The sequence below is a fragment of the Megalops cyprinoides genome, chromosome 8 (assembly GCF_013368585.1).
Source record: "Megalops cyprinoides isolate fMegCyp1 chromosome 8, fMegCyp1.pri, whole genome shotgun sequence".
NCBI lineage: Eukaryota > Metazoa > Chordata > Actinopteri > Elopiformes > Megalopidae > Megalops > Megalops cyprinoides.
In genome coordinates this window covers 24,124,507-24,246,402 of record NC_050590.1, presented here as the reverse complement: position 1 = coordinate 24,246,402, position 121,896 = coordinate 24,124,507, and the positions used below count along the sequence as shown (strand labels likewise).

Genomic DNA, 121,896 nt, shown 5'->3' with positions numbered 1-121,896 from the left:
GATGTTTTGGCCTACAACCCCTCAGCAGTATGCTAAGAGCTTAATGAAAGAAGAGAAAATATTGTGAAAATGATAAAACACAGATAATCTGACACACATATACTTCCACCTTCATAAAATAGTATTTCATTCAATGGTGATCCTTACATTTCACATTAAGTAATATTACAGAGAAAATTCTGTCCTAGGCAGAAAAAGGCAGGTCATGAAAGGTGCTATTGGCAATATAACCTTGGAATGCTGACACAAGCTGGCTGCCCATTATTGTAGTGTTCTGAAAAAAGTAGCCAAGTCACTTGAATCCTATGAATAACTGGTAGAGAAAGAATGAGGGCAAGTCTACCCAACCTTACAATGGACAATTATATAAATTCAAAGGTTAAGGAAAGTTAACCTTACGGTTTGAAATTGTACTGTTGAGCAAGGTTAAGGTTTCTCAGGCTTTTTACATGGATACTAGTGATAATTATGTGTATCAACATGCAATTGCCAGGTCATCATGAACAGACATTAATGACAAGACTGAATGACGTGTTCCACTTACAGTAATTAACTAATGATGAATGTCCCACACTACCTTATACGAGGATATGCAGGACACCTGGAGTGTTTCCACAAGAAAACCAATGTTCATGTAGTTGTTACAAATCTGTCTTCTAAACATCCTTGATTGTACGTATCCTTGGTACAACTAACCCAGTGTAATCCCTGGGGATCCTGGGTGTTATAAATTTTTAAATTATACATTTGAATTTTTATAAGTTTTGGCAACAGTTGGCACCATGAATCAGAATATGATTTTAAAGTGATAATCTAGTAATGATTATACTCCAAATTCAACTGGGTTTTATGATTCTGAGAAACAATCTAAAGGAACTAGAACCTGGCTCTCATGTTTGCTGTGGGACACAGTGTACTGTACTGTGACTAGAGAAAATCTGCTGGTTTTATACATGAACAGTCCATACCTAGCAAGACATTGTCCTTACTAACTCAAGTAAAAACACATTTTTGAAAATGTTTCTCTTCTCATGTGGCAAACCTACAGAAAAGGTTTTGAAATCTATCCATGGTTATAGCTACAAGTCAGTAAATATGCCTTCACACAGCATATTACACACAGACATTTACAGACAGGAGATTTTGTGTTTTGTCTCTTCTACAGACATAAAACATTCTTATGTTCTTTACAGACATAGGAGATAGTGTTTTATCTCTCATAGACCTGTCTGTTTTTGCAACTTTGATAAAACTAAGAAGGATCACGTAATGTTGTCAGTTTTTAATGTTTTATTGATATTTATATTTTCTGTTCATCTTAAATCCAATATATTGTGAATCTTGGACTTTAAAATGAATTTCCATTCCAATTTCAGTTATACTAAAGAAATATAGAAATGAGAACTTAGATTACTCTTTTTTTTTCAGAATACAGCCCTTGGTGCCTTTCATGTTCTTTAGCTTATTGTTCTTTAAAGATGGGTGTAAAATGCAGTTTTGACACTTGCTTCAATGAGAAGTCTTTTGAAGTATGATGAAGGACTATATAGTGAAAAATGCCATTCAGTCTTTCTGTGCCCATCAACCCCCCACAGAGTGAAATGAACATTAATTTGCACAAAGGTGACTCCTGCCATTTCTAAGACAAATTATCAAATAGATTTACAAGGAAGATAACGGTGTGTTTCTGACATATTCAAGGCAGTATTATTATGGTAGTTCTTTGGTATTTTACAAAACAATGCCATGAATCACTCAGTGTGGTCAGTGTTATGCTGATGAATGAAAATACATTCAACTATAACATGCTGGAAAACACTTTGTTGTGTATTTGTTAAAACAAGGTTTTTCATTTTTTTTCATGAACATGGTGTTTTTTTTTTTTTTTTTTTTTTCTTCAAAAAAAGTGATTACAAAAATTTGATTGGGCTCATTTCAGTTCCAGAATAATTCAAAATGTTGGCACTATAATTTTTATACAGCATTGAAAAATATTTTCAAGATTAAAATGTATTTTAGCATAACTACAAAAGAACACAAAACTTTCTAAAATCTTCATAAAATATTCATGTCTCTCTAGAATCAGGGTTCATGCCATCTCCTTGTAAATCCATGTGACAAGAGTGAAAGGAAAACAATGTTATTTTTTAAAACATAGTTTGTATAATTTTTTTAAAAGTCAATTACCTCCTAAAACAATTAAACCAATGATAATCAGTGCAAATATCACATAACTGAAAAAGGGACAATCTGAATGCAAACTAATAGGATGTTGTATCTATTCATGATAAGATTATGTTATCAGCGAGGCAGACTGCAAGATGTGCTTCCCGTTCAAAAAGCAGCTAATGTAAAAATGCACTCAAAGTTCAGGGCAAACAGTGCATTTCAAAAGATCTGCCTGCCTGCATTGGATTGTTTTGTGCAAAAAAAGAAAGTCCCCCCTCTCTGCTCATAATGTGGTCCACCATAGTCTCGAGATCACAGCTTGTGAAACACACTGTGAATCCACAGTGATCGGCAATGATGGAAAGCCGTGTTGCTGTGGTGACGGTAGCCAGTCCTGTCCCAGCTTCTTCTGTGTGAGTATCTACCTCTCATTCTGTGGAATGTCCGGACAAAGAAAAGAATGCGGACAGATAGACAGAAAGACGGACGTGTAGGCGCTGTTAGTCATTACTGTTAGTGTGCGCCTGTGGGGTAGAACGTGGTCGGGGCATGGGACTGCGGTTGTTGCAGGCATCCTTACTGCCCCGTGGGGTCATGCTCTCCAGGACTTGCAGCTTCCCCTGCTCCTCCTTCATGAAGAGCTCCACCATCAGGATCTTCTCCTTGTGGATCTGCAGGCTGATGTCCTTGGGGATGTCTGGGATTAGCCAGTCTACAATGTCACTCATCAGCATCACCACGTTCTGGGTGGGAAGAGAAAGCAACAGCTCAGAGGGACTAGACAAGACCATTTAAATCCAACCCAGGCTCTGGGACCTGTAGTATCAGTAAACCTTTTTCCAGCCCACCTTTTTATATGAGTTACTGTGTGCTTCCCTCTCAAGATCTCAAAATGCCAAACTTTTGAGAACAGCTGTCCCCCCTCCCCCCCAAGATGTAAACCCAGCTCAGCAGGACCAAATCTGAATGACCACTGGACTGCTAAGCCAAAGGACAACAGAATTGCCCTGGGTTTTTCTCACACTTATTTTCCTCTCTTTGTCTGATGTGCACTCAAGAAACCTTCTGTACTTTAGTGCTTTTAATTTTTGGTAGTACACTGACTTGTAGTCAATAGAGCAAAGCTTTTCTTACTGTTCATCTGCACAGCTGAATGTTGCTGACCTGAAAGACGATTACAAAAGCCAGTCGGGCTGCAAGCACAGCCCAGAACTCCTTGGAGATTTCATATGGGGTTTGTGACCATGGTGGTTCCCTGTAGTCTTTGTACCTGATGTGCAGAAGTGGACATTCAGAACAAGGTGAACAAGACGTCATGGAAGAGTTTGTACTATCTAAATATCTGTACATCAAGACATAGTTTTTACTTCCTTTCTGCAAGGAGATAAAACTACACTTTGCCCTGTTGTGCAGATGCGGGTCTTGGTCCATACCTGCATATCTCCACCCGGTACCCAAGGTGCAGGGGCTGATTGGGCTGGGTGCGTTCCTGGAAATGGCTGACATTGAAGTAGGACAGGGTGTGGTTGACAAAGCCATGCATGGAGCCATCCGGGCTGTACATGTACTGGTAGACCAGACGTGGGATGAAGTCTGACGTGAATGAGATCACAAACGCCTGGGGGAAACCAAGGTCAGACCGATGCTATGAGCAAGTGGACAGGCCTGCATACTGCATACCACGAAAGCAACAGAGGGAGAAACTGCATGTACTTGCAGTAAAGTAATCCAGGCCCAGACTCACCTGAACTGCAATGTACCTTGTCCCATGTTTGAGCAACAAGTATAAGTCACATTGATATACTTACACAAAATCAAATGTTTGTTGGTTATTGAGATTTGTAGAAACATTTTGAGAAGATTTTTTTTTAATCGTTAAGTTTAAGAGTCAAAGAACTTTCTGATTACACTGAGCCTAGGCACTAGTGTATAGTCAGTCATTCAGACTTTTATAAGCTTAACTGAAAGTTTAAGTTGACTTAATTAACTATGGTCATTAATTAAGTATATTAATTATCCAACTGTATTAATTAATTATTTATTTGATTGACTACCTAAACATATTAAGTAATTACCCATTAATTAGGCACTAACAAAGAGTTGGAAGTACCATATAATCCCCTGAACCTTGGAACCTTCCACATAATAGTATGTGGAAACATGGAAATTATTCATAAGAATGCCAACCCTAATTGTAAAATATTGATTGGTTGGGTAAATTTATGATATGCATTAAAACAACCATTTTTATCTGTTGGGTGGTATGTCCTATTGGCCACAATTCACATGTTGTTTGCATTTTTCTTATCAAAATTCTTCTGATGTGACTCACTCTAGACCCCAGGGGACAGAACTCTTAAAAATCACATTAGAGGCCTGTCCTCTCAGATAAACTCAAATCTTCTGAACAGCAGAAGGAAATCAGAGGAATGCAAAACACCTTCCATGGCGACAGAGCCGTGGGAGCATTCTTAGACACATGTCTGTGTGACGGAGATGTGAACCTCGAACTGCGAGGACAATTCCATAGGAAATATGTTTGTTTTGGGAATTACAGTAGGAGTGGCTGTGCTCTGGCTGACCATGTAAGGCCGGCCTCTCTCCCAGACTTTTTGATGGGATTCCAGAGAAACGTGACGAATGAGGGCACTAATTGTGAAGTTTTACAAGAGTTGGTGAAAAGTGAGCCCTTAAATACCCGTAACACCAGGGTGGAACCAGGGGCCCTCAGAGCATGCAGATGCTATTGCCACAGTAGTGGGGGATAAGGAGCTGTACACTCAACCAAGCATTTCCTCCCTCTAAAATAATGCTTCTTATGGCAACAATATAGCAGAACAACATTGTACAGTGAGCCATTAGCTCCTAACTGCCTTACCAGTACCCCTAAAAGTTCCTAAGATGTCTTGAAGGAATCTACAGGGCATATGTAGAGTGACTGGTGCAAGTTCAGACTGAATTAAATATTTTATGCTTTATTTTTTATCTGTTGTGTTTTAAATTATTTCAAATCCAAAGTGTGACCTTGAATGAACTAAAGTGAACAAATATATGGTATGTACTGTAGTTTAACTCATGCAATCACCAAACAGTATGGCTTAAATCTTTCCCTCTTATTCATGTAAATGTGGTGTCTACATTTATTTTACAATAAAGTATGTCATATTTTGATAAATATAATTTGAGGTACATGTACACAGTTAGATAGTTTGAGAACCACTACATTAAACCTATTTGTTTATGTCATCTTTTCAATTAATGACTAGGAATAGAGAAAACAGAGTATTATAACAAAGAGCTAATACAAGTGTAGAGGAATTTGTTTAGAAGAAAGTGCATCAAAGCAGCCCAATTTTGTTTCAGAAAGGACTCTTACATTCACGATGACTGCCACTTTGCCGATCCCTCTGAGAATATTGTACCAGATACCTACACCAACAGAGAAGATGAGACCCAATGTCAGTGTTACCAATATCCATTCACAAGGAGCTGAGACCAGAGGCTGCAGACAGGCTTGTATGTTTTTCTGTTGACATATTTGATTCAGACCACATGTGTACATGGACCTGTACATGTACATGGGTCTGTTGCCCCAGTTCCTTCTTTGGCTATACTTTAGCAGGCACCAGTGTACAATGCAAATTATAATGTGCCTGAATACCACCCAGTGGATGGTGCCCTGATTTAAGCCACAAACATGAAAACATTCTCAGGGACTACGCACTTTAGAAAATGGTGTCGTTGAAACAGGAAACTGATAAAATCCACTTCAGTTACATTTCAACAAGTCAACAAGTCAAACTGAATGGATTTTTATGGCCTCATAGACTGGATAATGAATACATTATATGAGAGGACATAATTGTCATCAAAGAATGGTACCATGTAAATCAGTGACTGACATTTTCAATCCAAGAATGCCAAAATTGTTCTGGTTTTTATTGTCTCAGATGACTTGTTTGGGTCCTAAACTGAAGTGGACATAATATCAACTGGGACCCAAAAATGAATCTAAATGAGTTGTTATTTCTGAATGCAATGCAGAAAACACAGCCATTCTGTATGGATCAGTCCTCTGCTCCTGCTGTGTAATTAACAGGGCCAGGAGCTCACCAATGTCTTTCGCTCTGGCTGCTACAGGTCTCCTCAGCTCTGTCACAAATTTCTTGGCATCCAGGCGGATCTCGATGATGTTGTTGAGCAGGGCGAACAGCGGTGCCAGGGGGAACGACGCCACAAACAGGGTTACAAACCCAAACTGGATGACTGTGAAGAGAAAAATGATCAGTTGGACATGTGGTTCCTTTACATATCATAACCATTACACACCATTATCTGTGTATCGAGCTGATTGTCCATTCTGTATCTCCTGCGTGCCTCCATCCAGCTAATTTACAAATCTAATAAAGTGTTTTGATACACGGTCTTCTATGGCCTTTAGACAAGTCAGAGAAGAACATGATCGTGTGCTGCTCTGTGAAATTAATTTATGCGCTGTGAATTGAATTTATTTCAGTAGCTGGCATAAATCTGTTAGAGTGCTAATAGCTGGGAGTGGGATGGGAGCTGTCCCAGTGGATGTAGAGTGATTGTGCCCTGAGCGGCAAGGACAGTGATTGGGGGTATTGGAGAGGGTTGAGGTAGTTGAGGCATGTGCCAGGAGGAAAGTCAATCGACCTAGGGCCCTTGCCCGTATGGTCCCCTGATATGGTGCCAGGGCCTTGGTGGCCCCACAGTGCTGCCCTGCCTATTGCCAATGCACTTTGATCCCTGTCACAGCTGAGCTGGGGGTTGGGCGGGGGAGGGGCACGAGGTGCAAACAGCTGTGGGGGAGAGCACTGCCCATCAGTCACTCCTAGTCTCCCCTGCCCCCTCCCTGAGTCAGGAGAAATGAATAATCTGGGCAAACATGTCTGCCCCGTGTACGATAACCAGATGCCTCGTCTTACACAGCGGGCCCTGTGATCAGGCCGGCTGGCCTACAGGGAGATCAGGTGCCTCATTAACTCCAACCCACCTGGCACTTTTGTCAGTTTTTAAAAGTTCATACAGGGGGTGCTGCTTTAATCTGAGACTGTCTTGCATCAGAGCTCCATAATGATCATCAATGATCAATCAAATTGCTATGCATGAAATATGGAGCTTCTTCTCCAAATCTGAGCCATGTCCTACTTACACATTTACCATTAATTACCAACACCCCTTTCCTCTAAATAACATCTTATAACTTCAAAGGTGTGGTGAGCAAATGCATCTCATACCATGTGAAATAACATGGAGATTATGCAGATTAAGGAAAAAATAACATTTTAAGTGCTTTTCTGTCCGTAACTGATTACAAAACATACATATTTACAAAACACATTTTCCACATTTAAAATTAGTAAGATGACAGTAAGAACTATATGAAGTTTGATTGAACCAAACACTGAAAATGTACAAAGGTTTCTGTAAACCAGGAACAACTGGACAACAATTCATTCCAACACTTCCATAATGTCATGAAATTATTATTTTTAAACCTTTTGCAATACATGAAATAAATTAAAACCACTGCAACTTTGAGACCCACTGCTAAACCATTTTGGGCATTTTTTATCTAATCTTTTTTTATCTAATGTTGCAACAATATGTAGACTCCATTACAGTTCATATTCATCAAATGCAAATTCTGAGTCTGGACAAAAAGCCCCTTACTCTTTATGCAAGCTTTGCTGAGAAACTCAACTGTAATGGTGTACTCAGTTGTTGCAAGTGACTAGAGGGAAGAACTTGGAATGAAGAGAATACAGTATTTATCACAAAACATACATGGTACATGTGCAACACTCAACTACATATTTACTTACAGTAGTCCTGGGGTGGTAGCTGCTCTCCCTCCAAGACAAACTCAGGGATATTCATTGGCCTGGTAAGGCATTGCTCCTGGATTATCAATGACCCCTTTTATAAGTGTGTGGGACTGGTGTGCATGTAGTGTGTATGTGAGAGCCATCCAGGCTTTGTGTACTGTAAGACTGAGGCCTGATAATGGAAGCCAGTGCTAATCCATCATAATGTCTCAGCAAGGGGAGGGTGGGGGTTTTGGGGGAGAGACTGGCAAGGGCGCCAGCAGAGGGGAATGGAATCTCTCATGGCTGAGCATAATATACGTCACTGGAGAATTCCTCTTCTGAGTGATTCAGACTGAGTAACTGCATGCTACGCACCCTGTGGAGCTGCCTGGAGGTACCGTGTTTATAGACCATGCCATCATTCAGGTCTGTGTGATATGGGGACACACTTCACTTCCTAAAAATCACCCAGAGAGAAAAAAATCCAACCTGGAAAACCTACACTACCTTTCTTTCTACAGGATTCAAAGGACTGAAGGCCTACTGTAACACTCCAAAATTAGTTAACAAGGAGTGTGTGACAGGAAAAGCAAAAACCAGTTTGTAATGAACTGATCTGGCCAGAGATAACTGTAGACACCCCAAAGTAAATTCATCTGAGGTCAGTGAGGACACTAGCCAGTAAAGGTGAACTGAGTTTGGGAAATAGGGCATCCAAGAGGTTTTTTAGACACACAGGTGAAGTGTCTCTGCTAAGCCACACTAACAGTACCATTTAAAAATATACTTATGAGTTGGCTGTAGAGTGCAGTAAAGGCAGAAAGTTCACATTCTCTCTCTCTCCTCTGAGGACAGCACAGGGGTTATGTTTGGAAATCCCTCATCCTGAGTGTTCTGCAAATGTTACCCTCACTGCTCACCACTGGCCATTGTCAGGATTCAGCCCAGACTTGAATTTGTGTATTCTTGAAAAAGAACCTTTACTAGCTGTGCCATGCTATGTTGTTTGAAAAAAAGTTGATTTGGTTAGGACAACAGTAGGTGTGGAAGAAAAAGGTTTGGTGAACCAACCGTAGCTCAATGTATTTGCATAAACTAGGGCCAAAATCACCCAAGCCATGGGGCAAAAATCCAAACAAGGTAGACAACCACATAGCAGGCAACAACTCATAATTCAAATGACAAATGGAGGCTATGTGGAACACATCAAAAAGAATTTTCAAATGCCACAAATAACATTGACCTAATATGAGGAAGAGAGAGACACCAACAGCCCCAGCTTGGCTTGATGCAGAGCACTGCCCTGGGCTCTCTGCCCTTTGGTTCTGCCTGCTTGTTTTTGATCTGTGCTGTACCATCTGTTCTCAATGCCAGTGTGCTGTAACTTTAGCGCTGGCTGGATACAGTATCGGATAATGTGAGACATCAACCTTGATGCTGGCCTCCACACTTGAGCTAGTGCAGAGGGACTGCTAGACATGGCCTGCAGACTAATGCGTGCTTAGCTTAGGGAAACTTAACAGTTTGAGGCTGGTTTGAGTATACAACACGACAGGAGACAAATGACATTTTCAATGTAAAAGGCCCTGATGGAAGATTTGGCCCACCTTACGACAACATGTCCTCTGAGAAATACAGACGTGGAGAAGACACAGGGGAGAGTGCACCAAGTACTCCTTACAAGTGCTAAAGGGTGGGTCTTTACCACTCCTTTTCAAAGACCTTTCTTTCAGACCCAGAGATGTTTTGAGTATACTTTTTTCTATGGAATTTATTTTTACATCTCTAATTACGGTGGACTTTCTTTTAGTGGATGCTGCCAGGGTTAGCATTTTTCCACATCTGTTCCTGATGCTATTTCCTAGATGTGTTTAAGTCTGATATTTTTTGTGGTTCTTTTTGCTACTGTAGTTCTGTAAATTGGCCTGGGCACCCATTAAGTATATGTGCTTCCTTAAGTTAAAGTACTGTTGGGTTTGCTTTAAGTGAGTTCACTTTCAACAAAAAATAAGATGATAAATTGATGAGCTCAAGTGTGGATTGCATTGTTTTCAATAAGAGCCCTTGCTACAGATGAGGAAAGTGCTGCTAAATATTTTAGCAGCCTTGAATTTCTTCAAAAGGCATCAAATGATTGATGTGGTTTAACCTTTATCTTAAAGATATTTTGAAAAAGAAAAAGATTTTGCTGGTACCAGATTATAGCCTCTGTAGTTAAGTTCACATCTATTAATTGCTAATATCTGTGACATTTATCAAAGCTACCGCCTGTAGCTAGATATCTGATTTCTTAATTCATTGCAATATATGTCCCACCCTCTGAATTTTTAATTGTGTAAACACAAAATCTATTAAGTCTCCTCTGACAGTGTGCAATTCCCAGCTGGGCCATGAATGCTACCATCTAAAACAACAAAAACAAACCCCCTCACTGCTTCTTTGATGTAATTAATTGGCTTTCTCTAGGAAAACAAACACAGGCTTATCAAATTTAGCTCTCAGTGGGGTTGACCCTAATGATCTCCCTCACTGCAACAAGGCCATGCGTGCGACCACTTTGAGAACATGAGCCCTAGTTCCCTCTCCTGGGATCACAGAGTTCTGCACAGTTCTCAGTTCACAGGATGCTTTCACTCTATTACTTCCTGCTTGCACACTTCTTGTCAACTTTGGGACAAAATTCTGTTCTTGCACCTGCCTCAACCCACTGCTTTACTGTAATGCTCTAGATCTAAAATGTAATTTTAGGACTCCTGAATATTTTACATGTTACAGAAAGTTGTGTTGTAGAATATACCATCTTCTTTTCTCCACATTAACCCATGCTCAAATACTACACAACACTAAGCCTGATCCAAAAGCTAGGGCGACAGGTGTGAGAGAACTGTACACAACACTGCACTGTCCGAATGGTATTTCTGACTCACGCTCAGCTGAACTGAGGGCATAGCAGGGAGGTGTTGTACCAAATATTGTATCCTTACTAAAACATGGCACCCCAGGACTATATTGCATCCATAGTACTGAGATCATTATGACATACCCTCGTACTCTCTCCTTCTACATATTTGGATAGGAATAGTCCAAACTGACTTGAGATTAGCAAATCTTCTATGCCTGTCCCAGGTGGATTGTGACTAGTAGCAGGTATGAACTGTCCAAGCAGTTCAGGCTCACAAGTACTTTATTACACTGCCTTGCGTACATGCTTTGGGCCTCACAAAGCAAAGACCAAAGGAAGCTGAATCCATGAAGAGTGCTTAGTTGTCCCTAGGTGCAAACCATTCTTGTTCAGAATTTGGCACTCTAAAGGACATGCTTGGAAGGTGGCCAATCAAAGACTGACACAGAGTTTTCAGGACTCACTCATCTCCATGTACTCAGGGGTAAGGCCAGCAAATGGATCCAGGAAGTGGTCCGTCTCATAGCGCTGTAGTTTCTTCTCTCGCTCCTCCTCCTGAAAAGAGCTCCTCTTTGACTTGATGTATCTTATGAGCTTCTTGAGTTTTCTGCAGGAAAGTAGAGCACAGCCAAAAGACACACTAAGTTACATCTGCATGGCTTCACTTCCTGCAAGCCTGTCTACCAGGGCTCCTAGCAAGACACTTGGATCCTTGACTTAAGCTTATTAGTAGGTCACATTTGAGAATCGGGGTTTGATATTTAAGGCAATGATGTAGACAGCCCTGAGAAGCTGATGCAGCAGGATGCGGCACAGTGCGCTCAGTGACGTGCATGTTCACTTGGCCGGCAGGGGTCTGTACTCACGGGATGCCAATCTCAAACAGGTTGTTCTGAATGAGCTGCTTGCCCAGCATGGTGATACTGAGCTGGATACACAACTCCATCAGGCAGCCCCCATGAGCACACTGGGGAAGGGGAGAGGAAAGTCACAACACTGCAGTACACAGAGATTCCCTATGAAATAAACCCTGGCCTTCATTAAAAATGTAACATTTCAGAGGACTTTCAGGTACGAATTTCTAAGAGACAGATCTCTGACCAGATGCACAGCATATAGCATACTCTTTTGAACTATTCAGGGCACTATTTTGTGTTTAAATTGACATGATATGCACCCATGGTAGCAAATCAAATCCTGGGTTTAACTCTGGATCTGGATTTAAATCTGTTATGCATATAGGTTTAATTTAGTCTATTTGAAAAATTCTTAGATGCATCATTAACATTGACAGTCATACAAAACTATTAACATTTTTCACAATTACAGTTTCTTGGTGTTTAGGATATTAATTATTGTTTACCTCCTCCATCCGATATGACTCGAAAACATACAGATAACTTCCTGGGTGACCAACAAGTCTTGAGGGACATACGTAAATCAAATGTCAGAGCAGGTAAGAACATATGCAAGTTAAAGTTATAAAGTTGTTATACAGATGTAGAAACAGATATAGAAACAATCATAAAACAAAATATATGATGTAAATGTCAGTGATTAATAAACCTTCAAGTCCAATGACATTAAATGAAATCAAAGACACTCACCTGCCCCTAAAGAATGCTATGTAAATAATGGGAGTGAAGGCATTCACAAATTTGAGGATGAAGGTCTTAAAGATCAGTCTCTCCTCAAAGCTCTTGTCAGTCTTTGGCACCTCTGAGAAAACAAAGTTGAACGTTACAGTGACCTGAAAGAGCTGCATGACAGAGCTCAGCTTTGCAAGGCATTAGACTGGATATTCACTGTGGCTGGGGTGTGCACAGCAATCTATTAATGGAAAATATCTGCTTCTTAATGCAGAAGATAAATGCTGAATTAATACATTTGTGCAACAGAAAAATGTCCAGATCTGGAACATTTTACTAGAACTAGTTTCAATATCTTGTTCTCTAGATCATGAATTGTAAGGCATGGAACTCTATTTAATTGATTGGTTTCACAGATTTTCTTTCAGGTAGATTTTCAGTGCATTTTTTGCTTAAACATTTACTATTTAGAATTCTTATAGAGCAGCGTGTCTGGCAATGTACTCTTGCTAAATGGACACAGAATCCATGTTCCAGAGACTAAACGACTTAATACAGACATGCCCCCTATCACACACTGTTGCCAAATCTATAACCAAAAACATCTTCTGTACTTATCAAAGTTACCCTCTAGAGTCTTAAACAACACTGCAGACAAAAGCCTAGAGCTTTCATAACATCCATTGATGGACAGTCATATTTAGGAAGACTGCCTTGTCTACACTGACCAAGGATGGTAAGCCAACGGGCAACTGCTCCATACACTTCGTCCAGGATGAGAATGACCACCAGGTTGATGATGGCAGCAGTGGTCTTAACAGTCAGCCGCACGTTGGAGCGGGTGGTGGGGTTGGAGCTCATATGCAGGGCAGCCTTGGTGGATATCCTATAAAGGATGACCCCGAACACGATGGCAAACGTCACACCAATCTGAAGAAGAAGGAAACACTTGGCCATGAATGAGGGCACTCCTGAAAAAAGCCACTGCATTGAGAAAACGCACAAGTAATGTTAATGTATCAAAGAATTATCTTTTCAATTAGAAGAAATGTGTTTCAGCCAAAATGGGGGAAGAAACCCATGATAACGGAATAATCAATATTGTGTGACCAAAGCTTTTGTGCTATTTCAGACTAACTTTAGTCTAAAGATAAAGGTTTTTGGCTAATAGAGCAAGTCCTAAAGTAGAATAGCAGTGGGGAAAATCAGGGTGCTGAAAACTGCTGTATTCCCAACAGAAAAAAATACATAGTACAGCTAAGTAATCAAATCAGAACAAATTACTGGTGTGATGTAAAGTCGCTGGATATCTAGGTTACCTGGGAAAGCATATCATCCTACTCACTGTTTAACTTTTAACAGCTATGCCTCAACCAAAGACATTCTTGAAGCAAAAACTGCACAGGCATGCATTTCACACAAATAAATTATAAGCATATTTTGTTTACAATTCAATACTCTTCAAGGCTCAAAAGCACACTTCTTAAACTTCCATTAACATTCTTTCGTGAGTATATGCTAATATAGAATAATAATTATTACTATCGAGAAAGTAATTCACAACTGAATCTTGGCATAGCACAAAACTTACCATTAGCAACATCATGACTATGTTGGTCATATATGCAGGGAATCTATCTCTACATGTCAGTTTTTCTTTCTCTGTCTGAAAGACAAAATGAATGATGAATGTAATGCTGATGCAAAGGGGGCATGTTCAATCCTGCCGCTTTGTTACAGGAGCACAAGTATAACTCTTGGTAAGGACAAAGCACTACCAAACTTCATTAAACATAATGTGTACATAGTGAAAAAACCTAATGTTTTCTTGATTTAATGGTTCAGGAGTAAAGACAAAGCCCACTGCGGCTGGATTGAATCTGGGCCTAAGCAAGCGCCACATGTTTAAAAAAGCAGCTATAATTAATGGCAATAGTGATCTACAGAAGAAAAACACTGGGAATCAGCTGTTGATTGTTGATGCTGACCCAGGGAAGAAAAGAAGAGATGCCAATTTTACCAAACTCTTTTGAGAACAGAGTGTTTTGACTTTCTTGAGTGTTCCACAGTAGATGGAAATAGAAAATGTAGGAGTCAGCATCTTCCTCAAACAGTGGTTTCATACAATAGGGCAGCATGCTTACTCTGACTACAGGGGAATTCCAGCAATGATCACTTTTTCACACACAGGACTACATGCATGGTGACATCTACAAGCACTGACAGTGAAACACAGCTACCAAGAAAGCACTATCCAGCATGAGGAAAGTCACAAGTAGAAGACAGTGGTGGGAGGGTGCACTGCTTCAGACATCCCCAGTAAGGTGTGCTGGTGGGGAGGCGAGGAGCTCTGTGGCAGAAGAGTGCTTTGCATGGCATAGACGGACACGTCAAGGCTGAAAAGGACATCCCAGTGTCCAACGTGGTTGTCAAGATGTTAGTTTATCTGGACTATGCTGACTGACTTTCATTTGGTTGCTGCTGTATTTAAAGTAAAAGTAAGGCTAAACCAAAGGGAAGAGTGACATGGAGTGATACAAAGCTAAATAAAGATACAGCCCTGAGAGTTTATACAGTATGTATTTTTGATCACATCACTCAAAACTGCATGATAAATTGAAATACTGTGGAGAGGATTCTCAAAAGATCATGCCTATCCAACAGAATGAACACAATCTAAACCTTTGAAGAAAAAAAAAACAAAATAATATGTCAGGGTCTTGTGAGCCTGAACAGCTACTTCACACATTGTATTTTTACCTTTTGCAGCCTAGACTTGCTGCTTCACTACAAGCGGAACATTGAATATTTCACTCCTAAATTTAAAATGGTGGACTCTGCCCCTTGGGGCTGACTGCATTTTCATCTTGACAGACCAGTGAGGGGCCAGAAAGGGGAGTACACTGAAAATACCAGTTTAAGCCCCGCCATGGCAGTCTGAACAGTTTGCTTCCATTTGTTTGTAGGCTCCTCCACTAGTTCCGAAGGCTTCTAATGACAGGAGGATACGAACAAACGCGAACCCAAGAAGATTGAAAACAAAATGAACAAAATAAAATATAACAGGGCAAAACATTAGTAACATTAAGTAAAGGATGTTGCTGTTAAATAACCAAGAGTTACAGTAAAACACAAGAGCACAGACCATTAAAGGAAACAGTTAAAATGTAAATGAAAATGCTAAGATACCACTCATGGGATGTCACTAATTGTGGTAGAACATCACTTTATAGCATCATAAAATGGAAAATACAGAGTAAAAACAGAAAAACCCTATTGCCCCAACCTTGTGGGTCTTCTGCTCCTTTTGCAGGGACTTCTGCATGACACGGAACTCGTACTCAGCCCGTGGGTGGTCCTGGTTGAGATAAGACACAGAATTACAGATACTCAAGGTACAGTCTGATAAGCAGCAACTCGTTTCAGATCTGCACAGGGTAACAGAATGACTGGATCCTAATTGCATGACTGAGGATTTACACCTGGGATTGCAAATCTCACTTGCATTCAAAAGATACACAGTCATTAAAATATCAATCTGTTCTGATCAGATGAACGTAAAGAGACACTGAAGAAAGTCTTGAACCTCAATGATTCTGACAGGCTTGAGTTTCCCAATCATCCTCAATATGCTACATACTGATTTCAGAATCTCATTGTAAGCCGACAGAATGGTGTTGCTAATCACCAATAGCATTCCTCCTCAGTCAAGTTAGAGCATATTAGTGTGGGTGGAAGAAGAGTGCCGTGGTTCCCAGTTCTGTGCCTGCTGTGTGACATGTGGCATGCCCAGATGAATGGAAGCTGTGCAAGGGAGAGTGACTGTTATGAGGCAGGGACAGTGATTAAGTGATCAAGGGCTGAGCAGGAATGAACACCCAACAGTGAACAGGGTGCTCCTGGGGTTGGGCTGAGACCCTGTAGAAGGCTGAATTAGAGACCACTGGAGAAGGAGGTTGTGGAGCAGTTAAAAGAGCCACTAGTAGAGAGAGGACTGCAGTAGCTTCTTAGTGATGAACTGTGAAAAAAAGACCCATGTGGAGTTGCAAACATGGTGAGTGAATCTCAAGCTATCATGTCGGAGTAGAGAAACAAACAAGGAAATGAATGCAGTCCAAACCTTCAGTGCTTCCTTCAGAAAACCCAGGAGGGAAAGAAAATGATAGCAAAACAAAAGGAAAAAATATATTACTGACTCATTCTTACATACTCATCCTTTTTAAGACACAGAAAATATACAAATTTTAATCTGGTGAAGGAAGAGCAATGGTAAGTAATAACCAATTGTTCAATAATGTCCAATGCCTACTTACCATGTTAGAAAACTGCACCTATGAAGCTTCTAAACCCCATCCTTTTGACAAAATGTGATCTGCCATCTTGTAGTAGAATACAAAAATTCACTACTAGATCTGATCTTTGCTGTAGAGTATGATAAATAAGAAATGGACCAGCAGCACTGTGATAAAAACATATGATTATAACACAGTCATCTGGATTCTCCTGTGTTTCTCTTTGTTTGAATTTCTCCCCATTTTTCGCTCAACTATTTTTTTTTGTGGTTTCTCACAATGATACCCTCTGCCCTTCTGCAGGAGTGCAGGGCAAAGTGAATGCAATCCTCCTATATACATGCACACCAACATGTCTACAGTAGTCTACAGTAAAGTGGAGACTAATTTGAGGATAGACACTACTCCATGGTCATCAGAAACTTATAGGTACCCAATGAGTTTCAGGGTGCCAAGAGGCATAATAAGGGTACTTTGACTGATCTTATCCCCGGCAAAACCATCCACTGGTATGGTCTCCTAGTTACTATTGGCAGATGACACGGCAAATTCCAAATCTAGGCTCAGTCTGCACTCAAGCCATGTGGCTTGTTGACTGAGGCACTCAGGAGGCTAAAACTTTTCTTTTAAACTGCATTAAAACCAAAACCTGAAAAATTTCATCCAGAGAGAAAAGAGTAAAGCTGTGGTCTCATCTCACCTCCTCTTCTTCGAAACCTGTAAGATCCCATTTGTAGTTGAGCCTCATCTGTCTTCTTTTCCAGTGTTCCATGAACATGGCAGCTGAAAACACAGAAAAATAATTCATTTCTTTCTGATGTGTTAATATTTTACAAACATAGATGCAATGTAAAAGTTCTTAATTGTTTTTCTAAAAGACAAATGTGGTTTGTATTTGTATTAAGTTATAAGGTTGTGCTATATGGCCAGCTATCTACCATATTCAGCATTTATACATGTACATTTTATCCAACAATTTAAACCTAAGAAGTACTCAGAATGAACAAGCAATGAACAATACCGTCTGTGCTTTTACAAAGTGCTCTTGTAAATCTGAATCTACAGACAAGGTGTTGAAAAAGAGCTAAAAATATGATCAAAAAGACTGATTACAAAGGGCTTAATAATTAAAATGATAAAATTAGAAAATTATGCAAAATGATCATTTATCAAACATTAAAATTTCATAATCAAATAGGTTAATAATGTGCTTCAATTTTTTATGCTACATCTCCTTTGACTTTCTAATGGGAAAGATTACATGGACTGGAATTGTAAGGTCACAGGTAGTCTATGACAACAGTTTTCAGGATTGAATCCTCAGAGGGACACAGTCTTCACATAGTTCACAGAAGCCCTCCACAGTAAAAACCTCAAACAAAAGAAACAACTCCTGTATGTAAATCACAAGGAACAAAAGCCGGGTAGACAAGGGTATCTACCAGCTCACAAGTGAGATAAAGTGTGGCAAACTCCCCAGCTGGCCTTAAAACACACTACACTCCCCAGAGTGAATCCTTTTAACTACTGCATCACCGCTTCTTAAAAACCTTGCATAACAGTACAATAGCTCAGATAACATACACTTCCTTTACATGCATCTCTCCCCATGATAGCATCTAAGAATAAAAATAAAACACACACCACAGTACAGCACATTAAATCACAAATAAATCCTGGAGGTGAACTCCTGCCCTTATACAGTGCTCAAGTCAATTGCTTCCTGCCTTCCTTCAAAGGCCTATGACAAAGAACAGACGAGAAGAACGTGAAAGAAAGTGGCTTGTTTTTCTTGCCTAAGTCTGAGTTGGCACTCTTATGAACCTCAGAGATTGTACAGGATAAACCCTGCACTAGGACAGAGAGCAAAAGGAATTGAGTGAGAGAGAGTGAAAGTGCAAGAAATAGAGAGAGGGAGTGAGGGAAAGAGAACAACCTAGGTATAACAGTCTGCGCTGGACACCTAATCAAGGCAGACAATAGCAATGTGCAATCTCTCCCCGTCGGCTAAATATTTATACTGTAATTCACGCTTCCCCAGGGTATATATAAACACTCCACTACATTAGCTTTTCTCAGGAAACGGATAAAATAATTTCCCTTTTCTTTTAACAAGAGGCGCAGGATGAAAGAGACAGGGTTACTGCGATGTGGAGATTTTCCACCTTGCAAGCCAGACGGCAAAGCGTGGAGAGTGCGATGAGCAGGACACTAGTGAAAAGCACTTAGTCATCTACAGCAGCTTATGTATCTCTGCATCTCACTGCATTTTGTACTGTCTGGCATACAGAATCATCCATTTCAATCTGGTCTGGCTGAAGAACAGCTTGGCAGTCAAAAGAGCATAGAGTTGCTACTAGTAAAAACAGAAGTGGTCACTAGTCTGGAACTGACAAAAACTGGAGTCCAAAAGGATACACACAAAATTCAAATCTATTCTTAGAAGAGACTTATTTCTAAGCATTTGCATTCTGCAAAAAGTAAAAAAAGAATGACATTAGTGCTCGGTTTATAGTAGCTGATTAGCAGGAGTGTGAGCATTTACACACTCTCAGCCATGGTAAGGCATACCCCATCAGCAGTAGTATGCCCATATTGAATTTCACTGAGTCTAACTGGGGTATAAGTATACTATCTCTGGTAAAGGACCCATGTGACACCCTGGCATGCTGCGCTAAGAGCGTGCAGCACACTGGCTCACCCCATAGGGCCATGAAGATGGAGAAGAAGACTGTGGCAGGGTTGTCGAAGAGGTGGCTGGCCCTCGCCGTGCCGCAGGCTGTGTTCAGCTTCCAGTAGCTGCAGACCCGGTCACAGAGTGGACACATGGTGATGTTATGCCTCGGGTCACAAATCTCCATGCTGGGGAAGAGCCAGATAGCTCATGTCTACCATTACTGATATCACAATTTGCTGATGCTGTGGTCAACAGCTGACCACATGAAAATACTGGGAATAACATATTCTAAATTTGGAGAACCAATTTTTTTCAATTGTATTTGAATAATGTGAATTATTTTGTCAGTTATTATTAGTTCTAATTAATCAATAATTAATTAGTGAATAATTATTAAAATGACCCCCCCCCCCCCCCCCAAAGAAAAAAAAAAATTGCCCAGTATGCCCTCGATCATTAAATCCAACAGTTGGACTGTGTGGGTCTTTATGGTGAGTACGACACAGTAAAATACAGACAAAATGAGGAAATGAAAATTGAAGGAAAAGCATAATATCACCAATGCTGAATGGTAACCCTTGAGAACAGGGGAATAACAGGGATTACCCTCAACACTATTTAATGTCTGCCAACTTGCCCTCTGTAGTGGAAGGTCACAGACAGTGTCCAAACACAGCAGATCGTGTCAAAATACACCAGTGCTGATGATGACAAGATCCAGAAACAAGCCAGATGTTCAACATCTGAGATCACCTCCTCTTTTACAGAGAGGAACAAGATCCTTTATATACAATCTTCTGGCTGGAGACTGAAGGAGTGCAATGTCAGAAAACTCCTTTATTACCACTTTAATACTTTATCATATTACATTATTCATAGGAGATAAGAGGTACTCATTTCCCAAAACCAGGAAATGGGGATAGACAGTGTAGGCTGGTATTATTCTGACTTACTGTGTAATTAATATGGCTTGATTGAGCTGATAATTGAGTACTTGTCTGGATTTGATACCTCTTGACAGTTAATTTTGTCACCTTTCTGAAAAGAGCTTGTGCAAATAAAAAGATAAGCGAAACAAATTTAGGGAACCATAATATTTAGTGTTTTTAAATTGTGGTCCAGGCAAGCCACCTTGTATGCTGGTTTCTTTCCAACTGAACTTAATTCATTTTGTTTGATCAGGCTTTTATTTGAAAGCAGGATTTGAAACAACTATGCTGTTGGCAGGGTATAGGTGCAACAAAATGAACCAAATGGGTTTTCTTCTATTTTTGAACATGTTCTTGATGTATGCCCCTTAAAGTAGGGTCGTTGTTTTGGTTTGGTTCATGAATTGTTCTAGGCCCAATAACAAACTATATCTCTATTTAAAGAGGCACAAATGATCAAAAAGTTCAGAAAAAATACATTTACATAAACACTCCTCACATATTTCTTTCACAAAAGCTTTATAGCAGATTCAATGGCCCAGTAATCCAAAATCTGTAAACAGTCTTCACTTGGCAGTGCAATCAATTCTGTGTGAGGTGGTCACACCAGATATCAGTGTTTATCTGAACTGAGTGTTAAGCTCAGAGACATAGCAGGGAGCAGACCTGGGAATGTCATCATCCACCGTGGCACAGCCATACAGGAAGACGATAACCCCCACCACGGAGGCAGGGATCAGCATCTGGGTGTACACCCCCAGCCAGGCAAAGTAGAGACCGATCTTCTCCCCAAAGTACTTCCTGACAGACAAAGAATACTGTTTAAAAAGATACCTAGACTTTTTTTTTGTACATGAACATAAACGACAGGGAAAGTGTTGGGTTGGACAAGCATTTGTAAATCCTTCTTTTAGGGGCCACTGACATGCTGTTTTCTTGGTGTGTACAACAAAATACTTTCCCTGGGATTCATTTTAAAATACTCAGACCATTGACTGATAGCAGCCTATGATCTCCTGAATAACATGTTCTCACAGCCTGTTCATTTATGCTGCTCAAACTTTAGAGAGGGCTGTCTCACCTGATCAGACCGATTGGCTGGTACTTGTAGAATACACTATAACTCGCCCACTCTTCGTACAGAAGCTGAAAAACAAAAACAATAAAACCAGACTAAATTACATTTTTTAAAACTTATGTGCATTTTTTTTGACTCTGGAATGTCTGCTACCGTTTGAGTAGGTGATGATGGTAAAATGACTAATTCTACTGTGAAAGAACATCTTTATAAAATAAGATATACTGATTCATTGTAATACCAGGCAAGTTTATCAAAAGTGCATTAATATATCTTCTGATATACGGGCCCTTTGTTTGACAATGAGAGGAATGTTTCTGTGCTGATAGGGACAGTTCTGTTTGCCCCAGACTGATGACAGGTGTCACAGGGAGCTGACAGGATGAGCTGTTGGTCAGAAGCTAATGGGGAACACATTGTACAGTACAGAGCACAGCTGATCTCTCCAGCTGTCCCAGATCAGCCTTATACATGCATCTCTCCTTCTTTTTTTCTCTTTCTGCTCAGCCATTTCTGAGGATACATTACCAATTTTATTTTACATACTTACTTCATTTGCAGTGTGTATCCATGGTTTAGCAGGTTTTATTGTTCTCTATTAAATGTCAGCCTTTTAAAAGCATGTGAGAAGATGAATGCATGCAATCAAACAAGTACTGTACAATAGGATCATTTTTACTTCTACTTAGATTAGCAAAATCAATTGCTCATTCTTGAGGCAAGAAATGTTTGCACTAGTAATGATATATAATAATCTGTAATGTAATGCACTGATTTATAATGTTAATGAAGGCAATTGGAGATCCATGAAGAGTTTCACTGCAGAAGAATCTTGTATATATGTTTCTCATATAATCAGTTTTATTGTAATTTAAACTGACTGACTTAAAATAGTGATGATGAATCTCAAAAAGACTATAAATTTCTCTGTAACTTGAGGAGCCTTAGTGTATAAATGCTCGAAATGTGCACACATGAGAAATGAAATTAAAATTAATATCATATAAGACCTCCATTAGGAAACCAAATGGGAAATACAGTCAATTCCTGCAAAAGCATTCCTGCAATTTGATATAATTTCACATATTATCATGCAATTCAACACATTCAGAGAAAACACATACTGTTCACATGTGTACATCAGGGGTGTGTGGATGGCAGGCCTGGCTGAGAGCTGTCCTAAAATGACCTGGCACACAGTCAGACTCGAGTAATGAGATCTGTGTGTGTGTGTGCGTGCGGGTGTGCGTGCATCATGAGTCACACACAGACACATTCCCACAGCTATAGGTGGGGCTTATATCCATCCATCTTTTTAACCTTGCAGTAGCTGACTGCTGATACACTGTTTCCTGTGTGCTATGTGCTGTGTATGTGCTGCCATCCACTCTGCTACTTTCTCAGACACAATATTCTGCGCACGGTGCTGAAATGTTGTAATAACTGGATGCTACAAAGACTAGGTTGTTATATGAGGCAGGGGTGTCATACAGAACTTCACTCTCACACTGTGGATACTGACAAAAGGAATACTACAGGCATTACGTTCTCAACAATCAGAGGTAAAGTATTCTAGGTCAACAACAGCATCAACAGTTTGTAGAAGCTGGACCTCTTATTGCCTGAATGAAGCATTTATTTTGAAAGGAACAAGGATCAAAGATTTCTAAAGGGCTAAAATTCCAAATGGCAAAGGAAATACTGGCAGCCCTCCATATTCAGGGGTATCCTTTGGAGTTCCACTCATCCTTAGATATGCTCTCACTGCACTTCTATGCCTAATTTATTTTTAGTTGGACAGACTAATGCCCCATTCTTGACACATCTAACCAAAACCTTGGACCCAATAACACATGGTACTAATATAAGTTTAATTTGCTTCAGCCCAAATAGAATCATAAAGTTAACACCTGAAAGATGCTGTGCCTGTTTAGGTAAAATATTCACCTAACACATACAGACTTAAGCCGTTTTCACATATGGACTCCGGACAAAGTGCGGAGAATCAGGTCAGCAACTTGGCTGGAATTGCCCTTTCACACATGTAGCACGCAATAGGAAATTGTCCGTGACAGACGCATTCTCACTTACAGGAAATAGTCCGCTTTGGTGGGGGCGACGCCTGGGTAGAGCGTGCAGGAGGCAGGACATGGTGCAAAAAGTATGCTGCAGAAATCGCAGTGGCTGTATTCGAAACCGAATTTTTCAGTGTAGTACCCAGTTTGCGACCATTAATAATTACATTTGTAGTATGTTACATTGTCGCTTGAAATCATTGCGAGTTTAGAAATGTCCAGATTTCCTTGTGGTATTTTCCAGTTAGACGCCACTTGCATTCTCATGAGTGACAAGTATTGACGAGATCACCTAAAGTATTCGCGAGTTTAAGTATTTCCAGTTTTTTTCTTTTCAATGTCTTACCTTTCAGTGGTAAGGGCACATAATGTGGCACAGAGGAGGAGAAGGCGAACATAGCTATTATACTTTTGGGTAGCCTATAAAAAAAAATCACACATAGCCATCCAAATGGTGCTACTGGTACACATAATTTATTATTAATTATACATTTATTATAACAATAAGGGAAGTTTTTGTTGTTCGCTATGTAATGTTAGGTCACCAGTTCACCTATCTCACTATACCTATCATTATTACTTAGCTACAGCTTAGCTAGCTACTAACCAAATAATAAACCAACGTTATTAATCATCGTAAGAGACAAGTTTTGGCAGTATAGTTATAGCTAACTATCTCTTTAATGATCACTGGACTCAAAATAGCATATATTTGGACATCCGCAATGTTAACGAAACAGTGGAAAGCTATGTACAGGTGTGCAGATGTTTGTATTCTTCCGGTTTCGCGCCAGTCGCATGACAGAAACGTCATCAACACGCCCACTCACTCGCAGTGGATTCTCCGGAACGTTGCCTGCTCTGTTCACACATGGGCTCACTCCGACATGAGGCAGACTTTTTATTAGGGAGCTGGCAGAAAGAAGTCTGTCACATGTCCGGTACGACTTATTCGGACATTTGCGTTCACACATGCAGCTCCTCCGGCTAAAGGCCGGATACATTCCGGCTTTCAGTGCATGTGTGAAAGGGGCTATAGACACACACAGATACACACACAGACACTGCATTATATACAAAGGAAGGTTACCACTGATCAGTGACTCACATAATTGAGAAGACAAGCTGCAGTTTATTAGATGAATGCAGATGTTTTTAAAATGTGGCCCTTGTTCAGCTGCCAGGAGAGCGTGATAGATGGCACAGGAGATAGAAGGTAAGAGTACGCCTCAGCAGCAGCCTAATCTCCGTGGCCTGTCTCAACAGGCTGCACTCACTCAAACGGCCACACAGTCACAGATAAGACACATGCTCCCTCTATAGATGAGTCCTTGATGGCCTGCCACTCTTCCCTCCTTTTGGACCTGATCATTCTATTGCTATATTTACGAGCATGAGCACTAAATTAAACATTGCCCCAAATGCCTTTCATGTGCCTTCACTGTTTATGCATCAACACTTTGGACCCAACAAGAATTAACAACCATCACCCCATTAGAGAGTTATACAAGGCTTATTATAATCAGTGGCTTATAATCAAAGAAAGCTTTTTAAAATTAAACCCAAGGAAGGGATTTTTGTTTGTACATCCTTGGTGTATGCTTTGTCTCAGCATCAAAATTTTTCAAAGAAATGCTATATGAGCCCTTTAAGCTCTCCTTCGGTCAACTTCTTTTTGAAATGCTATGGCAAACATGACTAAAACTTTAGTTGTCTATCAATAAAGTATATATATATTGTTTTTTTTTTTTTTTACGAAGCAGCAAGACACTGTTTCAGTTATTAGGAGCTATTTAATCAAATTTGTCTTGCTGAATGACGGAATCCACTCAACCAACAAATAAACTAAGGTCCTGTCCATTGAGCAGACAGACTGTGCCACTTGTACATGGGGTCATCCATACTTCTCTGTCACTGGGGCTTTCATCTGCTGTAAAGTTCAGGTGCCTCTTCCCCATTAGCCTGCACACTCTGGTTTTATAACAGACTGCTGGGAGATGAGGAAACGCAGAAGTGCTTGGCTATTACCGAGCCTCAAAGAGATTTCCCTCACAACAGTAAACACCTGTCCAGAATTACACACACTGTTCTTCATCTGTGGGAGAGACTGTGGCCCTGGTGCCAATGCACTTCAGTGCCAGAACCAGCCGATAACAATGTTTAAAAGTGTTCAAATGAGCTGTCAGCCATGAAATAACAATTCTGTGTGTAGGGACTCAGGTTTGCCCTGTTAAAACAGTCCACAGAACTAAAGCAACTGCACTGGGCAGAGGCAAGAAATGCCACAATTATTACAGCAGCTCTTACCTTCCTGTCATTGGGGTCTGTGTTTTCACCATCTATGTCCCCCTGAAACAAAGAGAATGAGATTGTTACTGCATTCTCTGATATTTTCAGATATATTGTGTGGATGATTATAATGGCAAGCCCCTGGCATTTCATAATTAAGCTTTTTATCTTAGACCAGAATCTCTGGAACATGTAGGCTTTTCAGATACCATTGTTAAAGCCACTGTCACTGTCACCTCAACAAAAACACTCAATAAATCACACAGTACTATGCTCAGAATCTTTGTACCTAATGTATGATAATGCAACATATTATAATCCATCACAGTGAGGCTGTTTGCTCATGCCTTGTGTTTGAAAAAATCCTGTATTCATACTCACATCATGTAAAGGATAGGCGGCTGTGTAAACCCCATTCCCAAGTAGGCTGGTAATTCCTGTAAAAGTGACACAGTTGTGCTCAACTGTAAATCCAAACTAATAGGTGATGTTTTATTAAAGCAATAGCTTTTGATTCATAAAATCATTTGCCAATTCTTAACAGGATTTCTCAAAGACTATGTATCTAGTAAGAGCAACAGTTATGAGGTCAGTTTTTAATCCATTGCTACAAATCTTTGTACAATAAAACCTTTGTCAACTATGAAATAAATGCATCTTTTATGTTGAATTAGAAAAGGCTATAGCTTACCCATGCTGTATTTGGCTTTAGTGCATTTTGTGCGTTTCAACACTTCAAAAACCTGTGTGGACAAAAACAGAGAACATGTCAATTAAAAACTACACAATAATTCTTTGTGGAGGAGACAATTTGTTATTCTTGATTAACAGGTGCATCAGTTTTGATTTTGACAGAATACTTACTATTGAACTTCTTGTTTTGCTGTCAAAAAATGAGTCTTTGTCAGACAAGTCAAACCTGTTGTAAACACAGAGGAGGAGAGGCTTTGAATGAGGCATTTGGCATAATGTCAAAGTTCTGCTACACAGGCAATACACAGAACAGTAACACAGCGAGCAGTAGACACAGCATTTCTCAGAAATGTATAATGCGATAAAACACACTGGTTTGATAAATGTACAACTACATGAAGCCCTGCAGACCTGTGAAATAACCTAATACAATTTTTTTAATATCCATCAGCAGTTGGATGTTTAATTCCAAGGGTTAGAATAGCATTCTGGGGGAGGCAGCTGCTTGAAATAGCCCTTGCTCTCCCACTCTCTTGTTTGAAAACAAACCTGTGTATAGACTGAGCTTAAAACAAACAAAGATCCATGCTGTTTGTTTAAGATAAACTGTGAGTTTTGATATGCAAACACTGATATTTATTTTCTTCTGCTTCTCAAATGATTTATATGTTTATGTCTGGGGTAACTACATGTGTGTTTTGTTCTGAGGGAGGTCACAGTGTTGGCTTCATTTTTATTCATTATTGAAAGCACTAAACAGCACCCAATGCTGTGCTTCTGCATTTCTCTCAAGAACAGAACACAAATAAAATGAATGGGAGGAGGTCAATGGGAGATTTTTCTGAATTCTTACTAATCCAAAGCCAGTGTAACTGAAATCATGGGGACTTGGAGACCTGGATTTTTTCCCCTGGATTGTCAATTCAAACCACAATGCACATAACTGGAATTAGTGTCATTATGATACTAACTGACATGAACATGGACATGTAGGATAACTGACATAACAGGACACGTAGGATATTGCCCATATATTCAGTTGGGTTTCCTGGAATGATTCATATTAAAGTGCCTTGCTCAAAGCTACAAAAGAAGCACCCAGGAATTATTCCAATGACCTTGTAGTGACAAGCCTAGTGTCCTTCAATCATATGTAGTTAGCCTTAATTCACCAGAATGACCATATGTTCAATTTATTCAGTAACAGAGGATTAAGGGTGACAAAAACAGCTCCTCAAGAAAAACTTGCTGTCTTTCTGGTCTTTCAGAAAGGAACTGCACTTACAGGTGCTGTTTTTCTCTGGAGAAAGGGTAGGATAGGTGTTTGACATTGTGTATCCTGGTTTCCTCTACATTTGGGTGCAGGGGTTCTGTCACTTTGCTGATGAATGTGTTGATCTTCTCCATCAAATCACTTCCCTTCTTGACCTCATAGACCTGAACAAACAAGCACATTGTTGACTGAGAACGGGACACAAAAGGGGGTGAGTGTAGGCACTATTCTATGATCTTTAATCATCTGCTGCACCAGAAAGACAAGACCTACTTTTTTGGTGGGCATTTTGAGCTTCATGAATTCTGCTTCTCGGCAGAGCACATGCCAGGGAGCGTGAATCTTCACATACCCCACTCCAGGAGTTTTGGTCTGAAACACAAAATCACTGTGTAATAAGTTACGTTTGATTCCGACAGCACATGTGTATTTGCATCATGCTAAGATCACGTAATGACTAGGTTTTTTTCAAAACAACATGCAATGCGCACTTTGACTCAAAGCAAATTTACATGTTACTTTTTGATACATATACAGCGTTAGCTGAGAGCTACTCAGCCACTATAAAGAAATTATAGCTTATTAACATATTTTGTGAGACTCAAAATATGTTAATAAATATGACTCAAAAACACCTCAACAAAATACAGAATAGTGTTGAATGAAATCATACCCCTACATGCTGATCACAAACTGTATATGTTAGATGCCCGGTTTTTTTGAAGGTATTTGGTTATAGGTTGGTTTTAGGTTTTTTTTTTTTTAATTCACATGAGTTCACACATACCAAAATGCAACCCCTGAAAAATTACTACACATTTTGTGCACTTTCTCTGTGCTGTTAGTGTACCAGTATTGGGGAAGTTTCAATTTTCTTGGAAATTTCTTCTACAAAGGGTTTTGTGTTTTCTGTGTCATTTCTTTTTAAACAAAACATCTGTTATGCAAGATCATACTGTCATGGCCTTGTTCTGGATCCCATTCCTGTCTTTGTGAAACTCCTTGCCTGTGGTAGACCACATAAAACAATGCAATCTATATCAAGCACCAACTCTGGTAAATCTATTCCTGTACTCTGGTCATTATTCATAAACATCCTCCATTCATAGGACACAGACTTGTTGATAATGAGATGACAGGAAGTGGAGGGGTTAAACCTTGGAATGGCCAGAACGCACAGTGTAAACATTTCTTTTACAGTTGTATATACCCTTGACAACAGAGCTGATTATGGAATGTTTTGGTGAAGGGGACCAATCCAAGTCATGCTTCTGAAACATGAATTGATGGTCCTTCCCTGAAAACAGGTCATCAATCAGCCAAGGTCAACTAATGTAAACTCGGCCTCTTCCTCATCTGAATACTTGACCGGCTATGTCTTAGACCCACATCAAAAACCTCCAGAAGGATAAACAAGTTTTGGTAGCCTGAAAAAACAAATTCATAAGCTTAATCTCTGGAAAGGAATAAAGAGCAATAAAATTCCGCTGGTTGACAGTTGTGTGTAAACAAACATGGTTAAGAAAACAAATCCCTCTTCTTCTGCATCTTAGAACAAAAAAGAGAATCCATGGAAGGCCAGTTATGACAGAGACAGACATGGGAAATCCAGTGGCAATTTCACTGTAGAATGTGTTACACATATCTTGTATAGACTGCATCTACATTAATGAAAATAATACATATTTAAAACAAATAGTGCTCTCTGGTCAAAGGTAAGACCATAAACACTAGAAAGCCTTTGTTTAAGACATCTTGAAGGAATATCAACTTGCATGGGTTGGCTGACAAGCCATTCATATGCCTAAAACTCACTTGTTTCCTCCTTTATAAATTTACTATGCAACACCTATGTTGGGGACACAATGGTCTGTGGTTAGAGAGCCACACTACAACCCATAGTTCAAACATCTGTGAACTTGTTGTACATTGCCTTGTTTTTCATGTGAACTTTTTTAATATGTTTTATGTGCATGTGTGCATACATATGGAGGGGTGGTATCATTACATTACTACATTACATTATTGGCATTTAGCAGAAGCTCTTGTCCAAAGTGACTTACATCAATTACAGTTTTTACAATGTTATCCATTTATACAGCTGGATATTTTACTGAGGCAATTGTGGGTTAGGTACCTTGCCCAAGGGTACAGCAGCAGCAATTCCCTGTGGGGAATCAAACTGGCAACCTTTTGGTTTCTGCTCCTTAACCACTATGCTACATTGCTGCCCCAAAGCTCCAAAAAAAAGGAAAAAATCTAAAGATGTTAAAATATTTAACTGTATACACTACATTGCAGTTTAAAATGTGATCATGTTGTTATCTACAAAAAATATATACCTGATTTTCCCCACCTTTACTCTGACACTCATTACGCTGTTTGAAGTTGTTGAAGTTTGCTGTTTGAAGGTGTATTGTATTAGTTGCCCTATATGCTGTAGTTGTACAAATCAGATAGTACTGTGTCCTCAAACAGACCTTGCTCTCAGCTGAGAACTACTGTCTCATTGTGGAACCGTACACATCTTGTCCCCGTATTGTTGCTATACTTACTGTATGCACTTTTGTATGTCGCTTTGGATAAAAGCGTCTGCTAAATAAATAAATGTAAATGTAAAATGTCCTCACAACATGGCTGCAGCATCATCACATTGGTTCCATGTCAAAGCCTATTCTGTGTTAAGAAAAAAACAGCAAGAGAAAGTTGGCCAATGTGTTTCTCCTCCATTCATTAAAAAACACTAACCTATGGTATATGGGCTGGCTAGTACATAAACACAGATAACTCTGCTGGAGAGCTACTCAAAACACTAGTGTTCATATGAGTAACCAAAACCTAACTATCAGTTGTTGCACAGTGAAGCGTAGTCTGTCCCAGCATGCATCCTCAGCTGTGTAGTGAGCTCCAGTGAACCATGTTCCTTTCATTTGGGCCTTAGATCTGCTGAATCTTGGCAGAGATTGGAGGCAGAGAGCTGGCCTCCGTGCAATAATTGAAATGGATAAGACAATTCACTTACAAATTACTCCTCACCTTCACTGCATTTAAAATTTTACAATTTTCTGCTCGATTAATTCTCCACGGCTAAATATATAATGTGGGACTCGATCAAATAACATACTTCCACACTTTTTCTTGACTTTGACAAAGCAATAGATGACCCTGTCTTGCTGAATGTTGCACCCAACAAGGGGATTGTTTTTACCATTTCATGATAAAAGTGCAAAACCATTCTAATGCAATCAGCTATTTTTAAGACTGATCACAAGATTAAAATGAGACACAAGAATTCTTGACTTCCCTCATAGTTTTAGTTCATCAATGCCTGTCAAGGGTGAAAGGTCTTGCATCATGGTAGTGATTGTAGTGTCAAGTGCACGTAGGATAATGAATGTTACTGGACGACAGCAATTGTGTGGCTGGAAAGTTGTTTTCAGCCAGGAATATAGTGTGGAATATGGCACTGATCTGCACTGAACACACTGATTTGTGCTGGGAGGAATGAAGACTAAAAGAGTACAGGGAAAGATGCTAAACCATCTGTAAGCACCTACCTGTTTGAAAAATGATATATGACTTGTTTTAAATTATTATATAACAATATAGCATTATACTACAACAAAGTACATGCAACAAATGAGATTACATGTCACCAGCACCAGAGTCCTTTGCAGAGAGCTGAATTTTTGAACTTATTCTCATACAGTGTGTTCACGGACAATCCTAGGGCACTTGATCAGGTGGGTATATTCTGTAAATTCCTGACCATTCCCCCTCACACTGAATATGAAGATAGGCACATAAAAACATGCTCACCCCACACACTGACATGGGCTGAGTTGGCTGCAAGAAGATGGGACTACATGTGGTTGAGACTTAGTCAGACTGTGGCTTTTGCTTCCCACTGCTCTCCTACAATCAGAGCCAGATGTGAATTAATCCCACTAAATTTCATCTGTAAACAAATAAGCCTGTGTCAAAAGCAGCTTTAATGATCTGTTATATACAGGGCGCCTGCTTTAATTATCTGCCTCCCCACTTGGGGGCGCTTGAGAGGAAATGGTAGCCCCCCAACACATACAAACACCATGAAAAAATCATTACAGAGATAATTTGGTATGTTATTCCTCCTTAGAGCAAACAAATACATCAGTGAGATCACAAAGTGCCAAGGGAAGTGGTGCATAATTAGACAGAGAAAAAGTCTGTAAGCGAAGTGATGTTTATGTGTTTCTTTTTAGGTCACATTCTCCACCAATATAAGGACCACAATATCATTAAAAGAAAGCAGGATGAAAGGTTTAACCTTCCTCTCAATCACTTGTGCCAGAGATCAAAGAATGTCCCATCAATACAACTCAGCTGGCATTGCAGAGGAATGTAGGTCTATGACCTGTTTTTGAAAAAAGATTTTGTAAATCGTTTAATTAAAGTAAAAACATTTAATGTGAAGTACAAAGGTTATTGACATCTTGACAGATTCCCTATTTCATTTTCACAAATCTTTACACTACACACCCACCCACACACACACACACACACACACACACATACAATATGATCGGCTGTATTACTTAAAATTATTTCAGTGACAAACATGAAAAGCAATTTCTTCCCTTCAAATTCCCTTCACTCTACAACTACAGGATCCTGAACTAGGACCACCTCAGTGGGCTGATGATGTCATGTGACCTGCTTTGGTAACAATAGCATGGCTGGTATCCCTGTACCCAAACTCTCCACCTCCCCACAGTGCCTGGCATTAATGCAAATTTCCCAGACATGGGGAAAATTTCCAAACCCCCGATAGAGCAGCCAGGCTATGGTGTTGTTCACATGGACTCTCACTGCACAGATATTGGTGAGAGACTCGTGGGAAAGCCCCCTCTTGGCAGGTGCTGTCCTGCCATGATCAGCAGTTGGAGCAATCGATGGGTTCATATTTCATCTTGCTAGGCCTATCTGGTGACATGTGACAGTGTGATTCACAGTGCCCTTACATACACACTGAGGGGACTTAATTTTGTTACAACATCTCCCTGATCTGTCCTCCACACACGCGTATACACTCTATCCTTCCAGTGAGTCATCAACAGTAATAGGCTGAATCACAAAAAACAATCCTTGTGTTATATATCAGAGAACAAATAAATTAACAATTGAAATAAGAACAAAGACAAAATGGTTATGGGAGGTAACTGCAGTTAGCACCCTATCCCCACTGCCATTCTCTCAGGGGGAAAACCAAGTTCATGCGAGTTTTATTACTGTTATTACACCTCAAGCTCCACCTTAAAATCTAGGTGAAGCTGTGCTCCCAGCATGAGGGTCACAAAATGTTATACAGGGGCATCAATATTCTTAATTATAACAAACTAAAGCACACAATGGCAAGATGGGATGTCACTTCTACCACAATGGAGGCTGTCAGAGCCATGACCAAACAGACTTGATTTAATTGTGCTGAAATTCACCACACAGCACAACACTGGACATACAATGGAAGTGCTGCACAACAGCACTTCACACCACACATCAAGCAATGGTAAGAAAAAACATCCTGCAGATGTGCAAACAACTGCAGATATGGCTTTCAAAAAAAAAAAAGAAAATTCACCATTCCAAACCCGTAATCCCATCACACTACATAGCAATATTGTATTACCCTGCTAGCTCACTGGAGGGCAAAAGGAACTGTTTCATCTCATGCCTCTGAGCCTATGCTGTGTCTGAACACAATACAGACAGTTACGTAAGGATTATGTTCCAGAATTTGCTACATAACTCAGATTTTACTCTCAAACCATACGTTATATAAGCATCCAGAACATTGCTGCAACATATTTTTTTACTGCCTATTTCCTAAATACAGTTTACAGTGCTTTTGTGTATGCTACACATCTTGAATGCTTCATATTTATATTCTGTTACATTTTAAGGGGGCTGAAATAAGGCCAGGTTTACATATATATATTTACATATGATATGTAACCCCTGGGAGTACCCTTACATTACCTGTGACCTTTTATATTGTGGTAGCTTTGAACACAACAGCTGACCTCATCTCATAGACAAAGTCAGCTGAACCAGAATTTCACTGGAAGAGTGGAGGATGGGCAGATTAAAGAGAAGAAAAAGCAGGAGCCACTCACATCCTCATCCTTCTCCAACTCCAGGCCCATCTCCCGCAAGTTGTTCTCAAACTCATCACGGCGGAACCGCTTGTCATCCTCATGGTAGTCCACGCGGTGCTCCTGGGCACCAATCTCGGGGTCCTCCCTGGGGGGCGGCCCCCGGCTGCGCCTCAGGCTGCGCGTGAGGGCATTGTCAGTGAGGCGCGAGGAGCGTCTGCGTGAGCGGGCTGTGCTGGGCTTCTTCACGTGGTAGGTGAGGACGTAGTCCACCCGCCGTTCACCATCCTGGAAGTACAGTCCCTGCCGGGACTGTGTGTTCTCCTCAGGAGACAGAGACTTGAGAAGCTGGGGAGAGGTGGGAAGGGGGTGGGTCAAGAAGGGCCCAAGGTGGCTGTGTATACATGTGCACCTGTGCAATGTGCGTTTGAATGTGTACGTATTTGTGTGACCCTGATCTTCTGGATTATGTTAGGCTTCAGGAAATCTGGTCACCCGGAGAGTGACCTGTCTCATATTTTGACACTTTTGTGTTCTTGCTCAATAGCACCTCTAAAGGTGCTGATTGTCTGAAAAATCTCATTAGGTGCATTCCTAAATTAATAATTACAAAAAAAACTGTTTATTCAGCAACAGCCATATCCAGGTTTACCTAAATTTAAATAAACTTCTTGTAAATGCTTTGGCAAGACTCTGACGCAACATCAAGAGAATGCAGTTAAAATGCAGTAGCCAAATCAAAGTGACCTAATTTGACAGTAGGTCCACAACACAACATTATGATAACAAAGTTACACTGACGTTTAGCATAGCTTGTGACCTTAAAAACAATGTAGCTCTGTTGATTTTAAACATAATGTGTGGCTTGTGACTAAATGGGATATGGCAGGAAATGAGTAAATATTGCTGCAATATAAATGGAATGCTGTAAGATATCTTTATTTTTGGAATCAGAGCCTGTTTGTTTTGGAGATGAGAGCTACACTCAACTGACGCATTTGGCGGATTTAAACCACCATACTTAGGCTATGTGTGATCTTTGAACTTGTCCATCTGAATTATTATTGCCGAAATTCTTTGTAAAATGTTATAAAAGTTGTCTGTGATGTCATAAGTAGGCACCAAGCAGAGGAGCTTGAGAAAGTCATGGGATATAAGTAATACACTTTTAAGTCCAACACTTTCTGTGATTCTTTGGAACCTGCAACATGCATGTTTAATAGAATTTAAAATAGAAAGATGGTACTAGGTATTTTGAAATATAAATATTAATGTTGAAGTATGAGTTGTACAAATATTTTCAAATACCACTACAAAACTAGTTCAACTATTCATAAATTACCCATCCAACCATTTGGGTATTTTAATACATAAGATGACCTGACCAAAATACATGCAATACAGTCATTCTTTTATCTAACTTTTGATGGCTCTGTATATTTAAGATGGTGTTTGGAGCACCCAATTTAAAAAGGAGAACAAAAAACTGAAGGTTGACCAGCCTACAAAAAATCACTTTCTACTTAACCAATAAGCTGGTCTGTAAAATGATAACTGATGTTCTTGGATCAGTCTGTGTGGAGGAGATGTGAGATGTTGAGCGTCCTCAGTGTTGGTTTCTTATTTCACAGTTCTGCTCCTTGCTATGTCAACACCATATGTTAGAGCAGCAAACAGCAGGTCTTAAGCTGCCACAAATCAGTAATCTTTACAATTACACTAAGTAAACAACCACAGAAAAGTTAGAACTTCAGATGTTTAACAATTTAATTGTAAAATACACCAGCAAAAAGTTCATGCATTAGCTTAAAAACAATATGCCAAATGAAATAAACTTGCAAAGTAGGAAAGTAACCTACCATTATCATTATACATCATGAGATATTATACATCATAGACAGTATACAGCAACTACCATCTATGAAACTCAGAACCCTTTATTGCCATAGGACATAACTAAATTATAAAATCATGAAAATTATATGAAGCAACTTTAAAGATTTTGCTTTCAGTGAAAATCAGAATAAAAACAGTTCACCTACAGTCTGATCTGATTAGTCAAAATTCAAAATAACATATCAAAACCTCTTCAGATTAAAACGGTCTAAACTCCTGACATGCCGAACAGCAAGTACACACCACAGAAATAAACCAAGGCTTCACAGAAGTAAAAATGCTCGATAAGCACCAGCCTCCTCCTGAGTGGTTAGGTCACACTGTCAGTCACCTGTTGCACTCACTTGAAATTTGCCATGGAAAATCACATCCTTTAAGAAGTGTCTTGGCTTGGCCGTGCTCTGCGGCAAAACCCTGGTGCTTTCAGGTGCAGTTCCAGCCATCTTCCCATCACTGAGTGAGCTGCCTCAGACTACTGCTGCCAAGCACAGCTAACTCTCTCTCCTGTCTGGGGGGTGAACCGTGCCTGCGCCTCAGGGCCTCAGTGTCTGACCCGCCTGTTACATGAGAGGAGTCAGGGAAGCCAGGAGCTAATATTAGCCTTAACTATAAAGCCATAGTCTGAACCCTTTAAGATGCCTGCAGTTAGGCATGCTTTTCGACAACCCTCCCCCTCATTACATGTAATGCTGACAGGGAGTCGTGTCTCTTTTGAATATAGAGCCATGCTATGTCTCAGGGTGTTGATTAAAGTGTCTTGCTGTCCTTAAGTCCAAATTCACTCAGGAGTGAGTACATGTCCCAAGATAGCTGTCTACCGAAGGACATCTCTTTGCAACATGATGGTGGAATGTGACTTTGGATGTGCTGCACTGACATGGGTCTTAACTGTATACTCTGAAGGACACTATTGGTTAGTCAAAGTGGTATCTTGAGACAAAACAGAGTGATCTCTCTTACAAAGTATATTTTCTGATGCAGCGGCAAATAAATCATGCACAGATGTTGTCTGAAGCCTTGCTCACACTATAATATACTTCATTTAAGAGGTACTCCCTGACACTACAGCCATACTAAATGTAACTGCAACCACAACACTGACAACCTGGGGTTCACCAAACTACACATTAATCATACACACAGAACCTGGTGTATTTATACTGCAGTAGCCAATATCATCATTTTGTGTAGTATTGCGATGTTTCGGATTCTATGATCTAGTTACTAATGTAAGGTAGTATACTTGGCTTCCCTTGTCTAGGCAGGTTGCACAAGTTAATTTGCGCTAGGGCTTGAATAGTGTTATGCTCACACTCACTGGTCTGAGAGTGTACTAACTTGGTCTGGCACTGCTGCTCACTCAACTTGTATGAAAACACTTCTGTTCTTTTGTGCTGGAAGTCACTCTGGATTAGAGTGTCTGCTAAATGCATGTAATATAATATAATGTATTATGTCCTTTCAGCAGATTTGATATTCAAACACAGTGAGAAATATCAGTTCATAAGAAGAATAGCAATATCAATTCAATATCAATATCAATATCAATATGACCATTTCTTGTGACTTTTATTATGACCATTTCAGTCAGTAATAGTGCCATCCACATTGACATTACAGTATATGAGGCTGAAAATATGTATTTTGGAACCTTATTTCTAATGAGGTCAGTGAAAGAATTCTGTGATCACGCAACAATAACAGCCTTTAAAAGCTTGGACAGTCCCACTGGAAAACATGTGTCAGCCTGTTCTGAGCTGGAAGACAGAGCAAAGTTCACCTCTCACAGGGACTATAAGGATGCAGCATAACCACCCGATAGCTGCCTATTAGAAACATCCAAAAAACATCCTTCAGTTCCTGTATTCAAAGAAGAATGTGCATGTGTAACACTCTCAACACGCACACCAGACGATTACTCATCTAAACCACACATCAGAGAGAATTATTCATTTTAACTTTTCTGAAGTGTAACCATTTTCTTCATTTCTACTATTTTTTCCCATTCCTTCATTCAGGAAAGTCAATGCTGCCAACATTTAGGGCTCATATTTTGTCCACATGTTTCTTCTTGTCGTAATTCTCCATATGTACTCCCACGCTTTGAAGCTCAATAGAACTCTTGTCACAGAAGTAAATGACTGATTTGAACTCGACTACACTCCACTGCCTCTAAGCATTAGTTCAGTAAAGTGTTCATATATAACAAACTGACCACAGCTATAATTGTTAGGAGCAATTCCACTTAGCAAGGCTGTGTATGCCCTCTCTGATCTACACCTGTGGCATCACATGGTCCCAGATTGTAGCATGAATTCAGGGAATGGGTGAGACATGCTCCCTGCCCTTGAATGTTAGCACTCTGTCTGCACAGACAGGAAATGGTGCTGACAGCTGTGGACAGGAAGGACCCTTCTTGTTGTAGCATCCCTGTCAACACACTCCAACCCACAGGGGATGGGTGAGAATGTCATTGAACAGAACCAACTGCTGAATTTGACGCCACAGAATCTGAACCCCTACCATTCCCACTACGCATTTTGAACTGGAAATGAAACCTCAACAGAAACTGACAAGCCCATTTTTGATTTTCTCAGCATACCTCAGAATCATGTCATCACCTCAACATCCCCCTAGATATATAGATAGATATATAGACTGCCACTGCAAGGGGTAGTTGATCAAAAAAGATGTACACCATGTGGACCCCACTGCCCTTGCTGAACCTGTTAAATTCCTGAGGGTATAATTTCACTGTCAACAGAGCCTTTTGCTGTGCATATTTTTTCACAGTGCCAGACGCTTTGCGTATTGCCATGTGCTAGACACTAATTAGTGTGCATTGAAAAAAGGACTTACAATGGAATCCTGCTGGACATATCCAATATCCTCAATGGTCTTGATATTGATGATGTCGATCCCTTTATCACTGAGGGGGACAGGGATGTATGTGTCATTCCTCCTCATTGCAGACTGCTGGTCCACCTCTGGAAGATGATTTCCTGAGCGGTTGTGGACCAAGTATGTTTTACCTATAAAGAAAGACATGGACTATGAGAAGGCTGTGCAGGTTTGGTTAGTCTTGTGCAGGTGGGTTTGAGAAATCTGTCCATCAAAAAAATGTAAACTCCTGTTGCATTGTGTACAGAAAATCAACCCAAAATTTCATAAACAGACATCTTGATCAGATGACCTTGGAGCTATTACAAGTTGTGCTTATCTAAGTGCTACATCATCCATTCAGCAATTTTCAGTTTGATTAACTTTATGGACAGTAGCCAATCACAGCTGACATTCAGTCAGTCTGCAATAAACAGTCCTGGTGCTATCAATGAATCAGTGGTGAGTAGACTTTCTACTCTACTTTGGAAGTAGGCTGTGATACTCCTTTCTATTGCCCCTTAATGAATGAAGGGGTCCAGCCTACCACCAGCTGTCATGTTCCTCTCCAATAATAGCTGTGTCCCAACTGCCATGATCTTGGCTGAGACAAAGATGACTCCTGTCATTTTAGGCTTAAAATGATAAATTTCAGGACCAAAGTGCTAAACTAGGTGGTGTGGATAGACTGTGCCAATGACCATCTGCAAAGCCCCTGTATGGAAAAGACTGCCATGTCTGTACATTTGACTTTTACATCAGCAACTATATTGACCCATACTTTAAAAAGGTACAGCGGTGTGTGCTGCTGTTGAAATAGCCTGTTATATTATGTGCATGGTGTCATCGTGTGTCCAGGGTTGTAATTACAGGAGGAGAAACACACACAAGAGTAAACTATCGGCATGGATGCATCTAATGCAGGACCATGTCTCAAAAGCAGTTGCTATAGCAGAACTGACAGCAATACCTGCTACCCACTATCATAAAAGTAGTATCTGAACCATAACTGGTCATGTTGCCTTGTGATTGTATTGCAGGTCGGCCACTGGGTGGTGTACATGAGTATCGGAGGATTTCACTCACTATGCCCATCACTTCTGTACAGAAGTTTCCACATTGAAATGAGCTTCATATTCAATTAGAGATTTCATTTTATGTGAAAAATGGAAAAAATATAAACAAAAAAATTTTTTTTAAAAATGTGTCTAAACCTGTGGTGAAACATAACAGTGTGCATTTAAGAAAATGCAGGAGGCGAACTATACAGTTTCTAATCTTAAAAGGACATGCTATGTAAACATGCAATGTTCTTGCACCACCATTAAGTACTTCAGTTCAAGTCAGGATCTCTCTGAAAACAGATCTTACTGGCTTATCTAAACAGATCAATTTTAATATTTATATTTGATCAGAATACTCTAAAGAATGGCATATTTCAGAAATGAATATAAAAATCCTTCAAGTCTCCTCCCCATATTATAAGCATGTGATGAGAGGTACAAAGAATTGACAGAAATATTACCACACTTAAATAGGTTTTGTTCACTGAAGCCTCTTGCCTGGCTTTTAAAACCATTCATAACCACTTCACAGTGAACCTAAGCTACTGCACCTATATTTCTGAGTAATGAGCACTGAATTCTGAACTATGGATGCAATCAATATTTCTCTTTAAATTTTACTCATAATTACATGCAAGTGTTCTTGTTTCTTTGCAAACTTCAGTGATCATCGGAATTAATAAAAAATCCTTATCCTTAGAAGAGCATGTATGTGTGTGTGTGTGTGTGTGTGTGTGTGTGAGTGTGAATGTGCTTATGCATCTTCCTATGTTCCATAAACACACTTATTGTAATTCCCAAAAAATGTGAGAATTCACTGAACCATATCTATGAAAACATTGCACTCAAAGTTACCTACATAATCAAAAATACATTTTGGATATCTTAAAAGATTTGCACTAGTCCTAAACTAAACCGGTCATACACCTATTTACAAATTGTCCACTATTGGGGACTGCTCTGGAGCCCCTAGAGTTGGTTGTGGAGAGAAGGATGATGCACAAGTTGCACAACATAATGGACAGCAATAACCACCCCCTACACAACCTACTGGTCAGAGTGTGTGTCTTCAGTCAGAGGCTCCTTCAGCTCCGCTGCAATAAGGACCGTTACAGGAGGTCATTCCTGCCCACCGCAACAGCCATCTACAATGACTCCCCTCTGTGCCAGGAGACGAGACTCCTCCACTGAGTGGCTATTTGCACAATGCACATTTTACTTTTTATTTGCACATTCTATTTTTGTATATATTATATTATTCTATTTTTATAAATATTATTCTATTTATTTTTATTTAGTTTAGTAGTTTTTTGTATATTTTTTTTGTATATTTAACACTCCAAAATCATGTGGAAAGCCTTCCAAGAAGAGTGGAAGCTGTTATAGCTGCAAAAGGGGGACCAACTCCATATTAAAATATATGTATTTGAATACAATGTCATTACAATGTAATAGTCAGGCGTCCATATATATATATATATATATATATATATATATGTATATATATATATATATATATATATATATATGTATATATATAGGAATTCTGTGTTAGGAATTCTGTGTTATCTACCTCATTGTGTGTGTTTCTGTAAGTTATGTGTGTCTTTTGTCATTTTGTGAATTGCTACTGTAACACTGGAATTTCCCCTTGGGGATAAAGTACTCTATCTATCTATCTATCTATCTGTCTATTTATCTATTAAACTTGTCATTTTTGTTTTAGAATGATGACACATCAACTTCATTATTGGCTTAATTGTCTCCAGACAAACCAACACTCCCACCATATTCGAGTGGCACTGTGTCTCAGTAAAAATCAAGGAGAGAAAGTACTTTGCATGGAATACATGAGGAGGACATCTAGTGGAATCCCTTGTGCCGATACTGCTGCCATTCTGAAGGGATGGGGTAGTTCACCTGATTCTAATGCTACCCTAGCACAGAATACAAAGAGGCAGCACTCTTCTCCATATTGACTTTAAGCTCCACCTGATTGAGGTACTATGCCACAACAGGCACATATGGGCAATACAGCACTGCACAGAAGGAAAATTTAGCCAGTCATTAGTGTACTCCTGGATCTATCTCAGTGCCAACTTCATACACTCATTGAATATGCAAGGACCAAGAAACAGACCTAATGGCAGCATGAAAACAGGTGTCTTTAAAATCCACAGAGGCAAACCAACCACTCTGACAGGCAGACCGCCTCACCCTCAGCATAGTCAACAACCACAGACATGCAGATATTTATTTAGGGAGAGATCAAGGAACAGTCAAAAGTTCCTGCCCTTTATCCTTATTGAGTATGAGGAAGCATCCTGTGTACAACCATTTACATGTTCTTTCATTCAGCTCTCATGGTGCATTGCACTTCTGGAGAAAGGTACTTATCTCTGAGTGCAGCACAGGGGAAATCAAAACCAGTAACCCCAGAAACTGTACAACTGGACTGGCTGCACAAGGATTGGCTGCACAAACCTTCCAAGCAATGACATAATAACAAACAAGAAGGAAGGTAAAATGGGTTATTCATAAACACAGGGCCTAGTCAGGGACTCCCCAATACCCTCAGTCTTGGGGAATTTTCATATCCAGCTCATTTGGGTGAGGAGAGCATGCATCAGCAAGCACATCAACACCAGCCCTACAAGACACCCACTGTCCCACTAACCAGAGACCTAAGAGTGCAGCCACAGAAAAGACATAATGAATGTTCTTCACTCCTTTTAGACTTCAAAGGTCATTTCCTAAAAAACAGAAGGCAGCCTGTCTGTCCACAACCACTGGGCAGTGGTCTCACTGACAAAATTGAGGAAGAGAAGATCTCAACATGCATCATTTTGTGTGAATGACAGGCAGTGGAACATAGGAGTCACAGTAGCTTGGAGCAGCAACCCCACCCCAATGGTGTGCTGAGGTCTTCATCAGAAGGCTATAGCTGAAAAACATCATAATGTCGGTTCTCCAAATGCTAAAGAACCTAGCTTGGACAACTCACACTTCGACATCTGCCCCTGAGAAAGACTCAGAGATGAAGGGGCCCACATTTGGGATGCTGGCCAAGCGTACTGTGGCACAAGGGACTAAAACTGATTAGGTGGTCAACAGCCACCATACAAACCACCATACAAACTCACATGGTTTCTGCCTCTTAGGGGAAATACTGGCCTGGGGTGTGCCCTCTTACAAAACATGTAAACATTGCACAGGAGGAAAGTCATCCACTGCTGAATATAGTAGAGGTCTTTAATTGAGTAAGGATGTGAATATGATCACAACACAAGGTCACATCAGCACCTAGAGCCAGGCTAAGCAGTTCAGTTAGTGCAGTTATTTCTCTTAGCTCCATCATTTACTTTGCCAGCTTATCATTGCTCTTGTGCTGTGTGGAAGGTGAGGGCTATAGTTCAAAGCCTAGAGCAGATTTACCCCATTAAAATGGTATTGATGACTCAGTGTCAAGCTCAAGCCTATCGGCTGTCTGATGTTACTGTGAGAGTTTACAGGATGAGAATGTAGCTGAATTCAGAAGTAAGCATGTGAGAACATAAGATCAGAAAAGAAGCCTTTCCCATGCATCTTTCAGACATTTGCCATAAATTGGGATGGTGAACATGCTGCACTGAAACATACAGCACTGACATTTCCTTCTGTATCCTCATATAAAATAAAATAATTTGAACACACAGAATTCAAACTTCATACAGAAAGTAATTATATGGCAAAACATGGACACTTTTGCACTTACTTCCATCTGCTTCTTGCCCAAGTTTCCTGCCACATAACATCAACACAAATCCTAAAATCTTTCAATATTATATCATATTGGGGAGTTTTGCCTTTAATGAAGATAGTCATTAATCAGTTATTCTGGCTCATGTTAAGGGCATGGTTGTGGCTGAGGCACACCACTCAGTAGATGCCAGTAGATGCCATGCTGCCAAAAAAGACACCCACAACTAGTAAATATGAAATGTATCTTGCCATATTATGGTGGCCACACACAGTCACAGACTAGAGGTGTTAGTAACTTGTAATATTGTCATCTGAACCTCCAGAAATGCTTTACTGCTCTTGTTACACAAAAAGATTTGAACAGCGAAGAGCTTGTGGGTGACGTGGTGAGATGTGTAGGTCTCAGTGGGGTTTAGTGGAAAAATAGCAGACTGAGCATCTTGACTTCCTCACAGTGGATACTTTAGAGGTTGGAACCCCTGTAATAAAATGGCACACACAAGGAAACCAGTGGGTTGAGGGGGACTGTAAAACAGGTCCTTACTCAAACCTTTGCAGATATACAAGCTAGACTGACTTGGCTCAGACGAGTCAGTAACTACAAAGACCAAACAGATGTGAGAGACAGAAGTCACACTTCTGAGAGTAAGGTTGTCTAGTCTTATTATTTTTCTTAGGTAGCTGTATAAATAGGAGGAATCTACAAGGGAATGGGTGCTTGCTGAATCTGAGGGAAACCCCTCTACCAGCAAGACCAAATAGTCCTTTTGGTCCTTTATATCATCATGTATACATGTAGCTACACACTAACCCAACTATGCACAATTGAGTGTCAAAAAGAAGCAGAACCATGCTGGTGATTAAGTACATGCTAATGTGTTTCACATATGCGCTGTACGAGTTACATATGGAGAAATGATCAATTTAGGTGAAGTTGCCAATTGTGCAGCAGTATGCACTCTGGCAATATTTGCTCATGGTAGAGTGCTTTTCCTACCTGTTTTATTGATATTGAAAGAATATCTACAAGGCAAAAAAATACAAGTGATAAAAAACCTCCAGTATTATTTGTTTGTTATTACAACATAAAGTAATATTCAAGCCATTGAACGTCCTTGCATTTGGCCATGATATAGTAGAAAACGTTTGAGAGTTTGCAGCCGAATACTGTTTATTTTTCTTCTGCTGAAGGCTGTATGAGAAAAGCACTTTTGACCCTATTGAGCCCTACCCGGATGTTGCTTATGCGCGCATCCTTGCTGATTTCAGATACTGTCCAGCTGGTTTCGATCACGCTTGTATCTCATTCTGGGCTCGCTTCTGAAGGGTCTTGCATTCCCTTTTAGATTTTCAGCTGTGGGCTGCAATCCAGTTGTGTGTTTGGCAGTTTAAATAAGCAGACCCGGAGATTAGAACGAGTCTCCGTGGGAATCAAGGTTTAAAAAAAGAGCAAAAGAAAAAAATAACTTCCTCAAGTCTAATATTAGAATCGCCTCTCCAAGGAATTCGGATACGCAACATCGATAGTAAAGATTAAGTTGCAGTAGCATGTGCTTGCTTTCGTACGGAAAATACCATCGTAATGTACTTTTATAAACATGACTGCACACCTAGTCATTACCAACTATTAGGAAAATAAACTGTCATTGTGAAAAAGTCCAAGAGTGTGGAGAATTCAACAACTGAAGTCATACCCATATCTGTGGTCTGATGTACTTGCTTCGCATATCCTGTATACATTCAATCAATTGTATAGGCTTGTTAATACTCATTAATGATGTTTATGTATAAAATCCGCAGGATACCCAGCCATTGTTTGTAATTATAATAAGAACATTAACAATGACTAGTCATAATAGGTATTCGTTCACCTTCAGATCTTATAACATGAAACATTACATAAAAGATAAAGGCATTTTTCCTACCAGATCCCATGGCGTCATGATTTTCAGCAATTCTCTTCGGTCCCATTCCATTGCCATCCATTCTTACCGGTGTGTGCTTTTCAAATTCAACCCCCAACAGGGTTCTCTCTCTCCCAGTGTCTCTTTCACGCTACAGTGTCGCTCTGTCCACCTCTTTCCTACACCAGAGGGCTCAAATCCTCTGTATCACGAAGTAACAAACTTTCTATAGTTTTTCTCCTTGGGCATCGCCACTCCTTTTTGAGTCACATCGCGTGCATAATAGAAGGGAATGGAAATAGAGTGGAAAAAGAGGAGCATCTCCAAAGCACAGCTTATGTCCTCTAGATACGAACACGATTCAGTCTTTTGTCACATTACGCTTTACCTGCCTTGCTACCATACGTGACGTAAAATAATTACGATGCATTTTGCAGTTTAATGTTGGATTTAAATGGGATATGCGACCGAGGCACAACAATACAATGGGGCATGGTGTAAAACTGTAACGGACAGCTGGAGATACAAACCCCATGTCACATTTATAAATGTAATCAAATACATTAGGTTAAAGACAGGTGATTCCCCCCCCCCCCCCCCCCCCAAAACAGTGAATCGTAGCGCTGAATGAATGTCGACTAATGTGTGCCTCTACACTGCTGTATCATTTTCAATAGCAATTGATGTTGGGTAGCAATACGTTCAATAAAATGTGTTAGGATGCTATATATTTCAACATGATAATTTTGTCAAACTTGCATAGCCCATGTAATTGTCTGTATTGCGGGGTGCACCGTTGCGACTCCTCTACTTTAGTCCAAATACAGAGCTTCTTGTATCGCGGTAATGAGCAGGTTAGTGTAATGAACCCCGTCAGAATGCATCACAGCTTCAATAAGCACAATGCGTTCCTGATATGACCTTCCACAAAGTTCGCTCACCAGCTGGAGACTGACACAGACAGGTGAACTGTAAAGTGAAAACTCTCAAGCAAATGTCACAACACGTTCGTCATGCGGCAGCATTAGTAGCCCTGTGACAACCTTTGGTTGGAATGGGCATCCCCAAGGCTCTGTCACTAAATCATACAAGCAGAAAGGGAAAGTAACGCTATTGTAAGGACAGACAGGGTTGCGAGATACACGCACTCGAGGTCGGAAACCTCCGCTTTAGTTTGCAAAGAGACACGTCGCCCATATTTGTACACCACAATTTTTCTGAAACATTTACACAGGTGCATTCTATATCTCTATTATAAAGTAAACAAATTCCTGCCACTTCCATTATCCTTTGTTAATGTTGCACACAGTTTGTTAATGGGTGAAATATTCAATTTTATGTTGACCAGTGTCTTTTAAAGTCGCTGGTACAGGCGCGCGGTACTGGCAGTCACCGCTGTTAGGACAAGTCTTCCTGAAAACCGGTCATTAACCGGATCTTTGGGAATGGATTCCTGATGTTCCACAATGTCAAATGGGGTTCTGTATCCGAAAGGGGGTTTACACGAAAAGGCTACATAACTATTAGATTCGGTCAAATATTCTTAAGACATGAATACTAAATTCAAATATGTGAATAAAAATGTAGCCTACTCGCTCATGTGAGGTACGGTATAACTATTCAACATTGTCACAAAATTACCCAAGATGGAACAGAACGATAGAAATCACTGACAGAACAATCAAGATAGTACACTGGTAAACACATACGACTGATAAAATAAACAAATATTCTTTATCATCCCCACCCCAACACACACAGACACACCCAAAACCCCAACCCACCACCCAGGAAAGATGACACAACAAACTGAAACAAAATCCTTGATAATGACAAAATTTCTACTGCCTTCTCATCCTTTTGGCGCTTGTTTCCTTATTTCCCTGTGACCGAGTAAAAACAAAGAAAATACGCGTTCAGTACCCTGACACCAGGTTCGAAATACATTATTCTACAAATTCGACGTCTGTTCGTCGGGTCCCCAAACCATAACATCCCACATGGAAACGATCATAGTGTGCTACACAACTAAAGTCAAAGATTGTTCATCAGTAGGCTACTTCGATTTCTGCAGGCCAGTCAAAATATAGTAGGCTACACTCCACACTCGCGGCAGTCTCATCGGAGCTGCAGAAGTATTTTTCCAAATCGTAGATCCAGTCTTCAGGCTCAATACCCACAACCTCTGCAACAAGTCATGGGTTTCGTAATCGATCTTACAACAATGTCAAGTTACTCTCATGAGCAATTTTATCCTCCAGCACCCCATAGTCCCAGTATATCAAAATGGACTCCTCGACTGAAGGAGGAAGGGTTCACATCTGACAGAACCGATAAAGGATCCTATACAAAGAATAAATAATCGTGGTTTGAGTAGGCTATCGTCCCCAGATAGCTCCAGTGGAATACACCAGTTTATGTTCAATTGGCCTGCACGTCTAGCAAGATAAATGTTATTAACAAAGACCTTGCCGTCACTGTACCAACTCGGAGGTAAAAAAAAAAGCCAGTTCTCAAAATTAAGTAAAGATATGGAAATGATTCGCTTTTGAATTGCATTATGCATTATTCATACTGCCAAATTGATAACAAGAGCCCATGATATCCGATTCGCAGTGCAATTATAAAAACACAAACTAATGCATCGGCAGCTCATCCCATGAGTCTTTCTCAGGAGCAGATGTCGAAGTGTGAGTTGTCCAAGCTAGGTTCTTTAGCACTTGGAGAACAGACATTGTGATGTGTTTCAGCTATAGCCTTCTGATGAATCCGTTTTCGACACCACCAAAACACGAAAATTCATGTCCAATTGGCCATTTTCTTAACTTAAATTTTATTTCTTATTAATTCTTATTCTTATTAATGGCGTCAGAACTCAAGGCAATTCTGCACGTAGATTATCAGCACATAACGATTAGCCGACTCTTCTTCAACTGGACTCCGAGCGCTGCAAACGACTGGTGGAACAGGCTCCAGGTGGAGGCGAGGGTGTTTATTTAACAAGTGGTATGATAGTAACCACTGGGCCCCGACTATTAATTTCTTTCTTACTTTGTTACCCTGAAACAGACACTTATACTCAGTTCTTGTGTCGGCCTGTCTGTAGTCGTAAATTTAGAACGCAATGAAAAGTACTGGTAGGGTAAACGCTAAAGACCGCCGTAAAGTGGAGACAGTATTGGAGGAGTAGGCCTACTTGATATGAAAATTATTAATTGATTCGGTTTCTGGGTGTGTATTATTTATGTCCGGGATGCAGTGCATTAATGTACTGCCTGGGATCCGGTGACTGCATTTGTTGCCCATCTAGTGACCGCAATGAAACGGCATACTAGCACCAGTCACGAAGAATAAAAAGGTGTGAGAAATTCAACTTCTTTGGACTGGCACGCGAGGGCGCTCTACGCGCCTGGGCTTTTAATTCCACAATGACTTAAATCCGTTAATTGCAATGTACGATTCTAAATAGGAATGCCGAACTATACTCCATATTTTTGAAGATAATTTCTAACCGGATTGAAACCCTTTATCAATTGTACTCGTTACATCATATTGCCGGGCGTGATTATAACACATCATCCCTGCTCGGCGTGCCTTTAAAATACTTTTGAACGAATTGCAAATATAAAAACACGTTATCTAGTTTACTTGAACTTTTAAATTTCTTCTTCTAAACGAATTCCTTTGCGCATTTAGATCGAACTAAATTTTCACAATTCAGATACATCCCAGCATTGCAACACATTTGGAAATGCAGCTTTTTATACATATTTCGCTGTACAGGCAAATGCATCCAACCATTCAAAGGCATGGTCACTTTTGCACATAGTAGGATGTTCTACAACATAGGCTAATACAAAAACGTGTTGTTTACACCAAGCTGACCATCAAAGGTAAGAGTTCACAGTTTTATGCCACTTTGCATGTAAAGTAAATCAAATCCATCAATGACCGTACAGCCCATCACCGTCTTTGGAAAACAGAACACACAGTTTACTCATCACCGAGTAGGCTACGCCAATATTCTCAGAAAGCAGAGGCTCTCAAGCTGAAATGGTTGAAGAGAAAATAATTATTTTTGTCCTCTCTCTTAAGCGACAATCTGTTGGCGGCACCCTTAAACAGGTTTTGAAATGAATGTAAACTACAAATAATTTATCACACTCAACCTCTGAGTGAACACAAAATGTACTTACGGAAACAAGAAACTGTTCGATGAAAAAAGTAGCCGTAAGGTTCAACACATCAAATTGAATATCGCGTTTTCTCTTTAGACAAGAATTCCGTCGCAGCTGTTCGAGGTCTTGGGGGAAGGTAAGCGTGGTCCTCTCATGGTATCCACCTCACCTTACCTGCGCTATTATGCACAAGTGAATATTCAAATGTGATTGCCACATGACGGGTAACGTAACGTGCAAGACAGTTACAACATGTAAAAAGATAATTAAACAAATCTTATAAACTGATAAAAAAGAAATAAAACTGCAAATACAAGCTTACTCGGCTGCCCACGCTTCTGCAAATCAATGCAAATTCACCACATCGGGTGCTATTTGACCCGCTCCAAAGAAACTTGAAAAGGGTCTATAGACAACCACATGGATCCGGTTTATATACAACAACTCATGTTTTTAGATTAAATAACAGTATTTGGGGGTTATAACAACGTCAATCGTGACGTTAAGCGTAAATTATCCCAGTTGATTACTTTGCTGGTCTGTGCACTTTTACTGAACAAATTCCCCAAATTCCTCGCAGGCTTTTATTTGGTTATAGGACATAACTGACTATTAGATAGAAATGTAATCGGATGATGACCCTTTTCAGTAACTGAATAGGCAACATAGTACCTGCGCTTGCTATATGAACTCTGTAATTATCCTAATAGAAAACAAATGCTCTTAAAAACCCTACCCCTTGTTTTCGGTTTCTAAAACCTGTATTACTGTTAACTGAAGTAGGTTATATGGTTGTCAATTTCAGCATGCTGAAATATCCAGGGTGACCTGAACAGGTTACATGTTACTAGTCAAACATTTATATCGCTGGATACCTTTTTTTAACTTCAATTTGCATAAAGTGACCATGTGACTCATTCTAATGCTACATCCAACTTCCTGTTTCAAATCAAGCTCCCTAATACATTTTAAAGGAAAGAGAAAGGGCAATGGACTCTGCAAATGAATGATAATTGACAGCAGACTGAATATATGATGCAGCCTTTACCAAAAGGAGCTCACACTTAATTAAATGCTGAACTAAGGTAGTCAAGCGCCTAAAGTTTTGCAATAGGCAAATGGGCCCTTGTCGAATGGAAGGCAACTGTAAATTTTTTATACATTTATCTACGATTCAGGGTCATGGCATGTGTGTTTCTCCTATTTCAAGTAAAATTGTTTATAATATAAAATTTGAGATGCCAAACTAATGTAAATAAATAAATAAATAAGGCACATTCTAAAGCTGTGATGGAGCTAGAAGTTGACACACTGAGAAGTCATTCTTACCTGTAATGTATCACTCTGCCTATCAGGAAAGGCTTCCATCTTGAATGACAGAGGACTGTCCAACTGCGCCTGTCCATACAATTAGACAAATAAAGGATCCACAGTTATTTAAATATGTAGGCTGATCTGTACAGAAGGAAAACATGCCTGTACTAGAACCTCTACATTCTAGATAGCAAAACCTAAATGTGGCATTTAAATGAATCATGTAAGTAATTCCAAAAGGACTGGCATAATTCCACGTTACAGCTCTTCTTTTTTCTAATCATTAAACTTTGACTCAAACAGCTGGTGGCTCGTGTAGATGGTAAAATGATTGCTAATAAAACACTGCCAATACTAATTCAGTACACAGGATTGAAACTACTAGACAAATCCAAGTAAAAGATTTTGTGAACAATTATCACTAGAGCTATACACAGTGATGAGATTTTGGAGGAGATCCAGGAACCAGTATGCTGAAACTTTATCGTCACTATTTAATAATAATGTGAGGAGGAATGAAAATGAGTAAACATATGCTACCTGTCAAGTTCCTCTTCTTAATGGTGAATGAGTTGTAGAAACTTCCTTAGCTATGTTTAAGTCTGACTTTATCGAGTAACAGTATAGTGAGGACAAAATTACTTTCAGCCAAATGTTTTTTTGCATAGAATCACCATGATTTAAAGTTGATAAGGTATGTTAAATCCTTTATTTTTATGTTACTTGTGTCCTGAACTGCTAATTTAAGTTAATCATTGTCTTATTGTTGAATTTTGTTCAACACTGAGATTTTAGTCGACCATTTCTAAAATTTTTTAGAGCTTTTGACAGTTTCTGAGAGTACATGAAGGCTGTGACTGTAAACCTGTAACAATTAGTCAGTACATAAACCTTTGAAAGTTGGAGGCATCAAACATCTCAAGTCACAAGTAATCCACTGAATCACATCAGACATCATCAACGCGTAATGCAGTGCACCCATGAGCACAAGGCTTCCCCACTATCTATCCTGCCCTCACTGCTCTCCTCAGCCCCCCCAGCCTCCAGGGGACCTGAGGACAACTTGCTGGATGTTGCTTATTCAAGGAGAAGTATAAGTATATCTGACTCTGCCATGACAGCTTTGACCCAATCTTCAGTGAAATTAGCGGGCACCAGTATTACCACCCTGAACCCATTGATTGGAGCTGTTAACAATTTAGGAAGGATCATATCTAGAAGGGGTTGGATCCAACAGTGTCCAGAGAGGAGATGTAGAATCTCACAATGAGTGACTAGCATTAGATGTCCCAGAATAACATCTGATGTTCCTTACATTGTTCAGAAAAAGGACCCATGGGAAATTAAATTAAATTAAATTAAATTGGACATGGTTATCAGAATAATTGCTGTTTTTTCTTTCAGCAGATCCCTTAGAGACAACCCACAATGACCCTTCAATGCAACCCAAATGCTTCCTTTGAGGAAAATATTCATACAAGATAGTGAAACATTAATTTTATGATAACATTATAGTGAAAGTAATAAAAAGAGAAAGATAAATGCATTTGTATGTATGTTTTAAACAGTATGATGTAGGACACCTAGAATCCATGCAGCTATTATTTTACAGAACTTGTGATTCCTGTACAACCTATACTTTGGTGACAGATCTAAAATAAAGCATGGAAACTGTGAACCTGCCTCATTTCACAGAATGTCTAGTTCCAAGGTTAAGATAAGAACACACTCCATAGGCAATGTTTGCAGTACATACCCTGCATTATTGCATAATTCTAATCTGATGTGTACAGAACCCAAGTATATAAATCCTCCAGATGCATCTGTGAAATTTTGTTGATGAAACTAAAAATTCTCTGGTAACCATTCAGTTTATGTGCTACTGGTTTGTGTGGCCATGGTGGCAGGAAAAGGGAGGTATGGGAAGGCAACTGTTCCCCAGAGCTTCTGTATGGCTATTTTCCACTCAGATGTGTGACAAGGAATAGTGTTTCCCAGACAGGATGTAGGTTAACCCTGAGCAGCAGAGTGGTGTAGTGGAAAGGAGCATGGCTCATAATCAAAAGGTTTCTGATCTGATTCCCCACTAGGGCACCTCTGTTGTACTCCTGGACAAGGTACTTAACCCTTAATTGTTTCAGTAAAATCCTGCTGTATAAATGGATAAAACTTCAACCTACCTAAGTTGCTCTGGATAAGAGAGTCTTAACAAAAATGTAATGTAATGTTACCCCCCGATCTATGTCAAAGACAATGCATATATTAGACATACTGTATATTAAAGATAGGCAGGGCGCATGTAACTCTTGTCTATTGTGTGCACAGTTGCAAAAACTCATAGGGAAACACCTCTGACATCTTGGCATTGGCTGAAAGACAACATCATCATGCTATCATGCTATTCTCTGTTTTGGTCAGACAGAATTGTGCACATTACTGAATATTTCATGGATTCTAAAAAGTGTCTGTAGGGCTGGATTTCCCACAAGCTGCTTTGTGTTTGCACAGGACATTCCCTTATCAAGGTCATCTTTTACCACTCGTGTTTTACATAATATATTCATGGGCTGCTCTGTAAGAATGAGCGCAGTGTGAAGAGTTCTGATATGATACCAGGGATAGGTCTCTATTATTAGTTCAAAACACTGTCATAGGCAAAAAAAAAAAGATGGCAGAAGGTCATTTTAACAAATTAAAGCTAAAAAAGTTAAGACACTTAAAGATTTTGCATCTCTGCATACCTCAACAGCAGAAATGCAAGTGGCAGCATTCAGAAGAGTCTGAAAGGGTTATCATAATTGACCGGAACAGTAATGACTCCTTATATGGCTTTTTCTTGTGTTGTATTCTGCCTCACTTGTAAGTCGCTTTGGATGAAAGTGTCTGCCAAATGAATAAATGTAAAGGTAAATATAATGACTTTTACAGTCATGACCTCAGCTCATCCCTTTGTTATCTGTGGCTGGATGCTCTATATTAATGACTTATTTGTTCTACAGTGAATAAAAATGTAAAATATCCATGGGATCTTTATTCTTGATAGTCAGTAACTTGTCTCTTGAAGATATGCCTAATCATACAAAGGCCCCTAACCCTAACCCTAACCCTTTTGTGAAGCAGACCTACATGCATGCAAACATTAAAATAGATTTAAGGATCTGCCAATCAGTCTGAGGTTCTGAGGCTCCTGTAAATGCAAAAGAAAACAGAATTCAGTTCGAAGTAAACCAACCTGAAACAGGAAGTGGAATAGTGAATGTTCATACTTATGCTGCCATGTTCCTGCAAGCTGGTTTATTTAAAGGGCTTAGCTGAGCTCATGTCCTAAGAGTAAACTCAGAGGGTTTGAATTCAATGCTTTAAGAACAGAAAGCTGGACAGAGGAAATGCAGAGAATGGTGTACCATAGCGAATCTATTTTAGGTCCTGACTGGTAAGATGGTTTAAGTTCAGGAAGCTGAGGCAAAGTGAAGTTCTCTGTTCCCCAGGGGTTAGTGGGTATTGTGTGTGTGTTTGTGGGGGTGCGGTATTCCCAGAGTGACTTCTGGGACAGCTGGATGTGAACACAGAGCACATTGCTTGTTCCTGTGGAGTTGGTCCCCCTGGGGGCTGCCGGCTATGCCAAAGGTGCAGAGGGCAGACACACTGACCAGCGGCTGCGACTCCTCCAGCGCCAGCCCAGGACAACATCTGTGTCTCTCAGTCAGGCCATCCCAGCTGACACAAAATGTTCTCACAGAGTCTCTTGGAACATTGATAACAAGCAGCATGAGTTAGCAAGGGAGGTGCATTTTCAGCCCAGTTTCCTCCTTTTTTGCTAATTTCTGGGGAAAAGGTCATAATAACAGTACTGTAACCAAATCAGACAATCTTGTCTCCTTTGGTACTTATTCAATGCTTCCCAGAAAAGTGTAAAGCAAAAAGATACCAGGAGTATTTATTTTCTTTTCATTTTCTATTTCCAGTTGTAGATATCATAATTCCTTTGGGTTTGCCAGTGTAAAATTTTAAGAAGCTATGTTGCAAAATCACAATTGGATTCCTTACTCAAAATGTGTAAAACAGCTGGCATTCTTACTCTTATTTTCACTCACACTGTCAATTGAATGAAAGTATGCAGATCCACAGATCATTAAACTCTCTACATAGAGCAGTCAAAGAGCCTGAGATGAGCAATCTATATAGTTTCAGGATCTCTGTTACAATGAGACTGTCAGATCTCCTGCAAAATGTATTTCCTATACATAGTCCTTTTCCGAAGACAATATGTGATAAAAAAAAATCCAGAGTTGTGGAGACACTAGGACAACAGTGCCAAGAGGCCCATGATGCTCTCTCCCACAAACCTCTTACCCATTCCTGGTGGGCAGTAGGCATGTATGGTGAAACCAGAGGGACAGGTGGGGACTGAGAACCTTTTTGCAGTTCTCTTAAAGCATGAAAGACATCACACTTTTCCACAGTGCAGTGGAAAGGGAGGGGCAGCTTCGCATTCTTGTTATTATTATTATTATTATTATTATCATCTGACATTGGCCTCAAAGTTGTTGCAGTCTATTTATGAGGTTCATTCCAACACTTCCCTCTTAAGAAATGCAAATTAGATGTTTTCGCAGAAATAGGGCTATAGCATTTAAAGATGTACTTTCTGTGATATTAACTGTCAACTCAAAGACCACGTACATGCCCTTCACCAAAATAAGGCAATATAAGCCTTCCTGAAATCTCACAAAAAGCACAGGTAAGTAACAACATTCTGGAAGAATCCACTAAAAGGTTTAGTAAATCTGACTCACTAAAACTGCAAGTTCAAGTCCCTTATAGGACTGGCAATTTCTGATTTCCAGGAGAAACTCACCAAACCAAGGATGTGTCCATCTCAGAATAAAGTCACCTACAGACTATAGGCTTATCAAAGGGATGGTGGGGGACAGCTGCAATGCTGGCCTATTTTGGATGGATGGAGTAAAGGGTCTGTATTTTCGATCAATGATCAGTTTATATGTTCACTGATCTTAACTCATATGGACAGCTCATCACTACATATCAGCCATCCAAACACTACAATGATCTGTGGACACTGGACAATTTGTGTGCAGTTATGCATTGCACACCAGCCGCACAGTACCAATGTGCATGAACAGCATATAAATCACATATCTATTTTTATTTTCATTGCATAGTGTTCTGGAGTATGTGTTATTCATCTCCTCAGCCATTTATGTTTGTATAAGAAATGTGAACTTTGCTGAGAACCACACTGATGTATATATGCTTTGGATATTGAGGTGCTACCATAGTCTCATATTCTTGTTAAACCTATGCAAACCTATAGAATTTCTTTTTTATATCGTACATTCTTCTTTCAAATGTCACTAAAGGGATCCCTAAAACTACAAAAGAAGTATACTTGAGTATGCACATATTTGCAATTTTAAAAATATCACATCAAGAGAAAACTATGCATTTGTGTTTACGTATAAATGAGCTCTATAAATATGTGTCACTGAGCTTTGAACTCCATATAAAACAAACAAAAGTAAGAATATCAAGTGCTGGGTGCAGTGTGAGGATTTTGCATGGCTGGAACCGCTGGGCAAATCGCCTCCGTCAAATGCTGATGGCTGCAGATAGAAACGAATTTTATGAGGTAATTTAGCTGATTTATTAAGAGGCTTGCCATCAGTCGCTTCGTTGCACAAAATATTTACATGGAGACTAAGATCGGGCTTCCTACAAACCTGTACTGGGTCTTAAAGCTGCAGTGTCAGCTGGCCAAACAAGTAGTTGAATTCAAGTGGAAACCTACCCCTGAAGCTCGCTCTGCTGGGTGGAATCGAGCTAAATATCTAACATGTGTCCATGCTCAGTCCACAATGTTTGGGCTGGTTTGTGGAAAAACCTGTCTAGCAGCTTGCAAGGGAAAGAAGAGCTTACTGAGCGGTTTACGAAACACCACAGCCCATAACTGCTATTTAAAACATCAGAGTACAACACACAACCCTCTCCTAGTTGCTACGATATAATGTTGGTAAAGTGATGGTTCAACTGTTTTACGGAAGGACGCTATTGTTAGTTGGGAGTATTTCAGTATTTGAACACAAACAAGAACTGTAATTTAGAACGACAGCGACATCCACTGACCAGAAGTGGTATACCTACTTTTCTTGAAACCTCTCTTAAATCACAAGCCCATGTAGAAACTGAAACTCGGCACGATTGTGAAATTATGGGAATTACTTGTAGAGATTCAAAATAATTGAAAGCACAAGATTATGCGCACATTATTCTTAGTCGTCTTCTATATTTCATTGATCACATGAAAACGAAACTTATTTCGGCTCATTTCTTTTTAAAATCGTATCTAATGTAGCCTACTTAAATGTTTATTCGAATAAACTTAAAATAATTCAATGCATATTGACAGCAAATTACTTAAAACGCGCATACGACTGATGACTGATGGATAATAAACTGATATTAGACCAGGTATACCTAACATAGGCTAACTTGACCGAGCTGAAAAGCTTGTAAATTTTGAAAATAGCAATATTAAGTGGGCTGCATGTAAGGCTGTGACGAATAATCACACGATAAAAGATAGACAACTACAGTAAATTAAAATGCGTTTATGGTCTCTAAACGGGAAACAACAATAACACATATAATAGAAACTATACGTGCACATCATTCTGGAGACCAAGAAAAAAAAATCATTGAACTGCTTTCGTGTCTCAACGAAGCCCTGAATTCCAAAGAGCAGTCAGCCATCATGTTCATGTCATGAATGGTTTAATGCATAGGGAGTAGTTTATTACATGAATCAAAAGCTGTCTGTTCGTTATGTGTTTAAACTTGCCGAAGTGATGAGTGGCGCAAGCCATAACTTGAAAAGCAATTACATTCCTACAATGCTGCAGTTTCAGTACGTTTTTCGGGGTGAACAGTATTAGTCATCTTAACCTCAGTTTGTTGTTTATGAGATCTTAGTTTTAATTAAAATTAACGCGGTCATCTTTTTAGTCGTCACCATAACAAAAAGACGTCAATTTCGTCAGTGAGCTGTATAGGTGCGTGACGTACTCCAAGAAGTGAAACTACAGCATTTCCGCATTGTATTTTACAAGCTGACTGGGAGCTTTTCTGAAGTTGACTACTTACTCAGTACTTACTTACGTTGACTTCTCACTCACTGCAGTATATTGTGACATTACGGAATAGACTATATTGTATATGAAAAGATGTAACGTTTCACACTCATTGCTTAGGCTGTCAGTAAGGGGTTGAAACGATACCTCTGTCGTATACAAACACAAAGAAAGGCACAGGATAGTCTACGTACGTCAGGATTCTGTACAGCAAAGGTTACATTTACAGACAACTTTCAAGGAAGAAAAATGGAGAACGAGCAACAAGGAGCGATTGGTGGTGAAGGTAAATAACATGCCAACGATCATACTATGGTTATGCCAGGTAGCCCACGCCTTCACCAGACTTTGCTGTATTTGTTGGATGTAGGTAGGGAAGTTTCAATTTCAGCGAACGTACGAAAATACCATTGTTGGTATTACCTAAAAGACATAAATTCATTGCTTACTAACGTTAAACAAGTAATTGGAGTCACGTTCACGTTTCTAGTTATTTTATAGCAAGCATATTCCAAATGGGGTGTTAACACCAAACTCGCTCTTCCTCAGTTCTCTCACCAGCAACTGGAAGTAGGTTACTGGAATTTACTGAAATGACGTCATATTGGCGTTCGGAACGACTCCACACGTTCATATTTAAGACATGTTTACCAAAGCAGAGTAAAATAACAACAATAATATAATCTATTTCACTCAACAAAAGCTATGTGTCGTAAACGTCCAGTTAAAAGAATAGGCTAATAAGAACGCCTCCGTCCATCACCATAGATGTGTGATCATAATTTTACTCAACGCCTAATGAATTTTCCACTTCTTTGTACTATAGACACTGTCGATGACAGGGTAATGGAAGAAGGAGCGGTTCTTTTCAGGGGGTAAGTGGGAAACTAAAGTTTCTTAAATACATGCCATCATCACTTTTCATTCCATAACCTGCCGTCCAGCCACGAGCGTTTGCATTCATTGGTCTTCTAATTTATATTTATCCTGTGTTTTTTTCCAGATATGTTGTTGAGATGGTAAACAATCATGATCCACAAATTCACCTGGTTCCTGAAGATCTGGGTGGGAGACCAAACGAAGGACAGGAACCTCAAGTGAAAGAAGTCGTTTCACATTTACGGAAGATTGCTGATGAGTTGAACAGGAATGCTGAGCTGGAGCGGTAGGTATATTTTTTAATTAGCATGGAAATTGTCTCTAGGTTACATGTACCAGACAATGAGAATGTTTCTGACAAACAGAGCATGTGCGTTGACTATAAAGCAAAAGTGAAATCCAAGACAGGGAGTCCAGCTCCAAAGTCGTTTCTGTTGTCAGTTTTTAGTGTACTTAACTTTTTGGTAGGGACCTTATTGTCTTTGTCTTAAATTTGTAAATTTCTAACCAATATTAATAGTACACATACTGAGGTCAAAAAAATAAACATTTAAGGCATAACTTAACAACTTGTGATTGATTTCAGGACAAAAAAACTGTAATAGAAAGCAACTGTGCCATAAAATCATAATTAAATAGAACTTTATAATAATAAGTTACTTTGTGGTTTGGTCAATTTTTTTTCCTGAGAAAGTGTCAAGTCCACAAATACCCAGTAAAAGCAGGCTTCATCTCAGCTAAATGAATTACTTTACATTACATTATTGTGATTTAACAACAGCCAATTTACCCAATTACATAAAACTCTGAAAATACAATTACATACACTTCCATATTTATAATTGCACATAAGACAGACAAAAGATCATGCTTGGGGAGGAAGGTTGGGGTATAGCCTGAAGAGATGTTTCTTCAATCTGTGATTGTTTTTGGATTTCAGCTGTTCTGTCCAAATTCAAGGCCTTCTTGGTGTTGTGCATCATCTCTGCCGTATGTCAATGAAGTCATTCTGTGTTATCGTCTCTTTCTCACAGCCTCATTGACAATGTTGAGTTTGATTCTGCCCAGGATCTTTTCTTCACTGTGGCAAAGCAGATTTTCTCTGATGGCATTAACTGGGGAAGAGTGGTTGCTCTTTTTCATTTTGCTTACAAACTCATATATAAGGTATGTTGTAGACTGTGGTCACAATATTATACTAAAAGTTATCAATGGAGCTATTGCTCTGTCAGTTTATTAGTTCCAGAAAACATTGAAGGAATAATTTTAGTAACTATGATATGTAACAATTCAGGCCAAAGAAAAAACAAACAAACAATAGAATGATTGCTTAATTAAACCAGTGTGTTTTTTGCACATGTCAAATCTACTGAATTGTTGTTTTTTGGGCTATTGTGTTAAAATAATACATTAATTTGTTGATACAATTGATCAAACGTATAGAAATGCATCAAGCGAATGTGTTACTAGCAATGTTTACTTTCCTTATTTGGTACCGAGGACGTATTTCAGAACTGGTACTGGCTTATTTGATACTTTAGAAATACCTTCAGTGTACAGTCTCCAATAGTTTCACATGAGCATGCTTTCTCTCCAACTAGGCCCTGACCCAAAACCACAGAGACATTATTAGGAGGATCATTGGCTGGGTGTTACAGTTCATCAGAGAAAATGTTTCCTATTGGATAAGACAGCAAGGAGGATGGGTAAGTTCCTGATCTGTGTGTGCCAGACTGCCTACTCACGTGGCCCCACGAAGATCAACCCAGACAGAGAGACAAACAGACAGACAGACCCGTGCACAGATAATAACAGACACTCGTAGAGACAACTCATTTGTTTACTGACAAGTTGGTATGAACTCAAAAGCTGAAATTCACACACACACATGCGCGTGCGGGCACACACACACACACACACACACACACACACACACACACACACACACACACACACACACACACACACACTCACGTGCCCTGCACTGCCTCCTGAAGCTTGTTACAACTCTTCTGGGAGTGCTCTTAATTTTCAGTGTGGACATGATTATTATTGGAGCCAAGTCTGGGAAACCTCAAAGCTTTTTAGCCATAGTGCTCACTGTGGAAGTGCCACTGTGATGCTGCTAAGCAGAGATTTCCTGAACATACGACTCCCTTGGGAAGTCTGTATCAAATGCTAATTGGATAGCAGCTTGCAACACAACAGATGAGAGAATGGTTGGAGTTGATGCAATCAATTTTTTGGAATCTGTGCTTATTGAAATCAGTCAATCCTATTCCAAAATATTTTTTTCTGGAATGCACTAATGAACTAGATCTGTAGATAATTCCAGGGATGTACTTGATTGACAACAGTTTGTATTGTAGGGCATTTTTATACCAGTAAATGTCCTGAAATGTTTGGGTCTCAGACTGTATAAACATGTCAGAGAGGGGATGTTATTCTGTGTCTTTTGTATAGATGGATCTTGTTTTTCTGTTGTATAAGATCATTACATCTCCCAAGAATAGAAGCGTTGAAATAAAGGAAAAAAGTAATGGAAGAATGACACATGGGAGCACATCCAATGCTTTCTATTTACACAGGAATTATGGATTCCATCACCTCTTTGCTGTGCACATAAAGACATTCAGCATTAGTCTTACACAAAGTAATTCATCTAGCAGTAAGGTCCCACAATCATGGTTCGGTGACATTGAAAATGGGTAAAAGTAGCTTTAGACCTAACAGACAATGTAATTACATTGGGTAGGCAATGAGTAGCAACAGATGAAGAAAAGCTGGCATGATGTGCAGGTGTAGCGTCAGCTACAGAGAATTCATGTGACATTGTAATTATGTGTTTATAGGAAGGTGTGGTGAAGAGCGTGCTACGCTGGCAAAGTGTGACCATCTTTGCTGCAGGTGTCCTCACTGGTGCACTGTTATATTGGAAGATGGCCAGCTGATCTCATGGGTCATATCAAAACACAGTAAAGCAACTCAAAGTATTTATTACACTGTACTTTTAAGCAGGGAAACTATCTGTGAAGATAAAAGATTGGATAAGACTAAGGCCTAGATTCATATTACTAATACATATCTAACTCTAATTGGGCTTATCTTTAATATTGAAGGATAAAATTAAGCAAGTATTATGTTTTCCTCATTACAAATATCATGTTTTTGGTGGTCACAAATATTAATTAACAATAGTGTGTACATACCAGAAAATGTACCACTTTCTTAATTTTCATTAAGCACAGCTAAAGAAAAAAGTGCATTGCATTGAATCTGTGCCTAAATGTCCAATGGAATAGCTATTGTGGTCTCCTGATTACTGTATGATCAAATGACTGTGCTGTATGTATAGATTAAAATATGTACAGGTTTTTAAAGCATTAAATACTGTATCGAGGTGAATTAACTGAGATGAAATAACGTTTAACTGGGCATGTGCTTCTATTGTTAACTACTGGACCACAAAGCTGAATCACCAATTTGATTTTTTCTAGTATACTTTGGCTTTGAAAGATGGTGTTCCTGCAGTGTGTAGTTCATTGGCACATTTTGTTTGTTTGAGTTTATAATCTCCTGGGCCTGTCTGGACACCATGTTTACATGTCAAAACACTGTACATCATATTTGCTAATTAAGTGCAAATTTTTAGAGATGTGCTGCTGATGACACTGCATTTCTGAGCAAAGACTTTTCACAAACAAAACATATCAATATTAAATTGTTACTTTACATTTACAATTATAGTTACTTTAACTGCTGGATGTATCTGAATGAACTTTTATAACGCTGGTTAATTGAGAAATAAACTTGTAATGGCTTTTCTGTTGCAGCAATGTTGGATGGTGGACATTTAAAATACATTCCTATGAGTTGATTTTGGTGAAGGTTTACTGAATGTGCCCTTTAAACTGCTTAACAACATGAGGTTTATCATTTTACTAGTCTGTACTACTACTGGCTGCTAACATTGTGCCTTGTGATTTTTTTTAAATAAATAAATGCTGTATGTGCTACAGTCTCTTGAACGTGCATGGATTTTTCAATCTTTAAACATCAAAATTCAGTGTCCACCAGGTGAAGTCTGTGTACTGGCCACCTCACTAGCCCTCCCTTCTCAAGCACAGCCCCAGCATTTCATTACTCCCACTCTCACCCAAACGCTCCATGAGGAAACAATGGCTGGCAGATGGGGAGGGGGTGTTCTACCATTTCCTGGTATAATTGGATAATTGGAACCACACATAATTGAGTAGGCTGTGGTGTCACTATGACCTCCTCCTATGATGTCCTGTGTATGTGTGTGTTTGTGTGTGTGTCAGGGGTGGGGGGGGGGGGGGGGGGGGGGGGTTAATGGTAAGTGCATTTTTTAATTTGGTTCAGCACAGTATATTTCAAAATTAAAATATTAATCTATGTTACCATTTCAATTGTTTTTGAAGTGGTTCATAATAGTTGCACCTTATTCATAAATGTACATGTAGCATGGTTTTTTGTAAATAAATGAGGAAACAATGTATTAAAGTAAGGAAATACATAATAATACATGACATTGATATTTAAAGTCATATATGTGAATGATCCAGTTTTTTTTGTGTCTGTCTCACAATACAAAAAATCTAACAAATACTAAGATAATGAAACCTTATGTCTTCTGCACTTCAGTGTCACTCCTTTCAAAGATGTGGAGTAATGAGCTGTGACCACAAGAGGGCACATTACACTTACAGAGGGCTTTTCAGCATTTGGAGAAAGATGGTAAAGAGGGTAAAATAAGGGCCTCTGTTCATATCCTTAAAGGAGCTAAAAGGCCTGATTTGGGTGTCCCCTCGGTAATAAGGGTGCATGGGGGTCCTTTCAGAGATCTAACAACACTGACAAATACGCCACACTCTGGTGCTCCTGCCTTATCCAGTCTTCCCAAAGTGTTTTGCTGCATACAGTGTGGCAGTCTCCAGATGCTGAGGTTAGCATGAACCAAAATTAAGGAAGTGCTGTTGGTGAACATGTCTGTGTCAGAGGCATCACCACGCAAGGGCAAGTACTGCTGTCTTACACTACAGTGAATCAACATACATCAGAGCTAAAAGTAACACTCAAGAATACCTGATTATTGTGCTTGGAATACATAGCTTCATCATTACGGCTCTGGACTGCTGTATTTCAAACAAAGTTTCACACCAAATAAACATTCTGGTACTGCTGGTACTGTCTGGTATCTGCTAAATTGTCACAGTTACTATTATCAGAGGAGGTACCAATGTATTTCAAATAAGAAATAATACTTACATCATCGATATTCAATTACGATAATTTCCTGTGTTCCTTATGTCCTCCATCTAGGACTTTCTGGTTGATAACTGGAGGTTCTGGTGCAATCTGAGCTCTTATGACTGACTGTAGATGTTCTGTTTAAGATCATGCCCCTTCAAGAAAGTTCATAAGGAGCAAGCAAATCAGAACACTTGTAACAATGGCAGAAAAAATTTTCAACATGGAAGAGATTATTGATCTGGTCCATACACGAAGAATCAGTGGTCATTAATATGATTCTTATGCTGAACCTAAAAAAATACACAAATGATCTTTTTTTTTATCTTACAAAAGTACACATGAACATTTGCTTGCACTCAGTTCTTTAGGGAGTGGTCTGAATAACAGCCATGATGTTCCTCTCAGTAAACAGCGTGAGAACATTTTCTCCCAGGTTCAGCACATCCTGAAAGACAGCAGTTTCCACTTTTCTATCCTGCTGAGTGGTCTGCATACAGAGAACAAGAATGCTGTGACTTTCATCAGAATTTAAATAATGTTTGTCACAGCTAACCCTAACAAAAACACTATTCGTTCTGTACAGTATCACAAAATTGCTTTCATTTTCTGAAAATAATCTTTGATGCTCATTCATATCATGAAGCTATTCAGCATATGGGCTCTCCTCCTGTAAATCTCCCTTCATTCTGATAAACAGTGCAAAATCATGAGATATGTCTCATGCCTTCTGGATGCTAACATAGTAAGTGTACCTTGTAACAATAATATTGAGTGATTCATAATTCAAGGGCTTAAAATGTGGTCAGCCCCTAAACTCCAAAGTGTGTGTTAGGCAGAGGACTCTTATTCATTAGGAGCATTATATAACAATACATTTTCAATGGAATTCATATTCATACAGTAAATCTGCACTTCAGGACACACACTTAGTCTTTTATTTCTTCCTTTCATTACTTTACTTTGCAAAGGTAAACATGAAACACAGATATCCTTTGCTGTATCTGCTAAAAACAATTACTTTCAAAATACTGGGAAAAAGAGTTATAATGAATTATCTGAATGTAATCGAGTTTTTATCAAGTATGCTAAACATACTTATACTAACATATACCCTATCACCTCGTAGACGTTTCCTGGGAAATCTTTTTCCAGGTAGCCAATATTGTGACACTGACCCCAGTGACACTGACGTCATTTCGAGGTCATCACAATGGCACTCTCTGTTAGCACAGCTGTGAGAATTTCGCTGAATAAGTCGCTGAACCATGGTGATGATGGAAGCAGTTCCACCTGTATAAAGTTCTGTCACATGGCATTATGAAACAGACTACTGCATTAGGCTGACACAGTATGGGTGGCTGAATACATTTTGGTTGGGATTAATATCTTCCAGTGTAGATCAAGGAGCTGCAAAAAATGTAAACTTTAATCCACCAACTGCTGAAAATCTGCCAGGAGCAAGTAACATGCTAAAAATGGCATACTACAACATGTAAAACATTAACTTTTTAAAGGTCTACACTAGATATAGAAGTTCCACCATTTCCTGTTTAGGAAATGACGATGACATTTCAGTTGAAATTAAGTGCTTCTTACTTTGTTCCTTTCTGCCTCCAATTCCAGCATAATGTGCAAATTTGGTCGAGTCTCTTTTGTCTGTTAGTACACAGCAAACAATCTGCTAAATTGATATGTTAGTATTCCACACAGGAGGTCAGCAACTAGTTCAGGCCATGTCAACAGCAGTTTGACAGGACAAAACAGGACAGGACTTTACAATTTTAAGCAGGTATGCACAAGTCTCAGAGGAAAGACATGCATCATTCTGAAACACAGGCTATTCACCCTGTTGGTCGACAATTATGACTGTGACACACTGTGGCTTTCCCATCAGATAGCGATTCTTCCAGCGTTTGTACCAAAATCATTCCCTCACTCCATCATCTAGAGCTTTACAATGTGCAAATAATATGTAGACAGTAGATTGTCTGATTTGAAAAGTTAAATAACACAGGGAGCCAGTGTGTGAAGATGTTCTTAAGATGCTCTCACTAAGCACATTGTATGGACAAGTAGGCAACTGCTCAAGTGCTTGACAAATGCCATCATATCAGTTCATACTGTCGGACATCAGTCTGGTCTGAAAGGAGCAGACTACGTATACAGTATAGCTAATGTTTGGAGTCTGCATTTATGTGTTTAATATTTTAAACATTTATAGCTGAATGAGAGAAAACATGACTTGCACTTAGAGATGGAGAGGTTACACATTAATTCCTGTGAAATGCAGTGTGTCCTGACTATTTGAAATCATTAGGCCCTTAAATGATTTGTATATGGGGAACAAAATTACAGGTATATATATCTTACTATCACTATTCTCTTTGTATTAATGGGTCTTTACAGGCAATACAAATGCTCCAGTTTAGTGAAGTAACAAATTTTGGTGAAGTCAGTACTTGGTTATGTTTGTTACACATGATGATTGCAAGAGATGGCTCGGCCTTTGCAATAGTCACGTTTTGTGGGAGCTGTTTAGGCAGGTCTGTATTGCAGGTGAGACCACTGCACCCTGGTGTAGGCCACGTTGCATGGCAATGTTTCAACACAGCCAGCTGTATTTGTAATACACTTTGGATCTAAGTGTCAGACAAATAAACGGAGGGATCTTATCAAACTACCGAATGTTCTGAGGGGATCAAAGTAAATTGTATGCCATAACACGGTTATGCAATTGCCTTTTTGTGTACGTGCAAGATGAGTGCATAGTATGGATGAACAACTTACAATTCTCTGGCCTGACCTACAAACTTTTACTTTGAAAGCCTACCTAAACATGACAGAAATCAAACAGAATGCTCTCTTTGTGTGGAAAGTTCACAACAATTGATGAAAAATAAAGGGATGCTCATTATTGGATGTTGTAGTCATTAATATATGTGCTGGCTTCACTTTATCAACTGTTACAAAGGTCAACCAGCAATGACACCACAGCACTGACGTGACACCCTGTATGACGCACTTGAGTCTCTACTAAGGGATCCCCAGGGAGGTGGAATGACCAAGGCACTAGGCTCCCTCCAGAGAAATCCTCCAACCCCCCAAACCCCATGCCCCCTGAAAAGTACTCAGTAGGTAAGCCAAGGCCACGACATGGTCTGCTTAAGGAAGCCCTGGCTCCTGATTGGTACTGTCCAGATTGGGGGTGACAGGCTCCCGGCCCCCGCCGTGCTGGGGAGACCCCCAGCTGCTGCTGTCTGCTGACATTCTGGGTGGCCCCCCAAACCATTGTGACACTTTCAGCTCACACCCCCTCAGTGTGGCCCCACATGGCTGGCCTGCACACACACCCCTCTGGCAGTCTTGATGTTTTACTCGTGTTTCTGTGGCAGTCGTCATTCTGCATGTAGTGACTGGCTCTGCTGGCCACAGGCAGGTTGTACAGGGCTCATATCTCCAATCTCTCTCCATAGGTCTTTTTTATCCAGGCCGGCTCCCACACAGAGATAAAGCTAATGTGTCCCATTTGTGTTTGATATGGAGACAAACATCTCTCTGTGAATTGATTGCAATTCAAACCCACTCTTTGCTTTTCAATTTTTGTTTTCTGTCCAGTGCTTGTCAGTACGATTATGAGGACATTCAGACAAAACTCAGATGCACTCAAATAAAACAGGTATAAACATTTCACACCCAAGGCAAGTTTCCTAAGGAATATTTTTTTTCTCAGACAAGGCCTGAGATGGTGTTTCTCTCAGATTTGTCACTTTTTAGTAGATACTACTGGCAACACGAAATCCAATGTAGTGCATGCATATCCACATAGAGGCTACTAAGCTGCATTATGAGGGAGCAGAAACTGATTTTCCTGGACACTGGCTGCGTCAGAGTTTAGCAGGGACCAGCAGTTGGTCTTCAGAACTCCAGAGACCACGATGGAGGATGTCACTATAATCCTAGTGCAGTGGAGCAAGCCGACAGCACCACTATCCAATTCCTATTATGACATCAAACAGACCCAAAAAGGCAACAAATAGCAGCGGGACAATACCCGGCACTCAAAAACACTTTCGCCAGGCAACCCTCATGCCCTGGTAAACAGAGGCATCCCCTTATATAAGAGGCCAGTCAGACTCAGACCTCATGAGCGCAACTGCGCAGCACTGCCAATTTTCCGGAGATGCACGTACGCCACATAATTCCCGATGACGTCACTGCTGACGAACCAGGCATGTACAACCCTCTCGGGTGGAAAAGCAACTGAAATGAATTCACAGACGCCCACAGAAGGTTACACTGCCATACCTTTTATCCTTCCAAGTGACGCATTTCTGGAGAAAATGAACAAGCACAGGACATACTGCAGGCACAAACAATTTTTTGATTTGAGAACAGCAAAGTTTGGAATGATGATGCATGCACTTGAAGATGCTGCACTACAGTTTTATGCTAAAGCTTTCATTGATGTACAAAAAACAGCTCAAAGAGCTGAAGACTGGCATGTAGTTCTGCCACATGCTTGTGTCTCCTGAGCTTGGTGTGATCAGACCACCCTTTCTTGCCAAACTGAAGCTGTGTGCTGCAGTCTCTGGAGCTAATTTGGTTGATGTGTTTCAGATGATTTCTGCAGGGCGGCCTACCCAAACCCACAGCTCTAATCCCTCTATGGCCCCACTGGGAGAGAATGCTACCATGTGCAGCCAGATTCCTATCAAAGTGCTCACTGGAGACTGTGAGCACTACCAGGTCCCTTGTCCTCCCTTGGTGGTGCTTTTATAGGGTATATCAGTATTTATGCCTATTATATCAGTGTCATTTTGCAGCAGGTTTAGAATATCATACTTCATACATGTGATACTAGGTATTGTCTCGATCTGTTTTCAGTAGAACTGTAGACACTACAATGAAATATAGATGCACTCCTTTTATTGAGAGAAACATAAATAATGTCACATTTTAGATTCTGCCCCAGAGTGCAGGAAAAGCTCCAGTCACCAGTGGATTGAATTTGTATTTCAGCATGGATGAGTGCACAGTGAGCTGCATCTTTGTTCTACTGGTATGTGTTGCCACGGTCATTGGATCATCTTAAAAGCATGGAGTGTCTGAATGAATCATAGACAGCCAGCCTGCTTTGTTCTGCAACACAATTATCAGGGAAAACACATCATATCCCCATCCTGTATCAATTAATACAACACCTGATACAGGAGCCCTGGTAGCTGCTGTGAAGTCACTTACTGCTCTTCCCTATCGCTCTCTCTCTCAATCGCACACACACACACACACACACACACACACACACACACACACACACACACACACACACACGTACACACATACAAACCGATCCTTGGTGCTGACAAACAGTTTTGGCACTTGAGCAAGGCCCTCCAGAGGTGAAGCTATCCATCAGGAAGGGTCATCGTGGATGGACACAGCCGTGAATATCTGGAGGCTCTCTTTGCTTGTTTCCCCATGTGGTGTGACTGACAGCCAGGGAAGTTGTTCTCAGCTCCAAGTTCTTGGAGAGTGTCGATGAGTCACTCGCACTGATGAGTCACTGCCCCTACTGCTCAGCTTGCTGCTCTCCTGGCATACGGACGGACAGTTCACTGACCTATACAAAATGGTGGCAGGCTGGCTTGGCCATCCGCTCATGGTTCCGAGCAGACACGGGCTCCCTTGGGTGAAAGGCCACTGCCCTTTTCTTTGTTCTGGCACTGCTCGACATCAGCAAAGAACACAAGTGAGAAAGCTGAGCTGATGTTTGTTATTTCTGTTCAGTGCCTCCCCATTGTGAGGAGGAACATGCTGAAGAGGAACACTGAGGTGATTCACTGCTGACCTTCAGAAACATCAGTGACTGAATGCACCTTCATTATGTGCTCTTCGAAATGCCTTTGCCCTTGGTGAAGACATCAGTGTGGTCTTTCAAATTCAAAGTGAGAAAGCAATCATCTCTATCCAAGTGCCATTTCTGGACAGACCCCATAATGTTACAGGACTTGTACTTACATTACATTATAATTGTGACTTGGCAACTAATTACACACTGAGAAACTAACGTGAATAGAATACAAACTAACCGGTGCAGAAATGTTTTACAGTGTAGAAAATGATTTATGAGATTTACAGCTTGTTTTAATTAGGTTTCATTAGGTTTTCATTAGGTTTAATGGTCACTGTAGTTAGTAGTCAACGTTATTCTGTAGTTACACTTAGGAGATGCTGAAGTATATGCTGTTGATGCTTTGTCCAGTGTCCAGAATAAAAAAGATGTTTGTGTTTAAGGTGAAGCTTTGACCCCACTGAAAACCTACATGTTTGTTTGCTGGAACACAGAACTGGTAAACACATTACCGGTCACAGAAAACATCAAAACAGTATGCCAAGGATGAACAAGAGGCCGAATTACAACAGACAATCCTACCTAATGCCACTGACATGGAGGATTAACCCCACTGATAAAGAGTCAGACGTCACATCTTCAGAGAGCCGTATTGAACAAACGTTCAGGGCCTGTCCTTTACTGTCCTAGCACGTTTGCTGGGGGAAACAAATATCCCTATTGCACTTGCTGTTCCTTTCAGTACAGCACTTGATGTTGCATTACAGGAGGTGGATGAAACTTGCACCCTTCATTTTCTCATGCATTATTTATGAAATATTTTGGAACTGGATTACTCCTCTGTCCTACTCTTTTGGACACACTCATGGTCTGGTCTAGGGGTAACTATAGGGTTTTGAATCATAGTTACCCCTTCATGTGTCAATGTAAGGTTAATGGTTATCGTCTTCTGATAACAAAAGCAAACCCAAAACTTCAAAAGGAAAGAATATTTTGTAGATCACTGGAGGCAACCAAATGGCAGGGCCATACAGAGTATATTGGCTTGTAAAGAGGAGTATGGCAGCCTGCAACAGGGTACACATTCACATGAGGCTGTAAAATAACCATTTTATGGACTGCTGTACTTCAAGGCCCAAGCCTGTGGGTGAATGACACCGCTGTGATAGTCTAAGTAAACACATCTGCCAATTCTATTTGCTATCCCTCTGCGAGTTGTGGAGCACGATATGCAATCCCACAAGGTTATCAAGGATTGATGCCATTGTGCACCAGTTGCTTTCCGTCGGGTGTCCATGCCAACTGCCAATAACTTCCGCACCTGTTCAAACGTCTGCTGTGTTTTAGTCTCTGTCACAGCAAGCTGAATGCCAGGGGAGCAGAAAAACACAAACAGCATTAACGTGGGCAGGAATGAGTCGTGCCTAATGAGAGGAAACTCCTGAAAAACCTATGCTTCTCCCCATTCATCATTGAAAAGCTGTCTTCCTACGCAACATATCAATACTCCACTATGACTGAATGACACAGGCCATGTTTCCATTCACATTGCATTGAGTGGCTACCAGCATCCACCTGATCAGACTTCTTAATCAGACAAGTTTAAACAGAGCATTCTTTTACCCCACACTGCATATAGTAATCTGTAATGTTTCTTTCAGCACAATGCATTGCTGAAACATTAAGAACAGTTAATGCATACATGAAAATCAGACCAGAGAAGAAAGCCCTAGCAGAAACACAGCCTAAGGACACACTGCCAAAGTTCTCTACTGGAAAACTAAAGTTGACTGGAAACTTAGGTAGTTTGTTGGTCTGCAGGCCACATAAGGACAAGCTGCCGATGGCTTATGACTCATATCTCCTATCTTTAGAGTCCATTGACCAAATATATCACCTCAACAATGACAGAAGGTGGGCAAAGCAATGCAAGTGTCACTAAGTACTGCTGAATGGGCAAGGCGGGATGTACAATGGCTCAGATATACTAACAGACTCAGATCATAGCAGATTTATGAACTTGACTGATATTGTTATCTTAAAGCAAATAACTGTATATGCAGGGATTTACGTCATGCAAAATGATTTCAGTAATACGTTATTACCCGGGTGTGACAAATGACACTTGATCACATTTAACAAATGATCACATTTCCGGGCTATCCTCTAATATGATGTATTGGGAGGTTTTATGACCTGCTGAAGCCACCACATCACACTGTATCCGCAGTATCTGAAGACAAGAATTTGTAATGAGCATACATCATGAAGCAGAAGAAACCATCTACTTCAACACTTTCCAAACAGAGACAAATTAAGGCGAACCTCAGACTTTTCGTAATTGATGACAAACTTCATTAAGATGAGGTTATTGAAATATGTATTGTCAGAAAGAAATTAACACTTGTGAGAGAATGAAAATTTACCTCAATAGCTCGAAGTCCACATAGGGAAATTCAATAAATGCCCATGAGATGGCAGTATTCTTCTGTTTTCAGCAGCATCATGTCCACTGGGACCTACTCAACACTACTTCGAAATCATCAACCCTCAAAAAACAGAATCCAAGTAAAACAATACAGCCTTCATAAAAATATGTAATTAAATGAAAGAAACACGTGTAACTATGAATGAAACTACAACTGTTACTGCAAAGCACAGATACTGTTCTTTAACAGCCACTAATATCTGTCTGTTTATAGGTGGCATATGACTTTTCAGTTAAATGAAAGCATGTGCATAAATGAGTCCTGCGCAGAAAAATACACATCGCTTTTGGTTTCATGCTTTTAGTGGCACTCAGTTATTTGCAGCATAATTAATTGAAAACCACCAATGAAAGTTAATCATTAAATACTAATGGATGTACAGCTGAATGCTTGAAATAATTAATAACATAATAACCCATAAATTCTGCGAAATGTTCAATTATAGATCATACATCAAAAACATTTATTTACATACATGTATATACATACATGACAAGAAGGGCTGTTACTAATGCCTTTCTCTCGCTCTCTCTCTCTCACACACTCACACACACACACACACACACACACACACACACACATACACACACACACACAAACATGTATTGACTGTAATGCTGTTCTTTGGTCACTGCAAATTCCATTCTGTCAGCAAGGGTCCTATAAGTGCTTTCAAGTGTTCATTCATGATAGACCTACAGCAATGAGGGGCAGAAAAGGGGTTTTTATTTAGGCGAGCCGTTTACAGCAGTTACTCTAGACAAATGATCAGCACTGAGGAATCCTTCAACTTAGATGTCCTCCAAGGGGAAACCTTTAACCCCGTGTTTGCCATTAATTCTCTGTGGGAGAGTGAGTCTGGTCTCTGTGCACTGTGCACTGTGAGTGCAGTATTGAGAGACCAGAGATACTCCCGTAACTAAACTGTAAAACATTGACAGGCATACCAGGCCTGCATGTCAAGAGACAAACCAATCTGTCTCTGGGGATCCACATTAACCTGCGTGAGTGGTTCTGCAGTGCTGGAGCTCCTCTTTCTGTGTGGCTGGGAAAAGAACACAGGGAGTTCATGTCTGTCCTGTGAGATTTCTAAACCACTAGTCCTTTGTACACTCTACCCTGTTTTTGTCTGGAAGACCAAACTTAAATTACAAAGCCTGTGTTAAACAAACAGTAGCTTGTAACATGTTTAATCCCAGTATTCTGTTACAAGAGAAAATGTTTCCTTCGCCTTGAAAGATTAACCATGTAGGTAATATAGGCAAGAGCCTTTTATTGTCCCCAGTGTAAACATTTGGTTGAGGTGTAGATGGGCCAAGAGATCTTCTGCTTTGGTCAATGCCCACCTGCTTGAAAAAAGAGAAGCGTCTATGCTGGCCTTCAGAGCATTACCTACATGCTAGCAGGGTCTATTTGAGGGTGGTGGCCATGGTGTTGTGCTATATCCATGCTGCCTGCTCATTGGCCAGATCAACAGGTAGCTGTTTACCTCAGCCCCCCTACCATCACCGCTTTTCAAATCTCATGTCCTCTGTGATCCCACCATAAAACAATTACCTCGGAGCAAATGGCAGCAATAGCTCAACGCCATCAGTGGCCTTTACAGTGCCAGCCATGCTGCATCACAGCCCTGTGACGTTCAGTGTGACCACAGAGCTTTTGAAATAGGGGATCCTGACAGATGTGACACCTCCATGGAGAATTTGGTGTCTGCCAGCTGAATAAAAAACAACAGCCCACAATAAAGACCCCCTGAATGCACAAGACAATCTTTACAATTACAGAAACAGACAGAAAATAAAACACAAAATAGAAGTCACTGAAGAAGAAGCACTCATTGCTTTGTGTGGCCCTTGCTGAGCATGTTATCAGGGGTTTTCTGCAAGGGAACCCCACACTGATATATTGTTGACAGGGTTTCTACACCAACTGGTGATTTTCTCTGGGTAAAAAAAAAAGAAGTCACATTCCATTGAAGCCAGTGGTGTTTTCCACACCACCCTGGCTGTCGTCACGTAACTGTCTCCCTGCTATGTGACAATCCAGCTTTGTTTGCTTTCTTCTGGATTACTTGCCAATTTCCCTGCAAGCTACCCTATTAAGGCAGAAATCTATCCATGATTACGAACCATCCCACTGACATGGTTTTAATTCCCTGGATTTACAGCTGTTCTTGAAAAGAACAATTCAGCAATTCAGAAGTCACACTTACTGTAAATTAACTGCTGCCAAAATGTTGGTTTGTCAAGTTAGCTAATAAACACAGCTAAAGATATAGCTATGTTATCCATTCCCAATTTCTCCAAAAGAAGCTGATATTGAGCATTGGAATGAATCAGTTCTGAGTCATAGAAATTTCTCAGCGAGAGTATATTAGTTTCAGCACCACTCTCCAGTGGACTGTATCCCAGGTTTCATAGGATCCACCTGCCTCACATCTGGCTGCTTTCCTCATCTGTTGGCTTACAGAGTCTGGCCACTGCTCTCACATTGCAGGCCTGAGATAACTTTGTCTTCCCTGGTGGCAAAATTAGTATTTATAGAGCTGCAGGCTTAACGAGTTAATATAATGTACCTTGTGACCAGACTTGTATGCATCTATTACATATATATTTAGCTTGCAGTCCAGTGTGCTTTCTGCCAAGATCACTGGCCACAAGGCGATTTTCAAGTTTACAGGGAAATTTAAGGCGACCTTGCTGCTATTTTCTCAGCTGTGCCTCCAGTGAAGCCTGGCTGAACCTGAGTATTACAACCGCAAAAGAAATTATGGATGGGGGCTAAAGAGGGAGGCTGGGCTGGTGAGGGATCAGTTTTCATTGTTAATAATTTGGATTTCTGAGTTGAGGGGCAATGATGTTTTATTTCTTTTCATTGAACTGTTGGCCATAATGGCAGTCACAGATTTCAACACCAGGCCACATTGTTGGAATATTTCCAGTTAAATTTAGAGGCCATGGTGAAAAACACCTCTGCCCCTGCATTCGAGCTGACAGTATATCACGGCATGTGAGCGGTGGACACTCTCAGATCTCCGTAACAAATTGCCACGGTGCAGTCTGACGGCAAGCAGGATTCCTCCTGCAAAGTGTGGCCACCCCAGTGCCACCAACTACATTTAAAGAGCCTGCCGTTAACACGGAAGGCTTTATTTGCAGTTTGGACACAGGAATTTGAAAAGACCAGGCAAGTGGCGGTTCCTGTGAGATAATTTATGATCTCTCCTCCAACAGCTTACTTATCTGTGAGTGACAACACTGCATGGTTCAATGATATAATGTAAGGCGTGCTGATGGATTGGACTGTGTCCACCATGCATGTTTATCTTGCAGCTTTCTAAGTGTCGGGCTGACCTACTGACATGGGTAAAGGGGCTACCACTTGCTCCAGCTACCTCCCAGAACCAACAGGTCACGACCTTGACAGGATCCAAGAAGGGACTATGGGTGAGGATCCTAACCCTTTCCCAAAATGGAAGCAAAAGCACTGCACCCCCCCCGCCTTCCACTGCCCACTTCATCGTCTCAACAAAGATGATAAAGTCTGGGAACCAGAGAGTGAAGGCCAAAAGAGGGCGGTGGGGGCATGAAAATGGAAGAAACAAATGAAGTTTAAATGCAAAATGGTCAATGGCTTTGGACTCATGACATGTTTTGCAGAGTATATGGACTGTGACTTTTAGGCCCTGTTTGCACAAAAGCAGTGTGCCTTTGAAAAGGGCCTGAGCCTGAGAGCTTTTTTTCTACTCCACGCAGTGCAGGCGAGGTCCGAGCCACTCATATCACTGGGGCGTGACGGCAGGGAGTAGAGTCGCACTTTGAAAACACGCTGGGTGCCGGGCCTTGGCTTCTTGTCCTGGTGCAGGCCACTGTTCTGCTGTGCAAGAAAACAATAAAGGTGCAGCCACCAGAGTGGAATAGCAAATGGACGCTGGTGCAGAACTAATCTGGAAGGAGGTCTTCCTGTGTGATAAGCACCCCTGCCCCTCTGCCCTCCTCCCTGCCACAGAAACCTAATCTTTGATGGGAAATGACAAGAAGAGCAACCGGCATTAAGCAATGCTCATTTTTTTCACATTAGTCTGAAGGCTTCTATTCGGGGTGTTCCTGCTTATTTGATGTGGCAGCAATTAGCGAAGGACCTTTGTGCTCTGCGAGGACGAAACAGCCCACTTCAATAATCACGTTTATGCTCTGAATAGAAACAAAAAGCCAAAGGGACAGATAACATGGGCACATCAAACGGCAAACTGGTGGCACTCTGAACTATTATGGCTTGCTTTTCTTTTATGCAAACAAAGTGTTACTTTTCCCATGAGAAAGCTCACAGGGGACGAGTGACATCATAGGATACCCTGCACCCACCTCCAGACATTAGGCACTTCATTTATGTGGGTACCTAAGTCCGCCCCGGTCTCTCGCTTTGATTTCCCCCTGCTTTAAAGGCCCCATTGAGCAATAACAGCAATTAGGCTTCTTTTTAAAAAGAACACCAGTGTCCATCTGGCCCGCATGCTGTATTTATTCTTAATAACACAACACTTAAAATAACATGAGGTTTGAGATTAAAGAAGCACTGCAGTGCCTTGTTCGGCCTTCAATGTGAATGCGTTACATAGGACTTAATGAAATATTGTTCTGTCCAACAATACTGTGATTAAGAGATTAATTTCATACACACTCAGTATTTGGTATTGGGTCAGGACCTACACTGGATGCTACAAGCATGCTAATGGCCATGTTCACCTTCTCTTGAACTGTGATCTGATTGTTGTGTACATTAGAATAACAGCAAGAAAAGTAACATATAACAGTAAACAAACAAAAAAAAAACACTGGCAGAAAATGCACATGTAATTACTTAATTCATGTAATTACTTACATCACTGATTTTATGAAAGACCTACGTAGTACATGTGTGCAAACAGTAAGCAATACCACAGAGCATAAAGGTAGGGTTTTGTTTAAGCCAGAGGACCAAAACATCCATGTTGCAGTACAGCTATCAAAAAACAAAGCTGAATGTCAAATTACAAACCTGAAAACCCTATGAAAGGTGAATAATGTGTCTTGTTTCAATTCAGTGGTATAAATTCAAGGGAAAGAGACAGGAAACATACACATTTAAATTAAAAAAGAAAAGTAGACAACAAAGTTTGAGAAGAATCAGAGAATATCCCTAAATGATGTACTTTGTACAAAATACACACTTGTGTTTCAGCTGCTAAAGTGTGGACTCCCTAACCAATGTATGTTCTGCTAATTGCAGGGCTTTCCCCTTTACTGTGTGCACGTGTGAGGACAATGCAATTGCTGATGATTAAGAGACTAAAACAGTTGGCATAACATGAAAATAATATGGTTCGTTCCATAATATGTCATAATTATGCAGGCTCTCTCCTGGGTCTGTTGCTTTCAGTTAGGGGCTTGTAGAAGTAATATAATTACTGCCCAGAGAAGATGTTTCACAAATGTTTGGTTCGGATGGCTGCCCACTTCACTTGAGTTCATTCCACTGCAATACAATAACATAGCATCAAACTGCTCCTTTTTCAATAATCAGCAATAAGGTAGCAATGAGGTGAACCTATGCAAACTGGTGCCCTTCCCTACACATGTCACATATCTTGGAAAATGCATAGTGAGACTGCTCACCCCTAAATCACTTAATGTCATATATGAAGCTTTAACCATACATTATAACCAACTTTGTGTATTTGGGTATACTATGTACCCAGAGGGTTCAGAAGGTTCTTTGAGTGTCAGAAGGTTCTTGTATTCAGAGGCTAATTTATTGGCTTATTCATCAACTGATTATTCCATACTGTGTTATTAAAAGTTTAGATTCCCTGGTACAGCTATGAGATCATTTATAATAGACCAATAGGATTCACTTATCTAACATAATCTGAACCTTTTTCATGTATACATGATAAAATTGGTATGCAATACTGCTACCACTACAGCAACTACTACTACTACTACTACTACTAATAATAATAATAATAATAATAATAATAATCAGTATTCCACATATTTCTTGCATGTTCACTTATTTCTTGAAATGTATTTGTTCTTGTCTGTTTCAGTTCTGGCTCCTTGTATTCTAACGCATGTTCAAAGATCAGTTCCCTGAGGTTTTACTGCAGATGGCGTGTTTTTTTGTGTGTGCAAGGCCCGCTCAGAGGCAAGTGCAGGTATCCTGGTTTTCATCTCTTAAGAACTCATGTTTCCCAAATCTTCAAAGCCTGAACTTCATCACTAAACATGGGGGGAGGGGATGTTTACATTTTCCAGTGACTGTTTATTTGTCTGCCTCTGTTACAACACTTGACTTCTGAGACTGCAATACTGCTCTCAGAGTGGTCCTTTTACATGAAACACAAGCTGTTCAGTCATTTGCCAGTTCCAATTCAGTGTCCAAGCTATACTTTTTGTCAGTGCAGCTTTGACACCCATTGAACTCTTGTGGCAAGAGGGAGGAACTACTTACGCCACATATTTGAAAACAGTTTATCACCTAGCTTATATTAGCATGGGAAAATACATTCAGATTGTGTGCAAGGGCCTTTAATGACTTAAAGAAATAGTCCTGCTATAACACACGGGTGCATCTCTTGCTCTCCATCTCTACACCCTTTTACGCTGGCCATATGTGAAGATGAGGTCTCAAACTCAGTGTGGAAAAAACATCAGGAAGGTTTATCAATTCCATAAAAAACAATGTTCTTCAAACACTGCAGGGAAATAGCAAGCCAGTGAAAACAGGACTGGCTGAGCAGTAAAGTGTTTGGTATTGTTGTTTTCCAGTAGGGGGTTTGAGGACAACACCCAACATCTTTCCCTTAGGGACAGGCTTTTGACACGTCCATTGACCAGGAGCCCAGAGACTGCTTTCCTTAGCAAGCTTTAAGACAGCTATTTGCCACCTCATTATCAACTGGATTCATGCAGGCAGTCTGTGAGAGTGTGTCACATCAAAACTGCTGTCTGCTCAGCCTTGAAACATTATATAGACAGATAGACAGATGGATACACAGAAAGTGAGAAAGACAGATATATGGATTGATCTAAAGGGGAATGGCACCCAAATTCCATTCAAATCTATGCTCCTTTTACAACTACATGGTGAGTTTTCTGCATAGTACAAAATTTTGTTTATACTTAGTTTTGTTTAAAATGCTTGAATCTACATCTACCCCCCCCCCCCCCCCCCCCCAAATCTGTGATGTAAAATTTGTTGTTTCAAGACCAATGGCCACTAATCATCATTACACACAATCTGTATCACAACTACCTATGCAAGTAAATAATAACAATAATTACAATGTTAACAACAATAACAATAATAATAATGCTTCTGTATGCTTTCAGTGGATTGTACCTATTTGTAAGACATTCTTCTTACATTCGTCATACACAATATTCTAATCTTGCAATTTATAAAAGAATGAGCAGAGACTTTTTTCACTGAACTTGTACATTTATAGCAGTAACAATTGGCTGATTCATTTGATGTGGAGATTTGTATCAACATTTAAATATATCACTACACACATACATATGTATAACATCTACTCATGTACCTTGCTGAACTGTGTTGCCATTATCTTACTGGCAACAAGACTGGTGGGAAGGTTGAAAGTGAAAGGTCAACGTTCACTAAGTTGGCAACTCAGGTTTCAAAATTTTGAGTTTATGACTTCGAATTAAAATGAGCAGGGTCAGTTTCCACAAGGTGGGAAGTGGTATTCACCACAATTCTGAGTGCAGAAAGGCATATGCATACAAACACAGCATGAAACCACTGGAATCATCTGGTCAGTCTTGATCTGAGGTTTGTGATTTTCCCTGTCCTGTCATTCCTGAACCACCATACACTACGTGTCACAGGACTGAATATTTATTGTGTACTACACAGGTATCCATATGTAAATGTCCAACTATTTATGATATTAATATGTTCTGATTATTTGAATGAATCCCACATTTATCAAGCCATGTTTGTTTAACCTGTTATCGTGAACATAACCCTTATTTATTATATATGAGCATCTGTGGGAAAATAGAATTCAATTCCAGAAAACATAGTGTAAAGCAGGTCTTTAAAGAATTCAATGTGTTGTAAAGAAGGGACTGTGTGAATAATCAAAAAAAAAAAACAATCAACTCTATTCAGGTAAAGGCACATGCCATGTGATGTGTCCTTAAGTGTTCAATAGACAGGATTATATGGCAGCGGCCTGTCAAATGGATGCTGTTTACATTTAACCAATAAATGCTGCACTGTAGAGAGCCTGAATGATGACATCTAATCTCAAGAATAGAAATTTTAAATACAGTCTGCTAATCAACTGTAATGTACTATAATATAATGTAGACATTGTGTATGTTTGCTTTGCGACAGTGCTTGTTCAGTCTGAATTACGTGCCCCTGATTGTTTAGTACATCTTCATTTTAATATCAGTAATTTTGAGGGCAGACCTATTTTTGCAAGTGTTCCTACTGACTCAGAACAAGTACTTAGTACACATGAGTAACTTGACACTGAATCTTGTATTTGTGTTGGTAATACACAAATACAACACAGGCAATTGAGAAAACTTGAATTGCCTTTCTATGCCACAGATGAAAATTTTCTCAACTGGGAAAGTTTTTTATGTACTGTATGTAACTTTGAAGCATAGCTTACTAAAATATTTTTGTTATATCATTCCTGAATGTAAACCCCTCGTTCCTGGATGTGTCCTTGTGCTTATAATATATGTGGCCATATCACACTTTGGAATAAAATGCCACATGCTGCCTTTAGGTGAGGATAACTTGCCTTTAGGTGAGGATAAGCCACAATGGATAGTCCTGAAAATATAATATATGGCCAATAAATTGGGTTGATATGTATGTTAATCCAATGTGTGTTACCTTAATGTGAAGCGAAGAACATTTGTCCAAAAGTCCATGATGGTGTGCTTTGTCACATGGCATTTCATTGGTTTCTGCATGTCAGACTTACGTTTATTCTGTCCTGCTGGAGCCCACAACCATCTGGTATATTCGGTCCCAAATAACTACATTGAACCATTCTGGTTAGGGCTATCTGGTTATGAATAAATATAGCATGCATAGATAGGGGTGACTTTGAGAACCTCTGTTTAAAGTCAGACTCCTCTCCACATTCAAAACTACACATGGTTCCATTATCAGAAAAGAGATTATGAATTACTCACATTTTAAAGAGAGGAACAACAGATACATTTAAATATTGTACCTAATGTGACAGAAGAGAACATTATCTCTGCATGTGACATCTGTACCCCCATCTACATAGTGTGGATGTCTGAAAAAGTCAGACACGGGCCTATTTAGTCATGTGTCCTGTACAAGACAGCCCCTGGCACATCCCACCATGATTGTCATCACATATGGCCTGCATTGTTAAAATCAGAAAGCAGCCTCCTATTTGCGTATTAAAAGGTCACAACATGACAAGACCACGGGATATCGACATGCAGGAATGACAAACGGACAACTGTCACTAATTACCATCCATTGTCCAATCCCTCACGGGGACAAAGGATGAGAGGAGTGAGGAGCAGAGCCCTGGTCAAAAAACTCCAACCATGCACCCATGTGACATCCCCTCAAATGATGTGTGACACAGCCTGTGTGCAACAAGTGCACTCAACATGAAGCCCAGCAGTATGAGGGAGCCTGCGGGCCGCTTACATCAAAGCCTGCTGAGCACACACAAATGCACACAGCCCACAAGATCAGCTGCTGCCCCCGCTCTCTCTCCAAGCTGCCCTCATCAGCTTAATGAATACATCTGTGTGTCCTGCTCCACACTGCCACTCAAAGTCCCCCAAGAATTCCCTTGCCTTGCCTTAAAAAATACATAAACAAATAACAAGACACTTTTGTGCAGTTTCTGGAACAAATGGCAGCTGTAAAATATGTTTAGCCCAAGCAGGAGGCTATACAAAGGGGAGTTTCACTTTGACAAATATATGTAAATAAATACAAAGTATACCCTGACTGTGTGTTCAGTACATAAAATATTACAGTATGATGGCATTTTTATTTTGAGGCACAAGTGTTGGTCCATTTTTCAAAGTCTCTCCACTGTAATCATAAAACAGGTAAAGCACAAGTCACAAACAAAAAGGTTTTCTGGAACTTCACAGTAGCAATTTTCTTTTCTTTTCAGGAACATCTGCTCTATCTGTGATGGTTTGCTCCTCCTGTAGGAATCACAGATAAAAACTCAATGGAGTACAATGATCAAAAACTTGTAGATATAAAATGATATACAAATAGATATAAAATGCTAATGATATAAAATGTTCTTACAACAATAAGCTGCTATAATATCTGGTTACTGTATTTACCAAATGTTGTTTCAGTTTAAGTGTTGAAGAAATATTGAGGTAATTATCACAAAAAGATCTTCAAACTTACAAAAACTGTTCATCACAGCTTATTGAGCACCAGGAGAATAGAACTGCGGTATCACTTGCTGTAAGTTTCAAGGTTACATTTCAGCTATTGGCCATATACCATTCAGATACAATCAACCTCAGCGCCTGTCAGCTCTGTTGAAATTAGACTCTGCATGCATTTCTTACTTACTGACTAATGGTTGAAACCATTGCACTAAAAGGAGAAAATGTGTTTTAGAACTCCATTAAGTTAGATTATTTTCTTGAATTGTTAAATATTATTTTCATACTTCCACAAGACCTTTCAATATAGATAAAAGAGTACGAAATCTCTGGAGACTATCAAAAGAGACATACTAATTTCTTACTGGCAGGAATGCATATACATGAAAAGTTATTCAAGGAATCTCCTACTTTGTGTCCCTACTGATGCAGGAGAGTCTTCCATGGGCTGACACAGTTACTCTCCCATACAATTTGACATAGTTATTCACCCATACTATCTGACACAGTTATTCTCCCCCACAATTAGACATAGTCACTCTCCAATGCTATTTGACATAGTTACTCTCTGAGTTCCAGGTATCTTACAGTATAGGACTTTTGACAGCGTGAGGAGTGATGGGGGCAGAGGGACATCACGCCTCAGTGCAGGCAGGAGGAATCTGCTGATTAATTAGAGAAACAGGAGACATGGCAGCTAGACTGTCGTGGAGAACATGGGGCAGGAGGGAGTCCCCACATTTCCCACCAACAAGAGGTTAACCCCTTTCGCGCAATGTCCTGGTGTAGACTTCAGATCTGATCCTGGACATACTTTCAGGGTCTGTCCAAGGAGCCCTTGGACAGACCCTGAAAGCTGAATTCTTGTTTCCTTTGTGTCAGTATGTTTGCGAATGCTTTAACTGACCACTTGTCTCAGAATGTCAGGAAATGCACAGAATGCAGTGATATGTATTATATTTGAAAGGTAGGGGCTGGGTTCAGCTTTGTTCTCTGGCAACATCTTCATACACATATTGTGCATATGTAACAAGCCCAGAGACATGAGCAGAGCAATGATGATGCTGCCAGGTTTATTTATAAACCGCTGAAAGCAGGCATCATAACATCTGCTCCTATTGCAATTAAATATCTGTCAAGACCAACGGTCACTTCAAACATTTTAATAAAGTGGAGCAGGGATGTGTTTTCTGACTTGTGCACAGAATACCATCTCAACCTACACCCCCACCCCGTCCCTCACCCTGAAGTATTTTTCACCGGCTGCGACCCTTGGCTGTAAAGCAGATCCAGTTATAAGTATGCGCTCCCAGGCTTGGCTGCACAGCATTGCTTAGCGCTCGCTCATCGCTAAAACTGTATCCACGCAACATCAAAAACAAGCCGCAAATTGCAATGTGACACTGAGCACTTCCCTGTGCGTGGCCCCTTTACACAGAAGTTTGAGGCAGAGGCACAATCCCCTGTCCTTTACTGAGAGGGAGAAAACTCTGAGAGGTACCCCTGGCTGGAATACTACTTGTAAAAATGTGGCTTGTAGATTGCAAGGGGCCATGTTTAGCCCTTTGGTCTCATGTGAAAATTTCATATTTAATTGCATGTAACATTGCCAGACAAATTTCTGCACTACAACATATTGCCTGATTTTGGCAGACCCCCAGCTCAAATGTGGCATAGCAAAGATATAAGCCAGCCTAGGCTAAACCAGCCTCAAGCAAGATCCTGTATTGTTTTCAGTGAGGATGATAAATACAGTACAGAAAGAGAGAAAAAACTTGCTTGTGCTAGCTTGTGCACTTTTTGTATGCCTAGGAAAAAAGCTTTGGCTTGGCGGCATTTCAGTTAAAAAGCCAACCTGACGCACGCCGCCTATTGTTCAGAACCTTGTCACACAGCTGCTTTACCCTTTGGTCCTGGCATAAAACACATGAGCATTAACTCACAGCAGGAAAAGGAGTGCTGCCAGAGCTGAGATCGTTCACAAACATGAATCCATTTGTACAGCCCAGCTGTACAAATGGATTCCAGAGTACATGTAACACAATATAAGCAGTGCAAATTGTCCTGAATTGGGATCCATGCAACTGCAAGAGTGATGTTGCAGGCCATGTACCAGAAGGTTATAAGCTCAGAAAAGCTGGAAAACTCTCTGTTGTGACATTTCATTTTCAGTGAATCACTCTTGTTGCATAGGGGGGTTGGGATTTAGTTGCACGTTGTTCCCGGTGACAATGTCTGTCGTAAAGCACTGCCAGCCTCAAGCCTTCTATGAGACTCCTTCTGGAAATCTCCTGCTTGTTGAGGCATTAGTCAAACTGTGGAAGTGCTAACACAAGAGCCAGGAGTCTCTTCAGCAATAGCACCTTGATGGAGGGATTAAGAACATGCCACCAAGAGGTGTCAGTGTGTCTTTCTGCTCTTACTCCTCGGCAGAGATAATGCACTGTCCCCATGATGGAGCACTCCTGATGATGCTGCCTTTGTTCTTTTGTCTTTGGCCACTTATCTGAAGGTATTTATACAAAGATCCCTGATATCATGCTTTCAGAGGCCCATGTCCCTTTTTCTAGGGTAAACAGGCAAATCTTCACAGGGTGATCTCTCCAGACAGCATGGGGGAATGGGTTCTTCGTTGAAAGAATGCTTTTGTTGTGCAAGACAAACATGGCACCCTGGTTCTGTTCTGACTTGCTATATCACACGAGGGACATTTCCTTCAAATAGCCTTAGAGGAAACCAGCTTATTTATTATTATTATTTAAACACAGAATAGATATGACAGCTGTAGTGGTGTTATTTAAATGGCCTTTACTGCAGACTTGCAGACACTACAGATACTTCCTTAAAAAAGTATGAAGCATTACCAGCTTTGACTGGGAGTGATATGACAAAAACAGACAACTTTAAGATTATCCTCATTTAGCTTCAACAACATATCTCCAAATGGATGACATCCCACCACCTGAAGCTGAACCTCAGTAAAACGGAACTGCTCTTCATCCCAGCCGGCCCTTCCCCCCTGCATGACCTCTCCATCACCGTCGATGGCACCACAATACCATCCTCTCAGTCAGCAAAGAGCTTGGGCATCATCCTCGACAGTAACCTGGACTTCAAGGAATACATTGCTCGCACGTCACGGGCCTGCCGATTCCTCCTCCACAACATCAGGAGGATTCGTCCGTTCCTGACAACATACGCGACGCAGCTCCTTATCCAGGCCACAGTTCTCCCTCGACTGGACTACTGCAACGCTCTCCTTGCAGGCCTCCCAGCATGCACCACCCAGCCTCTCCAGCTCATCCAGAATGCAGCTGCCCGACTGATCTTCAACCTCCCCAAATTCTCCCATGTTACTCCCCTGCTGAAATCCCTCCACTGGCTTCCTGTCGCTGCCAGGATCAGATCCAAGACCCTGACCCTCGCCTTCTCTGCAATCAACAGGACAGCCCCTGCCTACCTCCAAGTACTCATCCAGCCCTACACACCAGCCCGACCCCTGCGCTCAGCAGCAACTGGACGCCTTGCTCCCTGCATGGTCAAGGCAGGAGGTGCTCGTTCTGCCAAACATCGGCGTTTCACCTACATCGCTCCCCAGTGGTGGAACGAACTCCCGGTCTCGCTACGGACAGCTCCTTCACCCCATTCCTTCAGACGGGGCCTGAAGACGCACCTCTTCAGACTCTACCTGGACTGACCCAGCACACAATTGCTGCCCCCCCGCCCATCAGTGCTGTCGTAAATTGCTGTGCTTTTTAAATTGTGCTTTTAAATTCTCTTGTTGCCGCCTTTACCCTGACGCTCATTGTGCCGTTTGAAGTTGTCGAAGTCCGCCGTTTGAAAGTGTATCGTGTTAGTTGCCCTATAGGCTGTAATTGTACAAATCTAATAGTACTGTGTCCTCAAACAGACGCTGCTCTCAGCTGAGAACTGTCTCATTGTGGAACTGTACACATCCTGTCCCCGTACTGTCGCTATACTTGCTGTATGCACTTTTGTAAGTCGCTTTGGATAAAAGCGTCTGCTAAATAAATAAATGTAAATGTAAATGTAAACATATGAATCACCAATTACTTTTCAGCCATCCCGCATTGTGCAGCTTTGTCTTTGAATGACTCACCTCTGCACCTCACTGCTTGGCAGAGGACAACATCCCTCTAAAGATGGCCTTAAAAATGATATGGGTTCTTAAATCTCAGCTGCCTCCCGGCCCCAGTTCAACCAAGGAAATGTGAGTAAAAATAATGACCACAAAACATAACACAGACAGCAAATAGTGCACCCAAACCACATAAGACAGGGCAGAGAGAGAATTGATAAGGCATTTTGCTTTTACTCATATCAGCGCTGGGGCTGAGAGCAAATGCACAGCATGTTTATTGACTGTCTACAGTGGTCACCAGGACGGGGCAATCAGAAGATGCGCTGGGCCCCATTGTCGTGGCAGAGGCTTTGGCAGAGATGAGGACGCGTCTCTGGAACTGGGGCCCTGTGATTTAGTGTCGGGCAGCTGCCAGGGAGACTTCTGCCTGCAGTCTGCTGGCTGCACTCCAGGCCAAGTCAGAAGTTGTTTTATATCACATTACACAGCAACTAAATCCGGCAAAGCCCACCACTTACCGTCTCTGGACCAAACAGCTATTCAATTGAAAGGGAGCAAGAGTTAGCTGTGACATCGTCCATCCAAAGGGCTTTTGTGCTGATGTTGTCCATGAAAGCAGGGAGAATTAAAGGTGAAAATAGTGGGATAGCCTGGACTGGGATCAGACAGACAGTGTGTGGGGCATATCAGAATGTGGGATATGTGGGAGCTGATGCTCTGTATTGTGCGACTTACTGAGTAAAGTTGCTGGTAGGACATATGCGCCTTTGGTCCTGTGACCCCAGCTGTACAATGGACTGGGTGAATCTCTGCATACTCCTCATGTGTCTGCTTTGATTCTTACCACTACAAGACCTCCCCCTCACCCCCACCCTCTGAATCCTCTTTTTACAGGTTTTATTCAAACCATTGGTCTGCATCAGGACACACCCCATCCTACGGCAACTCTTGCCTTATTGCGTTCTTACAGTGATTCAGTAATGTCATGCATCACTGTGACGCTCAAAGCATAAATGCTGCTGAGCCAGGAGAACACACACAGTGGCCAATTTTACAATCCAACATTTAACTGTGGTGTGGTTGTTTTAAGGAAAGTGCATATATATATATACACACGTCTCTACAGCCTCAAATATAACTTATGAAGAAAGAAAAGCAACACCATCTGCGTGACGACATCGGGCCAAGGCCCAGCAGACTCGCCACATTCCTGTTGACATTCTCCAAATACACACTGTATTATCCCAAAGCTGTTTATGTTCATTTCCAGTGCCAACCATTTGTGGAATCCAGGGCTCTGCGAAATAAAACACTAAACACTCCAACCACAGAACGAGCGACCTAGACACACTGTTGTGAAGTGTGGTTTCCTTTAAAAGTACACGTTTGGCATAAAAAGCATTAGTCAATGTTCCTATTCAAAGTGGCCAAGAAAGGCGTTTTCTTTCTGAAAAAAAAGCATTTGAGTAAGGAGACTTCGGAGGACACATTGACTGAACTATTGAGCAAAGTCTGACTCAGAAAAAACAAAACAAAAAAATGGATGGTCTCTGAAATGCAAGCTAGGTGGCATGATGAGTCAGTACTATTATCCACTGTGTGTAACTTTTGCTGAAATGCTGCTGAACCTATCCTTTGAAAACACTCCAATATTTGATGGTTTCTTCGGGCCGCTGTTACATAAATCCTATATTCATGCTCATTACATCCATTTATCTTCAAAACCCTCATTGACATTTTTAGCTTATTTGGCATCATATCCTTTAAAACAATTGAATCTGTGTGCCTCATGCTGTCACACACATTGAAAGATTGTGGCAAATATAAGCATACTGCACTGGCAAGAGGTGTTACAGCAATGTGGCAGCAATTAAGCAATTAAGAGACTGGATTTGTGTTCAGTTTGCAGGTTCCACTTTGTGCTCTTGAAGTAAGTACATAAATTGCTTCAGTAGATATCCACCTTCAAATGTACAGAATTTGAAAAGTAAGCCATCAGAGTTTCCAAGGATTAGGATGACAGTCTAGCAAAGAAATAATGTAAATATGAATCAATATTGTCCATTTCATCACACAAGGGAAGTGATGCAGCAGCAGCCAAATGTGCATCAAAGCTGCATAACTAGCAGAGGCTGGCATAATTAAAGACAAAGGAGGGGCTGTAATGGGTGGCAAGTGGGGCAGATGGAACCGGAATTCTGCCTCTGCTTTGAGCGGATAAATACCCCCTCCGGGCCGCTGCAGGGTCTGGGTCTGGGAGCGATGCAAGGGGCTCTGAGTGATGATGGTGCACACGGTAGTTAAGCATGGCATGTGAATTAACACTGTCTAAGCTTTGAGTGATCCTAATTGCAAGAAGTAGGAGGAGGGATGGTGTACATAACAATTAGCAGAGTGCTTTCCTATGGGGGCAGCTACACTGAAGCAGTGTTTACCACGCTCTTCCCCAGAAGAGAGAATGGGAGGGGAAAAAGACACCATACTAGCCATTTCCCTCATGCCACACACACACACACACACACACACACACACACACCTCTAACAGCCTCTAAGATTACTCTGAAGTACAGTTAACAACACCTGCATACGTTGTGGCAATAGAAATGTTGAATTCAAGGTAAGGATAGAAACAGTCACTGAACTGACACAACTATAAACAGTCTGACAGACTCTTAGAGGAAGAAGGTTGACCTTAATTTAAGCACTTATTTTAAATGTATACGCCAACCTGTCTCAGTAAAGAATAGACTTTTCTGACGGGTCACTTATTTGTTAAGTGTGCTCATAATCTTCACTTATTATTCCTACAATAACTTCATGTGGGCTTTGATCTTTCCCCTTACAGCTGGCATTCCCCAACAGATGGGGTGAGTGGATTCACCTGAGCTCTGTGAGTCTGCTAGATATAGTTACCTGATGAACACATCAACAGCAGCATGGTGAAATTCTAAATCATTTAATTAAGAATCAGATTCCACTAAAGACAAAGCTAAAATAACAACAAAAAATGACAGCAAATTCTACATATTTCAAATGATCATTCATGCTTGAAACACTGATCATTTTTCCATCCTAAATGAAAAAATAAGCCAAAAGCTCACAGATATTGCATAAGATGGCAATGAAATAAGAAACACTGCATCATAAGCAATTTCCAAACTCACCATAATCTAATAACTGTACACCACATAATGCTACCATTAATTGTTGAGAGAGGATAGTACAGATCTATTTGTGTTCAAAGCCTCGTATTCTCAACCAATGTGACCTGGCAAAGTGGAATAATCTCCTGTGGTTCACCAAAATCAAAACAATGACACCTGTTATAAGCCACAAAGCTCAAAACTAAGAGTAATACATAAATAAAAGCAAGAGAGGGGTGGGGAGAGATGGGCTATTATTGTCTCCTGGAGATGAAAGATACCAGCAAGTGGGCTTTCTTCTTTTTGTGAAAACAAATATCAGATGAACAAGACCAAAGAGAGTCCACTATGTCGTTGATTTATTCAAAAGCCACACCTGCTGTTTGTAGTAATTATTCCTCCACTTCTGAACATAGAGAGGACACATGCAAAAGTTCACTTCAAACAGTCTACGCTTTTTAAAGCCCCCTCCCACTGATGAAGTAAATAGTCATTTTCCCTGTTAAATAACCATTGTTTTTTTGTAGTTATTTGGCTCGTAAGGGAGATTTAGCCATAAATGCAAATGAGGAACAATATCAAAGGAGGAGTAATTAAGATTAACCAAATACAAGTATGGCAGTAGCTGAGTCCTAACTCTTCTGGAGAATGAATCCATGAGCTGCTTTGAGATCACATTTTGTAATTATTAAACAGAACAAATTTAGATTTCAAAAAGAAAGAAGATAATAAATTCTAAAGTCACTAACAGCAAAGGGAAATGGTGCATTAAGCCAAAATGAAAACTGTAACTTTTGGGAAATACACTGGTGGGTGTGTCACCAGTCATAGGGGTGATGGCAGGTGATACTTTTAGGTGTATAAAAGTCTGACCTACTGTTCAACAAAAGGCTAGTCTATAATTGAGTCCCTCTCAGCTCCAAACTCTCTCTATATAACTGATCCCATTCAATATGATGCATGGTTTAACACATAACAGTTCAGTCAGTCTTTGCTATCTCACTCAAGTTCACAACACACACAGCAGAAGGTCATGTTACATGTCACAGACTTTAGTAAACATGCTCTGATGGTGTTAGGATGACCACATCAAGAGAGCACAAAGACTAGAGCTTCCAGCAAAGGCCAACAACAAAGGGAGGCAAGATGCATAAACATCTAGGGATTAGAATTTAGCAAGGTGCAACTGTCTCACTATTAAACAGCACATGAAAAAAGCTTCTAGTTTTGCATGTGGAAACACAAGAAAGGAATGCGATACAACTAAACACAAGCATTTGTTTCCCAATGTGAAAAATTATGATGAAAGAGATTACTAAACAAATGAAATTATATGTCCTAGCCATTTTTTACTCCTGTTTTTATTTCCCTCCCACACATTTAAATAGACTGCATGTTAACAGTCAACTGTTTTTTCACAAGTTTCAGTACTACTTTACTGAGTGAAGCCTATAATCCAAGAAGATCATGTTTCAACCTCTATGCTCAATGACTGAATCCTCTCTGGTGAGGAATGATGTCTCTCTATGGTGTAGTATGATTATTGTGAATTTTAATAGTTGTTTTCAATTTAAATTTACTTACTTTATTTACTTTTTAAAATACATTTATCAGACCTAAAATCTAGAGATTGTCCATACGTTTGAATACACCACCAGCATTCTTCTTTCATGGTATTGTAGTTGTTTTGACTGCCATTTTTTAATTTATCATTCATTAACTCTCCTTTTTAACATCTTGTAAAAATAATGACCCCCATGTAGTGCGCTGGATTACGATTCAGACCTGACCTGTATGAGGCATCTCCTCCAGATATGATGTAATGGGCTTATATGCCTTAAAAAAAAAAAAAATCAGCAGAGGTGAAGATTTGGGAACTCTCTTTTGGTGAGATGGTTCTGCTAGCCTTGGGTGGGGAAATTAATTTGTAGGCACCACATTCTTGTACACTTTGAAAAAAGACCCAGTTTGGCAGCACAAGGGACCCCAGGTGCTTCCTTGCAGCTCACCAGCCCATCTCTGATCAGGCAAAAGTTAGAGACAGGAAGCACGGAATGAGGAGGAGTAGGAAGGAGAAAAAAGAAAAAGGCTGCATGCAGACAGACGTCACTGGCCCTTCCTATTTATTCCATTGCTTTGATTTTTTTCCTCTCCCCGCATACCTTTCCTTTTTGTTTGGCCGGAGCCATGTAAGTCCTTGATGTCCCACCCTTTAACATTTTTCCCCCCTTTTGATTCCTTTTTCATCTAACGATACCTGCACAGAGCTCTTTAAAAGGGGGGGGGTCAGTGTTGTCACTTAAAACCTGCTTTTCTCAGTTTTCAAATATCTCATTGAGTCTCTCGCAGCTTTGATATTTTAAGTAGGTATCACAACAAAGGGGCAACAAACGGCTTGGAAGGTAATGTAGTATATTTAGGCTGCTAATGGCTTCAACCCTCTTGAGCAGATCTGCCCGAAAGGAGAGCATGGTCCCCTGAGTCCTATTTAGTTTCGGGAGGATGGCAGGGAGTAGGGGGTGGGTGGGATCACCTGCCTTTGCGTACCATGCAGACATCAGCCCAGCAATAAACTTAAAGTTTGATTGTGTGTGCAAGAGCTGCAGCTGTCCACATAGTGTCTTTTGGTGACAAATGTGGTCTGCATACGTAGCATCCTCCCTGCCTGTGTTCTTGCCGTGTGGACCTGCACTTCTCCTGTCTATGCGCACTGAACAGATAAAGGCCTTTGATATTTGCAACCTTACTCCCCCAGGCGTGGTGCCACAGTGGTGCTATTGTTTTTTTTTTCTCCTGGATATTTTTCTGTGGCAGTATATCTTTATTTAGTGTGTGAATAGAAAGAAGGAGCTGCCATTGTCCCGGTAGCTGGTTTACCTGGATGAGCAGCAGTCCCACCTTGAGTCAAGGAGCCTGGTTGTTCACCTATATGCATGGAGATTTGCAGGGTACATCAAGGCTGTTGTGGGCTTCTTGGAGATCATATGTCATCCTGGCTGCCATGGAGGCAGTGAAGCCATCTTTTTAAATTTATTAAGCCATTAACATTGAATGTGGTCACAAGCAGACTGTCCCAAATCTGAGTGAATTGACTGCCTCAGCCAAAGGAGACAAATGTACTTACACCTATAGTAATCTTTTACAAAGGTACAAAAACATCTTTTCCAAGGTTTCCATGAGCTTTATCAAGTTTTATCATGGTATTTCTGAAAATACAATCTGAAAAAAACACATGCCTTGCTTTAATTGAAAATTGTATATTTGAATACGTCAAGTCACTACCAGAATCAGCTTGCTTTCCAATACATCTTTGTCAGCTACCAAACCTAAATGTAATCTCCTTTGAAGAACAGTGGATGGTATTTAATAAATGAGGAAGTGTTTTGGAAGGCAAGTATCTGAGGAAGGCTAGAGATCTTAAACATTAGCATTGCTGTGGTTGCCAGCTCGTACAGTTTCATATTATCTTGTAGCTTCCACTTGACAGCTGGAGGTTTTTTAACTCCTTCATGCCTAGATCAAATGTGCACTCCATCTGAGAAATTCATTGATTTTGATCCCATTTGAAAGTCAGTCACCACAAGCTGTCTGAGGAACGTACAATAATAATTGCCCACATAAACCAACTGACAGCCACACAATGCTCCCGTGATCACATAGGCATTTGTCCTTAAAAGTGTCGTCAGTCTCTGGGGAGCATACAGCCTTGTTCAGTTCCTTTGCCATGGATGAAGAATGTGTGCACACTGGTGTTCTAGGGTTACCACCCAGTTTGTTAGGAGTAGCAGGAGTCCACTCATTCTGATAGAAAATACTCTCTTGGTGACCAGGGCTTGCATCAGGCTGCATAATAGGAATTTTTCCCCTGTAACCAGAGCTTAGCGCTGCAAAGTCCTGAGCCCCTGGCCTCTAACTTTACAGTCTGTCGCTCTGTAACACCTGTTCACACTCTGACTGACAAACAATCATGTCATTATTCATTGCTGAATTGGCAGGAAAAATCCTTTAGTCCTTGAGGCTCTAACACAACAAAGAGGGATAAAATAAAATGTTTACTATTTTTGTCCAACTATCACTAAGTCTTAATTTTATGGAGTTTGCTTGCTGACTGAACAATCCACTGTGACTATCCAATATGTGGTACTGCAAAACAAAATGGCTTGTGGGTCACTGATCAAAGCCACTGCATGCACAACAAGACCAAATTCATAGAGAATGAACTGATAAAATGTCTGTCAAAGTGACTGACTTTACTTGCGCACAATTTCATTCATTTTGAATGTAATTAAGTTACGTATTATGGTCCTATGTCGTATTATAGATGTTATTGTCCTATGTGGGTGATTCTGGACTATACTCAGGTAGACCATTTAATTTGTTTTATTCTTTTGTTAAAAATATCATTTTGACAGTCACACCAGTCCACAAAAAAAACCACACTGAGAGCTATATTGTTGTCATTTTATCATGTGTTCTCATAATTACATTACATAATAGTACCTTCTTTGCAGGTCACATTTATGCAAACTCTTTTTTCTTCATTTATGAAAAACTACATTCATTCAACTATGTATGGGCTGCATATCAGAACATTTCTTTTCTCTTTTGACAAGAACATACTTTCAGAAAACAACATTATGCATTATTGTTCTAAATAGTTTTTTCTGATCAAATTCACTTTTATGTTTGGGCAAATTAATAATCCTTCACCCTGCACTCACCACTGCTGGTAGAGTTACTGATCCTTCACTGGAAATTCATTTAGGGCCCAGGAGGCAAAGACACTGCATGCATCAATCTACTTTAGACAGGTGAGTACTTGCGCACATCAACAAATAAGGGCCAAAAGTAGCTGAAGTTTCCTAAAAGAGTCTTGACCTCAGTCTTTCACCCATACCATTACGGCTGACTGAGACAGTCATGGTACATGGATTGTGTTCTTCAAAACAAAGCAGCATATATATATATATATATATATATATATATATATATATATATATATATATATATATAGTGCTGTTTTTGCACAATGATTACATTCTATGTATGTATGTATGTGTGTGTATACATACATATATATATATATATATATATATATATATATATATATATATATATATATATATATATATATATATATATGTATATATATATATATATATACATAGAATGTAATCATAGTGCAAGAACAGCACTTATATTTGAATGAAACTTAAAAGTAAGAGAAGGAACTGAGGACAGGCTTCCCTGGTGTACTAAGTAGAAAGTAATGATAAGAGGGCTGTGGCCTTTTCAGGGTCCTCTGCATTTTTCTATTTCTTAGGGCCTGGGAGGGAAGGCTGTATTTTCAATCCTGTCTTCCTGCATGGTTCATACTATTTCTGTGCAAGGATTTTTTTTCTTTGTTACATGGGATTCATTAGCAACTATTAGCCTTGATGTGGCAACATTTTGATTATTTTGACTATTATAATCATTTCTGTTACAGGTTGTATCTAACTACACCACCCTGTAGAGTTGAAGAATGATTGGCTCTGACTTAAATTAAATGCTCTTCTTTCACCGAAGGCTTGTTCCTGCTTAATTTTTAAATAGGAGGAGTTTGAAATGAGGCTATATGGACCTGTGTTTCCCCCATCTGACTGGCTTGGAAATGTTTGGCAATGAGGAGAGAATGACAGTTGCCTGGACAGAATTTACAGGCTTACTTTTCACATTTTCCATCACATCGCAGATACCCCTCTATTGTATTTCAGCCTCAAGTTAAAGGAAGCACTGTCCAAACCTTTCGCAAACTTACAAGAGTACATTCATGCATTACAAAACTGTATATATGTATAGAATGTATAGAAATTAATATTAGCAAAACATCCCATCTGCATCATTAAACACATACACTTCCATACACAACAAATTTATAACTGAATAAATAGCTATACCAGTTTTAAAAAGAAATCATAATAGCTAATGAAAGAATAAGGTGAACATTCTCAAAAGTGGTCTAAAGTTTGTGCTTCCAGCCAGTACCTGTCATAAAGAGAGCATGATATTAGGCAAATGCAATACATCTGATTAACCACCTTACAGATTGATGTAACAATGTGAAGCCTCATTGCTCAAAGCCTGCCTGCAGTGGCTCCCTCAGCTCAAGAATCAACTGTGTGGAATTAACATAGCTAAGTGTTGTCAGCTTAAAGACCCCTGAAAGATATCAGCAAACACTGCTAAAGAGATAAGTGCCTTTAGGACAGATGTCTGTCAACAGCCCAAATTAGCCAGCCAGCAGAGGAGCACTATACAACACCAAGGTCCACAGCAGCAGCCTGTCGGCACAGTGGCTTACAGAGAACACAAGCTTGCAGGGTGGCAGTCTCAACCCGACCCAACTTCAGAGACCCATTATGCCTGTGGCAATGCATATAATCACTACCAATACATGGGGAATCTCTAACTGCCAATTACGTAGTATCCAAATATGCTCTCCGCCTGCCTGCTTGTGAATATTCATGAATGTTTTGATCTTTGCTTGGGCTGGCTCCTGGGTAGATGGGGACTCTTGGAATAGACGTGAGCACGTGTGGCCCATCTCGCTGCAGAAAATAAGGACCTTTGGTTCAGCTTGGCTCTGAAAAGCAACATGGCCTCAGCCATTCTCCAGCTCTGCTTTGCGTGAAAACGTCCGGCCTCATCCCCAAGCAAGCCCTCAGCCATGGCCGAATCATAACCAGTGCTGACAGGGGTATTCTCTGCGACCCAGCTGTGCATGGCTTTCCACCAGCAACTGTGGGAGCTCCAGACACTCTGCTGACATGCTAATCCTGCTGCTTTATGATGACGACTTCATCTAACAGAGTCACACATACCATACAGATTCAATGCTGCTCAGTGGAAGATAAAAGTGGAGCTCAAACCTTTGGTGCACCTGATGATCGACAACCAAAACCATGCAGTGAAATAATCTGTATTACATGAGTAGTCTTTGACAATCACAAAAACTATCAGTCAAGTTCTTGGTGTGTTTTGTAAACAAATCCTCACAACTCACTGTAGTTGAACAAATTGAATCGTAAAGGACGTGAGACTATCAAAGGCGCAACCACACATTAATCAAGCACTGCAACCAAGAAAATTCAGACCTGAAAAAAATCAGGTGGTTAAGTTTTTATTCTGCCTTAGGAGGTGAGACGGTCCATCTATAAAATAACTTCCAATGAAAATCAACCACATGAAGTATTGCTGTTCATAACATTCAAATAAAATGAAATTGCTTTGTACATTATATGAACACTGCCTAAAATATGTTATTTAAAGAAGACATCAATTGGCTTTGTGGCTGAATGAAATCACCCCCTCAACTTCACTAAAAACAGAAGCTAACAGTATATAGGAACACAATAGATACAAAGCAAAAGCACAGTTAAGGTCCATATGAATGTCACTGCAGTGTTTCCAAAAGAGGGTTGGGAACAATGCACACACTGCAAATACTTCTGAGCTATCCATCTTCTTAACTATACATAAGCAGCTTTCTCATTTGCAAGCCCCTGCTGGGCACCCTGTCCTTATGTCAATGGCTTTATATTAAAGGGAAATTAGGTGACATTGAGTTTCAAATGAGCCGTCGACACCTGCTGCGTCACTGTCACTCAGGGCCAACGTGGTGTTGTGACATTGCGGCAGCATGTGTGTGTCCCAGGACCTGTTACAGAGGGCTTGTCAAACACATGCTGGGAACAAGGAGACCGCTGACATGGCACACCAAATAATGGCACACCAAACCCACAGACGCCATGCAGATAGAATGGTTTAACTCCAGAAAACTTGTGTGTGCCCAACATCTTATTTCAGTAACCAGAACCACTGTGCATCCAGTACATTTATTCATACTTCTAGATCTGTAAAACCCTTTCAGCTGTTGGAACTGAAACACCTCCAGAAACCTCCATTTGCAGAAAAACTCATATTGCTGTTCATCTCTTTTATTTTTTCCCTAGATCATAAGCTGTCTCTTATATTTGTTCACTTAATATGCAACAACCATTGATGGCTTGTTCTGGCATAAGCCACTGTAGTTGTTTTAATGTTGGAGACAACAGCATGTTCTAATGCCTTCTGAAGACATGAAACCTGAAGGCATAAATCTGAAAGACTCTGAAAGTATAAGAAAGACTGTCAGGGTTCAGGAGAGAAGATGCTCCTTTCATAGTATAGTTTGCTAATCAGCCACCACACTGATACATACATGTACTCACAAAGATGGAGTGGTGATGTCAGCTTATTCTTTAAAGTGTTTGATTGGACATGTACCCATTTCGAAGGGAAATGCTGCATGATTCCTCTGAAAACTGAATTCTGGGTGCCTCTGTGTTTCACAGATAACAGCATTGTGATTTGTGACAGATTGTGGAGGCATGGAAAATTGTCTTCATTGCTTCTGGTTTCCTCATTATGGAAAGACAAAACATAGCCACAGAGGTAAACTGTAAATCATCATCATGATTTCCACTCTGTTATTATTACACCAATTCCAATATATGCAATAATCCATGTTCATCTGGGAGGTCAGACAGATTTGAACAACTCTGAACATACTGTGTGTGGAAGAGTTTTTATACCATTAATAACTTGTGGAAAGAAAAATAAAGACCCATCAATATGTTTTATACATTTTAACAACTTTTCTACATTTTAACAAAGACCTTAAAACTACCTCAAATTAATATTTCTGGTCAGTCAACAAAGACTGAGCCAAAATCATTAAAATACAACTGGAACTGGAGAATAGATAAACCAGACAGTTCATTATATATATATATATATATATATATATATATATATATATATATATATATATGTATATATATCTGTGTGTGTGTGTGTGTGTGTTACTGGTATCAATCAATCAATAATCACATTTTAACATTCTAGTCAGTTACACAACTTTATTGGAGAGGGACCAAATAAATAAATAAACCCACTCATGCACGCACACACACACACACACACACACACACACTCATGTATTCCGGGTCAGCAAGAGACACCACATTTTTGCATTAAAAAAAATAAAAAGAAGACATATTTTTATGCCATACTTTACCCCTTCCATTAATTATAAAGCATTTATTCATTAGCAGATTCTAAATGGATTCTAGAAAATAACATCCATAGCATGCAAATAGTGGGTCAAACAAGAGTTAACATTTGTAACTGACCTGTTGAGATGGTGTACTGGGAATGAAATGATTGCCAATTTGTTTGCAATGCGTTCGAACTGTACGGGAGTTCTTTTTGGCCCTGACAAGCAGGTGAGATCAAAGTAAAGCAGGACAAAAGGGGCTCAGCAGCGATTTGTCAGGGGACGAAAGGCAGTCCCGTCTGGGAAAGTGGCTGCAGCCCCGGCCGGGCCCTCAGATCACTCGCACACTAAAGAAACCATGGCATGAGAAAAAGTACAGAAAAAAAGGTTCAAAGGTCAGTTTGATTTGGTTTGGATTATTGGTGCCTCATTTTTTCCTCAAAAGAGCCAATAAAAGGACCAGTGGCTAATAACCAATCTTGGAATCTCAGAAAGACTCTTTGTGTATGAGATTTTTGAATGCATAGACAATTTGACCCTGACATTTTGACCTCTTCTCAAAGACCCCTATATATATATACACACAAATTTAATATGCATATATGAGAAAGAGAGAGAGAGAGAGAGAGAGAGAGAGAGAGAGAGAAAGAGCGAGAGAGAGAGAGAGAGAGAGAGAGACAGAGACAGAGACAGAGAAAGAGCAAGTGAAAGAGTGATTCAATTTCTAGATCTAATGTCTGAATGTCTGAATCTTCTCATTTTCTGCTTCAATTCAATGCCTTTATGGAATTTATGATACAACTTGCCATAAATCACATACAGACATGTAATGTTATGTTTGAACATCACTTAAACAACATATCAGCCTTAACATAACATTGAGGACACGCTTAGTGATCGTATAGTAAGTAAGTATTCTCTCTGATGTGACCAGCCTCACTTTCTTGAAATGTGTTACACTTACAAATAAGAATTTCCCATTTTTGTTCACATCTTAACTTGGTGAATCCTTTACATGGATGATTTACCTCGTATTATATGCAATGCAGTAAACACAACCTGTCAGATCTGAGGGTTCTGAGATTTGAGACAGACACTGTGTAATGACTTAATTTTATTGGATAATGTCAATGTTTTAATTATTGCAGTCATTTTAAATACAGTACACTTAAGCACCACAAAACAATAAATATGGGTATATTTCCCAACATTGTACGGTAGGGCTGGTCCATTAATATAAAACTTAAAAATAGATGAATGCAATGTCCAGTATTGAGTGGGATGGCATGACACATATCAAAACAGTTAAACGTTGTTTGCTCTTAATTACATGACTAAACACCCAATTTTGTTATGGTGTTTTATCATCAAGACCAATTTCAAGATAGACAACTGATGCCATCGGTCTGCAGAGAACCAATCTGCTCTCTATGCTCGAGTAAAATCAGACTTCTCTCTGATTTCTCTGAGGGTGGCTATAGGCCGTAATTAAAATGCTTCTAGAGAGAAACAGCCGACCACATCTGAAGTCCAACCCTCTGTCAGAATCAACCCACATAAAAAGTCTCTTCCAGAAATGGTCACCAGAAAATGAATGATATAGCTACATCACTCAGCCAATCTAATGCGTTGTTGTCTAACCCTCGAGTTATATAGGGTTCTGAGTCTGCAGTACAATTGTTGTTAATGGCCACATTTCCGAAATTTTCTCCCTTAAACTTTGTGACAACCTAGATCCTCTCGATGTATTGCGCGAGAAGACAAATTACCGGCACATTCCCGAGAGGTTTCGAGGAATAACGTTAAGAGTATGTGCTACTGTAACGCCAAAGGGCAGAGATGTTTGTAGACAATGGTGCTGATTATGAAAATGGCAACCATAATGCGACCAAGATGGAAACAATTTAAGCAAAAGTAATTTTCATGTTACTTTTCCACCCACGGGGCTGCAGCATACCCAGAGCTTCAATATTAAGAAGCATCTAAAACGTCTAAAGGAGCATCCATAATCTCACATTGAAGAGAAGACTTCATGGCGGGAGACCTTACAATATGACATAACATAAACGGAGACTGATTCTCAACATCCAAAGTGTGCTAAGATGCTCAACATCCAGATGGAACTGAGCTTTAGAAAAGAAATAACTCGCGTTTCGACATTATCGGGCATGACTGCCTAACTCTAAGACCCATTTTAGAGTCATCATCACGTGAGTTCATTATATATGTCGGAATAAACTCGTCAGATTTTTTGCAAACAGAACTACAACGGTCTTGATCAGCCGATTTCCGTTGGATACCTCGAGGCCAGTAAAAGGATGCTTTTCTGTCGCCTGCCTTTCATGTCTGGTGACATATGCCATACTGATAAACTGCTTCGGAATGTCACATTTTTTAGAATTTAGGTTTTAAACTGAGCTGAATACTAAACAATTTGAGACAAATTATTTGGCAAAATTACTGCCTGCAGTTATTTTAATAAGACTATGCGCTAAAACTGCGTTTCGCGAAAGGTGGAGAATTCACAGCCACATTTGCTATATAGCTATATAAATAGTTAATAACCACACTTCCAAAAGTTAACAATATTATCCATGGACTGGTCGATCGAAAAAAAAGTTGTAATCGGTAACAGGTCAAGGAAACATTTGACCAGAATGTAACGGTAATTTTTATCATTTTATTTGGCAGACGTAAAATGACGGTCTAAAATATGAAACATTATAATTTCCAATTTCACCAAATACACTGATTTCTTTAAAGCGTACAATATTTATGTAAATGTTCGCCGTTACGTTAATAGGCTAAAAAACTGCATAAGCAGTATCAATTTATTAGAAATTCAGTTTATTACTCTTGATATTTTAGGCACCACGCCACCAACCTGACTCATTTGTCTCGGCATTTCCAAAAACATGGGAGGGATGAGGTGTTATATTTTGCATAGAAATGTTTTTTGAAGAAAATCTATGAGACCATTATGAACGAATTTTATTTATTTGCAGCTGTTTTGAATGTGCATCCTTGTGGGTTTTTAATGCGCCTAGACGGTACGATTTGTGGATTCAGATTGATAATCCTTGAACTGGGTTGAAGGATTGTTCATGGCGGAGCCCACAGTGTATAATTTTCTAATGTATAATTGGCCTTTTGGATCTTTCAAAAGCAGAGCTCAGAAGAAACTCTGCCCTCATATGGCTCGCGCTTTGTGATGCGGTTTTCCGCAATAAGCCACCGTGTGTAACGCTGTGTAATTTTATCCCTGCTGCACTCTCATAGTTCACACAGGACTGATACCTTGCCTCCCTTCCCCTTTGTATCAATTGGTCTGAGTTCAGGCTATTGTTGCTGGAAGGTTCTTTTATTTCTAGGCTCTGTCGATCAGCGAAATCTCACGACAGCCTCCTCATAAAATTCAGTGGGTTTTTGTTGATGCAGTGTATTTTAACAGCAAAGAGGACCCTTACCGACCACCAATACGAATCCACGCTGCTGTGATCGCGCCGGCCCTGATCGATGACCATGGAAGATCCTCTCATTTAAAACTGAAAGATCGGAACAGATAAAACTGCCATGTTTCATGGGTTGGACAAGTGCGCTTAACTAATAACGCACCTACGAACGGGACTTTGATGGGATCCCATGTGTGCATTTTTTCTATTCCAGCAAGAGGACTAAGATTTTCGGCCATGCCACAATGGTTATAATTTTGGTCTTGTTGTTGCTGAGTTTCCTGGATCCCAGTAAGCAGGAATCTGTGCCTCCGAGATTGGCGAGAAATCGCACTGTGCCTTGTGCCAGGGGCCAGGCGTGTGACCCAAGGCAGCGGAGAGATGCAGGGGGACGCGGTGGAGTCTATGAACACCTCGGAGGGGCACCAAGACGCAGAAAGCTGTACTGTGCCACCAAATACCATCTGCAAATACACCCAAACGGGAAAATTGACGGTTCTTTAGAAGAGGACAACCCGTTAAGTAAGTAGATATTCAAAGGACCTATTTACAGTCTGTGCGGTTTTAGTGCGAATAAAAAAACAGGTAAACAATCTCAACAATTCACATAAGTTACATCGACTGATATATTGAACAATGTGCCCAGCACAGTTGCTGCGCTTTTCATCTTCTGAGGAACAAGTATTGTATAAAAATACAAGGTATAGGACATTTATTCAGTATTTCATTGTGACGAATATAATATGCATATCAAAATATTTAATTTTTTATGCGCATAATTGGTTTGGGTTGCTTTTTAAAATCACATCAATAATGTTTCACAGCCTAAAACAAATGTCAATCTTTCGAATGAAACGGACACTGTAATTAACGAAAATAACAAGTTCTAATTTGAATATTTTATTTCTAAGCTACGTAGTAAATACGGTAAAACACTGGCCATGTGCAGCTCTCCATTTGACCTTTCAGTGCCTATTTTGCTCCACGGGCAAACCAGAATATCTCAAGCATGCTTGTTATGAAAGTAACTGTAATGGGATAAAGTAACCCTTGAGTTGGTAACTGCAGTAGGATGTTTTTCTTACTAAACATTATTTTCACATATCTTAAGAATGGATTTGTTGTTTGAGTGTAATATATCCTGTGCATTGATTCAAGTTTGACCAAAAAAGCATCCCAAAAATATACAGGACCGTTTGTCAAAGAGTGATTTATAATGGCTTCCTCTTTTAGGTTTTAAGTGCCTCTAAGGCTTGACCGACTGACAGTTGTAATCTGATTCATGGCAACACCTACATAGTCACTTTCCAGGCAATAGAACCTACCAACAGAAAACCAAGTAGTCAAACCTTATGAAAAGGGGGTACATTCCCACATGAACAGAGGCAATGAAGTTATAAACAACTCAAGTGAACCAACATTTAAAATAAAAACAAGCAAATAAATAACAGTTTAGCTAAATAGATTTTTATAATTTCCCATGATTAACAATCATTAACAACATTCATTTTCTGAAAACAGTGTCATGTGGTTCAATAAAAGGCTATTTAACACCACTTTAAATAAATATGGTATAAATTGTCTTAAATAAATGGATGAGCTGAAGGCCATTAATTGCCTCATCTTTGACTCCTATACAGACTCAGATAAAAGTACTGACATAAAAACAACTGAACAGCTTTTGTTTTGTTTTCAGTAGGGCAATGGATATGCATAAATAAGTTGTAGCACTCTGTGGAATGAACTGCATCTCCGCAATTTAGATTGGGAAACAGGCTTTATGAAAGGATTCCTTTTTTAGTATAGGATTAATCCAACCTGTAGTTCATTGTCAATCAAATTTTCCTTGGATTGATAGTAAATCTCATTGACCTCTGTCGGGTTTAATCCAACTCCGTCAAGATCTCAATAAATCTTGACTTAAGTCTTTGTAAAAGTCAAAAAGGCACTTTCCCTAATCGCTTAGGCTTCGCATTCAGATGAGGCAGGTAATTGCCGCTGCGGTTCTTTAGCCCATTAAGCAAAGTAGAAAGAGAGTGAGAGAAAGATTGTGGGAGAGAGAGAGGGAGAGAGAGGATGTTGGTACTCTGACGCCTAATCCTACATAGGCTACCCTTACAAATCTACGTGGGCGACATTATTGTATATTGGAGACAGCATTCATATTCAAACCAGCTTTGTAAAATAGAAATTCTAATTGTGTATATATGTAATCATGTGTTACAGTGGTGCTGAGAATGGAGTCCTCAATTAGACGAGCGCACACGTGAGAATGAGGTTGTTCGGTTTGCTCTGCACATAGGAAATATTATGCTCTTAACAGACAAGACTTAAGAATCAGTTTAAGCATAGTATGCTTTCACTTGTGTCTAGGCATACTGGAGATCACTGCGGTTGACGTTGGTGTGGTGGCAATAAAGGGACTATTCTCAGGCAGATATCTGGCTATGAACAAAAAAGGACGCCTTTATGCTTCGGTAAGTGTTACGTCAGATTCAAAAGTTTCAGATTTTGTCACAGGGGGCCTTGTCCAACAAGGAAGCTTTTTTTCTTATCAAGACACTGTATTTTTATCTTGCATAATACGCACACCAATTTCCCCTAAATCACACAGATCAAACTGCTTAGCTTCTTTTCTGTATCAAATGCAGTGTGGTTTTTCAAACACTCTAACAGTAATTTCTTGTGCATCTCACCATTGGGCCTATTATAAAAAGCCTGGGAAAAGATAATGCGTAGTCTGGCATGCACATCCATGAACATTGATGTGAAGTTCAGTTTTTGACAGGATCACAGCTGTCTGGGAAACAGGAGCTCATAGTGAGATGGCCCGAGGAGATAGATCCTTAGAGCTCATATATCCACCCTCCTTTTGAAGGGAGGAGCATTACTCATTCACAGGTCTGAAGTGAATGAATTATCTGGGATCTTGTCTGAGAGTGAGCATGTGTTATCACTGAGTAACCAGTTTGGGAGGACATTCTAGTCTTTAGCTGTCAGGTGTGAAGCAGCAGTTGTATTCAACCAGAAAGAGAGACCTTTGGTTTCTGCTATGCACTGTATGATGATCAAGCGAGTTTGCCTGTATAATGGACTTATTAGTACAGTTTATGCTCACTCATGTCCTGAATTGGTAGTAACACCAAGTAAGTTATGTTACTTCTTCACCATTTGTCAATAATTATTACTCCCACTTCAGTCAAAATCTGGGTTAACTGATAAAAAGCAATGCATACTTGTAATTTGTTATTTAAAGCTAAGAATAAATGTGAAAGCAGGTAGAATGTAATGCACTTTAATGGTTTCAGTGCTTATCTATTCTCTGTTGATATGGAATATGTGATTTATATATTTGTCTGGCACAGGTCTATGTATTTTTTTTGCATTCTAATTCTAAAATTTTGGGGAAAAAAAGTTTAATGTATTGTCAGCATTAGCACATGCCATGGATTTCACAAAGCATTGTGCGAATGTTCATAGCTGTATGAATATTCAGCAGGCAGCTTGATTAGAATCTGAGATCTCCACTGGCAGGAGACATACTGATGGAACATATAACAGATGATCTATGTTTCCTACTTTAGGATGTGTTCAATGAGGAGTGTGAGTTTGTGGAGCGCATCCATGAGCTGGGTTACAACACCTATGCCTCCCGGCACTACCGCACAGCGCCGCCATCTGCGGGGAATGGCAAGCGGCGTGCCAGCGCTGAGAGACTCTGGTACGTGTCTATCAATGGGAAGGGCCGGCCCAGGAGGGGCTTTAAGACCCGCAGGACAGAGAAGGCCTCCCTCTTTTTGCCACGGGTACTGGGCCACAAAGACCACGAAATGGTACACATGCTTCGCACCAGCCTCCGCTACCAGGAGAATGCCCTGACGCCAGCCGGGCAAGTGGAGCACAGGAGACGAAGGCATAGGGTCACTGTGCCCCAGTCCACAGAGCCCGTGGACTAATGCTGCATTCATAGAGACTAATTATCACTGCTCACCGTGAGGCACGTTAACAGACCGAGAAACCAACACACACCACAAAGGAGGACAGAAGTTTCTTTCCTGAGCTTGTGTACTTGGGGAGGACTGTGTGTGCAAAAAGGTGGTTTCTGATGACAAGGTGTTGTATTTACTCTGTATATATAAATAAGTTAATGTGACCAAAATCACCACTCTGAATATATTTTTTAACTTTTTATACCACAAGGAAACTACTTAGTTCTTTCTTGTTTTGTTTTGGAACAAGTGTTATTATTAAATGTATACCTACTGTATATATGTAGTACATAGTTTTTTATTCTTGTTTCACTTATGACAAGTGTAATCTCTATAAATATTTTAGGGTCTGACTTGGACTTCATGCAGTAAATGAGCTTAGGCTAAGGATCTCTAATGTTACAATCAAATAAAATATTCAAGAAAATGTAAAGCACTTTTCCCTGACTGACACACAAAGTAAAATACAAGCATTCATCTTGGAAACTGATGTCATTTAAAATGTACTTGTGATGTGATAGCCTACTGTATGTAAACTGAGTTCCTTTTTGTATATGACTAATGTTATGCATATTTATTTGGTTCATTTATTTTTTAAATTATTGCTGGCATACAATTTCTTGTTTTGCTTTGTTTTTGGCATTACTTTTTCCAGAACATGGTGTCTATCATCAGATTGAAATTTCCACTGTCCATTGGTTCTGACAGAGTGGAGTTGTATTTATGTGATGTTACCTTACAGTTATCATTTCACATTTCTCATTTTCATCCAAACAGAACATTAAATTAACACATGGATGCCTGGAAAGATTCAACAAGTATTTTAAAATGAACTGCAAGGAAAGTGTTTAATCTGCTAAACCAAGCACACACTGAGCCAGTGGCCCTTCTGTATGTTTAACCAAACACTTCCTCTGTTTTTAATTTCCTCATACTGTCACTTTGCACATTTTATGACAATTTTAAGCTTGGTTTTTAATGGTTAAATAGCCTATGTGCTCTAGGCCATTGTCTCTGCAAAAGAATAGCATAGCATAAATTAGAGGCCTTAAGACAAGACAAGTGTAATTCATGATGGGATCACAAGGAATAGTTAAGTTCAGCTGAAAACTACTGCTTTAGTGGTACAATGCTACACATTTACACAGATAAATGTCATTTTGAACAGAGGAGCTTTTGTTTCATAAATGGTTAACTATTCAAGAAAATGGCATCTCCACAAGTTGTGTCTGTTTTCTGGAATAGGAGGCTGGAGCTAGCCGTAGAACTCTGCTGGAATGAGTGTTTTCCCCTACTTTTAGAAGTATATCTACCTCTGCAAATGTAGATCCCATTATTTACTGCTGTTACTATAGGCTGTTGCTTAGCTCCATGCATGCAATGATCAACCTAGCAGACTTACAAAAAATCTGCTCCACCAACATGGATACAGCAGGCTTCATTTGCAGAGCTGCTGAATGAAGCATCTCTCTGGAGACCAGTACCAAGTTCTCTTTCTTGCTACTGTACATGTTTCAGGTGACATCACCACTTTTGAAAGAACAAAACATGGTGGCAGTTTAGAGGTAAAAAATACTGAAAAGAAGGAAAAGAACCTGGAAAAAATGTTGGGAGGTTGGACATTGGAACTCCTATGTTACTCTTTACTAATATGTGAACAGAGTCACTTCACAGTAACTTCAGACACTGAAATCTATAGAAAAAAGCCTGTTATTCTATACTTTGTGGATCTGAAAGCTTCCTGGCTTTGACAATAGTCATATCTCCTGGGGAACATGGGAAACTATGCTGCCTGATAAGTTCTCTGGCTTTTGAAAATGACTTAAGTCCAAGGCAAACTTCTTTGGAAAAAAGTGTCATGGAAAGTGTAACACGTTGCTATAGTTTGTTTTGAATGCCAAATTCTAATATTACTTAACAGGAATGCAGGACTTTAGATAAGTGGAAATAATTGAATGAGCTTTTGTGTACTGTCCCGCTGTCAACAATCACTTGTATCTCAACAAATACAGACCAAATCAGATCAGATCACATTCTCTTCTCAATATTCCCTCAATGACCTACATATGCTGGTCTTTCATATTAATATATAAAAATTGGGCAATAAAACATAAATAGACATGACAGTCATGTTAATATTTCCCTTATAAAGCACTTGCTCAGAATAATTATTATGACCAATGGTATTCGTGATAATATATGTAGGGGAAAACACATGACAAAGGTTTTCACTTTTTATGTGGTATAAATGGTTGGGACTGTAAACCTTTTTTTACTCTTACAGTTTTTAATTTATTATTTAATGTAGCCCACAGCTTGATTTAAAGCCGCCAGCATATTTACGGGAAGGTTTTGACATTGAAGCACAAGTATAATGTCTGCACAATATCGATCGACATGTAGGATGATTATTTATTTATTCAATAATGGATATAAGCTGATGAGCAATGATGGTAGAAACTAACAGTAGGCCTACTGTATATTCTCAGTTACATCATTTAGTACATAAGAGACTGCATGGTCTTTGTGAAAGAACAGCAATTAAAACCATTATACATAATAGTTAACGGTGCTATTTGAGTAACTGCACTCAGGCACTTGATGTCTAGTAAATAAGCAAATAAGTCTTCTGATGTGCTGAAATTTAAGCCTTTAAGAATTATCAAGGATAATTCAATATTATTTCACTCCCAAAATGTCATTCCAAAACAACACACCTCTGATCAAATAACTAATCTGAAAAGGGGTAGTGTGGCTTTAGTTATCAGCAGAAAACAACAAACATACACACTGTTTAGACACATCACCCCTTTGAAATAATCACAGCAGTGGACTTGCACTAAGACTTGCACAGCATTTAGCCATCTCTGACCCCTCATCAGAGCTCATCCTCTGCCCTTGTAAAAGTGTGCAAAGGTGATGGGACTCCCCACCATGCTGATATTGTCTGAGACTGGTTTACATTGGTATGCCTCCACCAGCCCCATTCTTAAAACACCCAGTGCTTCAGATTATGCACATTTAAATACAGGCAGACTTTCAGAGTTCCTGCTTATTAACTATTAAATGCCAAAGTATGTTTGAACACATAAACACAGCAGCAATCAGCAATGAAATAATGTCCTCAAAGCTGCAATTCAAATCTGTAGGTTTGTATTATTTATATATTACTTCATGTATTATACATTAAGATGTGCTGTGTCAATCTGTTCTTTTGTGTTTTGATCACACAAAAGTTACATCTGTCATACTTCAAACACATTATTCCTGTAAGCCTGTGTTGCTGCCTTCATTAACGGCTTGAGTTTTCAATAAGCTGTTATTTTACCAGTGTTGCCTGACATGGGGATTTCCTCTTTAAGAAGAGCTCTGTTAATGACATATGGAACTTTGAAAAGTAGTTGTAAAACAGGAGAAACCTCTCACTAAAGGTCTGGCACTATCAAGGTAAAATAGGAGTAGTATAATTGGTTGGACCATTAAAAAGCCTTAATGGCTGTACTTGAAATATATAGAGGAATATAGAAATGTTCACAGTTACTGGGAAACAGATTATGTTCATACAAATAAAATTGAGACAATGTTGTATTTCATAATTTTTTCAACTGTTATACAACTCTTCATTCCAAGGCAAAACAGATACTAAGTAGTAGCAGTTCAGGCACAATTATCCCTGTGCCATGTATGACGCTGTATTTTAAGGCTACAGAAGAAGCTGGAAGAAGATCTGTGTCAGGGTCAAAATCCATTTTCCCAAACCAGAGAGCTATATTGATACTGGAAATAAGAACAACATGGGTTCAGCCATCACAGTGTATGTAAGCACTGCACAGAAATCATTTCTTCTCACCTACAACCTCCTGATACATCACCAGAGTCAGGGTGTTATTGCTACTGAGTATATAAGGGAGCACTTCCTGTGCAATGTAGACCCTAGCATTCAATTTGTAAACCAAATTTTGAACCAAAGTGGCTTTTGCAATTTGATCTTCACAGGCACAACAGAATTCAGTCATACAAAAGTAATTGCGTTTTCCTTTGATTTCTAGGTGGATCAGTCAACATACCTTTGTGATACACTTTAAAGCTCCCTGAATGCTGCTGCCCTCTACATAAGGCACACGAGAGTCACTTATCTTATATCCAGTGTTGGTAAAATGACTGTTACTAAAGTTGTCTAGTTCTGTGTTACCTAAATCAGGTAGAATAAGTCAAAACTCATTCCAGAAAACACAGTAGTGCTTATGGTTGCAGCCAATGCATTCAGCTGCCAATACATTCATGCTCCACTTTCCTCTTTCTGCACTGAAAAGCTTAGATTTCTGAAATCCAACACTGAAAAAAAAAAAAAAAGAATAAATAAATACTCCACTCAGAGATAATTAATTAGTGCAAGATGTGAGTTCCCTCACCCTCCAACTGTAAACTGTCAACAACAATGGCAGGATCCATTCTATGCTATTCTGCAACATTTATTCCCTATTTTATTCTCAGAAGAAAAACTGTTTCTCTTGTTTCCCTGTGCTGATTCTACAAGCAAGGCAATGTGTTATAGATCTACACTACACCAAGAAATGGGAGAAACACCCTGAAAAGATGAAAAGACTTATCCACAACACTGTCTACACTATACACTGCAATTATTGGCTTTTTAGCTGAGCATTATCAAAGAAATCAATCTGAACATTGTATGTATGTTTACTGGGTATTGCTTTTGTATTTACACCTGCCAATCGCATCCAAGACATCAGTTAGGATAGGGTGCATTGCCAGTAGTTGCAGTCTAAGGCATGAAGAATCATAGATGTATTATATGTATTTTCTAATTGCTATATCTATGTATTATATCAGGATGCCTATCAGTTTGCAATGGCTACTGTTCATCACTGGTCCATTAACTGTAAATTTTGTATTGGTTATTGTAGCTGGCTAGCTAGTGAGTTGGTTGATATAGTTAGTAAATATCCAGTTGGAATACAGTAGGTTAGGGAAACTTATGACCAATGGTCATAATTAAAAGTTAAAAATATCAAATATCAGTGTTATTGAATATTAGAGACTTGTGTCGAAAAGGAAACATTCTGAAATGGAACAAAATATATGTCAATGTTAAAACACATAAAATATGAATATGCTCTGGTCATGGATCCTTGGACAGGGTTTCATATAGAAAGCTTTTTATGTATTTAGCTTTTTTTAAGACATAGGGTGCCAAAATTTAAACCATCACTTTGCAATTTGGGATTTGCTGAATCTGTTGCAAGCAATTTGAAATCCAGAAGGCCATTACTTTATGCGCATGTTGAAATATATTTTGTCCATCAGTAAAAATATAATAAAGTACTTCGAGATTAGCTTCAACATGTCTTGATTGGTTATATGACCTTTTTTTAAAAAACAGAAGAGAATATATGATAGAAGGTGCGGCTTTATGAAGACCTCATATCTCTGAAGGATGCCTGCTCATACGTGCCTTGTTCATTTTATTGTGCACTGGATCCTGTGTGATTACCCCGAATGCCCTACAGAGGGCAGACTTATCGGACCGATCCGCTATTAAACGCAAGTCAAGACAGGACCCGCGTCAAAAGCAGCATAGCGAAATCCCACAAGAAAAAAAAAAACGTTTTTGAACTAAGCATCACATAATATTTTCATTATGACACTGCTATCCAGGCACTAGTTTGGAACGGGATTAACCACCCAGGCTTGGTAGCAATTAAAGTGTAAGGGCTACACCTGTCACAGAAATGTAAACAACGAGGGAAAAGGTTTTGGTAGTAGACCTCGCGGGACACTTGCTGATTGTTTTGATACTCAGCACTAGATGCACGGGGGTGGGTTGGAGTGAGGCTTAGAAGTTAGTGACAGGTCCCAAATATCATTCAGCCAATCGGAATTGACTTTCTCCTTGTCTGATGTTAAAACTGGGTCCTCATCATCACCCATGCCTCGGTATGGTACGCGACATGCAAGGAATTAAAATAGGCTATTTTACACCACACCTGGTTCCGATAAAATTAAAATGCATATTCAATGAATTTTAAAAAAAATCCAAAACAGAACACTGTTTTATGTTGCAATTTGTAATTTCCAACAAACAAGGTTTGTACCATTCCTTAAAATTTGGAATAGATGCTGATTCATATTTACTTTAGATTTAGACAATTTACTTTAGTCACCTCAGGCTCGCATGTTTTCAATATCAACTTGCAGCAACGGTTCATTTTGAAATATATCCATATTTAGATGAACAGTATTAAATACATAAATTAGTGAAACACAAATCGACAGTAAGCAATTTACTAGATACACATCATTGATTATAAACAACTTAAGTAAAACTGAGTTTAAAGTCTACAAACACACGGTGAAAATACAGCACCATGGAGAGCGACCCAAATGGACTCAGATGCGGAACATTGAACCTAAATGGCACTGAAATAGTCCCACGACAAAAGTTACATTATAAAGCAGGCTAATGTTAAGAGCTTTTAACTGCAGTTTTATGAAAATCATCGCAGATGACCAACTTTATGTAAAGCTAAAACACAAAACATGTTTATTTATTTGACGAAATGTGCTTAACGTGTTTCACAATAAAATTTGTCGATTCGTAGGTTCAGTGAAATCAGTCATTTCAGACATCGCCTGTTTGTCTTATTTCTGCCACGATTCGTTGTCTGATTGGTTTAAATTACTAACACATCGACTACTATGTGTACACGTTGGTCAAAAAAATCACTAGGTAATAAATGCACCATCATTGAGTCAACTACATTGATTGACGGAACATTTTTACACTTGCATTTGTCGCAATGAATATCTATCAGATACAAACAGTAGCCTAGATATAGCTACCTTTGCCTTTATATCACAAATATTCCGTGAAACTGATGACTTAACCTAGGAAAAATGTCTAAGGTGCAACAGAGTGAGCGTTTAGCATTGTTACCAATATTAACAGCAATTACCACATTTCAACGAGCCAACAGTTTAGTAAAAACTCTTAATTGGTTTAGAGCGAATGTAATTCTCCTGGGAGAAACAGTGGTATAGAAAATCTTATGCATTATGCTACGTTTGAATCCAATGAAAAGAGCATAATTAATGTACCGTTGAATTAAACTGGCTTGGAAAATTATTTAGTTCGAGGAGGACAATGATGATGATACATCAAGGGTTCTGCCTCTGAACTTTCATACAAATTAGTCAACATAAGAATGCTTTTTGTAGTGTCATTCACACTTACAGTCTTTTAGGTACACCTACACGCTTAAAATGTTTTTGTTAAGCAGGTTAACGTTCACATTCGTCCTATGGTTTAGGAGTTGAAAACTTTACATTACATTACGTTACGTTACATTAGCAGACGCTGTTACCCAGAGCGACCTCCAAACAAGTGCATCACAATGCTAAGAGTAGTTATCGAAAAGTACTACAAGAGGTCAGTAAAATACAGAGTTAGGTGCTAAACTAGTGTAGAGTGCTTTTTTCCAATGGAAAATAGGGATAGATAGGATAAATAGAGAGGAGGGTAGACTAGACATAAAGCTTGAAGACATGAGTTTTCAGCTTTCTCTTGAAGGCACCCAGGGGGTCTGTTCTATGAATCACAGCAGGAAGCTCATTCCACCATTATACATTAATGCCTATCTATCTATCTATCTATCTATATATATATATATATATATATATATATATATATGGACAAAAGTATTCGGACGCCTGACCATTACATTGTAATGACATTGTATTCAAATACATATACTTTAATATGGAGTTGGTCCCCCTTTTGCAGCTATAACAGCTTCCACTCTTCTTGGAAGGCTTTCCACAATATTTTGGAGTGTTTCTGTGGGAATTTGTGCCCATTCATTCAGTGGAGCATTTATGAGGTCAGGCACTGATGTTGGACGAGAAGGCCTGGCCCACAATCTCCGTTCCAGTTCATCCCAAAGGTGCTCAATTGGGTTGAGGTCAGGGCTCTGTGCGGGCCAGTCAAGTTCTTCCACACCAAACTCATCAAACCATGTCTTTATAGTCTTTGCTTTGTGCACTGGGGCACAGTCATGTTGGAATAGAAAAGGGCCTTCCCCAAACTGTTACCACAAAGTTGGAAGCATAGCATTGTCCAAAATGTCTTGGTATGCTGAAGCATTAAGATTACCCTTCACTGGAGATAAGGGGCCTAACCCAAACCCTGAAAAACATGTATATATATATATGGCAGACAGAACGATTCAATTCTAGCTATATTTTAAAGCTGATCTATCTATCTATCTATCTATCTACCTATCTATCTATCTGTCTATATGTTTCCATGGTGCTCCTTGATAGTAAATGAATAAATAAGTAAAATAAAAATTAAAAAAACGCATGCTTTTGCAACCGTAACGTCCTGGTGTTTTTAAGAAAGTTCTCGACGTTACAGCATAAAGTTTTGAACTGTGTAAGTGTTTCCAACCGAAAACATAGAGGTGGCCACAACTCAAACATGGCCATCAGATAAACCAACAGAAAAAGACCCCGCTCGTGTTCGCTGGCAGCATCTGCTTAAGGGTAGCAAAGCCAAGGTTGAACAATCCTGACGATGCACCCCCCCGGCCATTGAGATTCACCCAGACGTGAAAGTGAGAAAAAATCTTCTGATCTTCTGCTGTGTCTCTAGCTTTCATGAAAGTATAATTATGTGAGCATTTTATGTCAAGGTACTTCTGAATGTCGTTATACGACAATGGTGCACCTTCCTCATAGCCACAGATTAAAATGTAACTTTCTTGACAGTCAATTGCACTGCTATCTTCTATGCATAGATTCCTCATATATAATTACGATTGATGATACGCGCCCTTACATGGCACATTTGTATGACTCGCTGCCTCGCTGCCATTCTTTGATCCAGTTGACACTCTAACAATTTTATCGTAATTAGAAATCCCACGAGTAAAGAGCTGCTCTTCGGCAGTTTAGAATGCAGTTGTACAACTGACATGTAGCCTTTTTCAACCTTTTTCAGGTGACTCACCACGAACAGTTGAACAGCGTAAAGAGGCAGGTCACTTGGGAATAACAGAACGTATGCACTTAACTTGAATCGAAAAGGCTACATATTGATCAATTATATACATCGTTACAGGACATATGAACCCCGTGGCTGTGTCTACTTCAGGCTTAATAACATAAAAGAATCGTCGCTATGGTCAAAGTTTAGTGACCCTGCATTAATTTCACTTCTGGTTAAGGAACGTGTGCAGGGCGAAACAGAGACATGGCAGAGTCGCAGCTAAGAGATCATTATTTGTACACTGTATGGGAAACACTTCGTTCTTGATGATGTACGCCACCTTTTCACCAGTTCTGACCGCGCAAAAAACTGATATTTTTCATCTTGGCAACTTTAACAGAATATCTGCCAATACGCTGCCTCAATTTCAGTAAGTCCCGAATACGATTTCATCAACTATAAGCATGCATTGGTTATATAGGCTACTAACATTTAGAAAGACGTCATTATATTCAATAACACGTGTCGGGAAAGGTCAGTACATTTCGCAGCGATGTGAGCTTTTATCTTGCCTACAGCTATTCCATTTCACGTAGCATCCTCCAACCGAACAGCAGGAGATGCGTTCTACGCGAATAGGCTAAAACCGCCCAAGGCCACCGAGAAAGACTGACTCATGACTTGATACTTCTTGCAAGTAGCCCAGCACTTTCTTGGATGATGGTCTGACGCACAAGCGGAACAGGCAAATGAGCACGATGGAGGATTCTTCAGTGAAACTGAATGGTGACATGTAGACTGAAAACTGAACAAGGCGCAGTTTCATCTGTTATGAACATGCATACCGAAAAAATTAGTTAAATTATTGGGGGATTGGGACTTGGGGATGTGTGTGGGCGATTTAAATCAGCACTTTAAATAACACATAGTCTGCACAACGGCTTGCAGTACACTACACACTTGTATAAAGCATTAACCGCATCTGAATTTCTCTATACACAGCGCTTCTATTAGTCCGGGTATCCGGTTGTCATGATGATTAATCGTGCATTTTGTTGAGCCAGGGTCATTCCCATGTTATCACTCTACAAAAGTGGGATTTTTCAATTCGCAGAATACATCTTGTTTTACCTGTGATTGTTCATGTATAGAACTCTGTCTTGCATAGGTTTGTAGGCTGTCATCTTTGTAATTTTTACATCCTGTCGTACATACATTGTTTTTTTGGAGTTGATTATGAAAAAAGAATAATAAAAAAGGAAACTATATTCCCAGGCATTGCATTCATCTACAAAGCAGTTTCACAAAGTAAAGTTTTGTCAGAGATGGGCATTATTTCCCAGCACAATTCGGGCTGTGTGATCATTTATGAGCTAATGCTGTTCTGTAATCTGACCGAGTTGTAATCTGACATTTGCTGAACCCCTTCCCCTCCCCTCGCCCCGTCCACTCTACACGCAGAGCTCACATTAAAAGGAACCAGTCTGTTCGGAGCGGTTCAGCATCAGTGGGTGACGATTGTGTTAAAGTGGATTGAAGGCTGCCCCGTGCTGCAGTAGGTGGCGTGTGATGTAATTTCGAAGCAGATATAAATATCGCCACTGAGGGAAAAGCGGCATGGCTGTGCTGTGCTAGCATACTCGACCAACACTTCGAAACTTCTCCTTGGACTCAAAACAACTTTGGGATCCAGTCTCAATAAACTTCATCGGAAACAGCAGAGCTTTGGCACCGAGTCTCCATGCAGCACCGAAGGGAAATTCACAGCTTCGTCTGGAAGTGAGCGTTCGCTTTCGCTTTATTCGAGCCCCTTTTGCCTTCCACCCAAGAATACAGCAGAGAGAGAAGAAGGTATTTTTAGTTCGTTTGACCCCTTCGAACACGTGTGCCCATGTTGATCAGGATGACGATTCAATCGGTCTTCTTGCCAATATTGGTCTTGGGACTGGTATCGAGTTTGGTGCACTGTGCTCCCTTCCCTGGTAGGCAGAACGGCACAATTGAGCGACACTGGGAAACTCTGTACTCTCGCTCCTTGGCTCGGATCCCCGGGGAAAAAAGAGAGATCAACCGGGACAGTGACTATCTAACGGGCATCAAAAGACTGCGGCGTCTTTACTGTAATGTAGGCATTGGGTTTCACATCCAGGTCTTACCGGACGGAAAGATAACCGGAGTACATAACGAAAACCGATACAGTAAGTTTCAGTATTGATCTAATTTCACACCGGTGTCAGTTTTTTTCCGCGTGATATCGTCGGTGCAAACTGTGCTGGGAGATATCACAAAACTATGACATTTAGAAATTCATATTCATTAACGCTTATCGTCGTTTATAATACACTATGCTTCTTTCATTTTCGCGAGTCATCTGAGAGCATAGCTTGTATGTTCTTCAAATGAGAAAGTTCATGTGTATGTTTGAATCATTTCAAAATATGTCAAAGTCAACTGAAGGAAAATTAACTTACTGTCCGTATAACATACTATGCCGTCACGTCTATAATTCACCTTCAGTCACGTAATATTTATATCAGACAGCTCAGTCAGATAAGGGAGATACACGCTGGAGTAAAGTTGTTAAAAGGCGTGGAATTTCAGTAAATACATTGACCCAATTAGCTTTCCGTTTAATAAATGAAAACGAATAGGTCTCTTCAGTGATTTCACAAGTTAGCTGCAGGACACAGTTAATGTTTTGAGTAACTTTAGAGGACTTGTGTACGGCCTTGAAGATAGCTAATCATGCGCTTGCTTGAACAATTTGCGCGGCTTCGTTTTCAAATCAAAAAACGCTCCCAGCAGTATTTTCTAGTGTCAGAAAGAATCAGGTGTGCATGCGCTTCAACATCTGGAGGCTTACAGAACTCTTGGAGCAAACGGTCTCCTCACTGGCAACAGGTTTTTCAGATCAGTGACTGTTCAGAGATCCAAGTCAATATCCAGCGCCCGACCTAAACTTAGGAGAGACCGACATGCATCTGTTACCGGGGGTTAACCCTTTGGCCCTGCATGTCCAATTAATGTATTTTCCAGACAAAGGCAAATCTGGGAACACTTGCAGACACAATGAATAATAAACATTTGTCGGAGGGCTCCTAAATAAATATTCAGGTGAATATTCCGTGCTATTGCTCAAAAGAGGCCAGAATACCAATAGGACAGCATTGACAGGACGAGGTCTGTTTTGTGTTCCAGAGCCTATTTTGAGCCATGACATAAAGTTGAGGAGGATACGTTACATGGGTTTACATCAAACAAGATTAGCCACCAGAAAGCACAGCAGAAAAGGGGGACAGCAGGTTGGTTTGGGTCTATAACTTTGTCCGAGAAGTTAACTGTACACTGATGAAAAGTGGATAGTTTTGATGGTTTCGCCACAGGCAACAATAATGTACCTTGAAACAACGTGAAAGTAGAACAAAAAAGAAGCACCATCGAAGAGGAATAGTTACCCACAGGTGCTGATGGGAATATGTACATGAAAGGTGGATGCAATTAATAGGTAGTAGTTTACCGGCATTCTCCACAAAGCGTTTAAGACCACGTGTTATGTTGTTGGAAATATTACAGGAAGCATCATTTCCTGAATGGGCGATGCTCAAGCAATTTGAAAAATTGGCCATTTCCATTTATCACCTGCATATCGCCTAATTGATAACAAGAACGGAAGGAGGGTGACCCGATCGAGAATCCGATTAAAATAAGCAGAAAGAACTGATTACTATGTTTTAATTTCAGGTCTTCTTGAAATATCTCCAGTGGAAAGAGGTGTTGTGACACTGTTTGGCGTTCGCAGCGGTCTATTCGTGGCTATGAACAGCAAAGGGAAGCTGTATGGATCGGTGAGTGTGCGAAATGATTTACCGCTTATTTCCGCCGCTCTTATCACGGATTCGATGACATATCGCCCTGCACTTGAGGCGCAGCATCTCCTCCGACAGCCTTCTCTATGCCTCGCGTTGTTCAGCGCAGTCCTGGCGTGCCTCCAGTGCCTTGCTGTGTTTTCATTGTGGGCCGGATAAACTCGGGAACGGTAGCGCAGTACATCATTCGGACTGCGCATTCCATTCTCTGCATTGCCAGCCAACACATGCACCTACCAGTGTAAAGCTGAACTGTTCCACAAGGGCCACCGTGCTGTGTCGTGTGACCATAAACACCCGCCGGCTTCATTTTTTTTTTTATTTCAACCTAGTACTAGTACCTTTCTCAACCACTCTTGGGTGTCACTGGTTTGTTGGGGACTGCAATAATCTAAAACACATACACAGTGTACTCGCATCTGGTTGGCATATTTCTCATTGCTGAATGATTGGAATCTGTGATATATCTACTCTAAAAGACACAGTCTGAAGTCTGAAGCCATTTGACTTTAGTGGTTTATCAAAATATTCTATAGTAATATGAATAACATAAAAGGATGGTGGAAACAATACATATTGCACAGGATTATTGTTTAGTGTCTATAGGCCACAATTAATTTCATAACACCATTTGGTCATCAATGTTGGTTCTGAGTATTCCTAAGATAAATGGTTTATCAACACACCTTAAGGTTGACAGCATTACTTTTGAGTCTGATTTCTTTAAAGATGCATTTCAGCACAAATTCAAAATACCTACTGGAACTGTCATTTCATGTATTTGCAATATAAACAGTTTTATAGGTCGAAATATGTAGTGAATATCATGCTGAAATGTGCCATCATGTAACAGTAACATAACCAAAGTTGATGAGATCAAGAGAAAAGTTTGAAGATTATCACTTAACACTGTCTCTCCTTGTTTCTACCATTCTGTTTCAGAGTCATTTCAACGAGGAGTGCAAGTTTAAAGAGAAGCTCCTGGCAAACAACTACAATGCCTATGAGTCAGGGGCATACCCGGGGATGTACATAGGACTGAGCAAAACTGGCAAAACAAAAAAAGGAAACCGGGTTTCGCCGGCAATGACCGTGACACATTTCTTGCCAAGAATCTGAGTGGATCCTGCGAGATGTTACCTCAATGCACAGAGGGGGATTTGGGGGACTCAAAACGATGCACTTTCAAATGGAGTTTTATGCAAGAGTAGGTGTATCATATTTAAATTAATTATTTAAGTATGTATATATTGTGGAAAAAGTTTATTTATGGTTCTTGAGAATTTTATATTTCTGACAAACTGGCCCTCCATTCATGGAGCAAAAGCAAGGAATCCACTGATTTATTTAATTATTATTATTTTTAATTTATCAAAGTGTGCTGCTATTAAGTGTTTGGACAAGTGAAATTCCTTTATTGTACAACAAGTTTTTGCACTGTTTATAAATACTATTGTACAGCGATCGTATTTGAGATTAAGCATACTTTCCTTTTTCTCTTGGAAAGAATTCTTAAGTCTTAGTCCAGGGCTCTAACTTGTGAAAATGAATCAGTCCCCATGGAGTTGCAAGCTGAAGCAATTGTACAATGTCTGACCTCCTTTGTGCGGTGTTGGTATCTAATTGAAACAGTATCGGTTTACTTCTCGTTACAGAAAGTACGGTGTTGAAGGCCTACCCCTCAAATCTGTTTTTAGCTCTGCCAGGAGTTGAACTTTGAACTTTTCTGCAGTCAATCTTTGTCATATCTATAAGGCACCAGACAGAGGCCTCTTCTTCACATTATATAAGCTAAGAAGTTTTAAGTGTAAATGCAAGGTCTGCACACTGGCATGCAGCTGAGTTACTGCATCCTTGGCTTTTTAAAATATAAATTCATATTTTATGATATAAAAAGTCAAATTACTTGTGTGGAGGATGAATTTGGCCTTCAGGTAGAAGACTGAGATAACCTAGACCAGGAGTACCAGTACTGTTACAGGTATCCAGTTTCTGAAAAGTGGAGGGAAACAGAATACTGTTGCTATGGATGATATTATGAGCACTTCGTTTTACTTCTTTTGGAGGAGAAGCCTGTTCTTGCCTCACTGTTTGCCATTCCCTATTTTCCTTTGGCTCTCTTTTCTACCTCATGTCACTGATAAGCCCCAGCGTCCTTGCAGAAATCTGCTTTAGGGAATGTTTTCATGTTGGTGGGCCTCTCCTGGCTTGTTTATTTTTTCCTAAGCATGGATCTTGATTCAGTGCCCTTCCATAAGCAGCAG

General features: G+C 40.0%; 4 protein-coding genes across 6 annotated transcripts; 3 read left to right on the top strand and 1 right to left on the bottom strand.

Annotated features, from left to right (window-relative positions):
- Positions 1-1,280: 1,280 nt before the first annotated feature.
- ano1a (anoctamin 1, calcium activated chloride channel a) lies at positions 1,281-45,451 on the bottom strand. Of its 3 annotated transcripts, XM_036534993.1 has the most exons (27): positions 45,441-45,451; positions 38,690-38,862; positions 33,956-34,282; positions 28,074-28,172; positions 27,813-27,964; positions 26,699-26,753; positions 26,526-26,577; positions 26,216-26,271; positions 25,853-25,894; positions 21,474-21,538; positions 21,059-21,193; positions 19,488-19,648; positions 17,487-17,569; positions 16,615-16,626; positions 15,781-15,852; positions 15,408-15,485; positions 14,086-14,160; positions 13,223-13,424; positions 12,513-12,624; positions 12,269-12,326; positions 11,772-11,872; positions 11,370-11,512; positions 6,283-6,435; positions 5,546-5,598; positions 3,603-3,787; positions 3,334-3,439; positions 1,281-2,912 (listed from the first exon to the last, which is right to left on the bottom strand). In XM_036534993.1, exons 1-27 carry the CDS (start codon positions 45,448-45,450, stop codon positions 2,670-2,672), a joined length of 3,003 nt encoding a protein of 1,000 aa, XP_036390886.1. In that variant the 5' UTR covers position 45,451; the 3' UTR covers positions 1,281-2,669. The 3 variants fall into 3 exon arrangements, with proteins under 3 accessions (XP_036390886.1, XP_036390887.1, XP_036390888.1); XM_036534994.1 differs by lacking the exon at positions 15,408-15,485; XM_036534995.1 differs by lacking the exons at positions 15,408-15,485; positions 16,615-16,626.
- A 12,581-nt stretch (positions 45,452-58,032) lies between these two features.
- zgc:153993 (uncharacterized protein LOC767645 homolog) lies at positions 58,033-62,033 on the top strand. Its single transcript, XM_036534936.1, has 6 exons — positions 58,033-58,345; positions 58,886-58,934; positions 59,063-59,224; positions 59,973-60,105; positions 60,540-60,644; positions 61,791-62,033. The coding sequence occupies exons 1-6, from the start codon at positions 58,309-58,311 to the stop codon at positions 61,887-61,889; spliced, it is 585 nt and encodes a 194-aa protein (XP_036390829.1). The 5' UTR covers positions 58,033-58,308; the 3' UTR covers positions 61,890-62,033.
- A 40,964-nt stretch (positions 62,034-102,997) lies between these two features.
- Positions 102,998-106,726, top strand: fgf3 (fibroblast growth factor 3). Its single transcript, XM_036534643.1, has 3 exons — positions 102,998-103,292; positions 105,144-105,247; positions 106,355-106,726. The coding sequence occupies exons 1-3, from the start codon at positions 103,016-103,018 to the stop codon at positions 106,724-106,726; spliced, it is 753 nt and encodes a 250-aa protein (XP_036390536.1). The 5' UTR covers positions 102,998-103,015.
- Positions 106,727-117,669: 10,943 nt separating this feature from the next.
- On the top strand, positions 117,670-120,932 carry fgf4 (fibroblast growth factor 4). Its single transcript, XM_036534937.1, has 3 exons — positions 117,670-117,964; positions 119,508-119,611; positions 120,575-120,932. Exons 1-3 carry the CDS (start codon positions 117,670-117,672, stop codon positions 120,749-120,751), a joined length of 576 nt encoding a protein of 191 aa, XP_036390830.1. The 3' UTR covers positions 120,752-120,932.
- The last annotated feature ends 964 nt before the right edge of the window (positions 120,933-121,896 follow it).

Excerpts from the sequence above, each read along its gene's own strand:
- ano1a (XM_036534993.1), bottom strand. Across the intron at positions 5,599-6,282 it reads AGCCAGAGCGAAAGACATTG|GTATCTGGTACAATATTCTC; the intron begins GTGAGCTCCTGG and ends CTGTTGGTGTAG. Across the intron at positions 3,440-3,602 it reads TACCGGGTGGAGATATGCAG|GTACAAAGACTACAGGGAAC; the intron begins GTATGGACCAAG and ends TCTGCACATCAG.
- zgc:153993 (XM_036534936.1), top strand. The coding sequence starts at position 58,309 with ATGGAGAACGAGCAACAAGGAGCGATTGGTGGTGAAG. Across the intron at positions 58,346-58,885 it reads AGGAGCGATTGGTGGTGAAG|ACACTGTCGATGACAGGGTA; the intron begins GTAAATAACATG and ends TTTGTACTATAG. Across the intron at positions 60,106-60,539 it reads CTTACAAACTCATATATAAG|GCCCTGACCCAAAACCACAG; the intron begins GTATGTTGTAGA and ends CTCTCCAACTAG.
- fgf3 (XM_036534643.1), top strand. The coding sequence starts at position 103,016 with ATGGTTATAATTTTGGTCTTGTTGTTGCTGAGTTTCCTGGATCCCAGT. Across the intron at positions 103,293-105,143 it reads AGAAGAGGACAACCCGTTAA|GCATACTGGAGATCACTGCG; the intron begins GTAAGTAGATAT and ends ACTTGTGTCTAG. Across the intron at positions 105,248-106,354 it reads AAGGACGCCTTTATGCTTCG|GATGTGTTCAATGAGGAGTG; the intron begins GTAAGTGTTACG and ends TTCCTACTTTAG.
- fgf4 (XM_036534937.1), top strand. The coding sequence starts at position 117,670 with ATGACGATTCAATCGGTCTTCTTGCCAATATTGGTCTTGGGACTGGTA. Across the intron at positions 117,965-119,507 it reads ACATAACGAAAACCGATACA|GTCTTCTTGAAATATCTCCA; the intron begins GTAAGTTTCAGT and ends TTTTAATTTCAG. Across the intron at positions 119,612-120,574 it reads AAGGGAAGCTGTATGGATCG|AGTCATTTCAACGAGGAGTG; the intron begins GTGAGTGTGCGA and ends ATTCTGTTTCAG.